The following is a 134,530-nucleotide window of genomic DNA, read 5'->3' on the forward strand; positions in this document are numbered from 1 at the left end:
AAACATCGTGACTGGGTTCCAGCACTACACAAGGGACCTGCTTCAAACATACCACCATGCCAATCAGATTACTTCTTCCATGTGAGGGTGAAGAGGTGACCCTCCTGGATAAGATGGTGAAGGTTTGCTGCGTTTGTTGAACAGTGTGATAATAAAACCAGGGAAAAATGAAACCTGCTCCTGTTAAATATTCTTAAGTATTGTGCTGTTAAAATTGCTGTATTTTTTCAAAAGATACAGTAAATAAAGTAATGTTAGTAGTGGGTGATATCATGTAAACACTCATGATTTTGTGTAAACATTTTGTCATTTGTAAACTATAAATGACATGGATTCTACACTGTAACTGATGTGATGTTCTATAAGGTGGTTTTAATAAAAAAAAAAAAACAGGCAAAAATTTGTTTGTTTATTCAACTTTTGAACAGTGGTACTCAGTCAGTATATATTCAGTAAATGCAAATTATTTACACAGCAGTGCACTACAGGCATAAATCTAGACCCCTAGATAAAACATTATGGGTCATTCCCACAACCCACAGCTTTACTGTGTTCCAGCAAAGTATCCAATAGCAGTGACAACTCCTCCACAGTAGCAGGTGGGATTTTTCTGTTATGAGGACGGCTCCTTTTACCTGTCACTACAGATGGTCTGTTTATGTTTTGATTGAGAGCCTTTTTTTGGGCAGCTGAAGAGGAGAAGTCTATCTTATGGCCAACCTCTGGCTGTATCTTGGTCATATTACCCAGCAAAACCCAGTATGCAGGTTCATCTGTAACAGTCCTTGTGCCACAGATCAACACTGTTGCTTCGAAATTAAACAGAAGAGCAGCGACATGGCAGCAGGTCTCCGCGACTCCGGCCATACAGGTGCAGTGGGCGGTTTCAACCTCCCCTGTGATGCTCACAGTGACCCATGGCTGCAATGCTGGTTCATTCAGTCTTTGAGAGTGCAGGACCTGAAACACACACAGACAAAGTTCATTTAAAGACAAGAACTATGAGCCAAGGCCGACGTAAATGTGTTTTATCTACTTTATCATAAATGTAACAAAGTGTTTAGAAAGTTTGCACATACATGTCATTTTTCATTTCTTTATGTGTCCATCTATAGAACGCTGCATGTTATAGTGTAAATCTGCCTGTTCTCTGTCAGAAACCTGCCTGCAGAAAATGAACCTAAAGTATGTAATGCAAGGATGTCATCACTTTAGAGATGGAGAAAGCATAAAGTGACAATTATGAATCACTTAGTATGATAAGGAGATTCTGCAGGTCATTAATCAATGTATAAAACTAAAATAAAATGTATTTTTAGTGACACAGGATACAAACATGGAAGCAAGATGTATAATTAGAATTATTTATAATAAATATGAATAAATCATTGCAATTTCTTTAACCATAAAGAACAACAAACCTTCAGGACAGTGTCTCATCAATGCACTGAACTCACTATGTTATCCCTCTAACAGCCTCCACATGTTCTCACTGTAATTTCCCCTCATGAATGAATTTATGCTGCACTAATGTGAATGTTTGCAGGGAAATCAAACGCATTCACTCGCAGTACTCAAGCTGACTTACCTTTGTTTGAATGACGACTTGTACGCGCTGACTCCACAGACAAGGTCAGGCTATGTCAGTAGCGGTTGGTCTTCAGGGTTTCTACTCCACGGCCGTATGTCATACGGGTCCACATTTCCAATGCACGCTCTTTTCTGCAAGTACCGCTGCTTCGCCTCTGGACGCAATCGGTCTCTATACAGTTCATTCTCTTTTGAGAGGCTCTTAAGCATCTTTCTTGTAGTCGTCGTTCCAACACAGTGTGTTTGTGTTGATTCGTAGACCCCGAAAATGGCGCTGCGCTCCCATAATGCATTGCGGCGTGACGTCAACTCCAAAGCCCTTATGGCTCGTAACAACAGGCCAGAGCGCCTATACTCCCCGGAGCAGCTCCCACAGAATACTCTTAGGGACACGACTGAATGCATTCTCTAAGTCCACAAAACACAAGTAGAGTGGTTGGGTGAACTCCCATGTATCCACAAATATTTTCGAGAGGGTAAAGAGCTGGTCCGGTGTTCCACAACCGGGACGAAAGCTGCATTGTTCCTCCTGTATCCATCCCAGGGAGCCTGCCACCAAGGAGTTGCTTAACTGCGCTGTGACCTTGCCCTCTGTAATGCATGAGTCAGAACACTTGTCTTCCCACTGGCACGTCTTCCTCTATAGAAGACGTGTCAGTGGAATTAAGGAGGTCTTCAAAGTATTCCTTCTATCACCCAACAATATCCTCAGTTGAAGTCAGCAGCACTCCACAGTGTTGCTGACTTTTATGCAGTGTAGATAGAAATCGATAATAACAGTACATGTCCTGAAAACAGAAATGTACACATAGATCAGGAGGTTGCTATCAATTTCAACATGTCTTATATCAGGCCTGCTACTTGCAAATGTGCAAAGATTTATTGGCTGATAACAGAGTGGATTGAAGTTGTCGTTTAACTTGAGCCCATTATAGCTCTGTCAGTTATTGACTTGTGAACGCATTTTATTTCTCCACCCCAAATGCACTTTTCTGATTTCTTCTTCCTGAATGCCCGTCAGAGCTCAGTAGGTCTTATTTGGACACTCTTGTAGAGGGAGATTCTATGGCATGGCAGGAAGGGAACCTACAGGTGTGCTCATCCTTTACACTGCATGCCTCCTTTGTGGTACCACACTCTGCTTGGTGAGAAATTGTCATTTTGTTTAGTTTTTATTATCAGAAGTGGTCTTAGGAGAACTTGAAAGTTGACTTTTATACACTTGAAAATCAATAACCAGTATTCCTTTTTCATTTATTTTAATATTTAGCCAGCAGCAAAATTATTAGGTAAGTTTTTTTCTCAAACAAGCAAAGGCTACTTTAACTGTTTTTGTTACTTTTTTACTAATTTTCATGTTAAATTACTACTTTGATTTTACAGTCTATGATGTGGACGGTGGACGGGACCTTGACATTTTTGATATCAATGAAGGTATTTTAGGAAAGAAACAGAAAAAAAAACCCCAGAAGAAAATGTTCTCTTTTTCTTCCAAATTCCAAATTCAGTTCTCTTAAACTTTCTTTGTGCTTTAATCTGATCAGAGGCAGGGTTGAACCTTGCAGAAGGGGACATAGTTCTTGATGAGGTAACTTAATTGAACTTCTTTCCCCAACAACACAAATTAATGGATTGGATTAAAGTTCAACAATGGCTCAATATTTTGTTCTTTTGTTTGTGGTTTGTTCTTTGTGGCTGTGGCAGAAGCAACCCCGAAATTCTATAATAGGGGAAGAGTACAGGTGGCCAAAGACAATCCCATACTACATGCAAGATGACTTGGGTAAAAGCGAGCTTGTTTTTTTTTCCTTTTGTTTGTTTGGGGGTTTTTCTTTACAATTTGAAATTATTTAGCTTCATACTTAAGCCTCTACAGTACAGTATATTTGCATATACAGTCATGTGGCATAAATAAAGCAAAATAAATGAGAAAATGTGCATTATTTTTATTAGCTCTGTGTTTACAAGTATTTAATGTTTTAATTTTAATTTTAAAATGAATCTTGTTCCTGTTATTTGTTTTCAAGCACTTGAAAAAAAAATACATAATCTTTTCAGATTATGTATTATTTTATTACTTAACAAGCCAATGGGATCTGAAGCAGTTAAAAATAAAGTAAAATAGAATAAAGAATAAAATCTTTTTGACTAAATGCAATGTTATTAATGGCTTTTGGAAACAATATTAATGATAAAATTTAGATTAAAAAAACCAAATGTCATAAATTGGATATTTAAACACATTTTATTATCAATATTTTTGTGCTTTCACAAAAATATATGGGTATGGGTGTCATCTGTAATCATAACTCAGCAGGAGCTTACAGTTGTTCTTAAAAAAAGGTACCGTAAAGAACTTTTTTCAACTATAATAAAACTGATTTTTCATTTTGTACACAGAGATCAATGCAAAAGGTGTGATTCTCAAGGCCTTTGAGCAGTACCGGCTCAAGACCTGCATCGACTTTAAGCCATGGAGTGGAGAAGCAAACTACATTTCTGTCTTTAAAGGGGATGGGTAAGGCAAGAAGAACGTATTCTTCTAAAATCTCTTTTTAGATGGATTATATACACTCATTGGACACTCAATTAAGTATACGTTGCTTGTACCATGTTGGTTCCCCTTTGCCCTTCAGTAGTGCCTTGATTTTTTATTGCATAGATTCAATAAGGTTCTATTCCTGGCTTTCTAAGTGCAATATCAGAAATCAAGACTCATCATACCAGCCAATGTTTTGCCTAGTTTTTTCTATTTTCATGTTCTCTACTGAAAGCAGCAGTACTCGGCGTGCTACTGCTGTAGCTCCTCTGCTTAAAAGTTCAACATGTTGTCAATTCAGAGATAATTTGATTGTTTAACTGAGTGACCATTGCCTTTCTCTCAAGTCGAACACGTCGGGCCATTATCTTCTGACCTCTGACATCATGGAGGCATTTTTTGCCAATCACTGGGTATTTCTCTTTTCTGGATACCTCTCTCTAAACTCTAGAGATGGTTGTGTGGGAAAATCCCAGTAGATCAGCAGTTTCTGGAACACTCATACCAGCCCATCCGGCACCAACTACCACAGAACACTCAAAATCATTTAAATTACTTTTCTACCTTATCCGAATGTTTAGTTCAACTTCAGCTGGTTGACTTGACCATGCATAACTGCACTGAGTTAATACCATTTGATTGGCTGATTAGATATTTGCATTAAGAAGCAGATGATTAGATGTACCTAACAGAGAGGCCAGTGAGTGTATTTATTCTGTACTTTTACTACAGAAAAGTATTGGCAAGAAGACACTGGGAGTTTATCTGATCTTCACAAAAGCCTCATTTTCTTTCCATAAGCTGTTTCTCCTCTGTTGGCAACCGGCATGTTGGGAAGCAGAGACTGTCTATAGGAACAAACTGTGACCACATTGCCACCATTGAACATGAGTTCCTTCATGCGCTGGGTTTCTGGCACGAGCAGTCCAGGGCAGACCGTGATGATTATGTCGAAATCATGTGGGACCGCATTACAGAGGGTATTGTTACTGTTATTCATCCAACCAAACTACAGTGTTTAAACACTGGCTGTTCATCCTCTCATAAAGTTTTATCTCTTTATGTGGTGATTTCTTCATGACGTACCTGTTTACCCAAGTATTGTTATATGAGTACTTTTATAAGTCAGCAGTCTCTGACACCTGTTGATAAGCAGCATTTATGGTCCAAGTCATATGAATCATACAATAATAAGTAATGCAATGTCACAATGGATGAAACTGCAATGGCGCCTTTATGTATGTCCAATTTGCAGGTAAAGGACACAATTTTAACACCTATGATGACACCACCTCCAGCTCTTTGGGCGTCCCCTACGACTACAGCTCCATGATGCACTACAGTAAAACTGCTTTTAAGAACGGCATGGAGCCCACCATCGTCACCAAGATCCCTGCTTTCAGTGACATCATTGGCCAGCGTATGGAGTTCAGCGACAGTGACCTGCTCAAGCTGAACCGCCTCTATAACTGCAGTAAGATTCAGCAGTCAGTGCACAAGTACTATTTTATTTTCTCCATTATAAAAGTCAACTTGTCCTGCACCTGCAGTACTGATCTGTTCAACTTCATGTTTTGTTACATTCATCAATAATGATGTTCATGACATGGCTTGTCCCTTGATTTTTTTATAGTTTATTGCGGTTCAAAGTGCTGCAACACTTGTTTATGTGTGTTTATGAAATTTGCTCTGCAGCTCAAGGTTCCACCTTTCTGGACTCGTGCGACTTTGAACGTGAAAACATCTGTGGTATGATACAGGGACAAGGGGATCAGGCAGATTGGGACAGGGTTACAACAGCTACTGGAGGGCCTGACACTGATTACTCCAACATGGGCAAATGCACTGGTGAGAACAATCTACTATGAAATGTATGAAAGGATAGGTTCATATTTTTACAATTCTTTCTTAAAACAATGTTCAGATACTTCTTAGTGTACCAAAATCTCCTCTGCATAGAACATTTGAAAAAATATCTTCATAGGAACATGTGAACATATTTAGTGTGGTCTCTTGTTTATGAGATCACACTAAACATTTTTTTATGACAGACTTGTAAAATGTGAAACTAGTCTATGTTTCAGTTTTACAGTGGCTTGCAAAAGTATTCGGCCCCCTTGAACTTTTCCATGTTTTGTCACATTACAGCCACAAACATGAATCAATTTTATTGGAATTCCACGTGAAAGACCAACACAAAGTGGTGTACAGGTGAGAAGTGGAACGAAAATCATACATGATTCCAAACATTTTTTACAAATAAATAACTGAAAAGTGGGGTGTGCGTAATTATTCAGCCCCCTGAGTCAATACTTTGTAGAACCACCTTTTGCTGCAATTACAGCTGCCAGTCTTTTAGGGTCTGTCTCTACCAACTTTGCACATCTAGAGACTGAAATTCTTGCCTCTTCTTTGCAAAACAGCTCCAGCTCAGTCAGATTAGATGGACAGCGTTTGTGAACAGCAGTTTTCAGATCTTGCCACAGATTCTTGATTGGATTTAGATCTGGACTTTGACTGGGCCATTCTAACACATGGACATGTTTTGTTTTAAACCATTCCATTGTTGCCTGGCTTTATGTTTAGGGTCGTTGTCCTGCTGGAAGGCGAACCTCCGCCCCAGTCTCAAGTCTTTTGCAGACTCCAAGAGGTTTTCTTCCAAGATTGCCCTGTATTTGGCTCCATCCATCTTCCCATCAACTCTGACCAGCTTCCCTGTCCCTGCTGAAGAGAAGCACCCCCAGAGCATGATGCTGCCACCACCATATTTGACAGTGGGGATGGTGTGTTCAGAGTGATGTGCAGTGTTAGTTTTCCGCCACACATAGCATTTTGCATTTTGGACAAAAAGTTCCATTTTGGTCTCATCTGACCAGAGCACCTTCTTCCACATGTTTGCTGTGTCCCCCACATGGCTTGTGGCAAACTGCAAACGGGACTTCATATGGTTTTCTGTTAACAATGGCTTTCTTCTTGCCACTCTTCCATAAAGGCCAACTTTGTGCAGTGCATGACTAATAGTTGTCCTATGGACAGATTCCTCCACCTGAGCTGTAGATCTCTGCAGCTCGTCCAGAGTCACCATGGGCCTCTTGGCTGCATTTCTGATCAGCGCTCTCCTTGTTCGGCCTGTGAGTTTAGGTGGACGGCCTTGTCTTGGTAGGTTTACAGTTGTGCCATACTCCTTCTATTTCTGAATGATCACTTGAACAGTGCTCCGTGGGATGTTCAAGGCTTGGGAAATCTTTTTGTAGCCTAAGCCTGCTTTAAATTTCTCAATAACTTTATCCCTGACCTGTCTGGTGTGTTCTTTGGACTTCATGGTGTTGTTGCTCCCAATATTCTCTTAGACAACCTCTGAGGCCGTCACAGAGCAGCTGTATTTGTACTGACATTAGATTACACACAGGTGCACTCTGTTTAGTCATTAGCACTCATCAGGCAATGTCTATGGGCGACTGACTGCACTCAGACCAAAGGGGGCTTAATAATTATGCACACCCCACTTTGCAGTTATTTATTTGTAAAAAATGTTTGGAATCATGTCTGATTTTCATTCCACTTCTCATGTGTACACCACTTTGTGTTGGTCTTTCACATGGAATTCCAATAAAATTGATTCATGTTTGTGGCTGTAATGTGACAAAATGTGGGAAAGTTCAAGGGGGCCGAATACTTTTGCAAGCCACTGTAGCTTTGGATTGGCTTGAGTACTCTTATGTCTTATTATCCACTGTGCAAACATGCTTAGATACCGAACCTATTAATGAAGTGAAACTTATATCTTTAGGCTCTGGGTATTTTATGCACTTCAGCACCGGCAGAGCCAATACTGGGGACAAAGCTCTGCTGGAAAGTAGATTGCTTTACCCCAAAAGAGGCTACCAATGTCTGCAGTTCTTCTATTACAACAGTGCTGGGCCCAGTGACACACTGAAGGTCTATGTCAGAGAGTATGACAAAGCTAACCCCAATGGAAGTCTGCGCCTTATAAAGACCATAGAAGGTGACATTTTTGGAAATCTTACTTCTGTTCACAATCTACTGTCAGAATATTGCTTGAAATATCAGGTTTGTACACTTGCTTTTTAATACATTCAATGCATTTACCTCATGTGCCATAACAGGGTCCCCTCAGGAGCTTTGGCAACTGCACCACGTCAGTCTAGATGCTAAAATGAAATTCCGCGTAGTCTTTGAAGGGACCAAAGTGGAAGCTGGGCCCCCATCAGGTGGACAGTCTTTGGATGACATCAACGTTTCAGAGACCACCTGCCCAGAATTTATTTGGAGAGTTAAAAACTTCAGTCATGTTATGGAAAACACCCCAATAAACACACCTATATTTAGCCCCCTATTCACCTCTAAAGAGGGTTATACCTTCCAAATGATGCTTTACCCCAGCGGTAGAGAGGGCTACCAGGGGCAGTTGTCAGCCTATGCTCATCTGGTGGCCCGTGAAGGGGACACAGGACAGATATGGCCATGTCCTTGGAAACAGATAACCATGATGCTAATGGACCAGCATCCACATATTCAAAAGCGCATGTCCAACCAGCGCAGCATCACCACTGACCCCAACATGAAGGCAGCAGGTGCAGTCATTTTAACTTTTTTCAAAAAGAGTCACAGAAATTGTTTGCAAATTACAAACAAATCATGAAATCATGGCTTTTTGCTGTATTACAATTTTTGCACTCTTTTAATATTCTTTTTAACAGGCTCTGATGAATTTTTCTGGGATGATCCTCGTAAGGTCGGCGTTGAGGTCACAGATACAGACGGATCAAAGTATTTCCTAGGGCCAGGCTATGGAACTGCAGCGTATCTCACCCATCTCAGAGCTAAAAGCAGAGATTTTATCAAGGGAGGAGATGCCATCTTCCTCCTCACCATGGAGGGTAAAAGCACCAGATATACAAGATGCATTTTAATTTTGTAAATGTACCATTTTTTTGTAAATCCGAACATATTCTGTAATGCTAATTCGGCAAGCCGCACAAGTAGGACTATGTAATTCGGCATACATGATCACATCTAGGATTTATTAACCCTCAGGTCAGGTCACAGCAGGTAATCCAAACAATTAGCTCTTTCACGTGGGTTTCTTTAACCTGCTGTCTCATTTGCTCCTCTTCTTCAGATGTGTCCCATTTAACTGTGAGCCAGCCCCTGCCTCCTACAACTTCACAGCCTGTCACCATCACACCTTCTGAAGTTTGCTACAATGTGCAATGCCAGAATGGCGGTGTCTGTGTCGTGGATGAAGGCAAACCTGCTTGCAGGTGAGCACTTTTGATGTCATCCACTATGCTAACTTCATGGCATTTACCAAAAAATGGACGTTAACACACTTTAATATTATATCAATGTGTTGTCCATTTTTGGCAACAGTTGAACACTTGTTTTAAGTGCACCTATTTAGAAAAAAGATTGAGAGGTGCTACTGAACCTCTCATATTGTGTTTTATATCACTGTGAACTAATTATGTCCTGTCAGCAAGCACATTAAGAGTGTCAAGCACTTGATTAGTTTGGACAGTCAAACAACCTGTTACACATCGGTCGGGGGTTCGATTCCCCTGAACAGCTACCCTGAGGTACCCCTGAGCAAGGTACCGTCCCTACACACTGCTCCCCGGGCGCCCAATGGCTGCCCACTGCTTCACTGAGTGAATGGGTTAAATGCAGAGAGGGATTTTCCCCACGGGGACCAATAAAGTACACTTTCTTTCTTTCTCTAATTTCCACCATCACGATCAGCTACGTGGTGAATGCTGGGTAAACCTTCAAGTATGTTTTCTGTCTCTCATGTTCATCCTTTTCCTCTGGTGTCCAGGTGTGACGTGGGTGACGACTGGTGGTACTACGGGGACAGATGTCAGCACAGAGGGTCCAACAGTGACAAAACCACCCTTGCACTTGCCTCTTCTCTATCTGTACTGGCAGTAATGTTGGTAGTTACAGTAGTCAGTGTCATCTGCGTGAAGAAAAAGTATAAAAAACGCACGAATAATAATAATAATAACGCCGTCATCCTGAACTCACATGCTAGTTAGAGACTTCAAGAGGCAGACCCTGAACTTCACAATGACAACTTGGTGAACAGAAGAACACAGCAAAAACAAATAGTTGAAAATGTTTAAAAAAAAATTTCCCTGCTAAATACTGTAAAAAACAAGGCTTTTGATGATATAGAAATAAGACTTTTGTATTCTGTACTGGATCAAAATATTACATTAGACTGCCCCTTACTGGTCATTCAGTGGAAACACAGCAGAGCGATGCATCATTATTAGTGTATCAAAAAAATTAATAAAAAATCATGATAACCTGATTTTATGTATGAATTCATTTGTTAAAAAACAGTCCTAGACAACATGAAGTATATTCACAAATTTAAAATTTATTATACCAAAGACAGGAACATTTGTGTTGTTTCTTTTCCATGTGGATATATTTGTTTGTATTACTGAACTTGACACAGTCATGCCGGTGATAACAGTTACTGTAGGAGGGAGGTGGGACTAATATTAACCAAGTGTCTGTGTATGTGTGCTTGTATGCATGTCATGTCTGCATGGGTGTGTGTGTGCATGCAAAGATCGGTCTATTAGTGTTCAGTAGATGCAGTGATGACTACAAGATATCACAGTTGGAGTGGGGCAAACCAGAGCCACTTAGTGTAGTTATACTGCATGGAATGTTGGGTTTTCTGACCTGCTACTGCACATTTACATTTGTGTGTCTGTGTGTGTGTGTGTGTGTGTGTGTGTGGGCTTACACTGTAAGATAAAGGGGAAAGGGAGGGTGACACCTCCATAACTGCAAACAAACGCATCCTCCCCGCCACTAAAACCTTCACCGACATACAGTTCCTTTAAAAGCCTCAGTATACAACATTTCTCTTATTTACAATCATTGGAGAAAAAAAATCACCATTTCTCTCAGAGAAGATTAGTAAAAGTGACTGAGTCACCATAAAGAGTATGCAACTCCTAGGAGTTAGTATTGAAAATTTCTACAAAAAAATTTCTATGCCATTTTATAGGCCAAGAGCCATGATTTACTGAAGAAATACAGTATTGTAAGTGCCCTATCTACAACAGTTCGATGTGGTATTATTGGTGTACCATTCAACATAGTTCACTGATAATAAAAAGATTATGTGTCTCTGCTTTTAAAAAGTTCTTCCAGAAACTTCACTGCTTTCACATTAAAAGATATGGTAAGTTCTTTAAAAAACAAACAAACAAACCATTGAATTGTTATTTATATTAACAAGTGTTGTGGCAAGCTAATGCTATAGCAAAGAGACTAGTGTTGATTACATACTCAGCTGGTTGTCTAATGTAAAAAATAAATGTTCCACAGTCTGTGAGAAGGGCACGACCATGGACACTTGGAGCTGCGTCCATAGGCTTTTCAAGAGGATTGAGTATCATTAAAGGGCTCATTTGCTTGTTTTATTCTATAACTGGAGCGGGTTACAGTGCATTTCTCTCCAATGACAGGGCTGCGTGGAGAAGAGAGACTACACAGAAAAAGCTTGATGAAACTTTTCAGTGTGCATTTTACAGCCTCTCGCCGAATCTCATTTGTTTGTGTCCATGTGTAGGAAAATCAGACCAGTTTAGTTCATGTAAAGAAGATGAGGCCAAAGTTGGTACTGCTGTTCAGAGAGGGGTGTCATAGTAGTCTGTGGGTTGATCTGTCCCAGCAGGCTTCTGCTGTTTCTGCTGATGCTGCTTCATGATTTCCTTCACCTCTTCCTCCAGCTCGGGTGGGATGATGAACTGGTCGTCTGGGTCAGGTTGGGCTGGAGCTGTGAAGTAACCCCCGGACTTCTTGGAGGGAGCATCAGCAGCCACCTCAATAAGGTTGTGGCTCTTTTCCTGCTGTGCCACGGACCCATTAACCCTTCTCTTGCCTGCTAGCTTCCCTCCATCCCCGCATCCCACTCCAGCTCCCGGCCATGACTCATCCCTTTCAAGCCCGTTCTCAGCCTCCCCTTGGCTCATGTCAATCCCCTCCTCTAGGGGCTCTGGGGTGCACGGTGGTGGAGGAGGTGGGGGAAGTGTGAGCAGGTTGCGTTCCTGACTGGAGGATGAGGGTACCGGTGTTTTGGGTGATGAGGACAAGCAGGACTGTGCTTTCAGGCAGTGAACATCTGCCTCTACTTCCACACGGCTACCGTTAGAGAAAACCCCAGCGATGGGCTCTTCATCCTCGCTGTCCAGCCCGTTGTCAGAAAGGGCGCTGGAGAAAGTGGCACTAGAGAGCTGCCTCTGAAAGGAGTGTGCTAAGCAGGCAGGGTGGAGGGCACAGCAGCTTCGGGATGAAGGCAGCTCTGAACCCGGGAAAAGATAGTGGCAGGGCTGGGTACTTGTGTGAGCCTGCTGGTGCTGTAGAGGCAGCAAGTGGGCCTGATGGTGCAAGTGAAGGTGAGGGTGGTGGGACTGCTCTTGCAGTAGGACCAAGGAACTCTGTGGAGGCTCGTCCGATGAGGCGGTAGAGCCCACCTCACTGCTCATCTCACTGGTGCTAATCTCACTGCTAATTTCACTACAGGAGGAGGGGGGAACAGGGAGGGAGCCGTCTGAGGGTCTCTCCTTGATGGCAGAGGACGATGGAGGATAAGGTCCCAAGCCTGGACTGGGAGGTGGCTGGGGAGGGTCAGAACAACAGCAGGAACAGCAGTCTTCACTCACATTGAGCTGCACAACGACGGCGCTGAGGCTGTCGGTGCAGCCGTAGCCCTGCGCCAATGTGCAAAGCTTTTTAGCAGCAGCCAGGCCATCGGGGACATTCCGAACAGCCTCCACCGCCTCTGTGGGGGACACAGCATCCCACAGGCCACGGCTACCGAGAATGAAGAACTCATCCTGAGGGGTTAGAGTGACTGTCTGCACATAGGGACAAGGGATGACAGAAGGGTAGAGGAAGGAGTAGCCCATGATTCGTGTAGAATCAGTTACACCGTTCACTTTGTTGTCCTGTGGAGAAAAGAAAAAAGAAAGAGATACAAATCAATAGTGTTCAGGCAGGATGCAAGTAATACTGCATTTACATGAATGTACTTTACACCAATTTTTCAGTACTCTGAAAAAAAAAAGATCTCTACCTCAGTGATGATAGCTTTGTGCTGCCTGATCCTGCGGTATTCCTCCTCCAGCCCTACATTGTGAAGGAGTGACAGAGACAACGGCTTTCCATCACGGCACAGAATGGCCTGGCACTTTCCCACATTAGCAGCCGTGAGGGTGAAGCAGCCACCAGGGTCAGTGGGGTCATGGCGAATGTGACACAGCGCTGCCGAGCCACCCAGTTTCTGTCCTGCAGTTCCAAGCTTCCTGCAAGGGTGGAAGAAGGAAAGACGGGAAGAGGATGAGGTTTTTGAGGCAGAAATGAGAAATTTGTTACACACAGTGAAGACGAGGCATGTAGAATCTATTGCAAACCTTTGCATGACAAGGAAGGTGTTGGTCATATAGTCCTCTTCGCTCTTTGTCTTGTGAATTTCTTCCGCCAGCACATCATTCATTGTGCACTGCAGGAGGTAGGGCACTTCCACATTCCTGTCTCCATCAAACACACCATACAGAGCTTCACGACTCCCACAGAAGCTGTTTACCGAAAGGGCAGCAACACAGAGTCTGAAAGAGGAAAGAATGAGAGCTCTTAGGACAACAACTCCCCTGTGCAACTATTTATCATGTCACTCCATATGCTATGCATAAGCAATGCCTTAAATGACTCCTTTGACTGTAAAGCAGAACCTTGATATAGAAGACTTGCCATCAGAACGCACTTTCAAATGCTGAATTAGCAATTTAGTCCACACAGGATGTGAATGTACACAGTTCTTGCTTTCAACGAGCACCGCTTTAACATTTCCTTCATTTGAGTCGCACGGCTTTAACGATGTGCACTCTCAAGAGGTTGCGATTAGTGCAGCTTCAACGGGCGAGTGTGGTGGTGCTGGTTGTCATTTCATCATTGATTGAATTGTGCTTACTTGTTCTTGACGCCCGAGGCCTCTGTGTAACCATGACTCCACACAGCAGGCCCACCAGACGCCTCACTCGATGAAAAGGTCGGAGGTGGATCAATACGGAAGCAGCGAATATTGCTGAAAAACAAGAAAACGCAAACAAGGTCAAATTCACCGCACTGTTTTGGGGGCAAAGAGAAACGAAAACCACTTGAAGTATTTCTAACAGCCATACGTGAAATAAAATACTAAACATACATCATGTGGTAACTCAGATTCCCTGTATGCAAAGTACAAATTGAAGCCACATTAACGGGACTATGATGGCGCATATAAAACAAACAAAAAAAAAACTGCAGGACTAAATACACCCCCCCCCCCCAAAACAAAAAACAAAAACAAAAAAAAAAACCCAGACATACTTTAGCTGCTCAAGAGTCTTGTGGTCCAGGTTTAGGCGAGGGTTTCCAGTGAGGTCCAGCTCCTGGAGCTTTGGGGGTAGATTCTCTGGTAGAGTGATCTCACTCAGCTCATTACAGCTCAGGTCCACACACTGACAACAACAAAGAGCAGATGTCAATACTCGCACAAATGCACATGCATTACAAAGTCAGGGCATCAAAGATATGCATTATTGCCCCTGACTTACTTTCATCTCCATCAGCTGCATGACCTCAGGAAAGACTTCAATGGCATTAGAGTGGGCTATGAGTGTGTGCATTCGCCGGCAGTTCATAATGGTGGTGGGGACAGTCTTCAGCATGTTGCCACTCAGGTCCACCTCCTCCAGCTCCTCCAGCTTAGCCATTTTACTGAAAGATCAGAGAGAGCAGTAGGTGAAGTCAAGTGTGTAAAATAGTACTGAAACAATCAATTGCTTAGTCAAAAGACAAATCCCCCCCCAGTACAAATGGCATACTGATCCCGGTTGTGGCAGTCATCTGACCTTCACCTTGCGTGTGTTAAGTTAGTGACATCATACCGATCCCAGAGCAGAAATGGTACATGTGAAAACATTGAGCCACACGTCTTAATCTCTGGATTCAGGTGTTTTCGGTTCTATTGCAACAGGTGTACAACATCAAGCACGTAAGTCATCCAGTCTGACTTGACAGAAAATTTCTTTGAGAATGGGTCGTTCTAAAGAGCTCACTGAATTCAAGCAAGGCACTGCAATAGGATGTTTAATTGCAACAAGTCAGTTGGTGAAAGTTCTTTGTTCCTATATCACTACCAGATACTTACTCGACTGTAAGTGGTGTTATTGCAAAGTGCAAGTGTTTAGGAACAACAGCAACTAAGAGCATGCAACGTTGTGGATTAGGGTGCATAAAAATCTTTAAAAATGTAGTGCTGACTCAATGACTGCAGAGTCCCCAACGTCCTCTGGCATTAGCATCAGCTCAAAAACTGTGCACAGGCGTCACTATAGCATCGGCATATATGGGTGAGAAGTTTGTGTGTAGGTAGGCGTCACATTGCTTTTGTGCATATATGACAGAGATTAAGGAAAGGAATAAGTCCCCTTTAACATATGACTTTTTTACCTGGCTGGGAAAGTCTGGAGATGGTTGTAGGCCATGTGCAAAACTCGTAGGTGTGTATGGCCTGTTAGCATGGGTACACACTTGTCTGTCAGTCGGTTATTGGTCAGGTAGAATTCCTGCAGGATGCTGTGGCTTTCCTCTGACAGACTGGATGGTGGCAGGTGCTCCAGCTTATTAGCTGATGCATTTACGCATCGTAAGCTGAAAGGAGAAAAAAAAAAATCTCCTTCAGAGAGGGACAGACAACACTGAGGTGATTCATTTTAATTGCAAACTACTCCATAAATTCTTACTTAATACTTCACTGCAAAAAACATGTCCTTCTACAGACTGATTGTTTTTTATTTGCCTGTCATCCTTGCCCTTGGTGGTCTTGTCCTTCACAGGAAACTCCTAATTAGAATTTCTGTGCTTTATCTTCATCTACCTACACTGTCCCTACATTTAATCTTCTTGTCAGGTGAACATTAGTCAAAGAAAAATCACTTTCAGCTGATAATAAATGCTACCTGTCAGATTTGAGGAACAGGTTGCAGGGCAACTCAACCAGTTGATTGTGCTGTACATCCAAAACCTCCAGCAGAGGGCGCTCAACTCTTTCAGGCAGCTTCTGCAGCTGGTTATGTCCAGCACTGAGCTTCCTCAGACTGTTGCTGCATAACAACCTGCAGCAAGAAGAATATATAGATGGTTAGGTCACTGCTAGAAGATTAAAGACAAACAGGAAGGGCCTCGTAAAAACGTGTAAAAAAAAGTGTTGCACAGTGATAGCTAGATGGCTATATAGATGAAGATAGATCGATAGACTGGTTGGTAAATAGATAAGGTGACACTTTTTTTCCACACCGGTCCTTGAACGACTGTAACCGGGGAAGCCTGAAACAGTATTAAAAATGACAATAGTGCAGAAGGATGATGACAGTATGGATAAGAATGGGAGAAAAAAAATATATCAAAAAATAGCAGTGCCTCTAGTGGAGCCCGCGGCTGAAATTCATCATCCTGACACTTATTGGGTAAAAAATAAATCTACAGACAATGAGGGGGCCAGAGGTAGAGAGAGAGAGGAAGAAAGAGAAAAGGAGTGGAGCAAGTTTGACACAGCCGATGTAAGACATAGAAAAGACGAAGAGGTGCAACTCAACTGACCTTCTAAAAGGGTACATAAAGGAGAAGAGAATGGATGGATGCTGCGGAGGTTAAAGGCTATCTGTGTGATTTATGAGGCCTTTTGGGGGATAAATGACAGGCCAGCAAAGGGCAGGGGGAATAATGCAGTATTGTACAGCATTTACAGGTATTGCTGTGTGAGGCACTCACCGTGCTGGTAGCTCAGCAATGAGGTTGTGGCTCGCGTCCAGGACTTCCAGTTTCTTAGCCTCACATAGCCAGTCTGGCAAGGACTCCATATGGTTCCTGAGGGAAGAGAAGGAGAGACGATGATGATGAATCCTAGCTGTCTGCAACGCTCCATATATTAAACTTCAGCTTTGGTTTGTTTGTTTACATTTTACTATCTTTCAGATTCAGTTTACCAAAAGATAAACAGCTAAACAAAAGATTAAAAAAAAGATAAATACAACTTTTAAAAGATGCGATCTTTCTTAAGTGTGACAGTCTCGTGGACAATGCCCTTTTAAGAAGTTAAAGACAAAGTGAATAGAAGTAAGCTCTGTGTGACTTATGGGTGAATTCTTTAACACTAGCATTTTGATTTAAAGGTATTGGAAAGTGCAGTGATTAGTTCATGCATTTTATTGACTACAGCTACAGTAAGTACAGAAGGTCAGGATTAGCATGGTTAAAAATGACCTCTCTAAGTTTATATTTCACTCCACTTGCAGAGACCGTGTATTTCCTAATTTTGTGTAGTTGCACAATCTTTAAAGCATCACACTGAACAACTGCTGCCCTTCCGCTCTTGTAGGGCAGATGTACTGTAAATAAGATGCATTTACTTTCAGAAGGAACTTCCAAATATTTCTGTTTTATTTATTCATTTTTTAAATTCATGTACATTTCTGGAATTTCTCTCACCTCGAGATATCCATGTAACTCAGATTGGAGGGCACAGGGCTGACATCTAGCTGTCGGAGCTCTGTAGGGAGAAATCCAAACACATTAACTTACAGCAAGGACAGACAAGGTCTCCTACAAAGGTCTATTATAAATGCAGGTAAATGGAAAATGGGGGAAGCATTAGGCAGGGGAGGATGGTGATGACATGTTAGAGAGGGATGATGTGAGACTGCTGCACTGATGAGGATTAAGGGTGTATGCAGACGAACATGGAAGTAATATATATAAAAACATGGTGATGTCTTTGAGGTGTTACATATCCACACATACACACACATACATTATGTGTTGAAATTCAGAAAAGAAAGATACAAATCGGTGATCTCAGTTTAGAAATGTGTGAGGTCACAGTAAAGCCAAACTCACCATTGTTGGAGGCGTAGATGCCTTTGAGCAAGCAGCCCTTAGCCTTCAGGCTGGTGATGTGGTTCCTCTCGCAGTGAAGCACCTCCAGCCTGGGGAAGACCGAGGCATCCAGCTCCGTCAGCCTGTTATCCCTCACGTCCAGCTGGGTCACGTGCCTCAGTAGGTCAGGCTCGTCCGGCACCATGATGGAGATTTTATTCAACCTGACAAGAGGAGGCATGAAGGAGGCAAAGGTTCATCCAAGTGCACAGACTTTGGCCTTTACAGCAGGGAACATGCCTAGGGTGACTGCTGATATATTGTGCAGTTTGTTTAGTAGTCTGGTCCTGAGTGTTAACAGTTTATCTTGAATTGTTCAAGCGCTCAATCGATAAGAACCCAAGAATGAATAAGAGATAAAAGAAGCATAAATATGTGACTTTGGTCCAGAACTGGCTCTGCTCAGTTTAGCTGGATTAAAAAGTTTACAAAATTTTCCAGCCTTAAGAACAACTTCAAAACCGCCGAAAGGAGCTTTTTAAATTTATTAAACTGAAATTTCTTTTCAGAACATCAAATCATTCATAACTGCACTTCCTTGTTAAGAAAGCAGAGTTTCACAATGTTGTATGAAATGTAAACTCATCAGTGACACCGAGTGATCTTTGTCCAAAAATGTGTTAATGCTGGACAGAAAACAACTAATTTACAAACCCCGGCCAAGAAAAGTAAGAAAAAGTAAAGTATTAACTGTAAAATAGTGCAAGTCACACCAGCTCTGCACTTTTTCAGACAACGGGAGACGCGGTAGGCAAATGATTTCCCCGTTTTGTGCTGTCTGGCAATCTGCTTGTGTTTTGGCCTTCTCCTTTTATTTTTGTTTTCTAGTATTTACGCGTGTGTGCATGTTCTCAGTGTCACATGTAACCCTGGGACAAACTCTTAGGACATGCTGTTCTCGTCTTCATAGTGAATAAATGGGTAATAATTTGGACACCATGTCATACCTTAGGTCGATGTGTTTGACATGGAGCAGTCTGAAATTCTGCAGGGTAAGAGTCTCTAGGTGGTTGCCAGCCATGCAGAGCTTCTCCATGGAGGACAGCCGCTCCAGCACCTGGGGCACGTGGTTGAACTGATTGAAGGAAAGGCCCAAGTAACTCAGCCTCTGCAAGGAACCCAGCTCATTGGGCAGTTCATTTAAGCTGTTTCCATCCAGTAGGAATGTCTGCAAACTGAGACAAATACATGTGATTAGACAGTTGGCATAATTAATGAAAGATCACACAGATCACACAGAAAGACCACAATTGTATTTCTATATATAGTTAGTGTGCTTGTTGTGACATGTTGTATCAAGCAGGACTAACAAAACAATTGCCATTTCCAAAACTCAGTGAACTTGATGCCCAGTAGATGGCAGTAGCTGCATAAATGCACTACTGGCCACTTCAGGAATTTACAGGTATGCTAGATAATTTCCAGAGATTAATTTCTTATGTGCAAACATACCTGTAGGTTTTGAAGAAAGGCTGAGTTAAAGGACCTCTATTATTACCCAGACTGCAAGTGTTGCCCTAGTTACTAGACTGATTCCCGTAATCCCTAAATTCAAAGTGGAGTAAAATCGACCAAACGTGCAAGGATTTTAAAGGTCAAAGTCCTGACTTTATTTTTTAAGTATATGTTTTGTCACTGCTTTAAAGAGCCAGTAATGGGGCTTTTTTCTACAGCGAATGACTAGTAATGGAAAGAAAAGAAGAAAAAAGTGCCATTGAGCTAACAACATTACCTATGTTCCATCCTCTTCAAAATGCTGGCTCAGAATTATGAAATTTTGTACAGCCAAAAAAAGTATTTCTTGGAAACGTAAGTAGCTTGGAATTTTTAAAAAAAAAACTTAAGGTGTTCACCAAAACAAGAGACGGACAAAACGGCATTCATAATAACAAATCTGCTCAATAATATAGTAAAAGACTCTGGGAACACTCGAGAACTACAGCAAAAACCACAGAATCACATGTACAGCTTATGGTGTTTTCTTATATGTTGGAAGTAGGAATGTATATATCATTGTGGTTGCCATGTCACGTGACTGTTGCCAGGTAACTTTCAGATTTGACTATGGAAATGCTTGAAGAGGTTGGTCTACGAAAAGGTTCATTAGTTAAACTCAAATGGCATCTATGCAAGTAAGCTTTGCCCCAAGTCAGAAGCTTCGGTTCTGTACAGAACAGAGTTGGGCAATTCCCAAGGACTTAGTGCACTGCCACTGCTGTGCATATAGTTAACAAGCAAGGTAAACACAAAAAGCAAAACCAAAAGTAAAAAAAATCCTTCTGAACTAGAACTCAGATATATTCATGTTCTGACTCTATAAAATATTTTGATTTTACAGTCATGACTACCGTTGGTTTTCAAAGTTTTGGTAAAAAAAAACAAACAAAAAAACTTCTGTGTTCTCAGTATGTTCTTCTTTTTACTTACTTGGTCATGGCACCCACAGAGCTGGGGACAGAGGCCAAGTAGTTACAGCTGAGGTTGACCTCTGTCAGAGTGGGTATGTCGCAGATAGCCAGGGGGAACTGGCCAAGGTGGTTGTTGGAGAGATTGAGGCTCCGAAGACGAGAAAATCTAGAGACAGTGAATAAAAGTATTAACGAAAAGACAAGGGTGATTGAAAAGTGTGGTTTCATCCTGTTAGTTTTGCAAGAGAGAAAAATCTATACATCTCAACTAAGTGTAGTTTACCCATGCTTTTTAATTAAAGTGAGCACAGAGTGAGATTCAACACACCCATAAACAAACCCTTCCTTCATAGTACAGCTAAACCTTCACGTTTGAATGTTTAGCAAACAAACACAGCAAAGACGCCTGTTGTACGTTTAAACACCAGTGACCAGTGGCTTTCAGCGTGCTGGCCCTTTGGCAGATCAGTGACCTTCACAGGAGTTGGCTCGCTCTGTCTTTATTTATCTATTTACACACATGCCGACACACGCATGCGACCTGCTATCATCTATCACGGAGAGCTCAGCTAGGCATCTGGAGATGAGAAGCGTGCCATATTAGCATCGCACGCTGGAGCAGCTGCTAACAGTGGCACTTGATTTTCCGCGCTATACACATACAGGTTACACACACAGTATATCACAGTGATATGGGGGGGCAGCCAGCCTAGACGTCGGGTTATTGATTAGAGTGACGGAGAATTTCCAGCTGAGGGTGACTCCTGCAGGCAGGGGATGCGGAGCATGTGGGAAAATGTCATTCCACCATTAAATCAGCCCCTGCAATCTGCTGAGTAACGCTCACACCCCCTCCTCACAGTCCCTACGCGTCTTTGTCATGCTGTGACATTCTGTCTTCTCATGTTACTCTGCTTTGACCTTACTTACATTCTTATTTATTTAAAGCAGCACTAATTATTTTTAAAAAGCCAGTGAAGCAACTGTTTGCAATATGTTTTTGCTAAAAGTCGTGTCCTCAAAGAGAATTATCAGTTTATACAGTTAGCTATTTATACGTTTAATTATATGTTTGCTACTCATTAGCAGGAGCGCACCAGTTGGAACTTTAATCCGGTCATTTGGCCTTTCATCGCTTCATTTCAATGACTTTTATGTCCTTCATAACTCGATAAGCTATCATAAATATGTAAATAAAAAAGGCCAAAGGTTCAATGAAATTCATGGAACATCAGCCATTCCCCTCAGTGAGTGGTAACCTCTGTCTCAAAAAGAGATGCATGCTGGGAAGGCAGTCCCATGCCAGAGGAGAACGCTAGTATCCAAGACAACTGATTATGCATATCTGATTGGCAAATCACCCACCAGTTAGTATTTGGCCAGAAAGAAAATAGAAAGGGGCGGAGGGGGGAGGAGCCATGAGGCAGGTTCACGTTCATTGGTCTTGGAAAATTAAAAGACACTATAATATAACCCCACATCAGATGTCAGAGAAAAGCTAGTGTTTATACAGAAACCAAAACAGACTCTCACACAACAGTCCACACAAAAACATACACACACCCACATTCATAGAGGCTGCATACAGAGTATTATTGTTCTTGAGCCCAGCTTTTTGGACTTCAGTCTCTCTGGGGAAAGCGACTACTCGAGTAACTCTGCTGCGCGGTTCTGTTAGAACCTCTCTATTTTCAGCTAACTATTCATCTCTTTCTCATTACTGACCTCATTTTCTGTCATGCTGGGTCAAATGCGGATGAGCCTACTTAGATTTGGCAGGGCTAAATTGATGTCTCTCACTTGACCAGCAGGGGAGCTGTGTTTCACTCAATTATTAAAACTAGCTATTTTCCCTTCACATCATCTTTTTTTAAATATTAGTCATTATGCCAGGGATTAAAAAAAAAAAGATGACTCAAAAAAATGACTGTGGTAGGAAAACATAAAATCCTGACCTCATTCATTCACAATATTCTATCAAGAAGACACAAAAGGGAGCAAGATCATAGATGCAGAGCTACACACACGCGCGGATTCCTTTAGTGCAGCCATGTTAAAATGATGGAACACGCCATACTATATCAAGACTCTGTATGCGCTGACCCCAAATCAGTAGCCTGCAGCCACTATTTCTGTTGCATGCAACACGCAAGCAGCTCTCACGTACACTGACACTCCACACAGCTAACACATACTCAGGCACCAGATTCACACTATTCAAATGGTAACAATTTTATGGTAATCTTCTCCACAGAGAGACGTTGAAACAAGTGTGCAAATATATTAATTTGTAAATGCATAAGTGCACATACACACGTGGAGACACATATACAGCATCTTGGCTGTGGTCTTTAATCTGCGACCATGATAAGCATGCAGCAGATGGTGCCCACAGAGAGAAAGAGCGAGGGAGGCCAGGCACATTAAAAGCTTCCCTGCAGACACTTCTACCCTTCTGGGCTCTGGGCTGATTTGGCCTAGCCTGGTACAGCCCTGGCTAGCCTCTTTGGTCCCTATGTGCCAATGGCCCCAGTCCTAGACTGCTCAGGTCGATGGCTTGCAAATTGCAGGCAAAAGCTAAAGCTTTCCAAAACCAGCCAGCCGTGACTTGCTGTTCCCACTGAAGCCTCACTGTGTCGGTGTCTTGTCTCCTCCATATTGTACAAAAGCCTATCTCGACTCCAGCTGTTGTTAAGTTACACTAAGCTTTTGTAAACCATATCTTTCTTTAGTTCTCATCTTGCCCGAGCCGGCCCATCCAGACCACCTCCTCAACCTATTGTGAATCTTCAGGTCTGTTCTTTCATTCACAGGTGTGTTTACAGTAGTCTTATAATGGCACTGTACCTCTGCAGCTGCTGCAGCCGCTGATCTGCAGGCAGGAAGTTGTGTTTTAGGTTGAGGTGGGTCAGGTCGTGGCTATAAAAGAGATTGGGAGGAAGATGCTCCAGACTGCAGCAGGACAAATCAACTGAGTGGATTCTCTGGGACACCATCTAAAAAAGAGGTGATGTGGAAAGCAAAGAAGAGAGGAGAGCAGAGGTAACAGGGAGAGAAAAAGAATGTGGAGTTAAAAAGGATTACCCCGACCACATAAGACTGTACTGGTTCATGATGTCTTTGTAGCCTGCTGATAGGGGCTCAAATGTCATTCAGAGGCAATCTTCTTAGGATTAGAGAGTCAGAAGAAGTCAAGGGACAGTCCAACAGCTTGGTAACCTGACATCACGAGTTATAACATTGGGTAATCTAGTTAACTGCAGGTGTAGAGAGTAGTTAGTCTGTGTCCATTTGATAAGTCGGTTTCAAAGAAACGTGGATATATAAACCGAAACGACATCTGTCATGTTGGAGGAGAAAGTCTACTGTCTGTGAACGGCAGCCTTTCAGAGTTGACTTAGCTAGAGGCTCAGCAGTCGTCACTGCAGCACGTGCCGCTTCTATCCAGGCTTCTATTCTGAGTGGCCCTCAGGGCGCTGGTGACATGCATGTCCCTGTTAATATTTAGAAAAGAGGTTTTCTGGCTATGGCCTACTTGAGTTCAAATGAGAGAGAGGAGAGAGCCATCAGTGGTGTTTATGTGTGTGAGAGCACCCAGACAGGTTATAGAGTACAGACTGCACAGCAGTGAAATATGTGCAGTTTTAACTTCACCGGGTTCATACGACAGCGGCATTGTGGTGGGTGTAATGCAGTTGAGCGTGTTGTAACGTACAGTGCAGCTGACCCAAAAGTAGTGCCCAGGGAGTATATGCTCCTCCTTTTCTTTCTCGAACTCTTTTGCCCACACAATACCTTGGCAGCGTGTCTTTGCCAGCGCAGGTGCTCCGTGAAGCTGTCAAAGCTGACATAGTAGGTTTGACTCTGAGGCCCTGCTGAGCTGAAGGCCAAACAATGATTGTGCTTCTTCACCTCCTCCACCTGGAGACAGACACACACAATAATGTCACTGGAGTGTAAAATACTGACATCCCTTATCCACTTCTGAATATAAATTAAAGAGCTCATCTTTAGGCATCAGAAAAGAAAAGTGAAAGGAAAACATGAAACACGGAGGCCTACATAGGTTAGTTCTCTCATATATATATATATATATATATATATATATATATATATATATATATATATATATATATATATATATATATATATATATATATATATATATATATATATATATATATATATATATATATATATACATACACATACATATATACACATACACATATATACATACACATATATACATACATATATATATATATACACATACACATATATACATACATATATATATATATATATATATATATACACATACATATATACACATACACATATATACATACACATATATACATACATATATATATATATACACATACACATATATACATACATATATATATATATATATATATACATACACATACATATATACACATACACATATATACATACATATATATATATATACACATACACATATATACATACATATATATATATATATATATATATATATATATATATACACATACACATATATACATACATACATATATATATATATATATATATATATATATATATATATATATATAAAAAGGACTTCAGTTGAAACAAATAACACACTAAATGTCTGCAGGCTAGTCAGATTCAGTCACCTGTAAAAAAGAGAAAAAGCACGCACGTTCGTATAATGAAATAACACACACACGTGACTGACATTAGAAACAAAACGTGTGCATGTGAAATTGTTTTTCAGTCATCCACAGTCACATACTCCAGCAGGCTCGGTGAATGGCTGACTACTTATGTTGTTTGAACAGATTACTAGCAGGCGTACACGCAAACTCACTATAGACAAACACGGAGAAACAGAAAAGAGGGTTGACTCGAGGTCAATGTGTTGTGTGTGAAATGTTTAAAAACTGGGCGTGATGACACACTGAGTGTTCTTTGTATCAGGCAGACAAGCAGATAAGGCTTTTCAGAGGAGCCCTTAGAGCTTGTTTAGCAGATACACACATGCGCACATAAAGCAATAAATGGATAAAGGTCACTTTTGGGAAGGCAATTTATAACGCTACAGTGACATAAAGCTGTTTTAACGCTATACTGATCCATTACACTAAATATTAAAGTGTGTCTCGACTCCAAATTAGAAAAGAAGAAAAAAAACACACATCAGTGCTTTAGCCCTGGCTTGCACAATTCCTGTCTGACCTTGAGAGCTAAAATGAACAAAGCAGGAAGCAGTATTTGATGTCAAACTAAAGGTGACATTTCATCAAGGACAAACTTGCCTGCACAGGGAGGCATTTGAAGAGGGTAATAACATTGACTTTATCAGGTCATTCTCTGATGATATCATGTTATAGGTTTATGATCCGAGGCATAAACTATATAACATCACCATAAAAAGACCAGGGTAAAAGAGGGAGAAAAGAAAATGATTATGTGACAACAGTAACGCCCTGCCATGGTGTGACTTTTACATACTTTTCCTCCAATGAGGGGCAGGATGTGCATCTTCCCTGTCTGGCTCTCCTTCACAGAGGAGACGATGAGGCAAGTGCCGCACAGGATGACCTGGCGTCTGGTCCAGCGGTTGACTGGTAGTTGAAGCTTCCCTTTCCGAACGTTGTAGGTTCCAGACAGCTGGACCCTCTCTGAGCTCTCGATGCTCTGGGGCTTCCCTGAAACAGAGAAAGAAATGTTTTGTCCAGTTAGCACTGCAGACTTGACGTGAATACAGATTAGACAGAATCAGTTACTGCTGCAGTTAGAATCCACGTGAAACCACTGAAGAAACTTTTCGAAAATCAGAGAAAGTTAGGGTAGTGAAGACAGCTATACAACACCACTCAAAAGCATATACTTTCATGGGTCACTTTGTTTGGTACACCATGCATTTAAGCATGCAGACATGGTCAAGATGTGCAAGCTCACACTAAGAATTGATAAGAAATCAGATTTAATTAATAATGGATTGGATTTATATAGCGCTTTTCAAGGCACCCAAAGCGCTTTACAATGCCACTATTCATTTACTCTCGCATTGACACACTGGTGGAGGCAAGCTACGGTTGTAGCCACAGCTGCCCTGGGGCAGACTGACAGAAGCGAGGCTGCCATATCGCGCCATCGGCCCCTCTAGCCAACACCAGAAGGCGGTAGGGTAAAGTGTCTTGCCCAAGGACACAACGACCAGGACAGAGAGCCCGGGGATCGAACCGGCGACCTTCCGGTTACAGATACGCTTCCCAACCCCCTGAGCCACGGTCACCCCCAGTTGACTATGTTGACTATGAACTTAGCGAGGTTGCAGGTGCCAGATGGGCTAGTCTGAGTATTTCAGGAACTTCTGATCTATTGGGATTTTCTCACACAGCCATCTGTAGGGTTTACAGAAAATGGTCCAAAGGAGAGAAAATATCCAGGAAGCAGCAGTTCTTTTGGCCTCGTTCATGCCAGAGGTCAGAAGATCTTGGCCTGAACTCTTTAAGCTGAAAGGAACGAGAAGTAGCTTAAAGAGAAGTAACTTAAATAACCAACCGAGGAATGCAGAAGCATCAATGAATGCACAATGTGTCAAACCTTGAAGCAGCAGAAGACTCTACTGGGTGCCACTAAGAACATTAAAATGAGGCTACAATTCGCATAGGCTGACCTGAAATTCGATAACATCCATCCATTCGCTTCCGCTTATCCTTTTCAGGGTCGCGGGGGGCGCTGGAGCCTATCCCAGCTGTCATAGGGCGAAAGGCGGGGTACACCCTGGACAGGTCGCCAGTCTGTCGCAGGGCTAACACATAGGGACAGACAACCATTCACACTCACATTCACTCGCACATTCACACCTAGTGGCAATTTGGATTATCCAATTAACCTATCCCCACAAAATCGATAACAGAAGACTGGAAAACATCGCCTGGTCTGATAAGCCTTGATTTTTGTTGCAACATTCAGATCGTAGGGTCAGAGTTGTCTGGTACGAGCAAGGCATAGTGAAAGTTTCCCATGAATATAAAGCACAAGTCAAACCCAGCAAACAGGCTTTAACCGTTCTACTGATTATTTGAGTCTATATTTTGTTATAACAGTGCTCTGTGCTAAAAGCTCACAATGACACTGGGCTCTGCACTCTGGACAAGTCACTGTCTGTTGCAGGGCTAATACGGTGAGACATTCATGTTCGCAAGTTTACACCTACGGTCACCTGACCACTGCGCCACCAAGCTGTCAAGATGTCACTCAAAAACCAAGCAAAAAAAACAAACAAACAAAAAACAGGAACCCGATGAACATTCAGGCAGCTCAAAATTGACAATATTTATCCGGCTCGCCAAAGAGAGCTAACATCACGATGCAGGCTTAGCATGAAGTCTAAACATATTACACACAACTTTCGCCATTGGATGCTTTGCTTTAGACTGAGAAGTGAATAGTCCAGATTTGCATTCAAAACAGTGCAGCCCACTCTCAAATTCAACCCCAGGTAAACCTCTTTTAAAATGATGCTTTTACAATATCTGGGTCTCATTTATTCAGTTTCACCCGTCTGTCTGCCTTTCCCCCTTGCATGCATCTCTCACTTCACTGCTAGCCTGCCAAACCTGACAGTCAGGCTGCTTATCAGGCGTTCTGTCAGCCAGGCTGTGTTATCGTTCTGTCTAAACATCTACCTGCTTTCTGTCTACCTCCACCTCCGCAAAAATCTCCCTGGGCTGGCGTGTGCTGTCCTCCTCCCCTCTATCATCTCGCCTTTCTATCTGTCCAACTTGCCTGTCTTTGGATTTCCCCCTTGCTATCTGCAGCTTCAATGTTTTGCTTTCGCAGCATGTTTAACCTCATTGCTTTCTAATTTGGCTAAGAGATTTGTGGCATGGCGCAAGAAGTTTTCCTTTCCAAGCGACAGATGGTCATAGAAAAATGTCTTTTGTCCTGTGGCTCGCTCTAAACTATCCACATCTTTCTTGTGGCGTCTCCTTCACACATTATTCACTTCCTTCTAAACGCTAAGCAAAGCAGGGGCTGGGGAGGTGCAGTGGAGAGTTAATGGAAGAAAGAGTCAGTATGGTAAGCAAGTGAGAACTTGCACACACTCTCATGGCTTTAAATAATTCAGGTCTTTCACATGCAGATTGTATCTTGTGTGGCACTGCATGAGCTGGCGTAGTTAAGACGACGGTCACGAGAATACATACACATTTTAATCTGATGATTATCAGATTATCTTGCGAGAGATGCAGAGTTTCAAACCGACCCAGGATATTTATTTATTTATTTATTTATTTATTTATTGAAATTAGCAAAGCGCCTGAGCCCTAACATCTCCTCAGTGGTGCAAGCTAATCTTGTGCTCACAGCAGAATCAATAGTCTCGTTTGCAAAAGGATATTTGCTCTGACAGAATGCTGAGTATGTAACACAAAACACTGTTGTTAAATGTCAATTACGAGTCGTGCATAACTATAGTGGAGAGCTGTATCGGTATTCTTAAAACTACAGGGCGGCTGACAGAGGGCAAGGCTCTAAAGAAGTTTAAGATAAGAAATGAAGGAGCAGCTCGATTTTAAAGAGAAGAAAAACTTCTGTGAGCAAAATATGAAGTGAAACATGGTAAACACACGCCACGTTTGCAGCTTAACACACACTTCAGAAATGACAGAAATATGTATTAAGCAGAAAAAAAATCTATTTATGTGCATATTATGAGTCATATTGGGTCTGTGGTTCTAGGCAAAAAAGATGACTCTTACTGTTTTATGTGAAGATCTGCCGGTAACAACAGCTTAAACAAGGTTTATACTGTGCACAAAGCTCATTATGATCAAAAGGATTTGTTTGTTTATTGTCCAGTGTATATGACAATATGTTTAACATTTCTTTCAGAATTTCTCTCAGTGCTCTGGCAGCCAGTTTTGACTTCACAGTAGGCATTAAAAGCTGAAAGCCTATTGGTGCGAATAAATGTGCTTTAATTAGCTTAAAAGATGTGAAAGGATATATGTAACATTCTTTTTCTGTTTTCTTACTTTAGGTTAATGCATTAATCCAATTAGGTAATTACCAATATTTTCCAAATATGTGAATAAGCGATTAGCTATCTCTGTACGTTTTAAATTATTCAAATCCTCACAGGCATTTTTTTAACCAAATATGTAATATCATGAATCTGGCATCTGTACTACGTCGCACTCAGCCTGAGATGGTGAATTCGAGATTCAAGGAGATTTTGTGTTAAGTGTAGTGCTTAAATTTATTAGACCAACTGTCATAAAAACAAGAAACACACAAATGTACTTTCTATTTAAAAATAATAATAATAATGTGCTTTACTTTTTAAAAAAAAAAGTAAGATCCATTACAGAAACAAAAAATGTCAGTGAGCAATACTGTTAATTTAGGGCAGCTGTAGCAAAAACCTTACATTGGTGGTGGTTAATAGATTTATTAAGAACTGTAGGTGCTGTTAAAATAATATATATCTGTTAAAAACAAAAACTCAACAAACTGTCTTTGTGACATTTCATGCTTGAGAATAAGGCATAAGTGAACATCACTGGATGTTCTGTTTTTGTCATTCATGCTGCCTTCAAAAAGAAAAAAAAAAACACAAACTGTTCCCTCTGTGCAACCCCCCCCCCACAACCCCCACTGTTGATCTCCACACTCATTTAATTGTACTTCTGAAACAAGTGGAGTGTGAAAGGAGCAAATGAAACTGAAGGTTTTATCTCTCTTTAAAGAGACATTATTACCATCCACTTTGCAGGAAACACCATTAATGATTTGTATTATTGTGACTACGTGTATAAAGTATTTTAGGTACAGACAAGAAAATACCAGACACTAGGAAAGCGGTCCCTTTCCCTTTTTATTCTTTTCACAGATTTGGAACATCATTCCTGTTGCATATAATTGCATATAATGATATTGCATGCGCAGCTTCAAATAAGTCAACAAGTCGTCTTGGCAAGACAAGACACGACAAGCCAAACACTTGTTTATACCTTGATCGCATTTCTAAATCCTAATGCCTCATTCACATATCTGAGAGGAAATAAAAGTCTATTACATTTTGCAAAGTTGGTTTCCAATTTAACTTTAGTCCAGTCGAGTGGCGCACACAAATACATTCACAAGGCAACAGACAAATATAACAGGTGTCTACTTTCAATTTCAACTTGTAATAAATGGTTCGGATAAGCGAGGTAAACAGTAGATACGCGTTTCCATTAAGAGGAAACGTGGGGAAGGGGAAGATTGGATAAGGAACTGAACTGATAACGTAAAGATATATTTAACAACTTAAAAGACTGAAATTTTAAGTTAAACTAAGACTGTTACTGTACATAGTTACTATCAGGTTGGTATCTGTGTTTACTTAACTCGACTACTGTACCTGCTTGAAACATATAAAAATGATCCAAATGCCATCCATGAACAGACAGAAAACCCAACTGAGGTACTGAAACAGGCTGGATACAACTTTCTCTTCCAACCTGCTGGCTGGCAGAGGTTACTAGCAGGAACATGTTTTCATGACAGAGCTTATGAGGAGAATGTGTTGCATTAAACAAATTATTCACAAGCTTTTAGCCTCAATATGTCACATGAGCATAGTCTTACTATTTTTAGGTCTTTTGTTGGAGCATGCTCTCTCCCACACAAGCATATGTGCACACATGCACTCATACACCCCACTCCTCCTCCTACTCTTATCCTCGCTGACATAAACACACACACACACACACACACACACACACACACACACACACACACACACACACACACACACACACAGTGTGACAGTGACAGTGATTAACCATCTTCATGCGTGCATCCATCCAATTCTGACCCAAAATCAGAAAGTGTTTTTTTTCCCTCATAAGGAGAAGAATACAGTCAGCTTGAGTGGGCTGGTTTTGTGCTAAGTTTGATAGCTACTCCTGTACTGACAATGCCGTTTACAACCATCTCACATGGACGTGGGATGACTGGATGGAAGTACATTTCAGTCTAGCCATGGGAATGCACAACGTAGGAAACAGAGAAATGGGTGCGACTCTGACGTGAGCATCCTGTTTACAGAGGTAGATCAGAGAAAACCAGGGTCTTTTCCTGGTTTTTGTAGGGGAAGGAAGTTATAGGAGGCATCTGTCATTATTCCAAATGCATGAACCACATCCCACTTGCAGTGAAAACATGATAAACAACGATGGGTGTTACTCAAGGTGGTTAGCTATCCCGTATTATATGGCCAATGCATAAGACTGTGAATTTGAAAAATAATAGTCAGGCTCTTTAAGGTGGGTGTGCTCATGTTCAGAAGTCAGTCTATTCCTAGCCCTACTGTATGTAGGAGCTGGAGTAGTACAGTTTGTGTGTGTGTGTTGGTATCTAAAGATGGTTTCCTTCCTTTTCCCCAGGCTCAGGAAATAACAGTTTCCCTTCCACATTAGGCTCAAATATTCAAGTGTGTGCACCACTACTGCTTTAACACAAACATAAATATGCACAGACTCACAGGATGAAAGAACAAACGGCACTATTAGAAACCTGACTTTCTCTCAATGTTGAAAATCTTACTTCTGCAAAAGCTTACAAGTACACTCTGAAATCTGCAACTCAATTAGATTTTTCACTAGAAGCTATTCAATTCATCGGTTTCTGAGACGGCCATATATTTATTTATGTGGTATACGATGCAATGGAAAGAAATAGCACAGCTTATCCAATTTTGCATAATGTGCTAAGCATTTGCATACTTCCCCATAGTTTTATTGCTTCTCTATGTAAGAATAACTTTCTTCCTGTAAGCCCTTGTGGGCTCGGCACCTCTGAGTATAGTTAAAAAAAATTAATCATTAGTAAAAATACTTGTTCTGCTTTTACTGTACACACAAATGAGTCCCTAGAATCCAATTGCAATACTTGGAAAAAAAATAAAACACATATAAAAACACCGCTGGTTAATTTCTTCTTAAAGAACACTTCTCTCTATTTTTGACTGCACAATCTTCCAGTAAATTCCAGCTCCAAGAAGCCTTTGAAAATCCTGTACATCCTAAAAATACTGAAACAGTCAGAGCGAGAGTTAGCCTGCAAAGGCAAATTTTGGTCAAATAATGGTCCCACTAGTCTTGCGTCCCAATGATTTGAAATGCAATCACTGATAAGAGAGAGAAAATATCCAGATGACAAAATTATACACGCCAAAGACCATTTTAGTCTACTGCTATGGTAGCACTTCCACTTCTTCAGTTCATTTCAGGACTTCAGCCCTGTGAAACACACATTAATGTTTAATTTAAGATTAAGCACGAAGATGTAACAGCTACTACTGACACTGAGGACCTTGCCCTCTCTGAATACAGACATCTATATTGTATGATATCTACCAGCAAAGTATATAGTTTTTTGGGCAATAACGTCCAGTGACATGAAATAAAGAGCCCTGAGCTGACTCTGGCGCACTAGAAAATCTGACTACTGATGCCCTGATGTCCCCGTCATCCGTCATTGTTAGCAATCAGTCAACTAGGCCAGCCTCTCTACATCCATCTCCTATTTAACAGATCAACACTTCTTTCTTGTGGATCTTCTCGGTAATAATAAGAATACAACCTGACATCAGCACACTATCTGTAAAGGACTGGGCATGCCATACCGTAGGGCATCAATGACCCACATAAGTCACAACCGAGCATGAGCTTGTAAAGACACACTTGTTTATTAGAAGCAATGACCAATCCAATTTAATGACTGGCAAGACTCTGGTGATATATAAATGCTTCCAAGTCAGTATATATATATATTGCTTCTTTAAATGCAACCAAAATGAATCATATAAATATTTAACTGCATAGAAAACCGACTAAAAGAGACTTTGATGAGATGTCTTATACATTTACAAAAAGGAAACTGGAGTTGAGAGGAGTTGTTGGAGATGTAAAACAGTAACGTCAGCTGTTACTCTCCAACACAAAATAGATGCTTCTGCTTCAAACATATACAAACACAATAAGTCAAAATATACCTACTCAAAGGTGACTTGTCTCAGGCAAGAGAGTGATATTTGTCCTACATTTTACTTGCTGTGTCCCTCAGTCTGAGTCTTGCTATTCCTTTCTTTATTTCTTCAGCAGTACTCCTTCTCTGTGGAAGACTTGAGGTGATTACTCAGATGAAAAGTGACAGGCAGTGGTTGATGAGCCATGCTCGAAGGTGGCAAAAGCCATCACGGGTGACAGACTGCTTGCTGTATTCATGTTAATACTCCACATTTTCCCTTACATTACATTTTTACCTCTCTGTACCTTTCAGAGATATACACAGGCTGAACTGTGAATGTGCGGTAGTGATAAAAAACAACATAGTGCACAATGGAAATTTTTAGGAAGGTCTCAAGCCCGTTTAAACCGCACAGTTTCATCGTTTTTGTAATGAGTAACCCTTAATTTGTAACTTCGTAATCCTACAAACCGCTCTTTAAAACTTTCCAGATGTTACTGCACAAACCGGTCCAAACAGACAGAAGGGATTGCTTTGGCCTCAGGGACTAAAGAGGTGTTGATGTGTGAAATGTGTCAAGCTGTCCTTTGTGTAAAAAGTGATAAGGAGATGAGGTGGATGTTTGCATGGGAAATAAGTGTTCCTGCATTATCACTGCGTGACACTAAATTTGCACAAGTGCTTAGAGTTGGGCAAATACAGCATCTGTGTATTCTTACTTACTTTGTGCTGAGCATGAATGTTCTAAATTTCCCTGTTGTCTTAGGGCTCAAGTCTGAATAATTTAAACTTTTAAAGGGAGGCAAAGTTTAATAAAATGTTCAAGGGTCAAAATATGAAACTGTTAAGAATTTAGTTTTTGTTAGATGAGGAAAAAAAGATCCTCCCTCAGCATCATGTACATTATGCAAATGTTATCAGCGTAACATTCTAAACTAATAGGATAAACCTTAAAAATATTACACATTCTCAATATTAACATGTTAGCGTCGTGAGCCTGTTGAGATATGAGGCCAATATCTTGTAAATTATGTATGATAACATGTTGGCATACATCAAGTGTTATCGTGCAATGTTATCATGCTAAGTTAATATGCTTAGCATGATAACATGGTAAGCTAATGTAAAGATGAGATGAACGTAAAAAACACAAAAATATAGACATTAACATATGTGAGCCTATTAGTATATGGGAACACTATTGTCTACTTTATGTTAGTGTGACAACATACTGTACTACGATTAACCTGAAAAACATTAAGCCAATATTAACTTGTTAGCATTGTGAACTTGTTAGCATATAGGGGCAGTCTCTTATGCTAAGCTAAGCTAACTGGAAAAAGTTTGAGTTAAAAAGTCAAGAAAAAATGCATTTTTAAAACAATATTGTTCTAGTCTAGTTTAAAGCTCGTTTATGAATGCATCAAAAATATTAAAAGCCTAAAATTAATGGGCAATAATGTAAAAGATCGAACTACTGTGGCTAGCATAAAGCTATATTTTTTCTAACATTCTGAATTATTCAGATACCTAGTAATACCTTATAAATCAGAGAAAGAGAGCCTGCTATAAGTATAAAAATGTCATTTTGATGAGTAATCTTTTATAAGGATATTGGATATGATAGGTAGTCTACTGTCTGTGTTCACTTTTTTCTAGTGCTTTAATTACTGGCTCCAGTTTGAGTTACATTCAGCTTCGAGCTCCTGTCTGCTGTCAGTGGACATCCTTCAGTCTTAACAGCACAGCCGAGGTGATGCCCCCTCCCCCCAACAGTAGCACAGCAGAGCCAGAGAGATGAGAACGAATAGTTATGTCTATAACTTCTGTTCCCTGAAGGAGAGGAACGAGGTACAACACATAAGTATGGGATATCACGCCCTCGTGTGTCCTGGCTGAAGAAACCTTTATTCACGCCTTTACGGCAGATGACGTGTGATGACACGCGCAAGGCCCCGCCCGCACATATAGCCGCTGCCATCACCGTCATCCCTCAGTTCGATAGCCGCTCTTCACCGAGCCAACTGCTCAGTGGGGCCACCCTGTGTTGTACCTCGTTCCTCTCCTTCAGGGAACAGAAGTTATAGACATAACTATTCGTTCCCTTTCAGTCGATTCACTCGGTACAACACATAAGTATGGGACCTATATACACGCCCCGCAGAGCAGCCACCGAACCGGAACGGGACCACCACATCCTCAGTGAGTGGTAGACCCAGCAGAAAGGACAGCATGAGCCACCGAAGGGGCTGTAACGTCCAACCGATAAAACCGCACAAAAGTGTGCGGCGACGCCCAATTAGCCGCTGCACAAATATCAGCCACAGGCACCCCTCTAAAAAGAGCCCATGAGGTCGCCATCCCCCTGGTGGAATGAGCTCCCACCCCGTGGGGCAACGCAAAACCTCCGGTGCTGTATGCCAGCGAGATAGCTTCTACAATCCAGTGGGACAGCCTCTGTCTGGACAGAGCTCTACCTCTATTCGGATTAGCGAAGCAGACAAACAACTGGTCACACAAACGCACATCCCGAGTGCGCTCAATGTAGGTGCGTAGCGCACGCACCGGACAAAGAGAATGCACCCTCCTCTGCTCCTCAGATTCAAAAGGAGGGGAGCAAAAGCTCAGCAACTCAAACTCCATCGAACTATAAGATGCAGGCATGACCTTGGGAAGATAGGCGGCATTCGGACGCAATACGACCTTGCGGCCATCAGGAGAAAACTGTGTGCAGGCAGGATGCACAGACAGCGCATGAAGGTCCCCCACTCGCTTCGCCGAGGCCAAAGCGAGAAGTAATGCGGTCTTATACGAAAGAAGTTTCATATCTACCGACTCAACGGGTTCAAACGGAGGGCCACAAAGGGCCTCCAGCACCAAAGACAAGTCCCAAGCAGGGACACTGGACTTAAGCACGGGCCTCAGCCGGCGAACCCCTTTCAGAAAACGCACGGCGAGGGGATGCGCACCTGGTGTCACCCCGTCAAAACCGATATGACAAGCAGATATAGCCGCTAAATAAACCTTGATCGTCGAAAACGAAAGGCCTTTATCCAACAGCTCCTGCAGGAATGTCAAAACATCCACAATAGAGCACTGAAATGGGAGAGTGTGGCGGTCCTGGCACCATCGCTCGAAGGCTCGCCATTTGTAAGCGTACAAGCCTCTAGTAGACGAGGCCCTGGCGCTCTGAATCGTCGCTACCACACTAGGTGGCAGACCCTTAGCAACCAAGTTTAACCTCTCAGCAGGTAAGCATGAAGGTGCCACAGATCCGGGCGCGGATGAAACACTTCCCCCCCCGCCTGAGAGAGGAGATCCCTGCGGAGAGGAAGCTGCCAAGGACTTGCTGCAAGCAGGCTGATTATTTCTGCATACCACGACTTCGCGGGCCACCAAGGGGCCACCAGGATCAGAGAGAGGGAATGCCGACGCACCCTCTCCAGAATTGGAGATATCATTTCCACTGGGGGAAATGCATACAGGAGCACGTCTGGCCATTGGTGCGCTAGCGCGTCCAAGCCCAAGGGTGCATCGTGGTCGATTATGGAGAAGTACAGGGGGCAGTGAGCATTCACCCTGGAAGCAAAAAGATCTATTTGCGCCTCGCCAAATAGATCCCAAATCTGAGCCACTATTGAAGGGTGTAACCTCCATTCTCTCACCAGAGGACCCCCCCTGGAGAGAAGGTCCGGCCCCAGGTTCAGGTGGCCCGGGACATGGGTGGCTCTTAGAGTCAGAAAATGAACACTGCACCATAACAGCAGAGAGCGAGACAGCTGCAACAGGGGAAGAGAGCGTGTTCCTCCCTGCCTGTTTATATAAGACACCACTGTTGAATTGTCCGTCCTGACTAAGACATGCTGGCCCTGCAGGACTGGACGGAAACGCTTTAGAGCTAAGAACACTGCTAACAGCTCTAAGTGGTCGATGTGCAGCTGGCGCTGAGCCGCGGACCAGATCCCTCTCACTGACGCACCCTCGCACAGCGCTCCCCACCCACTTAGGGAAGCATCTGTGGACACCACCTTGCGAAACAACACCCTCCCAATCCGAGAGCCCTGGTGCAGTAGCCCGGGCTCCCTCCAAGGACGGAGAGCTAGCATGCAAGACGCAGTTACCGGCAGCCTCCTCCGGAGGTGACGCGAAGCACACAAACGGTGAGAGAGAGTCCAGCGTTGAAACGCTCTCATTTTCAACAGCCCAAGCGGCACTACGGCGATCATAGATGCCATCATGCCCAACAAGCGCAATATCGTCTGGAAACGCAGTCTGCGTCCCAGCTGAAATTGAGCGAGGCAGCGATGAAACGCGGCCACTCTGTGCTCTGACAACCGTGCGCGGCTGGAAAGAGAGCATATTTCCAGACCGAGAAAAGCGATCTGTTGACCTGGGATTAGCGAGCTCTTCTGAAAGTTCACAGAGAACCCCAGTGTCTGAATGTGTGACAGAACCCGCGACAGCTGCGTCTCCGCCTGTTCTCTGGAGCAAGCCACGAGAGCCCAGTCGTCCAGGTAGGCCAAGATGCGGATGCCCCTCTTCCTGAGGGGCGCTAGCGCTGCCTCGGCACATTTCGTAAAGGTGCGGGGAGCGAGCGACAGCCCGAACGGCAGCACTAGGTATTCGTAGGCTACGCCCTCGAATGCAAACCTCAGAAACTGCCTGTGTTTCGGGTGTATAGCGACATGAAAATAAGCATCTGTTAGATCGATTGTCGCAAACCAATCTCCCGGGCCGACTGCACTCAGGAGCTGTCTGAGTGTTAGCATCTTGAACCTGTACGTTCGCAGGTACGTGTTCAAGACTCGCAGGTCGAGGATGGGACGAAGCCCTCCCCCTTTCTTCGGAATGACAAAATAACGGCTGTACCAACCTTTGTCCGTCTCCGAAGCGGGGACCACCCGTATTGCTCTCTTCTGTAATAGCGCCTGTATTTCCTCTCTGAGTACCAAGGCTGCCTCGGGGTTGACAATCGTGTTCACGACTCTTTGGAAACGAGGCGGCTTGACCCGGAACTGCAACCGGTAACCCATGGCAACGGTTTGCAGCACCCACAGAGAGGGGGCGCAAGCGCGCCACTGAGGGAAGTGAGCAGCCAGCCGGCTGGCCTGCAGCACTGACGGCGGGGCGCCGTCGCCCCCCAGTGTGTCTGCAGGGGACTGCATCCCCTGCCTGACCTGGCTCATTTCGCCTGCAGGTTGAGCATTTGAGATTGTTTGAGAGTAAACCACACTCTTTATTGATTGCAACATGGGAACATGTACATTTATACATTTTGTTGGGTGCACCTTTTCCGGGGCATAACAATGAAAAACAGCGGGAACACTCGATGTGGTCGCTTGAACATTCAACACATCTGAACCGTGTGCAGGGGTTATGTGCTTGGGAGACCGCGATAGGGAAGTGCAGCGCCTTCTGGGGCTGACAACCTGAACAGAACTTAAGCGGCACCTCTTGTGCGGCAACAGAGGGGTAAGAGCAGCGTCTCCCTGCTGCCGGATCCCTTCCCCACTCGCAATCACAGCTAGGAGGGCTGAGGCTTCTTCCTCCTGGGCGTTGGGTCCCGTCGGGGGCCCGGGGGAGGGCCTTTGCCCCAGGCCGACTGGCGTGGAGCTCGGGCCGGAGTACGTGCTCTCGCCGGCGGCCCTCCCACTCCAGCAGTGGGCGCCGGTCTCTTGCCAGCTGTCAGAGGAGCGGCGGGCCTGTGAGAGCTAGCAGTGGGCTTCGGCTGGGGCTGGCGTCTGGGGATGATGTCGCGCAGAGCTTCCGTCTGCTTCTTCCTCAGATCGAATCTAGCCTGAATGGCTTCAAGTGAATGTCCGAATAACCCAGCCGCAGACACTGGTGCGTCCAGATACACAGCTCTGTCTCTATCAGGGACGTCGGAGAGGGTCAGCCACAGGTGCCTCTGCGCCACCACTGTCGAAGCCATCCCTCTGCCCAGGGAGAGCGCTGCACAGCGAGACGCACGGAGGATGTAATCCGTGGTGACTCTAACCTCGTTAAGAAGAGGTGACAGCGGGCTGTCCTCCGGAACCAGCGATCCAAGCTCCGCCAGGCACATTGCTTGGTACGTCTGGAGCATGGTGACGGAGCTCATGGCTCGAGCGGTGCCGGCCTGAGCCCGATAAATCTTCTCCAGCTGCGAGGCCGAGAATCTGCAGTGCTTGGACGGCAGAGTTGCGGGGCCACCGACACCATGGTTATGGGACGGGGCCAGATAAGCAGCCAGAGACGGCTCCATAGGGGGTGGGTTAGCTAAACCAGCTCCCTCGGCGCCGTCCAATTCCATGTACTGTCCATAGCCGGGCACAGTGACGCGGGTAGACAGAGGTTTGTCCCATGACGCTGTTAGCTCGCAGAGAAAGTCTGGGAACATGGGGAGGCAGTTTTTGGCCGTTGCGGGCTCCGGTGGAAGGAAAAAACCCGCAAACCGCGACGGCTTCCGAGCTGGTGGAGGAGAGGGCCAGTCCACCTGCAGCTTCTCAGCGGCACGGCGAAACAGGGAGAAAAGAGAGGTGTCATCGTGGCCGACCGGCGCAGCAGCGGCGGCATATTGGGTCGACAATGAGCTCTCCTGCTCATCCTCCGACAAACCATGGATGTCCAGGCCGATGTCCAGCACGTCATCGTCTTCCTGGGGAGCGCTGGCGGGCTTCAACCCAGGCTGAAGCCCGTCAGCGCTCCTGCATGGTTCCGGTCCGTCATCGGCTAACCCGTCAACGTATTCCATGTGGTCAGCCCAGCTAATCGCGGGGACATCGACCTGAAAATTTTCGTCTTCGGACTCGGACGAAGCCGGGGCTCCAGACTCGGAAAGAAGAGGGTCATGCCGTGCGACAGCCGAGCGTCCTAGCACTCTTTCCACAAACGTCACCCGTCTTTCCAGGGTCGAGCGTCGGAGCTGGCGACAAAACGCACAAGCTTCGGGCTCCGTCAACGCTCTCCTAGCGTGGACGATCCCCAGGCAGACAGGGCAGGCATCGTGCTGGTCGCTGTCGTGCAAAGAGAAACCACATCCCTGAGGACAGGGGCGAACAGAAGATTTCTGCTTTGCTCGCTTCGGTTTGGAGTCCATTCCCAAAACGCAAAGCGAAACGCTGCACAAGAAAAACTTGAAAATAGCGCTCCGCGGGCAGCCTACGCACCAGCTGGGCGGTGGAGGCTAACACCAACAGGGGCAGTTAAGCTAGGTTCAAGTTGGCAGACAACGGAGCTAACTAGCAGTAGCTAGCTAGCCCAACTCAGCAGAGGTGTTCTCAGCGAGGTGAAGAGCGTAAGAACTGAGGGATGACGGTGATGGCAGCGGCTATATGTGCGGGCGGGGCCTTGCGCGTGTCATCACACGTCATCTGCCGTAAAGGCGTGAATAAAGGTTTCTTCAGCCAGGACACACGAGGGCGTGATATCCCATACTTATGTGTTGTACCGAGTGAATCGACTGAAAGGGAACTGGAGTCTAGGGTATTGTAGTGACCCAGGTGCCCATGTGACATCACTCTATCACAACAGAGAGGATGAGGTGGACAATTATTAGTGTGAAGGATGCCGTAAAATTCTGAAAGCTCATCTCTTTTAAACTTGTCACCAAGGAGGGCAACATGCACACACACGCAGACACTACACAAAATATCACTCTCTCAAACTCTCAGTCCAGTGAAACACATCCTGAATCCAAATGAGGTCACAGCCTGCGATATCTTCTCCATCAAACCATTATTACCCTTTGCCCCTGGGAAGAAGGGAACTAAACAGTCCTCTGCTATTAAAGGCATTGTACAACTCCAGTTATCAGGTCATTGCATTACCACCCACCACCTGCAGGGATAATGCCCGGATGCAGAGCAGCACTGGGTAAAGGAAGGGTTGTCTTATCTGAAGATGAATTTGTCTTTAACGCTGCCTTTTTTGTCACTTCGCTTTTGCCCATTTGCACACTCACTTGCACTTCTGCATTTTTAATTTCTAACGTTAGTTAATGCACGCTGGCGAAAGAAAAACAAAAACTCAGTCCACTTAATATCATTCCATATCAGATCATATTAACCTGAGATAAATCAGTACTGAAAGGCAGACGCAATTGCAAATGCAAACGATGTATGAATGTGTAACATGCGCCTGACCGTTGGCACGAGGAGTTATAAAGGCTCAACAAGTGTTTAGCGAATCATCCTGTGCAGCTATTTAAATATTAAATATATAAAGTTTGTGCCTTTAAATAAAAGTAACACAGTCCTTCAAGCCACCCATTACACTGGTAACATGCTTCATCACGTTATTTAAAAAACACTAAACACCACTTAGGTGCAGTGGATAGAATTGTATTATGGATGCTTCAAATTCAGGTGCTGGCATCAGGGTGAGAGAAAAAAAGATGTTCCCCAGTGATTTCCTGCCAGTGAAAGGGTTGGATACTGACGTACATTTGTGCTCCCCCTCTCTCTTCCCAGCTCCACTCCTGCTGCTGTTATGTAATGAGTGCGTGTTATGAAACCTTACATTGAAATACACAGGCCTCCCGGTCAGCTAGCTCACACATTCATACACAGACACACAAGAGCTGTGGGGATTTTTTTCATTTATTAGCTTTTCTTTTGTATTCAAGTGAATGCATACAGTTTTTTGCATGGGAGCGTGTACTACAAATTAACTGAAAGCATGGGTGTTATGAGTATATGAGTATAATTCCGAGGCTGTGGAAGTTTGTTGGACTCCCAAATTAATTATTAGTATGCTTGTGCATCATCTTTTTCTACAAATGCAGAAAAAGATGAGGGCCAAAAGGCATGTTAAAAGCATCAATAGTGGAAGCATGGCAGTCTAGTATAAGGCAACAGAGAGAACGATGCAAATAAATGGAGCTCTACGGAAAGAAAGAAAGAAAAGTTGACGCCAACAAGAACAAGATAAAAATGGGCTAAGATGAAGAAGTGAAACGATAATAGATGTAAAGACAAACAGATGCACAATATAAACAGACGGGATGAATTGGCTAGTGGCATGTTCTGTCACCTCAGGCAGAAAGATTCACAAGAGGAAAGTGCAATGAAAATGTTATGGGAGTAAATCTCAGTCAGCAGTAAACCTGAAAATACACAAAATACTGTCGTTTCCAGCTGACAGATTTAGAGTGATAATATAAAATCAGTGAGCTAGGTTTTGTAGTTCGGATGAGTTATGTCTGTAAATTACAGTGGATGATTACCGCTGACGATGAGTATTCATTTTATTGATCATATTTTGTTTAAAATACTCAAAAAAGTTTTTTTGAATAACAAAATAAGTAATAATAGCTCCCCAAAAAACTGTCACTGCGATAATTTAACTGTAATAAACATCTCACGAGAAGCATAACTAAAATGTCACAGTGACTGTCCATCATCTGTTCTGTAAATGATCAGTTCAAGTTATCATCATTGTTATTATTAGTATTATTATCATCATTGTTATTATTATGTTAGTAACACAAATGACCTAAAAAAAAAACCCCACATGTTCAGCCAGTATTGGCGGATTGCTTCAAACAGAAGTAAAACCTTTTTTGTGTGTGTTTTTGTATGTTTTGTTTAAGAAATGAGGCGAGAAGAATCAAGATTCAGTCACTTGCAATAGCTGTCTAATATCTTGCCAGCTAAAAGTCAGATGTAATTCCTGTCAAACCCTTCTTCTAGCCTTTATATTATATACATAACATAATGCTGTTTCATGTGGAGCTGCACTGCATGCTGAATTTGTCCTCTGGTGTGGAAGAGGTTGGCTAAGTAGGGAAATCATAAATTACCAGCAGGTCATGAACGCGTGAGAAACAAACGGGAGGTTGCTAAGCTTTCACACACAAAATAAAGCAAGCCTGCACACGTGTGAACTGAGTTACTGCTGTGTGATAGTAAACTGGCAGGAAAGCCATGGTGTCCAGTTATGTAATGCGTCTCTGTCTTACTTGCTTCCTCTCTCTCTCTCTCACACACACACACACACACACACACACACACACACACACACACACACACACACACACACACACACACACAGGTTTCAGCTCTGTGTGTGCGTGCATATGAAATATTTTATAGGACCCTCAGCAGGACCAAAATTCCTCCTTTTTCCTACACATCTTTCTTCATAAACCTTGTATATATAATTGTCAGGTTTCAGTATCTCCAGCTGTTATTCACACTTTGTTTTTTCCTCACTTTCTTCTGTCCAGTGGTTCAGTGGCTGTTCATGTGGGTAGGGAATGATTTCTAGCCCAGGTTACTCACAGCCTGACCCCTCTCTTGCTCTCTCTCGCTCTCTCTCTTTTTCTTGCAAACCTATAAAAACCTTAGCCATCTTTTGAAATATACTGGTACAGGCAGTACCCGAAAGCAAAAAAGAAAATTAAAACAAAAAGAGAGAAATGACTGCATTTATATTAGTGCTTTATTCAGCGCTTCTCTCCATTTACAACCCCAACTAGCCCACCCATCCCCTGGCCCCACCCACAGACCTCCACATGCCAGTGGTCCCTGCAGTGTGTCCTCAGCACAACCTGTGCCATTATGTTCAAGGATACACTGTTGACAGCTATGGGTCACTGCAGTCTGGGCACAGGGTGGCACACACTCATGAATGATGCAGCACTCGCCTTTGGTCTTAACAGCTCTTTGACAAACACATGAGGAAAGCTAGCACACAGGAAATGCATGCACAATGTAACAAAGGCTGACTGCAGTGTAGTATGAAGTTGCAATTAAAGAAAATCCCAAAGCAAAGAAACAATGCCGTGTTAACAGCATCTGCCTCGAGGAGTTTTTACTTAAACCCAATATGAACTCAAGCATACATTCACAAGCTCCTTTAGTATGTTGGCTATAATGTTTTATAATTACCATCAGAACTCAGTACACGAGGGGTACCTTAAAATGTGAGACAACATGCTCTTCGGGCTGTGCCAAAAAGTCTAGCAAACAAAGGTTTTCTGTCATAAAAATAAAGGGCTGTTTTTAATCCAGTTCAATTCAATTTTATTTAAATAGCACCAAATCACAACAACAGTTGCCTCAAGGCGCTTTATAGTGTAAGGTAAAGACGCCACAATAATACAAAGAAAACAGAAGGAAGGAAAAACTCCCTTTTAACAGGAAGAAACTCCAGCAGAACGAGGCTCAGGGAGGGCAGACATCTGCCACGACTAGTTGGGGGTGAGCAGATGAAGACAGGACAAAGATATGATGTGGAAGAGAGTCGGAGATTAATAATATCTAATAATTACATGGAGAGAGGTGTATAAACACATAATGAGTGAAAAAAGTGACTGAAGAAGAAACACTCAATGCATCATGGGAATCCCCCAGCAGCCTAGATTTATTGGAGCATAACTAAGGAGGACTCAGGGTCACCTGATCCAACCCTAGCCATAGACTTTATCAAAAAGGAAAGTTTTAAGCCTAATCTTAAAAGTAGAGAGGGTGTCTGTCTCCTGAATCCAGATTTTTTTTTTTTAAACCAAAGGAAGGTCTCTCCAAAGCTGCTATTACTGTTTTCACAAGCTGAGAGAGCACTATGTCTCATTAATGACACTTCGGGGAAAAAGCCGAGCATTTGCTGGTTTCTGGCTTCTGAAATGGGCGGTGCATCTTCATTTTACTTTACAAATTATACTCAAGAGGCAAGATGTTTACTGTGGCTACAGTTATGCATGTACAAAAGCAAACAAACCATACAAAGATATTGACCAGGCCTCTAGAAAAGTTTTGAGTGCAAATTTCCTCATCACTGAATCAGAAAAAAAATGCTCTCCTTTAGGAGCATTATTTTTAAGATTTACCCAAATCGTGCAAGAGCTTTCACAGACACACATATTATGTTATCGTTCGCAACACTGGTTGCTCATCAGCGCTAACACTGTGTCACTTCAGCCTCCGCATTCTGTCACTCAGCAGTTGCTAATGGCCTGCATACAGCAGCAGCAGCCTGTTTCTGCTGCACTCTATACAGCCTTGATAAAGTGCAGTGCCTTATACTGTATGTCGGGCTTAAAGAAAGTGAGGTAGGGGTGGGGAGGTGGGTACAGTCATCTTAAGCACAGTACAATAACACCCATCCAAACAGAGAGGTTTAGGCTTACCCACCTCACACTCAACCCCCCTGGGAAGTGCATCAAGGGAGGGTGAAATACGAGAGCTAGGGATGAAGAGACGGCGGCGATAAGGAGCAGGCTGACAACACCTCCTGCTGATACAGTGGCTAAAGAGGCGAGATGAGTATAGTAATTGGTAAGCGAGCGAAGGTTTGATGTTGAGCAAAAGGTTAAAACTGATAGCGGTGGGTTGCACAAGCATGGAGACACACACTCACGCATTTGTGTTTACGTCGGTGACTAATTAGCATACAGGGACTCCCATGTGTTTGTCACCTTGGGCTTCCCTGTTCATTTGTACCACAGCATTAATAATGCTGACAGTAATTAAGATGGAACATTTCACATACACCCTTCTCTTCTCATCATCATGCCACTGCCCTTTTCAGCAAAACTAATATTTCTTCTTTCAAATGGCGAGAAACGAGAAAATAATGGTAATGCGTGGATGACAAACTTGACATTTGGGATATTTACACACACACACACACACACACACACACACACACACAGTATGTGGTATAGGCACAGAGCACCATGGCTCTAAAAAGAAAAAAAAAATAACTTCAATAACACCAGAATGAGCCAAAGTCAACTGCAGAGTCGAAATCCCCCTCTGCATTTCAGCATGGTCCTCCCGTATTAATGATAATAATAATAATAATTGTACTTCATATCTGTAAGCCACCAATTTAATTAAATTAACAATCTAAAATAGAGGCTTTTAATTGAGATACCAGAACTTCACTTCCACAGCCTGAAGGCCGTCACAGACGCCCATTAGAAGGAGAAAATATTTAAAGGTCACAAAAGAGCAAAACTGCTACAGATAATCAGGTGGATTGTTTGAGTCATGGCAACACTGACGACTGCGATTCCATGACATTTGGAGAGTTCTAAAAAGGCATAAACAAACTACTTGTTAATTTATGGACAGTGTTCATAATGAAGCTCCAAAGGCCTTAGAAAGTTAATGTGACAATAAGTAAAAATCATAATTACAGGAGCAGGAGGATTGCCAACTCTCTGTACATTTATGTATATATTTTACTGTTAACTCCTGCACGGCAGCTAAATCCCTTTTCTTCATATTTTGTTAAGACCGAGACTTTGTGTGTGTACCTGTCAGCCACTCGCACATGATGCCTTTAAAACTCAAAGGCTGAAGGCATAATAAAGTGGGCAAATGGATTAATCTGCCTCTAGTGTATTTCAGTTTACAGCCATGTAGGGCTGGGTTATATCATACCATTCACGGTAATAACGGTGTAATTTTGGGCAACGATAGGAAAATGAAATATCGCGATAGAATATGGGTAAAATGCGCATGCGCAGTGCCTTTGTTTACATACGCACATGGCGGCGACGCAGAATGAGAAGAGCAAAAGTGGATTGTTAAATGAAACGGATGAATCAGAATTGGTTTGTAACAATGCTGTAACTTCAGTGGTGTGGAACTGGTTTAGCTTTCGTCCGTCAGATACACAACAAAGCACTATTTTTGGTAGAGCATGCTAGCGGGCCGCCGTTATTACCGTGTTGTTTGGAAAATACGGCACACTTAAAATCAATCCTTTGATTTTTCTGAAAATCGACAGTGCCCCTTATAATCCCGTGTGCCTTATGTATGAATTCTGGTTGTGTTTATTGACCTCGAAATGATTTTATGTGGTACATGTTGCTCGAATCTGTCAAATGTTTTAATACGATTTTGCTAAGCTACGAAGCCGCACCGCTTGATGGATTGTCGGAGCATTACGGCTATCGTAGGCAGGAGCCTCGCGGAGTGATACGTACTGCGCTTCAACATAATATTACCGTATTGTGTGTGTATAACCTCTTTTTAAGTTTTGTGGATATTATACATGGTTATGCTGAGGATATATCGGCCAATTTCCACTGGAAATGCCTTTTGGTTAAATTGTCAGCAAGGAATTTGCACTGTTACGTTTTTATATAACTTTAATGCACATAAAAAACAGCTGCTTGTTTAAGTGAAAATACATTGATGGGGTTTTTTGCACTAATAAAGTTGTGGAGTTGTAAAGTATTTTGTCTAGTGTCAATTATATCATCAGTTATATCGTTATCGCAAATTTTCAAATGTATATCGTGATAAATATTTTTGGTCATATCGCAAAAAAGGTTGGGAACCGCTGGCTTAAACAACATGGCAATGCAGCTTAACAAGTAAGTATAGGTCGTTGTGCTGTAAAATGCTGCACAAAATGCTTTGAGGACAACAGCGATGATCACCATCAACAGATGTGATATTATCGACTGTGTGCACTGAGCATGTGCTACAAATCAAAGTGTAGACAGATTCCTGCTTAGAAAAAAAGAGGCAGATTTAAGTGGGCGGCAGCAACATTTTCATACGTGCAGAACTAGAATAGCACTGGAGTGAGCTAGAGACTGGCTGAATACCAGAGCAGTGTACAAAATCATAAAGAAAGCGTGTGTGAATGGTGGGATTAATATTATGCTCGGCAGACTGAAAACTGCAGGCTGCTTGAGGCTCCTGTCTGAACTTGTTTTTCCTCATATGCAACGTGCCATTTGATAGCAGAGATACACTGAGCTGACGTGTTTTGACCATTACTGCAAGAAAACTGTAAATCAAGCTCAGTTAGCCCTGTCTTTATATGAGCAGTGCATAGTGGCAAAGACAACTTTTTCATTCCTGATTGATTAGCTGTTAAAACAAGCTGAAACACAATCAAATCACTTTCAGTTCCAAGCATTACCTGCGGGTAAACCAGACATACAGATAACAAGATCACTTCTTATAGTAAGTACTTAACCTTTGCCGCCATTTATTATCAGAAGCTATAAATGACCCTCACAGCTTGGCTAAATCTGGCACATATCCACCGAGGTACTGCAGGCATTCAAGTTATTCTGGGATCAAATACATTAAGGGTTGCCATGTTGGCAGCATGGATGTGTGGCGTCACACTAAGAAGGTGCTGAATTTGAATCCACTGGCTGGCTGGGACCCTTCTGTATGGCGTTTTCGTGGTTCGAGTCCTCGGGTACTTTCACCCAAAGTGCTGCACTATGTCCAACAGCATGTCCAACTATGTCCAACAGTATGCTAATTGGTAATTCTAAATTAGCTGTAGGTGTGAATGGTTGTCTGTGTTAGAGCCACAACAGATTGGTGACCTGCATGTGATTTTAAAATAATATAAACATATAAACAAACGTTGAAACTAAGAAATAGTATTGTTGTTGTTTTTTTTTAATAAACACTTATTTGGTATTTAATATAAGCGAACAGACCCTTTCTGTCCGCTCTGTATGGCTGCTGTTGCAGCTCACTTGGTTGAGCAGGAAAACCACATGCTGAAAGGCTGCAGGTGCAGGTCATTCTGCAGGTCATTCTCACTACCCTCCTGTCTACTCTCTACTGTGGCTGTCTAAAAATGACCAAGAAATCAAAAACTCTGTATATAAGGGACAACATTTAAAAAGAGTAAAGCTTAGCACAGTCTGCGTGGCTTCTTTTTGAAAATCCCGGACTGGACATCCTCTTATAGAGAAGATAGACCCAATATAGTTCAAAAGCCAGCACCTGCCACTGTATCATAGTATGACATGGATTACTTGCACAGCTGTGAAGGCACCATTAACACTAAATAACATAGTGTAAATACAGAGAGAGCATCTGCATGATGAGTTTTTTAGTGATCTGTTAATTATCTATTGGGGGGTTTTAGCTTTATTAGATAGCGGAGTAAAGATTCGACAGTGAAGCAGAGAGAGAGAGAGCATGAGGAAGGCATGGGTCAGGCTGCTGTATTTAGCCTTGCAGCACACAAGGCCCTGCTCATATAAGGAAGACCACATTCTGCACGTATCCCAGCAGTATGACTCTCTAGTTACACAATTTGCTGATAAACTGGCCTGACCAGGCCAGGCATCAAAGGAGGCCCAGAACTGCTAACCAGCTGAAACCCCGTATCATCCATTAGCTATCAAAACTGCAGCAACTGCTCTTCTTATTTTCCAAACACAGAAGTGGTGATGCAACACAGTAGTAAACATACCCCTGTCCCAACTTTTCAGGTATTGTCTGCAAGTCACTGCATTTTACAAAGCTGTGCTCAGGCACTAATAAACCAGTGATTTCTGCTTTTTCTCATCCATATTTCTAGCTATTTCTAATAAAAAGCCTACTTTTTTAGATAGGCTACTAAAGCTTGTCCATGAAGACTGCAAGTCAGCAAAGCCAGTTGTTCTTTAATACCAAAGAAGGACAGTCCATGAAGCAATCAGACTCCAGATCTTTGCTTGAAGCCTCAACTAGTCCGACCCAGAGCAGAGAGAGAGAGGACAGAGACAAGAGAAAGCCTTTCACACCAGTAAATGGACAGAGGGCAAGAATTAAAGGGCTGTGCTCTTGTGATGATGCAGAGGGACAGAACGAGTGAATGAATGAAATTGTGATGTTGTTGCACATTCCCCTGGCCCCACGTGCTCACTTTTCTCTTTCTTCTCATTCTCCCTCCTCCCTCCTTCCCCTGTCCTTTTGTTTTGTTTAAAATTTAACAAGGTCTGGAACAGCGAAGGGCTGAAGCGGGCATCCGGGGTGTTTTGGCTCAGCTTCATGTCACATGCAGGGGCCATGTGAACACAGTGGCACTGAGGGAGAGGGAGGAGGGGTGAGGGGGTGCCAGGGTGGGAGGGCAGTGAGGGAGAGAGAGGGAGAGAGCAAGAGAGAAGGGGGGGTAGTGAGAAAACAAAAGAGGGAAAGTCTTTAATCAGAGGAGCTGGGAAAAATAGAAAAGTGGAGGCCAAGTGAGAGTTGATAAAAGACACCAAGTGTTTATGTGAAAGAAACCACAAATGAAACAGGAACTGCTGACAGAATGTCACTGGGCAGAATAAGCATGCGCAAGAGAGTAAAATCCACAGGGGAAGGACACGAGAGAAAAGTGAAGGGTAACTTCCTGGTGCAGCAAGTGACGCCTTCACTTTTTTCCAGGACCTGGGTAATTATCAAACTGCACAGCTAACAGAAAGAGACTAGCAAATTGCCCTGCTGATGACTGAGACAGGCTGCACACAGGCCACAGTTTCACCTGTCCATTCTCTAAAGGCTGATGTTGAGCCTTCACCTATACAGACACACCACTATTATACAGTTAGGTCAAGAAATACTTGGAGGGTATACCTATACTGTATGGTTGGACACAATAATATTTAAAATTCTTATTTTAAATACTTGAAACCCATGGACTCAAACAAAAATAAAATAATAAAATAAAGGACTTCCTCTTTTCTGATGCTCTACCAATCCTTTAATGCTGTTTGTTGGCCCCTTTGTGCCAGCAGCTAAAATGCATGCTCAAACATTCACATTGCTAATGTATATCTCTCTGATGCATTTCTTATTTGCATGTATTGCTTCCTCAACAGCATGCAGTGGGTTCACAGCAGCGACTTCAAAAAGCAAATGCTACAGCTAGAATGATGGAATAGACCACACCTGTCTATAAAAAGGGGTCTGAGACAAGCAGTCACTTGAGAAAGAGTTGTGATTCATGAATTTTGACGTAATCCCGTTCAATTAAAGATATAAATGTCACTAAAATATATTTTGATAAACAGTTGAAATGCCAAAAATACATATGAACCTAACTGTTAACACCCAGCGCCTATAACAAATCTTACCTGTATAAATGTTTTGGTAGCTGCTAATGATTCTGTTCAGTTTTGGGAAATGTAACGCATCTGTAATAATCCAACTGGGACAAACTGAAATTGTTACACTACTTATTTTGATATTCTAAACACCAAATAGTGAAAGAACAACAGAAACCTGTTCTATTAACTCTTAGATGTGTTTCTGGCCAATTAATGAATGCCAGTAAATTATTCACTTTCCTTTAAGATGTTCTTTAAGAGCGCTATGGATATAACATTTTCGAATTTTAAGTATAATATCTGTGCATGTGTCTTGTGCAGTAATCATGCAAATCTGTTCCAGTAAATCACTGGCGTGTGGTGGCATCCTTCTTGTTTTTTAATAACCTTTCTTTCTTCATTCGCTCACCAATGAGGAAGTACTTTCATTGTGCTTCAGCATTTTTTTGAGAGAGATGAACTTCAAAATAGGTCAGTTCATATCAACAGATATGTTGTTGATATGAAATGACAACTCTGTCCACTTTCTATTAGAGCAAAGTCCAAAGAAATGAGCTCAGCTCCACCCAAACACACCTTATCTAACTGTGTCCAGATGACACATACAAAGATTCAAAGACCGCCTGGTAACTTTCTTTACACAATAATGTTTGCAAAACATTCTACCTCCTTAGCTTTTTCTGTTCCGTTTCTACAAAGCAGGAAAATGTATCTGTAAAAAAAAAAAGAAAAAGAAATACAGAGCCACCCCAAAAAGCAAAGTGATCCTATCTTTTCTTCTAATGAAAACAAAAAGCTAAGACACTGGATTTTCAAACACAAAGCAAGCTACCCTGTCTGGAGACGTGGGCTTTGTAAAACAAATCAGTCTAAGCACCACTGGAGTGGTGGTATTTAAAGAAACATCCAAATTGATACAGTTCTGTCCAGTAGACTAGCAGGCAAGCAGGCCGCTTTTTTTGGGCCTCTTTAATGCTGAGAGTTGCAGATGTTGTTGGGTATTAGGCTATGCTGCTGCTGATCAAAGCTGCATAAAGTCAGCCCCTGCTGGCCGGCTTCTAATCCCCCGCTCATGGATGTGGTCGGGGCCAGGGGCTGGTGCTCAGCTCGGGGACAGTCAGCTGAGCCCGTGACCCTCCCGAAGGGGGAACCCTTTCATTGCTTTTTGTTTGGTGAACATCGACTATTCCAAACCTCCGAGATTTCCGGGGAGCATTTGGCAAGGGCAGCTTGACAGACAGCTAAGAGGATGGGCTTCTCCCACAGGGCAGGAAAAGCCGCTGCCCTTCCCAACCCCCTTTCCCAATTCCCTATCAAAGATGTGCCGGCTGGCAGACAACAGTGACATATCAGCATGACATTGCTCAGCCTAGATTCAACTGTTTACAAAGGCACTTTCAGCTGCATACAACCCTGTTTCTTTTTTACTTACAGTGTTTACACAGTGGGCATGCTATATACCCAAGCAAGCAAATCCACGCACGGAGACAGCAATCAGACAGAGACTTTTAAGCGTCTAAAAGCAATGATGTTAGCTGTTGGTTTTTGTCATTTATTAATAAGACAACCAGGAGGGTGACCACTAATTGTCAGAATGAAAAGCAATAAGCAAGGAAAGGATAGAGATATGGGAAGATAAATGCAAACTGTCAGATGGTGTGAGGGAGGAGGAGATGCGAGAAAAGATAGCGAGAGGAAAGGGAGGAGGATCGATCATGAGAGAAATTGAGAGAGGGAGGATGATTCGGCGTGAGAGGAGAGAAGGGGAGGGTGGTGGATGTCAGCCAAGAAGGCAATCTATATTAGACAGAACACAGTTCCCCTTGCTTTAACTGCTACAAGCTGACACCACCATCCTCTCCAAGTCTGCCTCAGTAGACACACACGTGAATCCTCCGAGATACTAACATCCAGCTCAGCACTGAGACTCTATGGTCACTATTCGTTTAAGAGCGCTTGCGCACGTGCGGCTCGCATGTGAACAAAAGTAAAATGCATACAGTAAATCTATTCTTTGATCGCTCAGTTTTCTCTTGGGCACACGGATACACTAGTGAAAGCCAGAAAAACCTCAGCGCACACCAACACATGCGTATTGGATTTGAGCTCTGGAACGTGTGAAATCTGGTTACACAATTACATAATGACTCAGCAATGGGCCATTTAGAAAGACCATTAGCTGTCAGGCGAGAACGTGAATGTGAGGAAGGATGAGGCAGCCCCAGTGCCTCACTTCTGCAGAGATGATGCAGGAGCCTTTACACACACGGAGATCCTTTGGTTCGGCTGCGTTTTATAGGTTTAAGTGAAAGCGACACTTGAATATTGCAAATGATCAACATCGCCGAGCACCAATAAAACATCATTTGATTAACAAAATTCACCCAAAGTAAACCGCTGGAAGGCATCCTCCTACTGTTATTATGATAACCAGTAATCGTTCATAAAAACAAAAAAACAAAACAATGACAAGAATCGCGCAGACTGTCCTCCTTCTGCCTTTGAAAATGTTTTCATAGAAATGCAAGTGTGAGTGTGGGAGCAATCTGGCGCGCTGACTGTACGAAGGGAGCAACGTGGCACTGACAAGACAGAGTGAGTGGTTTTCTGCTTGATAGCTGCCACAGAGCCTGCTGGAGAAAGCTGGGAGCTTCATTAAGCCTTTAAACCCTGCACAGTCCTTTAAGTCATCACGTCACTAGCCGCTGCCGCCTCAGAGAGGCCCCTGAGGTAACAGTGGAAATATACTGCCCTGAAAAGAGATTTCACAAAGCTTTGAGAGTAGTCAAACTATTGCAATCTTCATGAAATGTTAACATGTTCCTCACACCGTAGGCAACAACCTGCCCAAGATTCCACCGAGACTTTATTATCATATGATAAATATAATAATAGAAAGCTACAAATCTTTTAAAGATGTGTAAGAAGAGTGACAAATTCAAGGGCAGCTGAGCGTGAACACTTGCCCCCCACACACCTCTACAACAAGAGGTGGTGGCTCTGCTTTGCTTTAGGAGGCCATGGATCATTTGAGTCCACTTGTATCAGAGGGGGAAAAAAGTTGTTCTAAGTGATCACTTTCAACTTTTTACATCAAGAGCAGGAGTGGTCTCTTACAGGATGACTGTGCCCACATACAAACCACATGAGGGGTCACTGAAGAGTTTGATGAGCATGAAAATTAAATGATTAATATGCTATGCATACCAGCTGAAAATGCACGAGAGACTTTGGACCAGAGTGTTAACTTTCTTCACCTCCTTCACTAAAACACTCTACATCAGAATATCTTTTGAAAGAAATTGGTGATCAGTGCCAAGGTACATTGGTTCTGGTGGCGTGCAGGGGTTCAACACATCTGCGTACCAAAATTAAAAGAGGTGATGACCTGATAACAACTATCAAAATTTGGAGAAATGACATATAACAGTTCAAGCTGATCTCACAGCACATTTTTTAATGTTTGTAATGACAAATTTCCCAACATTATTTGGTGTCCCTGAACATGACTGGTGGTGGAGGAGTAAGTCATTCTTGACTTTCACACCAGAGACCCATACATTTCTTCACACAACATTTGTAGGGTATGTGTTACAGATATGTCATATGGTTGTGTTTAGATTTAGCTATTAAAAACTACTTGGTTAAGGTTAGGCATTAATAATAATTTTAAAAAAAGTGTTTTGGGCTGAAATACAACAGTTGCCACAGCTTTTAGAGCTTTGTTTTCCTGGTTGCCATGGTGTCACATGCTCTTTCTGTACAACAAAAAGAAAAAACTGCGAATCTGACACAAAATATATTTCATATTGAAATGCATTACTTACAGAATTTGTGTCCATGAACAAACACACACACACACACACACACACACACACACACACAGGCAAAGACATTTTCCTGACTATTAGACACGTTACCAAGAGACTGAGCAGGATTTTCCTTTACAAAGCAAAGAAGTCTCTTTAGGAAAATGCATGGCGGCAAAAGAATTGGGCTCAATTAATCTGACACTTTGTTCATATATTGTTTGTTATTTTAGGCACCAAAGCTCCTTGGCTAGGTAAAAGAAAAATGATAGCAGTTTGGGGTAAGGGAAACCTTTTTACAACAGGCCACCTGCTTATACTCTAGATTTAATTTTTTCCTATGTGCTTTAGTTAGTAAAATTACATTTATAGTTCTCAGATTGTCTGTTACACATCTCTCAGCATGAACAGGACACACAAACACAGAGGAAAAAATAAAAAATAAACAGTTGTGGAACTTCGAAGGCTTGTGTTGAAAAGGTCCGGATAAGTGCAGAAAACTCCCCCTCCCCCTTTAAACAAAGCTTTCTGTAAGACGCGGAAGGAATATTACTGCCATTTTTAGATGCAGTGGAATTAACCCAGGTGATGACAAAAATGCAGAATATGTGCAGTGTTAGCCTTGGCCTTGTAGCTAGATCCCAAAGCAATAAAGTAGTCAAGTTATTGCCCGAATGTTGCAAGTAAACACCTGAATATCAGTGAGGCCATGTTTCAGTTGGTCTTGAGGGTTTGCAAAAATAAACTGAAATAAAAATGTTACATTTCATTAAAATTGTGCACATAATGTGAAAAACCAATATTACTCAGATTACAACGTTAACGGCTACCATAAACCTGCAAAGCTACAAACATTTTTAATCAGGAAGATATTGTGTTTCATAAAACCAGAGTCATTATTGGTATTATCTCTGCTTTTATTAGTTCTTCATGGCTGATTCTTCCTGCCAATTTCACCTTCCTGGCGCACAATGACGACATGGGAATTACCTGAAAATTGGGTGCAGTGTGCTGAAACGGCTACCAAAACTGACTTCCACAGAAGCTTGAGCTATGAACCTGCATGGAACTGAAAGGAATTAATACCTTGATAGTTTCTAGGCCCGTGGTCATTAATTTCACTCGTAAGGCACACCAAATCTTCCCACTTTAGACCTACAGGAAACTGCTTTTCAAACATTTCAACTTTAATAGAGTACGAAGTAGAGCTCACAAAAAGTAGCTGGTATGCTTAAGTGCATAGATGAGAGTGTTTGCGACGCCGCGTAGGCTAATGAATCTAAATAATTTAGCATGCTGCTTTGGTTTAGTTAAGAACTTCAGGCTCTTTGCCTCTAGAGAAAACCCTGTGCCAGTGTGTGCATGTCAGTATGCCATTTCTCTTTAAAACAAGTCTACACACACACACACACACACACACACACACACACACACACACACACACACACACACACACACACACACACACACACACACACACACACACACACACACACACACACGCATATCTAGAGAGAGACAAACACTACTACCTCTGGGTAATGGAAAAGAAGCACCCCAGTAGGGGGTAGGTAACTTCATTAGCTTGCTGGACTGGAGATTTGCAGTCATGAGAGAAGAAACTGGGTTACAGAGTAACATTGAAAAAATATAATGTTTTAATCTGAAATATTACAATTTTTACTAAACCGCACCGTTGATTAACAGAGAACTTCTGTTTGCTTGCTAAGCGATGATGCATCAGCCCTGTTTCCAGGTCAAAGCATCTACTGCATTGACTGAGGCTGTTGTCTTTTCAACATGTTGTAATGCTTTGCGCCTTGTTTTATTTAATAAAACAATTTCCCTCAAAATAATAAGTGTTCATTCTCTAGATCTCCAGCTTTCAGATAGCACTACTTATATGCTATCTGAAACCTTTAACATGCCTTTTATAAGGCTCACAGTCTCCTGAACACCAAATATTTAAATGCTTAAATATTTAAGATGGGCTCATCTGAAATGTTTTCTTGGCTTATGTTTACCATATGATGGTGTTTATCTCCTTCCTCTAAACACGACTTCACTAACCCTCCAAATGTCACTGTTATTTAATTTCCATCTTTCTTTATGTCTAAAGTGATAGCAATGTCTGTTTTAGTTTTTCTTTAGAAACAAGAATAAAAGCAGAATGTAGTTTATCATCTTTAGATGAATAGTAGATAGCTAACACTGATAACTAGTGTAACCAACTACTTTACATTTAAAAAGATAGACCACCAAAAAGCATGACTGGTACAGACTGTTTTGCTACATGGCTCACAGCTAGGAAGGTATCCATCACCAACATTTTCAAGAGCAATAATTAAAGAATAAATATTTGTGTATTCTTTATCGAAAAAGTTTCTAGAATAGTAATACAAGAAGAATGATAAAAAGATAGATCAGAGATCCACCAAACATGTGCTCCAGGGAGGCACTGCCTCTCAAGTTCAAAGGAATTTATTCTCAAAAAGATGAGACACTTTGCTATCTGTGATAGAGTTTTACAGTAGTCGGGGCTTAGACAGCTCTCTCTCTTTCTCTCACACACACACACACACACACACACACACACACACACACACACACACACACACAGAAGTGGCAATAACATGCAAACCAAAGCAGATACATATTTTTCTTGACTCCACTAAACTTTAGTTTAATAATAAGTCCAAGTGGCCTTTAAATTGTGTGTATTTTCTGTATTTTTTAAATAATTTTTTTCCCTTATACTCAAATTCTAATAAAGCTGGCTTGGCATTACAAGAGACTCCTGTGTGAGCAGCTCTGAAAGGATCACTCATCAGCCTTCCAAAGAGGACAGCGGCCCTTTGATCTAGTCAGCCTATATGTGTGTGCTTGTGTGTCTAGTAGGGCAAAGTGAGTTTTCTCATTTGACCACTGCAGAGTCTGTGTTCTCAAAGCATGACCTGACCCCTTCCAAGTCAAACTGGTCTCTGGATTGTCCAAAGGATCTATCGAGATGCTCCATGGCAACTCCTCGACTTAACAGCCCCTTCCCATCATTCTCCTGCTTCCCTAATCATGCAGAGTTGCTGAGTACTTCATATGTCACTCTTATTAAAAATATAGCACAGCATAGCGGCTGCTCTCATACTTAATATCTAGGTTACGATTAAAAGTGCATAGAGCTTGTACTGTGCAACAGCGTGAGAAAACATAGTTTAGATACTAAACTTCCTGTATCAAAGGCCACTCTGCATGACCAGACACATAAAACAAAAAGGTCTTCAGTGTGACTGAGGCCTACAGCTGTGGCAGCTGTGGCTGAGATTCAGCCAACAAGTCAGCTGGGGCTAGTCCGATCGCTGCTATTTGAGAGAGAAAAAAGCCATTCGAAGACAGCTCAACATGTGTCAGCGCAGAATTCCTTCATACATCCCATCCCCCTCAGCCCTCTCATTCCCTTCTGTAGAAGACGTGCCTGACATTCTAGAGGAGCCAGCGTACATTCCTCACGTGCTTCAGCGCAGTAAGGAAACAGTGGAAGAGCGGGCTAGCAAAGTCCCAAGGGCATCAGCACTGCTCTCTCTTTACAGTGCATCCCTGTATATATATGTGTGTGTGTGTGTGTGTGTGTGTGTGTGTGTGTGTGTGTGTAGTGCTCTTCAATGTCGTTCTACATGTGGCTGGACAAGAGGCAAGCCTCATTTGCAGACTGCAGCCTGGGTGTTGTTGAGTGGCACTTTGTGTGGTGGTGGTGGTGGGGGCGTGCCGGGGAGAGCTCAGGTGATCGTAGTTAAGCTGTCTCACATGAGATGTGGAGGCGTCACCATCAGAGGGCCGTGAGGGCTTCCTCTGCCGGCAGTTAACAGCTGCTGTTTGCTACTGGCTCATCTCAGATGACTGCACAGGCTCATGTAGGATTTGATTTGTTATTTTCTCTAAATGGGCATTGATTAAGGAGTCCCAGTATGCACGCTTGTACAGCCTTCCATGTAATTAAATAATCCTAGCAATCGGAAACAATTGGTTCTATGGCCGTTTTCAGCTTCTTATTAAATAACTTCTGTTTCAGCAGCCTCCAGGGACAGGAAGCTACAGAGCATTACAGTTTGCACACTTCAGACCAGTTTCCTCAACTGTCCTGATTCAGCTCACATTATCACCCCTCAACCACCACCACCACCCACACACTCGACTTCCCACAGCAGCAAACAGCAATAGCAGCGGTGGTGGAGGCAGTGGCGTGGTGAAGAAAAGGGCTTCCTGAGCTTTGGAGAAGCACGTTAACCCAGCTTGGCAAGCAGTTAGTTAGTGTGACAGTAGCTGTGCTGGATGCCAGTAGGACAGGCAGTGTGCAGCATCTCAATGACCAGAATTCACAGAGTCCACAGAGAGGGTTTATGGTCTTCCCAGCCATACCGCTCCCACCCCTATTCTCCATCCAACCAAAAAGGAATTCAGGCTTTTCATTAGGATGATAATGGGGCAAAAGCCGGAAAGGGCCCCCATGTCTGAGCACCATAAGTTGTGGTGATGGCTTTGTAGCCAATGGCATGTGTGTCCATGGGAGCAAAGTGTGCTGTTACAGGCCAACAAAGATAGCTGAAGCCGGAAGAAGCAACAAAAAAAAACAAAACAAAGACTGTAATGCAAGGTAGATCTGTAAAATCAACATCCTTCTGGAACGTGACCTCACTTTGACCCATTAATGCAAGCACACGGATAACCTGAACATAGCAACCCATCACTGGGAAAAAGGCTTAGTCTATCAGACCTTTAATAATGACCCTCTAAAACTGTTGTCGCAGTTATCAGGTTTTGTGCTGCACTCATACTGCACAAGCTCATCCTGTGAAAATATTATCCTGCCTCTGCAAAAAGGATATGGTGTCATACCATACAAATGCCTGAATCCACCAGATTCATTCTTTCACAGGTTAACAACCTGTTCCAAGCACTACAACATTACGGATCTCCACTCCAAACAACAAAGGCTTCATATAAAGGCCTCAGTAACTGTCAGAATGAGCAAAACACACATGGATCGCAATAGGATGATATTATAATGATATTAGTCATATTACACATGTATACACAGACACGTAGTTTCATTTACCTGCATAAAAACGTAACAAGGAGCCAATTTCTGTGTTAAGCCCCTCCTCCTGAACTCTCCACGGGTTCTTAAATCCAAGCTTAAAGAGAAAGTCATTCTGGATCTGCAGAGGCCTCTCATCTGGGCTAAGCCTCCTAACAGCTTCACCATGCAGCTGAACATAGAGTGTGGGGCTGGAATTATAAGAATCTCCATTCTGGTGTGCTGTGAGCCCTGTTTTTACGGCCCCCTGGCCACAGTCCGGATCTTGGATGTCAGGTGTGTTACCTGTAGAACCAGCTCTTGACAATGAGCCGGAACTACTGCTGGGTGGGAGGCTGCCCAGACTGTGTGGGCTGAGTCTGCTATCTGGCCCCACGTCGCTTGTCACGTCGCTTAAATGTCCCACGTTGCACTGCTTGTAGTTGGCAGTGACAGCAGTGATGCCATTAGTATGATGCTGGGAGATGGGGTCCATGCTTGAGCTCGATGCTGGACAGTCGAGTTCCAGTTCGTCTGACGAGCTCCCGTACATGTCATGGCCCTCTGTGGCACTATCAAAGGAGGGACTGAGGATGGATGCCTCAGTTCCCAGGATCATGTCATCACTCAGGGAGTCCCTGTGTTCACTGAGGCGGGCCCCGGAGCTCAGGTCGTCAAATGCACTGCTTTCCACATCTGAGCCAGAGTTTAATCCATAACTGTCCACACCGTTCCTGTGCTCCGAATCATCGTCATTGGGGGTATCCATGTTAGAGTTAGAATTCAAGTCTGACAGCGAACAGGTTATGTTGTCTTCTGACTCCGGGGTGAAAAGTTTTCCATCAACGTCCTGTTGCTTTTGCCTGACATCTGCGTTCTCCATGAGGAGAAGTCTCAACCTGTCATTTGGACGGGTTCTTAAATCTGTGGTTTCCAGTGGGGTCAGGTGGCTGCATTTTATACTCGAGTCTTCTTTTACCTTGTCCTGATTATCATTATATTCATAATTCATGTTACAGTTCCCATTTTGGTCCGTCTTGGAGGCGTCTTTACAAAAAATGCGCATTACAGAGCTCGACTTGCTGGAGAGTTTACTCAGTCGGAGGGCCACCTCGCCGGCTGTGGTGTCCATAGTGCAAAGCACCGGCCTGGGATACGAGGGCGTCAGTCTGTCGTGGACGTGTATGGCGCCCCGGTGGAGATCTGCTCTCACCCACTCGCGATCTGCGGACTGCAGCTGCATGTTCTGTCGGTGCTTCATCAGAGTCTTCCTATCCAGACTTCGAGTATGTAAAGACGCAGAGGACAGGGCCGAGTTCATCTTCGCGCCGCAAGCGGCGGTGACAGCTGAGGTGGTAGTGGTGGCTGCAGCTGCAGCTGAGAGGTTCCTCTTCAAGCGCCTCCGTCGCAACAGGAGCGAGCTGGAGTTGCTGGATGAGCTCCGGCCATTAGACGCCACGGCTCGGTTTGACGCACTAGTCCCCGCTGTAGAGGCGGAATGAGAAAGGCTATTCCCGTTCTTTGCCTCAGCGCGGGAGGGTGCCAAACATCCACCGCCATCATCCGCTGGAGTCCCCTGGGCGACAGACAGTCCGCTGGGCTTCTTCATTAACTTGGTCGCGCCTCCATCTGACGCGCCATCCTCAGCGACAGCCTGTACACTTTCCATCCCTGCCAATGAAAAGTCCCCCGCTCTAAATAAATAACGGTGCGCACTTGGTTATGCCTAAAAGCTCTACATTTAAAAGCCCGAATACGTGCCCGCCGCGCTAAATGTCCGCCAACTGGGCGGTGTTGCTGAGTTATTCCACTAGTAGTCATTCACTCCTCGCCTTCCTTTCCCTGTCGGAGTCTCCTCCGCTGCTCCCAAAAAACATCTTACTGATTAAATTCGCTGAGAAAGAGGCTGGGCGAGCAGGGACAGATCAGGGCGGAGACGTGACTGTGCGTCCCATTTGGACCAAAACACAGCGCTAGAATATGAAATGAACGTCGGCCGACCTCCTACGCAAATACCGACTAATATATATTCATGAGGAGGACACAAGATGGGGGTCGCTAACAACAACGCGGTGAATTGTGGGAAGAGTATTGCGCTAGCTAGCGTCTTGTAGTCGCCGCTGCCGGGACGAAACTGTTAAAAAAATACATTTCCCAGCAAGCCTTTTTGCACTTTCAGTCAAGTGAGGCGGCGAACAGTTGAGAGGCGTAAACATAGCGCCTATAAAATGTTTGGTGTTGCGTTACAGGAGCACGTCCTGTGTTTACTGTGGCGAACTCACCCTTTGCTACTTGTACGCTAACAGCGAGTAAAACTGTAAGACGCAGTCACACAGTGAGTTGTCAATGTCAACTGTTGAATATGTGAGGAAACTTTCAACTGTTATCGAGGATTCCTTGCACATTGGCTAGCTTACACGGCGGTCATTTATCTTAAAAATAAAAGAGAAAGTTTTTGTTATGCTACAAGGTTAAACTAAGCCTCGCTGTAGGTCTAAATGTTTTAGATAAGTGGTGACGAAGCAAATAACTTCGGCACCATCTCATCAGGACGCCATTTCACAAGGCTCAGTGTACGTCGACTTATTCTGTTGTATTTTCCGCCATCTAGTGGAGCGTTGAGGCCACAGCGAGCCTTACTGTACCAGACAGACTACTTGTTCACATTCTGCCGCATATATTACGGCAGTATAAAGTCACACAATGTAATTTGGTTTAAAAAACTACGTTTTACCTGTGTGGAATTAAAGATCCTGCAAAAAAAAAAAAAAGACTAAAAATATTATGTTATTAACGTCTACTGCTTAGGAGTGGTTATTCATTTGAATAACCATACATATTCAAATGGAAAATGGTATTTCTACATATCGGAAGTCTCAGTGCTTAAAGGATTATAGTTTATTTAAACTGTCAACTTTGTTAGGATCAACCATTCCTTAAGGCAAATATCTAATCAGCTAATCACATGGCAGTGATTCAGTGCATTCAGGCATGTTTATATGGTCAAGATGACCTGCTGAAGTTCAAACAGAGCGTCAGGATGGGGAAGAAAGTAATTTAAGCAGCTTTGAACAAGGCATGGTTGTTGGTGCCAGATGGGCTGATCTGAGTATTTCAGAGATTGTTTATCTAAACTGTGTCTGTCTCTATATGTTTGCCTTGTAACAGACTGGCGACTTGTCCAGGATGTAACCTGCCTCTCTGTGCATGTTAGCTGGGATAGGCACCAGCCCCCCTACGGCCCTGAATTTTGGTAAGCAGAACAAGATGACTGGATTACCTACTAGGATATTCCCTCACACTCATCTCCAGGGTTTGTTGATGCCAGAGGAGAATACCCAGGCTGGTCTGCACTAACAGGAAGGCAGCAGTAACTCAAACAATTGTTGCAACCAACATATTCAGAAAAGCATCTCTGAATGTGAACATGTTGAACCTAGATGCAGATGAGCTACAGTAGCAGAAGAGCCCATTGGGTGTGACTCCAGTCAGCTAAGAACAGGAAATGGAGGCTATAGTTAACTAACAATGTTCCCTGGTTTGATGATGTATATTTAACTTGTGAGACAAAACCTTTAATGTTGCATTTAAATGGCTCTCCAATTTCATTTCTTCCTCCTTTAAAAAAAGGGCCCTTCCCCTGTATTCATAAGGAATTACCATATGGCCCAAACCTGATTTGTAATATTCTAAACTGAGGTATATTTTACACCTGAATTGAGAATGTAAATTAGTCTCAATAGGGAAGTTTATTGGATCATAAGAAGAAGGCTCTGAAATGTAAATACTATTAGTAAACATTTCTATCAATAAAACATAAGCACAATTTTTACTGTATATACACTAAGTTAGTAACAGCCAAAGAAGAGTGTGTTTTAGTGATCTCAGACTGTAATTACTACAAGGTTAAAGAACAAGCCTAAAATATGTACAAAAATAATAATGCATACAAAGTAAATGCATTCAGAAATGGAGTTTAATTGGCATGATGTATCCTTTACATAGTATTCTGTAGATTAAAAATGGGGGGGAAAGAGGACTGCATTCAGTTTTTGTTCAGTTGCTCCACAGACATGTAAAAGGAATCAGATTATTGCTGACATCATGTTCCTTGATTCCAGCAAAATGGAAAAACCTCATGCTCAGCCCGTTGGCTCAGGTTGTTACTAAAGAGCTGAAAATGAGAACTGGAGTGTATTTTTAATATAAATTCCTCCCTATTCCTACTATGCTTGTACTGAACCTCTGGACTTAAAAACATGAAAGAACATGTTGAGATGGCTGAATTATACAGAAGCTGCTCCCAACACGAAATACCACAAATATTAAAGTGTTTGCAATTAGATGATCCATTGACATTTTAATATTAAAAAAAAAAAGGAGGGGGTGGAGGGACAAGAAAAATACTTGTGTATTGATTCTGATCTGAACTTCTTCAGAAATCTAGCAAACCCCTATCCATTCACATACAAACCATGCAGTGCAAAACTTTTTTTTTGTCATCAATTCCCTGATTTCATTATGTCATCTATCGCTGTCCTTAAAAATAAGGGGAAACCCTGTTAATTTGCAGACAGATGTATTGTAAAAGGCGACCGGCAGCCGTTCAACTCCACTGTTTCTTCATCTGACAATTTCATATTGCAACTTTAAAAGCAATACAGTAGAAAATAATGAAAATATTCTGTGCACATAAAGCTCGTGAGCACTGGACTACTGGTGAAGGGTGGCTGATCAGGTAACAAAGACCACTGAAGTGAAGAGACACACTGGTTACACCTCAGAAATCCAACAATACTTTACACATTTGGACTTTACCTTGAAACAACGGCCACTTTAAAGCCACACTCTTAACAGTGCAAACTATATTTAGGAATAAAAATATTTAAAAATCCTGACTCAGTGAATACACTAAAATCAGTGCTCAAATCTTTTGAAATAGAGAATGCATCCTTTTTCGTTGAGAGTTCCATCAAATCTTGTCCGAATGTGTCGGTAAAGCTGTCAAAGAGGCAGATTTTCAGGTGGCTCAGTCAAGAAAATTGCTGAAAAAGTCCCCCAGAATAAAGCCTTTTTTTTTTTTCTCTTTTTTTTTTTTTAAAGTAAGGTATAAAAGAAAACTTTAAACCCTGAAGTGTAGGCATAGTATGTACGCACAGTAAAAAACAATGATGTGTGTGGGGGGGGGTACACCTGCAGTTTAACCTTTTCTCTATAAACACTGGGTATTGCTTCGTCAAAAGCTTGGGTGACACAAGTATAAAAGTAAAGTGTATAATACAATGCACGTTATGAGCAAAGATCATTTCACACACTTCTGCAAAAGAAAAAGAGACATGTGGTGAGTCATCTCTTGATATAAATCACACACATCAAAGCACTGACATGTAAAGATGTAAATTAATCGTTTATGAGCCGAGCGCCTCTAGAAAAAACAAAAAAAACAAAAAAACAGTTAACACTGTCAAAATAATACAAAACAGGTCATTCTTGCACACACTGGAAACCAGAAAATATCCACCAGCTGCAAATTTTGACAGTAAATTTATAAGACCCACATGAATAAAATGCAGTTAAACGCGATTCTTCTTTAAATTCGACCTTCTTCAGTATAAACAAAATATACATTAAAGAGAGAGACAGTACAGGCGTTAGCCCCAACTCTTAAATTCACAGTTAGCAATTAAATGTCAGCATTTTCGGTACAGTGAGAAGTGCATGAAAGAAGTCAGGACTACATAGTAATGACATAGAGGACACTCCAGGGGGTGCTATAGTCTAAGAAAAGCAGAAGGAAAAAAAAAAAAAAGTATTGCACATGATTTTAATGTTGGACGCCTCCTTCCCTCCCGCCCTTCCTCCTGTTTCTCTAAGCTGTTTCCAAAGTCCCAGCAGGTGTAGTAATGATGGAGCTTCTGATGACATAGTGAGCTCAGAACAATCAACCCTGCATCCTGGCACAAAAGCTGTCCGTAAGGGCTAGAGGAGTCTGGTGTGACAGCGTAATAAAGAAGAGGAATAAAAACATGTCCACTGAGACAAGTCTACTGGTGTTATTGACATACCAAGGTACAGTTACCCTCGGTAGATGACACAAGTGTGCCAATCAATCGCAAACGAGAAAACTGGTCTGCTATCCAATCGCCACAGAACTGAGTGCCTGCCTGAGAGCTCAGCAGAGAGGTTTTAGAGATAGTCGAGCAAATTCCACACAGGGCGGGGGCAATGTGAATCGGCTGGAGTCTTTGTGTGCTACTACATGGATGGAGTAGTGGGTGTCTGCGTCTTGTGGCGTAGTACCGACTCAGTTGTGTGGGACTTGAAAAGGCATTTCAGAAGACATGGCCTTATTGTAGAAACGGGCACCATTTTACTGTCCAGCACTTAAGGTTCTCAGTGGAGGAGAGCGCCGGTTGGGCACTGCTCGAGACAGTGGTGGTCTACTATGGTCTGTGAAACCTAGAAAGATATATTTTTAAAAAAAAAAGAGAGGTTTTGAAGTTTCAAGAAGAAGTCGGCACGTGCGTGCCAATATTTTTGGCTGCATTTGAAGTGATATCAATCATGCAAGCTGGTAGTTTGTACCTGGTTAAATGGCGACTTGATTCGTGCACTTCCATCTCGTTGCTCTTGAAATCGTTGAGTTCCTTCCTTATAGCTGCCTGCAGAGGACAAAGAGGAAGAAGACTGAGCGAAGCTGCAAAGGCTTAGCTCACAAACGGCAGCCTTTAAGCCCCGACTCCTTTTAGTATGCTTCATGCATTATTTATGCTCATCTCAAAGCCATGAATGAGTCTTCTGAATTCTTTTCTCTCATCACAGGAACCTTCAGTTTCCCCCTCTTGAGACTTCTAACAGCCCTAACATAATTTACAATCTGTTGATGATTTACTTGGATAGATTCCTCTTTAAATAGCATTAAGTTTTGATAGCATTGATTTATACAGGACAGATAAAGAGAATACAGTTAAATGGAATTTTTAGATTTGACCATGACAGCTGTATTTTTAGAACATCAAAGCGATATCTACTTTTTTACAGTCTTTGGATCCAAAGCTCCAAATAAAGCAGATTTCAGAGTGGGAAAAAAACCCTGCAGTGATCTGAATGCATCAGCAGGGGGCACTGTGGTGTAATTTCACCAATTGGGCCTCACCAAAGCAAGCTTTTGAGTCCAAACCAGCGGGTAGTGAATCATGGCTTCTGTATATAAAAATGGTACGATACAATCTTTTTTAATGACCTTACATCCCCTCTACAATGTCACAGCATGTAACAGAACCCCGGTCAGGTGATTGCTTCTACTATTCAACGTGACGCAAGGGGATGTCTTCTGCCTCAGGGAGGATGCGTCCACAGCAGGAGACCAAACAAAATTCTGTGTTCGACGGCAGAAGTAGCAAACCAAAAAAAACCCCAACAAAATAAAACTTCAGCACAGCAGCGTTGGGGGGCTTCTTGAGGCACTGCTTGTCCAATTACACTCTTATGTAAGTGGAGATGTTGCATAACCAAAATGCTGAATCCTTATGATTTCTCACATTTCACATGAGTGGACCTCAGGTGTGCCCGTAGTGTTTAGGACAATGCAGAATATCTGCTCAGCAAACTCTACAGCTCATTAAAAGTCTTAGATCACGGGACAGTGAGCAGCAGGGTTGCTTCAGGGTGTTTCACAAAGGCAAACCAAACAACAGAGTTGGACTTTTCATTATGAAAGAGGAGGAACACACCCTTCTGCTACTACAGGGAGTGCAGAATTATTAGGCAAGTTGTATTTTTGAAGAATAATTTTATTATTGAACAACAACCATGATCCCAATGAACCCAAAAAACTCATTAATATCAAAGCTGAATGTTTTTGGAAGCAGTTTTTAGTTTGTTTTTAGTTTTAGCTATTTTAGGGGGATATCTGTGTGTGCAGGTGACTATTACTGTGCATATCTCACATTTGATGATGGACCACAGGTTCTCAATGGGGTTCAGATCAGGTGAACAAGGAGGCCATGTCATTAGTTTTTCTTCTTTTATACCCTTTCTTGCCAGCCACGCTGTGGAGTACTTGGACGCGTGTGATGGAGCATTGTCCTGCATGAAAATCATGTTTTTCTTGAAGGATGCAGACTTCTTCCTGTACCACTGCTTGAAGAAGGTGTCTTCCAGAAACTGGCAGTAGGACTGGGAGTTGAGCTTGACTCCATCCTCAACCCGAAAAGGCCCCACAAGCTCATCTTTGATGATACCAGCCCAAACCAGTACTCCACCTCCACCTTGCTGGCGTCTGAGTCGGACTGGAGCTCTCTGCCCTTTACCAATCCAGCCACGGGCCCATCCATCTGGCCCATCAAGACTCACTCTCATTTCATCAGTGCATAAAACCTTAGAAAAATCAGTCTTGGGATATTTCTTGGCCCAGTCTTGACGTTTCAGCTTGTGTGTCTTCTTCAGTGGTGGTCGTCTTTCAGCCTTTCTTACCTTGTCCATGTCTCTGAGTATTGCACACCTTGTGCTTTTGGGCACTCCAGTGATGTTGCAGCTCTGAAATATGGCCAAACTGGTGGCAAGTGGCATCTTGGCAGCTGCACGCTTGACTTCTCTCAGTTCATGGGCAGTTATTTTGCGCCTTGGTTTTTCCACACGCTTCTTGCGACCCTGTTGACTATTTTGAATGAAACGCTTGATTGTTCGATGATCACGCTTCAGAAGCTTTGCAATTTTGAGACTGCTGCATCCCTCTGCAAGATATCTCACTATTTTTGACTTTTCTGAGCCTGTCAGGTCCTTCTTTTGACCCATTTTGCCAAAGGAAAGGACGTTATGCACACCTGATATAGGGTGTTGATGTCATTAGACCACACCCCTTCTCATTACAGAGATGCACATCACCTAATATGCTTAATTGGTAGTAGGCTTTCGAGCCTATACAGCTTGGAGTAAGACAACATGCATGAAGAGGATGATGTGGACAAAATACTCATTTGCCTAATAATTCTGCACTCCCTGTATGAGCGTGTCATAAGAAGCACAGAAGCAGAGCTTAAGAGTGACAAATCAAATTAGGGAAGGGGGAATCTTGAGAATATCAGAGATTATCTAATTTTAACAGTAAGATTAGTAAACTGACCTTATCAGCTGCAGTGAGCCGGGTCCAGGGCTTATCTGCCCGCCGGTCGTAGTCCTGGGCATCTGACACCTCCACATAGTCACTGAATCGAATGAGGATTTTGGCCTGTCTCAGTTCCTCTACAGTGGGCCTCTGGCTCAGCTGGAGCGAAATGAGGAAAATTAAAAACATATATTACATTTCTCATAGAAAGTCTTCAGCCTGCATTGTTTTTTCTTATGCAGGAGGAAGAGTGAGGAGGTCAAGAAACCAGTCCTGATATTTTATTGTGTTGAAAAAGTCTCAAATTAACATTTCAGTTTCTGCTTGACACCGATTACTTTACTCAGATACTGATCATAATTCTCATAAGAAAGTGAGGTTATAAAGGAAACCCATAGAACTTTATTTTAGTTTAAGAAGCAATAAGCAAAATTTAACAAACAATGGATTAGATTAGAGTACCTGCACGTCTATCTTCAGCTGCACAGGGTGCTTTTCATTACTCTAACCTCTCTCCTCTCAGGTACACCCAGCAAAAAATAAGAAAAATGCAAGGGCAGACATACTAAAGCTGTCAAATTGGAAATCTGTGGTTTTATGTAGTTAGTCTTCAGCAAAGTAAGTTATTTATAACATGCTGCACACACATAGTGATGCATGAATATTTCAGGAACATGGAACCATAACAGCATAATGAAAAGCTCCCACTGCCTCATGTAGAATCTCATATATAACCTTTAAAATGGGTGCTGTGGCTCTACGCCTGAGTGTAGATCTATTTTTTTGTGAGGTAACGTCTCCTTCCTTACTTATGAGGTGTCTTTCGGAACGGCTAGACTCAGGTCCTTGCCTGATGAAGTGATGAAGTATTACAACACCCTGCTGTTTAAAAAGCCTGGTTCTTCCATTACTTGGTTTACACATTTGCATAACAAGTGAAAGATCCACAGTTTGATCCTGGAAGGAGACACAAATCCCTTTGGGGTTGTGTCAGAAAGGGCATCTGGTGTAAAAATCTGCCAAATCAAACATGAGGAGCTACCCACTGTGGCGGCTTCTTGTGAGTAAGGGAGCAGCCGGAAGTAGATTTAGATTAATTCCCTTTAATAGCGCTGAAGCAAAAGGGATGACATGACATTTTATTTTACAGTTTTTCCTCCTCGTTCACATATTCTAAGGAGTCATGGTTAGAGTACATATCTTTTACTTGATTTCTTGAGAATTGGGTAGCACTACTTTTTGAAAAAATAGCTCGGTTATGTTGGTTATTTTGACCTTGGTTCACCTTGGAGTAAATCGCTTTCAGTTACAGCCATGTTTCTGATTACAACTTCAAAAAACAAAAAACAAAAAAAAAAACCCTTCTCTCTATTCTTGCATTTTTAAAAACTTGCATATTTTAAAGTATATATCATCATTGGTATTTGTCCAACAGCTGAGAGGTTTTGTTTTGAGAAGCATATCTGCAGGTGAGCAGAAAGTGTTATTCTTTAATTTGACAGGGATGGGAACATGCTCAACACCTCCCTATGGGGTCTAAGAGTTTGGCATCCAACATGTTGAAGGGACAAGGGCAACAAGGGCATCAGTGTCTCCTGAGGGAACCTGAGAAGTACCAACACCAGGCCCACGCATACACACACACTCCATTTCATCAGATGACTCACTGTCATAGTGTTTGTTTATCCTGGCCAACAACTTGCCCCTTCAAGTGCCAAAAGAGCAAGTGTGGGTTCACACTTTTGGAGCTATTTTGGACTCACCTTTCGCGTGAGCCTTCGTTTTATCTCCCTTTTCTCCTCCATTTCCTCCTGCTCATTGCGAGCTGCAAAGAATGAAAGGATGAAGTGTTAACCTTTGAATACAGGCATCCGTACAGTGGGGCTCTTTGTGAAATAAGTACAAGCGCGCCGCTTGCTTAAAATGCCTCATTTGTTCCACACTTAACTGGATAAGTCCCTTAAAGCTTAAAAAGCTTCCATCATTGGCTGTTTTATGCTTTTAGGAGAGGTTAGGCATGAGGAGTGACTGATTGCTTTGTTTCTTTCACATTGTCCCAGAGCTTTTCAAATGTATATAGTTCTCTTTTGCTGATTACATCAAGTTCTTATTCCTCACTAAATTCCTGTATGTGTTGTCCTGCAGATTCCACTGGAATCACAATGACAAACAAAACAAAAAGATAAGTTAAAACGAGAGACAAGAGTAAACAAGAAGCACACTGGGACACTGCTGTTTGCAAAAAGCTTCACCAGTCAGTCTGTATTTATGCTTGTACTAAACACACACTCCATTTCCAGTACTACTTGCAGTTTGGGATTTTAGATGTTGCTTCATTACAAAATAAAGTCCCGTTTGTTTAACCTTGGTTTTGTATGTGTGTGAGTGACAGGGAGGACATGACTTGTCAGTCATAAATTGTTACTTTGTCTTTTTCCCCCTTGTACTGTTGCCAATCATCCAAGAGCCTCTGGGAAAGCAGGAACTGATAGTAAATCAGTCTTTGATGTGAGATCTGCAGAGTCCCAGGAAACAGAACTGCTTCTCTCTGATACTGCATGTGTTTGAGCTAAGAAAGCAGTCTCTGTGGACATGACTCCTCGGGGAACCCTGCTACCTTGCATGACTTTCACGAAAAGGCAGATCGAGGAGGAACAAAAGAAAGAGATGCATGTCCACGAGCACTCACATAACAGGGTCTCATAATAATCATTTAAAAAAAATTAATAAAAAAATGTAAAAAAAAGAAAAGAAATTTCCACGCTGCCCTTCATGCAGTCAGCATGCACAAGAAGGCAGCTACAAATGTGGGCCATGTGTTGCTAAAACGCAACGTTTGAGGGACCTTTTTGCACATTTTTAGCTATGTAATGTTAAATACACACGTTTAAGATACTCACGTTTGAGGATGTTCCTTTGCTCTAGCTCCTCAGCTGTGGGTCTCTGACTCAAGCGTCTGATGAGAAACAGAAATCCACAGTCAGCACACAATCAGAGAAAGGAGGTCAGCGAGGAAAGTCTGAACCAATATGGGAGCAGTTTTGAGATTATCACATTTAAAAAAAGAAAATACATCCAAATATTTTACAGGTTTTTCTCATTAAGAGGACTTTAACAGTCACGGGGTTCAATTAATGTTCGCATCAAACATCTGAATGACTTTGAAAACATGACTTTGTTAGTGCCAGACAAGCTGGTTTGTGGATCTCTTGGGATTTTCAGCCACAAATGTCTCTAGAGTTCAGAACCGTATGGGGGGGGAAAAAACCCAGTGAGGAGCAGTTCTACAGAGGGGAAACATCTTGGTGATGAGAGGCCACAGAGCAGCTAGCCTGGTACGGAAAATCCACTCCCAGCAAGTGCAGCTGAGAGCAGCAAAGCACCTCAGAATGCAATTTCAAACTTTGAGGCCAACAGGCTGCAATAGAAATCTGAGGGTGCAGTGGGCAGAGGCTCACAAAAACTTAAGCACAAATGCAAAGACAGTTAAGAAATAAATGTAATCAGAATTTCTGATCCACATCATCAAACCATGGACCAACCTTACTTTGTGGATTGGAGGTTTGAGGAAAAAATAAATTAAAAAAATTCCTTTAACTTTCACTGTTTGACTGCCATTGTGTGTATGAGTATCATTGCTGACCAAGTTGATCTTTTCTTCCTACAAATTACTGATGGCTACTTCCAGCTTGATGATGCACCTTGTTACAAAGCTAAAGTCACCACTAACTGGGCACATCAGCGTGGCAGTGAGTACAGTCACCTCAATAACCTCATTAGTCACCAGATCCGAATCCACAACACCTTTGGGATGTTTTATAAGGGGAGATCCGCAATGTGAATGTGCAGCTGCCAAATTTGCAGAACTGATGTGATGCAGTCACGTCACACATGAAAATTCAGGGTATTTTGAAAGGACAAGAAGTGTTCCAAAACAGTATAGTTCAGGAAAAAGCTGCTAAGCTCATTTTTTTTCTCCCCTACATTCTGCAGAGCATTCACTTCCCAGCTTTGACATCGACTCCCGACAAGTTTATCTTATTGACACGTTGGCTCACAGAACGAGCACTTTTATATAGTGCTGGGAATAAGTCGCGTAGAGTAAGTTTAGAGTAAAATGCATTCTCAAACTGAACTGAATACAAATGACCTCAATTCTCATTCTTCCTTGTGTCCTGTAGAAGTTATTTATGAGCAACAGAGTTGTATATTGTTTTAGTTGAAAGGCTTTTATCTTATTTAAGCTCTTGCCTCATGACAGCTTGACAGGTGAAAATCCAAAAACGTCACTCATTCATGATCACCAATCCCCACAATGACTCAATGATAAAGCAGTGATGGGATGCAGGAATAAGGCTAAAAGCAAAGCCTGATACCCCAAACCACCAAACTCTTATCTGATGCTGTATCAGGAAAATATGACTGTGACACCTTCAGCTGCTGAGTAAAAAGGTCATTACAAATTTACTGCATACAGCACCTACACAGCAAAAAACAGAATAGCCAGATATGCTTTTTATTTTATTTTATACAACATCAGAGTAGATGTGCTGTGTACAGGTTATCTCTAGTATGCTTATTAAGTGGCTGGAAGTACTAAGATGCACAAAGTCAGTCACTCAAAATACTTTCAGCTGGAGACTCTTACAATAGCAATCTATCCAAAACAAGTGGTGGTAGATCTGTCTTTGAGCACTGGATCAATGATTGACTCAGTTTCTTTAGATCTGACCTGTTACTGCTCATCAAAATAAGAGCCTGTAGCCAGACATAGTTCTGTGCAAAGAAAGGTCCAGGCACTAAATCCCAGACTGGGCTTTTGGATATCTCAGCATGGATTGAAGATTATGTAGTAAGCTCCATTTACTTTTGAACCTTTTACCAGTTTAAGTGATGCAAAGAATAGAGATGGTGAAGGTAGATGAGTTTAAATACCTGGGGTCAACCATGTAAAGAAAATGCAGATAGTGAGGTGCATAAGAGAGGTGAAGAAGAGTTTGCAGGCATGGTGGAGTGGATGGAGATGAGTGACATTAAAATATATAGTTAGTGCTATATTTTTATTTAACCACTCAAATTAAACCCAAGTCTTTGCTTTAAGCTCTTTATTCTTTACAGCTGAATGTTTTGATACATGGCTAGAATAGTAAAAGTTGTCAGTTTCAGACAATCCCGAAAAAGTATTTTTAAACATTTTCAGCCTTATTAATATTTTAAAAAGTGCTTGTTTCTGAACCTGGTGCAAGTATTGCAGACAATACAAATTCCTTCTGAACAAGTAAAATTTGTAACCCTTCCAGATATCAATGATGCGTGGAAGTGAGAAATCACTTAATCATTGATTTAGTTTCTTTCTCTCTGAGCTGCTGCTGACTTATACCAACCAATTATTTAGCAGCATTTAGAAGGACAAACATCATTGTAATTACATCCAGAAATTCAATACACACAAATAAGATATAAGAACGCCTAAGAAATCTGCCCAAGGAAAAAAGGAAAATTTAAAAAGGAATAAAATAATAAAATACATGTTACATGAAAATATGAATACAGTCATTAAATCCAGCGGAGAAAGAAAAAAAAAACAGCATAAAACCGTGCGTTTATTAACTTTATGAAGGGTAAAAGCACTTCATTTTACTTTCCATACTTTTCCCAGTGAATCAGGTCAGCAGAACTAAGCTGAGGTCAGCGTGTCCTAGATCAGCATTATCATAATCAATTCTAACTGGCCTGGCACAAGCAACTACTTTAAAGGACACAATGCCGTTGGTAATAAAGAGTGAAATGGGAAAGTGTTTGTTAGGTGATACTGTATAAAAGACGCTGTTACAGAGCTGGAACATGAGAACTAAGCAGACAGTATGTCTGAGAACATGTACTGTGCTGCCGTCACAGTGAGGAGTAGTGCCAGTGTCTCTAGGTAATACTCCGTCAGTGCCGCATCTCATATCGAATTGCACTATTCAGATTTTCATTTTTACCAAGTAGCTGGTGGTTTCTTTGCCCCCTTACCACATCATTACATCCGCTTTATTTAGTCGCGCATGTTCATAAAGCCCAGTGAAATCAAATGAGACCAAACATTGCGTTGTTTGATCTGCTCAGTTACTAGAATTCACATTCATGACCTCAACATATGTATATACATTCCTACGACTTGCACACACGGCATCACTGCAGTGTGTGTAAACTGCTGATATGAAGCGGCTTGCGCGGTGCTGCTGTGTGGAGGAGTCGGGTGGAGATAGTTTGGCACATGCATCACTGTGGTGATTCAGTGAGCGAGGCAGGGAGTCAGGCAGGAGAGGAAGAAAGTGAGAGAGAGACAGGGTTAGAGAGAGAAATGGAGAGAGAGAGAGCACTCGAGAGAGAGAAGACAAGAGCAGGGAAAAAAAGGAGGAGGGGGGAGTTTGATGCATCACTGAAATTAGGTCAGCTCCATTTTCAGAGACTCGTTTTAACGAAATAAAGCGTTTATCCTTATCGGATATTGGGAAGGAAAAAACTGAAAGGATAGAAAAGACTGAATAAAAATAAGACTCACATGGGCTTTGGACTGAGTCACAATACTGTTAAGCCAGGACATTAGGAATTGTCAGCCCAAAGTAAAACAAATGCTTGCAATGGCTGAGAAAAGCCAGTGCTGTTGCCCAACAGCTGTTATCGGGCTGGCTACAGCAACATCAGCCAGGCCCGCTGGAAATATCTGTCCCAGAAATTGTGGCTGTATTGTAATTGTATTCAGGCTAAGAAGAAAAGCATGTGCGTATGATTCTCACCTTGTGAGTTTGGTGCCTATCTGCTGCCTAGATTCCAGTCTCTCCTCATCTGTCTGCATGGGCAGGATGTTTTTCTCCTCCAGTTCCCTCTTAGATGGACGGTTACTCAGCTTGATGGCCAAAGAGTCTTTTCTTAGTACCTTCTGAGCCAGTGTACCTAAATTTGAAATGCAAAATGTTAAAATAGTTATGGTTAATAGGTATTGGTATGGTAAAAATAAGTATACGAAAATGGGGTTTAATGTACTGATCTTTGCTATTTGGCCTCTGTTTTCTGGATCTTCCAGAAAACAGAGTTTTAAATATTTTATACCATGGATTTAAAACAATAGCTCTCTAACATTATGTTCCTTCCATGCATTCTGCACAGTTCAGCAGTTTTTCCAAGAGAATATGCATCAAAGTTTTGGCTGATAATTAAATTCTAGATACATTTCTGTGAATCTTTCGGCCCTACTTTGAAGGTTAGTTTAAATCTGAGTTCCAAGAGCCTTCATGTGAAATAAGGAGCCCTGACAATTATGATCAGTCAAACAAACAGTCTCTATGTCTGCAAACATGAGCTGTCCAAACAAAAACAGTAAGTAGAAGTAAGTAAGTAAAATTTATTTATATAGCGCTTTTCACAGATAAAAATCACAAAGTGCTTTACAACACAGAAAATGGGAATATAAAAACAATATAACAGTAAATAAAACAATGTAAAACAATAAAACTATAAAAACAGCATAAGAAGAAATTAATCAAATGCTTTTCTAAATAAAAATGTCTTCAGCTGTTTCTTAAAAGAATCAATGGAGTCCGTGCAGCGAGGAGACAGTGGGAGAGAATTCCACAACCGTGGTGCCACAGTCTGAAAGGCCCGATCACCACGAGTTTTAAAACGAGTGCGTGGTACCACCAGCAGTCTCTGATCTAATGACCTTAAAGCCCGAGAAGATGTATGTGGTTTCAGCAGGTCAGATAAATCTTGAGGAGCCTGACCATGCAGGGCCCTAAAGGTTAGAACTAAAATTTTAAACTGAAACCTAAAATTTACAGGCAACCAGTGAAGGGAGGCCAAGACTGGAGTGATATGCGAACAGAGAAAGACACTTCTGCTGCTAAGGCACCCTGTTTCTCAAATGCCCTACCTGTGACTTTAATTTGACTTACAACTAGTGCAGAACAAAATGCACATGTTTGGAGAGGTCACACTGCAGCTCGAGTGAGCAATTCACAGAAAGAATGGGGTGTGTTAACAAAATATGCAGCTCATGCACACCACCAACAGCAGTTAGCTTCAATAACTGCACAGAATTGGTCCTATGTTTATGCATGAACAATGCTACATAAAACCATAGTATGATTTAATTTATATGTCTAGAAAAGTTTAATTATACATGACATATTATGATATCATGTTGCCTAACAACCATCTGACAACAACTAAAAAACACAGACCAAGCAATACTGTAGCACAGGTATGTTATAGTTATCTCAACTGACATTAATCCTTAGCTTAACATTTACTGTTATTTTTGGTATTTCATATAACACACACTAACTAAACGAGGCATGCCCCAGTGTGTATGTGTGCGTCACAGTTAATTATCACAAAAAGAAGCCTAAAGTGAGCTACATAATCAAACTAGATCCCCAGCTTTATACCTGCCAAGTATAAAACAGATCACATTTTATAGTTAAATAAAAAAAAATAAAAATAAAAAAAAAAACAGGGATTTTTAAATGTTTTGGGTGCATAGTTTTAAAAAAATAAATAAATAAATAAATAACCAACCGTACTTGATAAACTAAATCAAAATAACATCCTCAAAAGTCAGACAGTAATAGCTTAAGGGACAGATCAGGCATCTGCTGATGAGCATAGTGCAGTAGTGCAATTTCACTACTCTGTGTTACCATGACAGCTGCCACTTACTTGTAAATATTGAGTCGTCATCTTCATCATCGTCTTCATCGTCATCCACATCATCATCCTCATCCTTATACATGCTGGGTAGATCTTCATAGTCAGATTCATTAGGCAGGTTCTCCTTATCGTCCTCGTAGTCGATGATCACAGATGGCACTTCTCTTCTTTCTAAGGGGGCACACTGACCACCGCCGTGCAGAGCAGAGCTAGAGGAGCGAAAGGGAGATAAGTTATGATGGTTCTGAGCCAAGCATGAATATTAATAGACTGAACAATTTCCAACAAAAAACGAATGCTAAACAAATAACAAAAAGATGATATTTTATGTGCGTATCACAAACATTGGGTTGTTGTGTAATGCCTAAAAGAAATTTGGGAACACACTACTTTCAGACATAAACATGAGGATGGCGTCACTATTCTGTGAAAGACTACCAATAGCTAATAAGTTCAACAAGTTAAAGTCACTTCTCAATACAAATATAAAAAAAAAAAAAATCAACAGGGCATATCATTAAAAGACTTACGGAATAGAGAGAAATCTCTCTGCACAAGGTACAAGGCCAAAGATTAAGACTGAATGGCTTTTACAGCACCTTTAGCCCCTGAGATAGGACTGCAAAAAATGTAATATTAATGAAATAAAAATATTAATATTTCAAAAAAATATATAAAAAACAAAAAACAAAAACAGATAAATAATGCTCAGCAGCATTTCTAAAACCACTGTTAGGAAGCATGGTTCATCACTGCAAACAGCACTTCAAGAATGTCATTTCTACCATGTAAAAGACAAAACGTTCATTTAATGGGAAGTATGGTAAAGTGAAAAACTGCCCTGTTGTCTGACCAATTAAAATAAGAAATACTTTGTCAACCTCACCATGCAATTCAAAAGCCAACTCCAATTTGGAGAAATATGTGCTGCCAAATACTGACATCTTTTTGAGGGAAGGCTTATCTTATTTTAGCAAGACAATGCCATATCACAACATATACACGTATTACAAAAGCACAGCTCAGTAGCTAAAGAGTCCATGTGCTAAACTGGCCAGCTTATCTGCTGTTTAGACCTATCACACACTGAAAACAGCTGGCAGGTTATGAAATGGGGAAAAAAATATGACACTGAAAATTGAAATCCCTAACAAGCAAGACAGACCTTAAAACAGTAAAAATTGTCTCCTTAAATATATATTTTAAAAAAATGTTATATTAGAACCATTGTAAAATAGATTATTTGAAAGTCATTGCACTGTGCTCTTGTTTACATTTTACACAGCATGCCGACTTTTCTTGGAACAGGGTTGTGACAGATTAGGATGGCCATATTATTTGGCCTTGCTAAAAGGGTGAATTTATGAAAACCCTGAGCCAGAAAATCCAGTTGAAATGGGGAAGATCATCATATTTCATCTCCATTATCTTTCAGCATTTTTTTTTCTTAAATTCATACAGTATTATTAAAACAATAGCCCGCACAAAACCCAGAAAATGAAAATGGCTCAAAAACAATAAATTGGCTTTGGGCTTCTGGTGCAGAACATAATGATAGCTTAGTGGGTTTTTAATCCAAGTATAAAGCGAGGGGAGATACATTGTGTAACTGGAGCTGAAAGAGAACTTCAGTACAAAAAGCCTGAATACCAACTAACTGCATTTCTGCGAAGCCCTACGCAATACCATGCAATTCTCTGAGCTGCACAGAAGGAAAAAAAGAGTAACGGATTATACAACTTGCATTATTAACAGCAGCCTGACGAGAATAAACTTCACTTTCACAAGCAGTCACCGGTTGGCACTAGCAAGCAGCAGTGACATATATGACAGATTCATTAATAACGGCCTAGCTGAAGGTTGTTATGATGGGACACTGTGATGTAACCACGTCAGGCTTTCAGACTAATTGTGAGCAACATCAGGGCCATTACTTCCTTATCCCTACTCGAATAGCTTTGGTGAAAAAGAGATCCTAATGTAAGAGGTTACATAATGTGCAATCCGCTATCATGTCCCTTTTCTCCAAACATGAAGAAATGCAGCTCTTGTAAAGAGCAGCTGGTCATGTTATGTCAGGCCAACTGTTGGAGGGACGCCTACTCCATGCGCCTGTGCCCACACATACACACATTTACTTCAAAATTAGGCCATGCTGCCCTGTGAGGCAGTGTGCCGATTTAGACCTGTATGGTAGTGCTACAGAGCTGGCAGGATGCGACCTCAATAACACAAGAGCAGATCTGAAAGTGGCAGACACAGTGCCACAAAAACAAATACTAATAAAAGAGGACACTCTATGCTAATGACATTTCTCAGTGATTACTCTGATTAGACCTGTTCTAGGGACAGCTTTTAGTAACAAGACATTCATTACTCCATAATGACCAGAAACTCATCAGATAAAAAAAAAGAAAAAAGAAAAGAAATCAATTCTTTGTAGAAGAAAAATGTCACTAGCAAACGCAAGGGAAAATCTGCATTAAACGCTATACTAATATTAGCCATGTAACTGTAAATCCACCTGCCTAAAACTGCAGATCCCCTTTTTGCTGCTAATAAAGAAGCTCTTTTCTGGTGCACAGACTCCATAAGACCTCTTGGAAAGTGTCCTCTCCTATCAGACACAAGGACTTTAGCATCAGATGCATTAAGTTCTACAAACTGTGATGCAGGGCCTGTATAGATGAGACTTTTTTAACAAATACCACTGATGTGTAATTGGAATGATAATCTAGAGGCCAAGTAAAAACAGTTCAGATCTTTGTGATGCTACACCATTTCCAAGCAACTGCCATCAGGAAATATTGCTTTAGTAATGGGGTGGACATGGTCTGCAGCATTGTCTATGTAGTTAAACTCTCTGTCATTTCTACGGTTTTACATATAAGGACATAATAAAAAGTTATCAGGTATTGCCAGGTTTTAAAATGAGGTAAATACCACCTTTAGCAGCAAGAACTTGAAGTAATCATTTTCTGCTTGACTTTATCAGCCTTTCACATTGTTGCTGAATGAATTTTGGACCATTTTTCTTTACAATTTTGCTTCAGTTCAATGAAGCTTGTGGGCATTTGTTTATGCACAGCTCTCTGAAGATACACTTCAGTCAGCTGAGGTCTGGACTTTGACTGGGCCTTAATTATTTTCTTTTTAAAGTCATTCTGTGGGTTTTCTGCTGTGCTTGGGATCATTGTCCTGCTTGACCCAATTTCAGCCAAGCTTTAGCTTTTGGACAGATGGCCTCACATCTGACTCTTACATTTCAGGAGTTTATGGTCAACTCAGTGACTGCAAGGTGGCCAGATCCTGTGGCTGCAAAAGAAGCCCAAATCATCACCCCTCCACCACCTTGCCTTACATGAGGTATTTGTGCTAATATGTTGTTTCGTTTTCATCAAACATGGCACTGTGCATTATGGCCAAGCATCTCTACTTTGGTCTTCTTTGTCCAAAAGACATTTTTTAAGAAGTCTTCTTCACATGCAATATTGCAAACCTAAGCTCTGCTCCCATATTTATTTATTTATTTATTTTAGATAGAAAGAGGCTTTCTACTGGCAGCTCTTCCAAATAAAACATATTCGTTAAGTCTTTTTCTAATTGAACTGTCATGAACTTTAACATTTAGCATGCCAACTGAGGCCAGTAAAGCATGAAATTTATCCCTCTGGGTTTTTTTTTTTGCTGACCACTGCATGGTCTGACCTTGGGATGAATGTGATAGGACACCCACTCCTGGAAACAGCAGCTCTCTTGAATATTTCATACTCTATATACTGTAGAATGATGAACATCAAATTAGGAATGGCCTCATAACCCTTCCCAGATTGATGCAGCAATAAGTGCTTCTTTAAGATTCATTACCACCCAAATTGCTGTTTTTATAGAGGTCCTCACACTTGCTGCCAATCAATTCATCAATTGCATTTGATTTGCAGCACCTAGCTGCTACTTACCCTCTTAATTCCCATGGAATCAGTAAGGCTGTACTTTGTTTTTCACTTACTGCTTTTGCATTTTTGCTTATTTTTTTTAAATAAATAGTGACATGTTGTACTATGTCTTTTATTACTGTTCATCTGAGGTTGTATTTACCTAATTTTAAGACCTGCTAAGGGCTCGATTATGATTATTATTATTTTATTACATTCTAAAACCTTGGGTTTGGGTGTACTTTGTTTTTACCATGACATATAATATGTGTATGCAGTTCTGGCATAACATTCCCTGAGAATCACCTCATCTTCTTCCCACAGTGCATCTTGCACTCATGTCTTCTACGGATAACCAATTCTCACACACCCAGGTGTCAACATGATGTAAAAGAAAATGTGACTCATCAGACCAGGCAGCCTTTCTGTTTTGCTCCCCGGGAAGGTTTTGGTGGTATATTCATGCATGTGAAGGTTCTCAGTCATCCAGGTCATGGTACACTAACTTGGAAAGAAAAATGACTGGACTCCTTCAAGTTTTTTGAAGATGTTTCACCTCTCATCCAAAAAGCTTCTTCAGTTCTAGACCAAATGGTGGAGAGTCCCAGATATATTCAACATGTTGAATATATCGTCTTGGTCAGCATCACAATTTGATCAGTTTATTACATTTGTCCATTTTCTTTCTATGTTTTCTGTAATTTAATGTTCTCCTGCTGCCTATCGTGGCCCTCCCCGTGTTGTGACTGATGAGTGTAGTTCTGTTACATAAGATCCATCTGTGTCATTTTTAAACATACACATGCAGCATTGTTTAAGTTTACTTAAGATATTACATGTGATTTACAGACAGAAACTGAGCCATAATCCTTCCCTGCCTTCCCACAATCAGATTTAATGACCAGAACTGAGAGCTACTAACCTTTCAAACCTCTGCATGGAGAGTGCCAGGGTTTTATTGAGCTCCTCGATGATCCGACTGGGGGCGTGTAAGCTGCCGTACTGAAGCTGGAGCGGGTGACCGTGGCTCTGGTGTAGACCGGCTAGACCGACAAGCTGGGAGGGCAGTAAGGTGCCATGTAGGGAAGGCATGCCCTGGGGAGGGGCAGACTTTTGTGGGAGAGTGTTGAGGGGGTTGGGGGATGGAGAAGGGGAGGATGAGGAGGAGTCCAGCCCCCCTGGAGGCACGCAAATCATCACTTTCTTGGGTGGCAGAGGTGGAGAGTGCTTTCCCCCAGGCATACAGGGCAACTTCATTGGCTGGCAAGAATCTAGGGAATTGTTAAAAAATTAAAAAAAGGACAAAAAGAAGATTCATTGGACTTATTATATGAATGTCATGCATGGCATAGCTATTGCAGTTTATGGTGCAGATAGATAAACAAAGAACACAGATGAGTGGAAACGGCTCAAACATCAGCCCAGAGTGGGGGAATTACACCAGAGTAATGCCACTTCTCTCTCCTGACAGATTGACAATGACAGATAAAGCCAGCTGACCCAACCAGAGAGGGATTTAATGAGACTAGTATAATCCTATGAGCATGTGTGGCTGTACAGGTACAGTTTAAAGCCAAAGCAGTTATCAACACAAGTACCTGCTATTTACTTTTAAAATTAATCATTTTTTGACAGTTAAAGCTAATGAAGCAACACCCAACAATGTACACTTTAAGGAAAAATATTAAATCAAGTGTATATTATGTTGTATTTATTCTGCTTGGATTAAAGAAAAGTTCTAGAAAAAAAACATATTGCCTGGAGTGATTAAAGCTGCACAGGCATGGAACGGACCATAATCTAGGACAACTGACCTGTGCTGTGGTTTGGGATCCTAGAGAAAGGCTTTGGGGGGAGAGCAGGAGGCTGTTTATGGTAAAGCGGTGGTTTGGCAGGGTTGTCCTGATGGTCACCTGGATAGCCAACAGATTTCTTAGTGGGCAAGACCATCGACGATTTCATAGAGGGCTCCTGAGTGCAGACGCTGCCATCCATTGAGGATCGGAATTCAACGGTTGCTAAAACAAGGAAAAAACTATCAATCTGCAAACAGTCAAAAATGCATTTGACTACACAAGAAAGACACTTTCTAAAAAGACTGCATAAACTAAGTTTAAAATGAACTTGATGTGTTTTTGAGACACTGGGGGCTTGGACTGTTTACAAACCCGAGAGCTTTTTTATCAGCACACACCAGACCGTGGAACAGCAGCAGACAAGCAGTTTGACAGAACTTTTGAATTTTAATTCTTTTATAGTTCTCATCCATTTGATGTTTTTTTCTTTTGCATGATCACACTTAAAGGCTGACAGTGCAAGTCACAGTGCTGCTCACATATTTTCTGACTGCCAGTGCATTTATACAGCATGCCTCCCATATTCCCAAATTCCATCTTAGCTATGGACTTTGTTTTTTAAATAGAAAATCACAACAACGTTTCACTCCTCTAATCTTTTTAACATTCAAAAAATTCCTCAAGGAGACTTGTTATTTTTTATTATTAACTAAAGATAACAAACTAATAATTTGTTGTAGTTTTTCAAGCTCTTTATTCAGGGATCATTTCTAGGCTTTCATTTTGAGGCCGGTGCTTTAGGAAGGATCTATGATACAATACAGTAGCTTTCAACACTGTGATGGGAGATACTGAACCATTTAACTTGTTCCATGTTTGGAGATGCTTTTCTGCATACCTTGGCTGTAATGAGTGGTTGTTTTAGTCACCACTGCTTAGTAGCTTCACCTGTCTTGTCTTTCTTGCTTTTCCATGAGCTGTTGAGTTTCTGCAATGTGTACTCATTCACTGTCACAGCATACAGTGTTTTCACATTTAGCTATTAAACTCAGTTTTTCAAAAAATAATGAAAGCCAAAATCTTCCATAAACTGTATATAAAAGATGGACGTAGCTATTATGACATCAGTCATTGGTTGATCAAGTCCCATCCTAATTAAGCCCTCTCATGATTGCCATCTTTATATTTTTAAACTGGGTTTGAGAAGTGGTAAACCTGAGGCCTACCATGTGTTTTGAATATCATGTTGTATTCAGTGTAATGAATATCATGTTGTATTCAATAACACATGAAACTAGCAATTATGATCTTGAACTTGTCAAATCCTGTTTACTATACTCACAGATCAAGTGATCAGTAGCGCTGTTTTCCCACACTCTTGTGTACAATTCTTTTTTTTTTTTCCCTCAGAAAAAAAAATTGGGCCATTAAAAAGAAAAAAGTTTCAATGCTTTGGCTTCACCTTTAAGGTCCAGAAGCTGTGTCTATCTTTTATATACAGGCTATCATTTCTTTCTTATCTGCTCTCCTCACATCTTGGCAAGAGTCAGCCGAGCTTCTCTGACTTTGTTTTTGATATCCTGCGGCATCGAGCCCCCTGTTGTGCGACTCAAACATAATAAAATATATCTTTAGGTTGTGTAAAGCACATCAAATCCAGATCAAACGGGGTTTTTTTTTTAAAGCCACAAATTTTCTATAATGAAAGATTCTATCTCTTGAAGCTCTGTGCCAAATCTTGAAGAGTGCACACCAAAGGCTACTGATTAACAAGGAGATGAATAACTGAGGACCTTTCAGTTTGGTACGCCACCGTTACCCTTCTTGTAATTTCTACTTAAATCTGAAACAGTTTCCATCTGTTAAATCAGAGAGAAACTGCAGAAAATCAGCTCACCTTTTTCAAAGATCTCCTTCAGCACTCCTCTCTTGATAAGCTCATCTCTGCTCTGTCGCATTGACATCTTCCTCTCCAAAGCTGATGTTGTAAAGAAAAGGAGTGTGATAAAGAGGTTTTAACACTGTAACTTGTCATTCAAAAAACTATGACCGTTATTTCTTTGTTTAACCCAGGCTAAACAATTCACAACATGGATGTGGTCATGTGTTTCACAACATTTTTTTTTTAAAGACGCATTCACATCAACCACTTTTGATGTAACATTTCCAAATGCCTAGAAATGTAATAAATAAGTAACAAACATCAAAATTACTAGCAATATGCTAACGAAAGCTTCTCGTTTGCATCACAAGTCAAAGAAATATTTATTTACTTGCTTATTTGTTTCCTTTACTCAAAGTGTTCAGCAATCAGAAAAAGAAAAAAAATGACCAAACAAACATCTGGTCCAGCCAAAAACCAAAACAAAACAGGTTTTCTTTTTGTGTGAAATGGATATCAGTCACTATCTGCATTCGGTCACTGTGATAATCCCATAATTAATCCCAGTTTCACCATATACATTTCGTCTGGCTTATTTAGATTTTGCTGTAAAGATAATCAGTCGTCTCTGCTGAACAGTTAGAACAATTAGAAACTGTTCCCTGTTTAACACAGATAAAGGATAAAAAAGATATTCCAGCAATGCTTCTCATCGTAATTCATTATGCAAAAGATGCCATGTCCCATAGCTACTGTTTCCTTCTATTTTTAGGCTTTGCGAGTTGAGGCACTTAAGATCTTCTATCAGTAGGCTGAACAAAAGCAGTAAAATACTAAAAAAAAAAAAGAAAAAAAAAGAGAAGTTGTTACTCATTTTAAAATCTAATCTTGCACAGAAGCTAATTAAGAACGTGAAATGAGGATGAGCAATAACAACAGTTGAGCACGCTGCACAGGAGACTCGTACACCCTGTGCCCAGTATGAGTGCTTGACATATCAGAAGCCCTGACTTCTGAAATCAAAAATGTTCAGTGCTACTACATATTCAGAGCACATTGGACAAAAATACACTGGCATCTTGACCTCTCTATTCCTTGCACATCGTTCACAGCACATTACACTTTAAACCCACTGCTCAAAATAAGTCAAAATCACTACGCTTCTTTATGAGTTTCTCTATGGTACCAGGTGTTCATCATCAATGCTTACTTCAAAAGCTTTCCAAAGCTTTTTGATCAGCCCTGAGCAAGGAATTAGTTAAAAAGTTAAACATATTTTTTGGGGAGCGAGCATACATGACCGAATATTCCCCAATATGCCACACTCCTTTACTTCAGCTGCCAAGTTGGCATATTGCAGTTTTTATCCTTTCATATGCTTAGTCCATAGCCTCGCCACGTGGGAATGTCAGCTCAACAATGAATGCAGGACTTGGAACAGAAGAGTGGACGTGGCCACAGGTTGTTAATTGGATTTTGGATGGGAATGTGAGTCCCTGGTTTAGGCTCACATAGGCAGTACATTAACCATGAGTCAGGAGGTGATGGTCCACTGTTTCTTCCATTCTCAGATTAAGGAAAAAAGCAGCAGGATGGTGGTCTGAGCTATTTGGGGGGTGACGTTGGTTGATGCCATCTCTTGCTCTAATGTTGAGGCCAAGAACATCAATACTTGGTTACGTTTTCAAGCGTATCTCCTGTTCTTTCAGCCCACTAGTATGTGTTTAAGGCTTGCTTGGGGCTGCACACTGGTGACAGGACAGCACAGCACAGCACATCATGTGTGGCACTGACAATGATCAAATATGTAACAGATGTAGTCATTCTTAACCTTTCCTTAATTTAAAAACATCCGTATTTTGAGGTTTCTACAATCATCTCTAGCTGTTGAGTAACATGTGGCTAACAAATTTAATCGAAAATAAAATATTTGCACATTACCAAGCAATTTCCATAAAACTCCCACAACCAACTTTAGGTTAGTGGTAACAACTGTACTGTGAAGTAATTGGATTAAAAAATATATATATATATATATATCTTGGAAAGTTAATATCTTTGCCAGACATTTGCCTCTGCCAGATCTAATAATAAAAGATAATAGGTTTTACAATGCAGCCTCTAAAAGCTTTCTCCTTAAAACTTTCAACTTTCAAAACTCTTGCATTGCAGTTTAACTTAGACTTTGAAATCCCCATCACGAGTCCATTATTCTTTAGTCTTTTGTTTAACAGAGCAAACATTCAAATGAAACTCTAACCCTAACCCTTCTAAAGAAGTACAGCACCAATTTGTTGCCAGAGTGGGGAAACCTGGGGTTAAAGGTCATTACTACGCCAGTTGTTTCATCCAAAACGAACAGCAATTACTCAGAGCTTTATGACATAAGAGCTCTTCTGCGGGATGCACACAGTTATGCAATACCATTAACTCAAAAGCCTTAATGAGGATATTATGTCTTCAGACTTGACAGGCGGCGAATGTTTGCGAAACAAAAGTGGAAGCTGGTAAAATTAAAGTGGACACGTGCAGAACGTGTGCCGAGCATGAAGTAAGGAGATGAAACTCTGGCCATCCTTGCAAACCCCCCTAAAAGCCCCCACTCTGTTTAATATTTAATCAGCACATTATTAGTGTGCAAGAAGTGGATTTCATGTTAATTTCATCAGGAAGGTCCTAGGGGACACACACACACACACACACACACAATTGCGTGTGTGCGTGTTTAGTGTCTGTTTAGTGGGAAAAAATGCCACTCCCTCAAAATACCTGACTTTGATACAGAGTGCTATTGACTTGGATACCAGAGTAGTTGTCATCACTTGTCAGTTTGTAACAATGTTTATTATATAAGTTTAGTGTGCAGCTGAGGTACTCAAGTTAAAAGCATCAAACAGGATGCACTCTTATCACTACCAAAGGGTACAAAGCAAACCTCCATATCAGTATATTAGAATCTGCAGTAGCCTTCAAAATCACCTTGAATATCAACCAAGTTCTATTTTAAAAGTCTACCATAGCCCAAAGTGTTATCATTGCCCAACACTCCAACCACTCAATCTGTACCAAGATGAGAAGATTAGACACTCATTGGGGAGACTCAGCTGAGAGCATATTAAATGAAACTGGCATATCTAAGTTCAGCCTCTACTGATCTGAGAACACTACATTTAGTTTTTTAGAAAAAAAAAGAAAAGAGAAAAAAAAAAAAAAAAGTAAATTCCACTGCGAAGTGACCCAGATAGTCAGAACACATCCTACAAACCCTGAGGCACAGTAGCTTAAAGTGGAGTCTTTTACTGAGGCGTTTCTCTCAGTCTGACTCTCACAAAAAACTGGAATAAAACTTTGATGGTGTCTTCTATCAATGAGGAACTCAAGCGTTAAACCTCAGACCTCAGAAGCTTGAGTGTGGCTAAAATACACTTTAACACCTATAAAGGACACAGCAGGCATGCAATAGGCAATCAACTTCTCCCTTCATACAGTGTACAATGGACACGTATGAAATATGTCCTTTTTGTTAAAAATCATGCGAACATCCAGCATGAGTAGTGCAATTGGATGACTGCTGTTCATAGGGAAATGTGCTAATTAGATTAAAAATAGACTCCCTGATAACATCAGACTACAGCATGCATGTTCTTTTGATAAATCTCTTCTCGCTAAAATCTCTTCCTGATACAAGCTGGCTGTAAAAATTTACCAAGCACAATAAGACAGCATGATAAGACATCCAGCTGTCAGATGCTTCTCCTCCCTCATTCCTTCCTGAGGTAAAGAGTGCAGCCTCCCAGAGCTGGCCTTCATCTGCTTAAGATCACAACACATTAATAATCCTCTACTGTGCCCAGTGTCCAATTATCCATGACAACATCTTCCTGCCCAGTGGCTGGTCTACTCCCTATTGATACAGGAGTTGTAATCAACAATAAGGTAAGCACAGACTACTTCAGACACAAAAGACAAACAAGGACCATCTAAGGCCAAGATCATAGCAATGCAACTATAACCACTGCACATTTTTGCTGATTGCTTAAGCAACAGACAAATACTCTAATACTCTTGCAGACAAAATGCTGTTTTCAGCTATTAATGATGGTGTACTAAAACAAGTCAATAGCTGGTAGTAGCATGTGGCAGCAGTGTTCTTATACCTGCTGACAACAGGTCAGTAATAAAATGAGGGCAAGTACACAACACAGTTTCCTTGATAAGGTGAAAAATTATTCCTTTAAACACAAACTTGCTAATGGTTATACTGCACAGAGTCTTTCTCGGAATCGGTCTGAAAAGAGCAAACTATTTAAAAAGAAGCACTAACTTTTCATACGACTGCATAAAGGCTTATAAAAACTATTTATTTTTCATTTTCCTCACATAACTGTACTTCACAGTCATGGCTGAAGTTCAATACATGGCTGGCCACGAGAAAAACATTTGTGTGCAGCGAGCCATAGGAAATAATACAGAACAGAGTGATGTTGTTGTCATGTTGTATGTGAAGCGCTTTAAGGGTTCACCAAGAAAATGTTACCTTTTCTAAATAAAACTTTTTTCTTGGATGGATATTTTTTTATTTCTCAATGAAGCAATAATCCATTTTCAGTAATCACAGGATTCCTCTGCACCATACAGTTAACCTACTTTCCTCAAGCTTAGCAGAATTTCTCATCTAGTGACTATACTAAGACAAAATACCAGCCATTGGGCCTTCTCTAAAATACGTCTAATGACTTATTAATCATTCTCTGACCATAAGATTGATGTTTTGTGAACACCTGGTGCAAACTTGCACCACGATGTGCCACTGGAACACATTGTTATTGTCATTAAAACTCTTCAATGATTCATGGTGTATAATTATTTTCATTAATGTTAACCTGGAAACACTTGTAATTATCTTAATAAAAACCAAATGTGCATTTCAATAATAAGGACGTGACCCTGTGAGTTTTCTTAGACGCTCTCTTGCTACAGTTAAAAATCCTTCTGCCAGCTCCTGTCATTTCAATTTATTGCACAATCGCACGCTTGTGGCTTCAATTCTACCACTGCCAGTTGCAGAAGTTCAGGCCACATTCCACTTATTTGGAACTTTCAGAGTTAGGTTCACGCTAAAAATGGATGAGACAGAGCTGTGGTCTCTCTGAGGCCAATGTGCCTGCCTGAGCATCGAAGTCTCTTGTGAGACTGCGTACCACCTGTAACTTAACAAGGTGATCATCAGTGGTATGGCAGCTCAAAAATGCCCATCAAAAAGGATTGAATAGAACAATAGTAGCAACAGCATTATTTGGGGACAGAAGCATTATGCACACAAAACAAGTGGATAACAAAAGCAATGAAAAGCGTCATTTCTCTCAGCTCCACTCAGCATTACCACCATTGAAACAGAAATTATCTTTTGTTGGCTCAGCTTTTGATTACTGTCCTTAACCACAACAAGAGAGATGCTATTATCACAGGGCTGACATGACTGTACCAGTGAACAGACAGAATCTCTGTGGCTGTGTTATCAAGTACACACTTCAAAAATGCAGTTTTTTTTTAAGTATTAAACAACTCAAAGGCAGCTACAGTTTAAAAAAAAAAAAAAAGTCAAGCACACATCTTGTACTTCTGACAAATGATGGAGCTGACGAAAAGAGGTCGCAAAAATTAAAACGGTCAAGACTCAAACAGCAGCCAAAGAAACCATGAGCAAACCCAACAGATACTGAATCATTCAGCAAACTCACACCAGAAAATGTTAATTGAATAATGTTACTAAATGAGAACATCCTGTTCTGTTCACACTGGATTTAGCTCCCGTCCATAAAAGCAGGGACGCTTCTTCGAGCCTGGGAGCTACAGTCTGACAAAGTGCCTCCTCCTTTCCAAGAGGCTGACAGAAAAATTCAGGATGTGTCAGTCGAGGAAAATAAATACAGCCGGATCTGAAGAGACCACGTCCTTCACTCGACCCTGACAGCACTGGGCTGAAAGATCAAAGCAACTCTAAAGAGACCTCAAAACATGAAACTCCAGCGCTACACTGAATCAATTTGCTGCATTGTGACTCACCCTGGAGACTGAAAAACGTAATCAATTTTTCTTTTGACCAAAGGATATGCATTGATTCCCCCCGCCAAAAAAAAAAAAAAAACTGAAACCACACAGGGTACAGTCTTTACAAGTATTGGAGTTATTATACTCGTGTCACTATTATGCGGATAAATTATGAAAAGATGTCACGTACCAGCTGATGTCTGCTTGAACTTCTCGCTCTTCTTCTTTCTCCATTTCCAGGGCTTGAGGAGCCGCCCCAGAGTTGCAAACTTGCTCCGCCGACGGATGGGTGGAGTGTGGGTACCAGAGACCAAGGACTCCGAGCGCATGGCGGCAAGCCTCTCTACTTCCTCCGCTGTAAGGGGGAGAGAAAACAAAACAAAACAGATTTAGTTTAGGTGAGGATCCAGAGGAGGTGATGGATAGTCTGGATGATAACTAAAGGCAGCAAACACTTTTGTTTTTTAATATCCAAGCAGAAATAATCTGTGCCAAGCAGCCTCCAGAATTCAGCACTAACTAGATGAGGCTGAATAAGAGCATAAACAAACCTGCACATCATATGGCATTATGCAGGATTTGCTCTGGGTCTAAACAGTTCTAGGCTGTAGACTGACTGATGAGCACCTCATTAAGGGGGAATATTTCAGCTCTTCATCAAATATTCACGAGGCCCGGCCCTATAATCTTTTAAGTACTGTTTGACTTCAGAAGCAAAGAATGTTAAGTAATTTGCTCAAACACAAAATATTACATGAAGAAATAACTGCGAATGCAAACGGCTACAAACAGCACTTAAAATGTAACACCAAGAGGAAAGCTGGCTGCTGGATAAGAATACAAAAGGCGGATGATTAATAACTAAGGGGACTCGAGCTGAAAATCTGACTTAAACCTACTTGGCAGCTTGTGAGATTTTAAAAAAAAAAGAAAAGAAAAAAGAATTACGCAATGCCAAAAAGCTCTTCTCTCTTCTCCTTACTTTAAAACCTAATCTTTAAACTTAGTCTTTTATGTAGTCAAAAAAACATTTCATCAGAATAGCAAAATATCGCAAATGCAACTGCGTGCAAGAACAGCCGATTAGTCAGGACAATGCATGTTTTTTAAACTGCATTTTTTTCTACTAAGCAGCCAGTGAGTTCCATTACTTTCCATACTTTCGAGATCAGCTCGCCTCGGTTGTTTAAATTAATCATCTCTGCATTTATAATTGCCAAAATACATCATTACTGAATGATAAATGTGCAGACTTTTCAAATCAGTTTGCACATGCACCCATACAGAAACTGCACAATCTTGCAGCGAGAGCGATTAAGACAAACAATAAACAGACATTTTTTTTTATTAGAATGAACAGCATCGCTTGGGAATGTCTTAGAATTCTCTCAAAACTCTTGGAAGCTATTAAAAAGATGACACAAATCACCTTTAAAGTATCTTATGAGCATGCAGCAGAAGCAAACAGAAAAACTCAAAAACCGCCAAAGAAACCCCCTAAAATCAGCAGTGTTAAAAGTCCAGAGCCTGGACGCACGAGGTGACCCTCTAGCACATCGTGTCACGTCTGTTGTCAATGTCACCCGGTTGCATCAGATCATCACCCATGACATGCAGTCAGGGAATCTGAGGGTGTTTGTTTGTTTGTTTATTCTTTTAATAATTGCATCACTTTTGCAATGTTTGCCAACACAGACATGCCGCTTAACAGGACAGCCGCCTCCCTGGGGCAATGAGACAGTAAATAAATGTGGCGATAATGCAGTGCTGAAATCAGTCCCACGGACCATTATTTGAATGCTCTGCAGCATCCTTGGAAATCCTTCCACCACAGCACTCTATAAATAACCCAGCAGTCAGTGTTAATTGAATCCAGGAGAGATTCAAATGGTTTCGTTAGCAGCCTAAAGGCCAGATAGAGACAGGAAGACAACGAGCTCTAAGTTGAGCCACATCCAGGAGCCAAGTAACAAGCTGCTGTACTGTATGACAGAGAGAGTGGCAGTAATGACTCACTGTTAGCAACTTCAGTGCTTAGGGCATTGCTTCATAACATTAAACACTACTTAGTGTTAAGTACCACAACCTTAACTCAAAAAGGAGTATGGGTTTGAAAATATATATTTATATATACTTTTTTTTTTATTATAATTATTTTTTAAATGCACACAATAGAAACTGCAGTAAAGCAGTTGGGCCTTCCTGTGAAGATGAAACCTCTGGATACTATCTCCCCACAGGTGTAGGTATCTCAGTGTGCACTCAAAAGCCCTCTTATCCCAAAATACAGTGTTTACTACCAGATTTATTTCTTTTTTTTATGTTGTTGTGCTGAACTATTTAAAACCAGTACACATAGAATCAAAGTCTACACTGTAAATGTGTGATGATGCAATTGTAATTGTGAGAAAATCCTAAAATCTGCACAAGAAAAAAATAAGGAAATCCTCTTCCAAGTGTCCAAATTCATTGGATTTTCCCCTTTTCTTCCTCTTCTTGACATCAGTCTGATTGCACGGCAGAATCCTTATAACCTACATTCTCCACCACTGTAACATGAGCAACTGATGCTGCTGGTTTTAATTAACAACACTTTTTTGCATGCCAAGATGGCTGAGTGATGATGTAATGACACCTAAGTGGGGGGGGGAAAATAGGCTTTGTGCAAACAGCCTGCACAGCTTCATGCTAGAGGTTAATACTGAGATCTAATGACAATAAAAAAAACAAAAGACGCAGCGTATTTTTGCGGTCAAACGACAATTAACAGTTCAAAATATGAGCAGCCCAACCCTGTAAGAAGTTCTGATCCAGTCAGAGGCAGTTTCCACAGCAGCAACAGTGATTCACTCTCCTTCAGGAGAGTGGTGTCATTTCAATGCACATCGACACTAAAATAATATAATCTATCCCTCGAGGGGAAAAAACACTATATCCTCAACTGTATCCTCACACAGCCTGCTTATCAAATCGCATATTAAAAAAAAAACCCCAAACAAAACAAAAAACAGAAGCAACGTAGCCATCTTCAGATGTGTGCATCCTGGATGGTAACAGCTACCGCAAACCTACTATGGGCGAAACCACACAAGGTTTGAGCCTACTCACCGTCCTGCGTGTCGTTTCCGCGGCTGCAATTGCTGCAAATGTGCTTTATCTCTTTCCCGATATGACAGTGGATCGTAAAAGGCATGGTGTTGTTGTTGTTATTGTGCGGATGCTGGCCGTGCCCCTTCTTGTTGTTCAGAGACATTATTTTGACCAAGCTGAACGCCTTTTTCTTAGGTTTCTCCACCGCCACGGGCGTGTTTTCTCGGCATCCCGTGGTAAACCAAGTGCCGTGCATGATGGTGGGCGCAGGATCCACGCTCGGGTAATTGGCCGTCTTGAACATCGGGAAGCGAAAACGGAGCGGTGCTTTAAACGGAGCGGCGTTACTACGTTGTGGGTTTAAATTAAAGGGCCATGGATCGAGTCCTACCTGACCTACTATAGCAGCTTCTAAGTATTTGGTCGCTTGTCTCTTCGGTAATCCCACACCTTTACCTGAGATCCCAAAATGTGCAGCCTACTTGGTTGCGCAACGCAGAAGTCGCTGCTGCTGAGAGAGAGAGAGAAAGAGAGAGGGGGAAAAAATCTGCTGCCAAATCCAAGAGAGCTAATAATAAAACCGAGGCTGAATGGCAGTGACTACCTTTCACTCCCAGAGCTGTAGACTGCAGTCGGTTGTGGCTAATCCACGATTAGAGGAGCTGAGGAGTGAGTGCCTGTGATTGGCTGCTAGGTACGCGCTTCTAATAGGCCAGCCTGGACGCAGGAAAAGTTGCTCCTCCATCCACAAGATCACAGTTAACTATTTCTTCTATTATTAAGCTGCCTAATATGACAGTGCCATTTGAAGCAGCCGCAAAAACCACAACACAAACTAAGTAACACATCTAAGCATATTAAGTATAAAACAATTTGTTGTGCTGTGTGTTTGGGTGAGATGGACATATTGATTTTATACTGAGAAGATCTCAAACATATTTAATCAAAATATTATTAGAATTACTTCACAAACTGAGATGACTGGAATAGTAATGGGTCCAAACACTTAGACGGGTGAGTGAATGTTAGACACAGTGATTCAAATTATAACAATGCTACTGATTCCCATAGTCAGTGCATCCCGCAGCTATGGAGAACTTTGTAAAACACAACAATATATATACACACAGTAGATGATGTCATCAAATGTAATAGCTTAAAAGGCATGCTGACATCATTCAGCTTAGAGAGCTTCCGATACAAAATACATAGTGAAACAATGGAACGTAACAAACCATGCAAATTAAGCACTTTAAGGCTGCTTCCATCACACCTATGTGCACACTTGCTGAAGGGCAGCAAAGATGACTGTAGAAAAAACCCCAACACCAATCTAATGCGGGCATGACACCAGACAAGTGCTGAGAGGTCAAATTAAAGAAACAAACAAAGGGAGTTTAATCAGTGATCTGAAAGCAGAATGAGAGGGCTCAACCTGAAGAAAAGAGGCATTATGATGCCCTTTCTTCAAATCACAAATTCCAAATAGCTACGCCCTTGATCCCCAAAGTTACTGTTCACATTCTGGAATAATTGATAGTATTAACAGGCGGTTAATAAGCCTTTAATTGTGAAAAAGATAACGGGAACCCCACGGCATTTCCAAACATGTTTCAAAGCAGCGCATGGTTGTGAAGCTGGGGTGGGGTGGGGGGTATCTTTGATGTTCCTTCAATGAGCTGCAGCTTATTCCACTGACATCAAAGCGCTCTCTGAAATGAGGGACAGAGTCACGCAGATTTACTCACACCACGGTGCAATGCAGTAGTTGCTCTTAGTTGCCTCTCTTTGGTGCAAAGTTTGTTTGCACTGATATGTGTTAAACTTTAGGACCCCGTGAAGCAGAGTTTTTCTTTTTTAATATACAAAACATTTTGCAACAAAGAGTCAGGGTTTAGCAGATAACAGGGACAAAATTATCTCCCTTACTATGCAAGGAAGATAACATTGCACCAAAGTGTGACTCTGTACAGTACATGCGTGCTCGCTATAGAACGAGGAGCAACAGCCCTGATAAACTCAAGAAACCTGCGTTGCTTTCTTCCTGTGCCGGCCTGATAACAGCATTCACTCTGTTTGCTGCCGCCCAGCCAAATAATTCTGATAGAGGAACACAAAATGCGCTTAAATCAATAGTGATGTGTGCCAAGACTCATGCATGCTAGCCTGTGTAATTCATCCTCAGCTTTTGTCTTACAAGAAACAAATCAAAGGCAGGCTATATGTCGGCTGCAAGGAAAGAATAATAACGTGTGTCAGTGTTGTTATGTAACTACTGTGTGACGCAGTGTTGGTCAGGGCTTCACATGACTCACTTTTAATCAGCTGACCACAGTTCATGCCTTTTGTGACGGGGTAAAATGTTCTCTTTTTGCTATCTTTCATGAGTTTTTGTTGTTTAAATGTTTGATTTCTTTCACTTGTTTCATTTCACTGGTCACTGTCTATGACAACTCTAGTTATGGAGCTTGGGTATGCATTGGCTCCATAGTTATATTCAGCTTATTGGGACTTGTTCTTGCATAACCCCACTAGTGTTCGCAGTGACATTCAATAAAAATGACACACCACGTTGCTTACTGTTCATTACTTTAACTGAACCACAACCATAGGGTTTTAATTCTTTTTTTTATTTTTTTATTTGGCTTCCATCCATCCATTCAACCGCTTATCCAGTTCAGGGTCACGAGGAGCAGAAGCCTATCCCAGCTGCCATAGGACACTAACACAGTGTTCCATGCATTTCAGCATAAATCTCCAAGATGACTGTGACTCTTAAAAGAAAAAGACTTTCATGTTGATGACAACATACCTGACACTTGTCACAAACTCTCACAATAAACTTCAACTGTCAGAATAAGCTCAGGTACAGCTGCTGAGAAGTGTCTGCCAGTCTATTCCGACTCATGCTCCTTCTGATAGAAATGCTGGCTCACAGCACTGTTTGCCAAGGAGTTTCAGTAAATATTAGTTATCTGCTTTTTCCCCCAAAAAACTTGTGAGGCTGTGTAAAATGTAAACAACATCAGAATGCAATGCTTTGCAAATCATTCAAACACTATTTATAACTGACAATGCAAGGTACAAAACCAACATATCAGATGTTTAAAGTGAAAAATATCAACGTTTTTGGGAAGAATGTGAGCTCATCTTGAATTTAATGCTAGCAACCCTCAAAAAATGGTACAGTGGCAGCCAAACACTAATTTTCAACCTAGATCTTGTGTAATTTGGCATAGCATGGCCTTTTCTCCCTGTTTCCCTTTCTCAAGAATGGTTTCTTGACAGCGATCCTTTCCCTGAGATCATTTCTGAGCAGCTTCAGTGAACAGTAGATGGATCAACTGAAGGTCCAGATGTATCTCTCAGATCCTGTGCCAGGTATTTGCTGGATTTATTCCTGTTTCTTACGATATGACTTTTTGATACTGTTCATCTGCTATAGATAGTTTTCAGGCCTTCCAATTCTTCTTTTGTCCTCCACGTGTCCAGTTTTTGCCAATTTGAAAAAAATAATAATAATAATTTAAAGACACACTGCACACCACACATGCTGAGCTATCGCAAGTTTTCAGCTAATATGTCTTTGGGAGTCACCTTGTAAGTACAACCTTTTTTGCTGTTTTTTTTCCTCAAGACAGAGTTTTGTGACTCTGTTTATTTCATATTTTGGATTCTGGTTCAAACTGGTTTCCATGGCTGCTTTGCAGATTTTAGGCTAAACAATCTTACAACTTCCGACTGAGCAGCCTGTCACTACAAATCTGCTGTTCCCATTCTCTGCGTATCTCTCTGTCTCTTCCCATCTGTCATTCTCTCACTGCATTATTATCTGCCTCGCTCACTCATAGTAAGACAGCACCACATTTCCTTGACACAATCTAGAAGATAAGATGATAAAAGTGCAGCGCTTTGCCTTTTGCACATTTTTTTTAATTTGCCACGGGGAAAATGTGAAGGATTTTATGGAACCGAATCTCAACTCTTTTATGAAGTTCCTGGCTCCACCTTCTGAATTAAGCCATATCTTTTTTATCGCAGGCAACAGAGTAATGTGACATGATTATGTAAAAATCCACAGACAGCAACACGTGTGAAACAATGTTAATTTATTTAAAACACGAGCACTTGTTATTTTGTTTGTTTTTGTAATAATTGTGCAGATACTAACCAGCTCAGCCACTTAAGCCGACAGAAGTGTTCATAGAAATGGTCACTAAGTGTCAGGGATTGTGATAACATGCCTGTAACTACCCTCTAGTAAACTGAAAATAAAAAGCTGCTCACTTCTTATTTCTGTCATATTTCATTTCCCTTCTTGTCTTGTTTATGTCTCCATAATCTTTCTTTATTGTTAATTAAACTGATAAGTTTTGAATGAAAGGTGCTGCCAGGATATGCTACATGTGGTAGGTGAAGTTAAATATAATTTACTCACTTGCATAAACTTAACAAAAGCAGCTGGGTAATTGCTTAAATATGAGTATTACTCACAGTAAAAAAGACTTTAGAAAAGTACATGCAGGTGTTACATTCTGCACTGTGTTGACACTGCAATCTGCTAGAAAACAAAAACAGAAGAACCTAAAATGAAATCATTGCAGTAGGAGGCATCCACTGCAGAGCTGCCCAGCTTTTTCCATGCAATAGTCTTTGCAATGCTGCCATCTAGTGGGGTCCGTTGGCATTTTGCCAACTCTAAATTCAAAGCACAAAAAATATTCAGTTTCGTCACCAAACATTTACACTGTGCAGCGACATTTATGGACTCCAAATGTTAAAATATCACGAACACTGTCTGTAATTGGGGGAAATATGATGATTTAACCCTCTCGCGTGCACGTTTGTGCGCCAAGACGCAGTGCGCAGAGTTACTTCCAAAGGAGAAGCGATGTGCTTCTGACCACCGGCTTCCATATTCCAGTTTTGCCATAGCTACGACGTTATTAGCAAGCAGCCATCTTCATCGCTAAATCAGGTTTTGTTAATTCAATTTTGTCCACTACAGCGCAGTGAGCGAGATATTAAAAGTAAGCGTTCAACACCCAACTAAGCATCAATAAATGCCCAAGTTGTGCGAGGTGATGCAGCACTACAGTGAGTTTCTCCCGTTTGCAAGTATCCAAAATCCTTCTGCTGTTTCCATTTGTGCTGCTCGGCTCCCTGCCTCCCTGTTCCGTGCTTCTTATCGTCCCTCCTCTGCAGCTTGTGTCTGCAGCTCAGTGGGAGATAGTGAAGCAGGGAGCTGTGATGTACTACGCTCTGCTGGAGGAATTCATTATCACAGTGCTGGAAATAGTGCCTGAGCCCCCCCCAACACACACACACACACACAGCGTACAGCTAGTTACCATGCACTGTACGTGCAAGGTAAGGAGTAAATACGAATATAAAATAATAATACCCAATCTTGATGAAAACGTGGAAGGGGCCAAATTACAAATTACCTAAATGGACAAATAAAAGATAACTGGCAGTCATTACCAAGCCCTCACACTCTGCAACATATTTACCTTCATAAGTAAGTTCCTAAACTGTCTACTGCATCTGAAAGGGCAGGGGAAGATGGCTGGCTGAATGGATTAATTGGTAATAAACGTAACAGTGATCAGTAATGATAATCAAGCAGCCATTCTGCATAATTACTGGCAATGAGTAATTCCCTTTTAAGTGTCTGAATAATTTTTCTACAACCGCTTGGCTGATAGTTTGACCCATTAGAACTAAAGAAGCAATAATCCTCAAAGGCACAAGAGCAAGCGTTGTCGATCACGTACTGCGCTACCACAGCGGACTGCACATTTTTATATGCACATCAGCACAAAAGCAGGCCTCTCTGCTTTTCTCCTGAATCTTGTTCATGGTGTCGAAACATAAACAAATATAAAGTGAAAGCATAGTTTTCACGCCAGATGAGAACAGGACCAGCGCACGCATTTCACACATTCACACTTAACATGCACATTTCCATTTTGACCTCCTCAGCCAGCTAAAATTGAACAACATATGCCACCAGGTGGTGCCAGAGATGTGCCTCAGTGTGGATTTCAGATCCAGTTGCTCTGCCCACAAACTATCCAGTGTCAACTGAGCAGAATGAACAGCCACTTTACAGAGCAGGATTCAGGGGTAGAGGCTCTTGTTAAACACCTGTCTGTCTTATATTTTTATATCTTTCTCTTTGTAAATTCTGTTGTTAGAAAATCTTCCAAATGGAGCTTGGCCCTAAAGATAACTCAGCTCTGCTGGCTAGATTGAAAATGTCAAAAAAAATAAAATTATTATATAAATACATATGTCTTGCCATATGCTTGTTAGCAGTATAAATCAACCCAGAGCCAAGTAAAGATGAGGGCAAAATTATTAGGTATGAAGTGAAAAGGTTTTGTTTAGAATATCCCAAGAGCTTGTTTAACAAAGGAAGGGATTTTCAGCATAGCATTTCCAAACATGGTAGTTTTCTTTAGAAAGCATAAATTACTTCTATTTGCACACAATAACAGAATTATTTCAGAAAAGAAAAATGACCATAGTCAATATTTTGAACCCCCCTGAAAAACTGACATTTTTATAGTAGTGATGTGCTTTAACTTCAAGTGTTTAAAGCTTGTGAAACGTGAGACATACAGGTTTCACCTTTGATTAGAGAAAGTGTTGTGCCAAAAACCAAAGTTTGAACGTGAGAAAAACAATTGTTGACACTCATAAAGGAAGAGGTGGATATAGAAAGTTATCACAGCATTTCTGAGTGTCAAGAAATGAAGTGAGAAGTATCATCAAGGAATTAAAGAGAGCCACACAGTACAGAATAAGACAAGCAGACGTAAGAAGCAAAAGATATCAAAGTCTTTGAAAGAAAACTAGTGAGAGATGGGTCTACAGACCCCACATCATCTGGCAAGACACTAACAAATGACTTAGCCAATTCAGGAGTTGTAGTTACAGAGCAGACAATCATTAAAAATGTGCACAGGAACGGACTGTGAGTTTGCAGACCAAGAGGAGATCCACTTCTGCAAAAGAAGCATGTTCAAGCCAGACTGAAGTATGCTAATGACAACCTGGAGCTTGTCCTTTGGGCAGACAAAATTAGAGCTCTTCACCCACAGAGACACTGCATATGTTTGGAGAAATAATGGAGAGGCATACCACCCAAAGAACAGGTTGCCTACAGTGAAACATGGTTGGTGGGAGTATTAGGCTGTGAGGATGCTTCAGTGCATCGGAAACTGGGAATCTCATCAAGTTGGAAGGGCTCATGGAGAAAGAATATGTGAAGATTTTGAAAAAAAAAAAAAAAAAAAAGTTCAAGCAGTCAACAGAAAAAACCCTCCTATTATTTACTATAAACCTAATAAAATAAATGTACAGTCACTGGATAGCAGAGTATTTATAAATGTGCAGAAGTATTGCAAGGAAAGTTTTTTGTTTTTTTTTAATTAAAACCAATACTGGACTTACTATATTTTACATAACCGTGTTTAGAGTAAAACAACAACAACAACAACAACAAAACTATGTGCTTATGTTTTTACTGAATATTGTCACATCTATAACTAGTAAGTAAGTGTAAGTCATTCACTTCCCTGGGAGCCATTCAAAGGCATCCTGAGACAAACATTTAGGTCCAGAAGTTTTTGGGCAGTAACACATTTTCTTTTGTAGTTTTGCTTCTGTACACCAGCTCAGTGGATTTTAAATCAAACAGTCAAGTTGTGATTGAAGTGCAGACTTTCAATTTGAATTGAATTAAAATTCAGCTTTACTGTTTTGGAATTACAGAACTGTTTGTACATAGTCTCAAATTTCCAGAGGTATCAATGTAATTAGACAAAATAACTTAATTTTTAAATTTAGGAATTGTTTTTTAATATTTGGATGAAAATCCTTTGCAGTCAATAACTGACTGAAGCTGAGAACCCATGTACATCACCAAATGCTGTGTTTTCTTTGTTGACATGCTATGCTAGACCTTCACTGCAGTGGTTGCTTGTTTGTGGGTCTCTCTGCATTCAGTAATGTCAGTGACTGAAAATCACACTCATGCTCAACTTATTGGGTTGAGGTCACATGTTTCAATTGTCATGAGTTTCAAAAATAAATGTTTTTGGTGGTTAGGTTGCCATTTTTATTCTACAGCTGGTTGCAGCTGAGTCATATCAGCAACTAAAGTTGGACAATGATGAAGGCCATGGCTGTCATATCATGATTCATGTGTATTGCTAAGGATCAGCAGAGGCATAACTCGCTTTGAAGTGAGTACAAAAAGGAAAGAAAAGACAGCCTTGAAAAGATAAATTCAGAAATGATAAGGAATGTAGGGCAGCAGCCTGTTGTTTTGAGTGAACACCAAGGAGCCTCCGTTGAAGTAACACTTCAGCCTTTTAATGAAGGCTAGTCAAATGACAATACAAACAAAAATAATAGTTTTGTCATTTACAAACTCAGAGGAAGGCAACAAGAAACCTTTTGAGTGTTTTGTTCATGGCCAGAGTTTTGGTTCCGGTAGCAAACTAAAAAGGCACGAGATGACTCAAAAGATTTTGGTTCTGAGTGATAAACAGAATTGGTTGCTTGGGTTCTCCTAGCCAAAGTATTTTTTGTGAGAAGATAAACTTACATCCTAAGCCAACAATTTGTATTTGGAAAAATTATTCTAAAAAGTAAAAATGAGCTACCATCAGTGGCTGTGGCACCAACACATAACAACTCTTCAAATTTCAACAATATTTAAAAGAAGACTAGAAGATTTGTGTGACAGCCAACAAAGTTCTACTACCCTAACTCATCATCCCAAACAACAACAGGCCAAAACAACAAGTTTTTCTAGAGTGAAGCAGGACCTTCAAATGTTACAACAGTGTCAAAACCTGCTGCATTTGTGGGATTTTTTGGTAAATTACTTCTAACTTGACAAGACACACTAGACACCTCTCAGCGCAGAGTCCTTGTCATTGTTCTTATTGCTGGAAGGATTTTGATAACTATGAAAAATGCGAGACACACAAAGAAGAAGAATGAATTTAAATGGAATGAAAAAGAAACTGTAGCAGCTGCAGAGGGCCACTTGGTTAAATCTAACACCATCAAGAGCACCATGTGTGATTAGAGACTTTCAGAAACTCATGTAAGACACTAATCCAAGTCAAGTTAGAGACTCGTATCCCTGATACTTTCTTGTGGTCGTGCAAATTGGTTTGATATGAGCAGAACAACAACAAAAAAGCGTACTGGTGTGCTGACTGCCAAAATGTTACACAAGCCAGGACTACTAAAGGATCATGAAAAAGTTCACACTTCATATCTCTCGCTTATCTAATTCTGCACCAGACAAAGAAGACCATTCTCACTGTGGGAAACGGTTCAGTACAAAAGACTGTTTGATACACATATGGTGAAGCGTACAGGGGGGCTACCCATGGTCCATCTGCAGGAAGAAATGCTATCAAAAGACATACCTCAATCAGCACAAACATGCAGGACCGGAGCACCCATTTGTCTGAGATGTGCCAAAAGCTTTACAAGAAAATCTCACCTCTGTGACCACAGAGAAAAGGTACATTTGGAAGTCAGTCCTGTGGACGTATTGAAACTACTTATGATTTGTTTTCAATCTATAAATAATCGTCTTGTGTAAATGCCTGAAAAGCTCTCATATAATATTTCTGCACTGTATACATGACAAATTTTATAATCCATTAACAGATTTGCACATAAACTAAAACATTTAGTCTGACAATGTGAATGGTTCATTCTGCAGGGATTGTAAGTCTAAAATATGCAGATCTCTGGAAGATTTCTCCAAGAGCTCAAGAAACCCAAAGCTATATAATTTAACAAGGCGGAGCCAGACTCTTAATTGGAGTGATTCTACATGAATTCATTCCAAATGGGAAGTCACAAAGACTGCTTCCTGTGAAGTGCACATCCACAAGGGTTATAAAGTGCTGAATTATCTTTAATGACTTACTCACAGCATGAAGAAACCTAATAACTGTAGAGCAGAAACAAAAGTTAACAGCCGACAAGTCAAATGAATAATTTTTCAAGCAAATTGTCTGCATGGTAAATTTGAGACATTACTACTCGAGGTTCTGAAAAAATCTGAAAAACTGCATTGTGTCCTTAAAAATGGATGATTTCATCAGAGCCAGGGTTCTGAATCATCCTCAGTTTAACAGCCTTCTCACTAACTAAATGACATTACACGTAACGTGCTGTACTTCACCAAATTAAGTAACAGACAAATCTGTATATAACAGAAATATATTTTCACTGTTTGTTTACACGCGCACGCGCGCGTGCACACACGTATGGGTCCTCAGTTATTTAGAAAAAACAAAAACAAACAAAAAACAGGACATTTTCTGTAAAAAAAATGGAAAATTGTCCACTTGATGAGCTGCAAATCCTTTCTTTTAAAGACTGAGACAGTCAAATCGCTGTTCACCTGTGTTAGGCAACTAATGATTTTTCTTGTATCAGTCAGTTGATGAAATCAAAGGAGCTTGCAAAGAAAAGCGTCTGGACTTCTTTAAGTTGCTTGAAGACGTTTCACCTCTCATCCGAGAAGCTTCTTCAGTTCTAAGGTCAAATGGTGGAGAGTCAGGGGGGTCCTTTTGTCCCTATGTGGGGGGATACTCCCACTAGGTTTATATCTGGGACTCTCCACCATTTGACCTTAGAACTGAAGAAGCTTCTCGGATGAGAGGTGAAACGTCTTCAAGTAACTTAAAGAAGTCCAGACGCTTTTCTTTGCAAGCTCCTTTGACTACGATGACCTGGATGACTGAGAATCTTCACAGACAGTTGATGAAATGTTCATAAAGCTCTTGCGAGCAATGTATCTCTTTTATGTAAATGACATATTCAGTTAATATACATATTTTTAATCAGTAACTAACACAGTGAGCTTTCATTAATAGAGCTTTGCAACACTTTTGAGTGTATGAACATTTAAATTGCAAAAAGTGAAAGTTGCACCAGCAGGGAGCAGTGGTGCTCCAAGGACTGCCCTAATTTCATCTTCCAGAGGCAGACTGTAATACACTGACATATCATATTCATCTCCATTATAATGATATACATTTTCACACATCCTCTCTTATGAAATGAAGACAGGCAACAGGCTTTAATGACTGCATCTTTCAAATTTGAAACGATTTTTGGACAGAACATTGTGCTGCTGAACATTTGTATCTGTCTTTTATGGTTTTACAGGACAAACACACGACTTTGTAAAACTTTCCTTACATTGGTTGTCTAAACCACCAGCCTCTTCTGTCCCAGGGTTTCAGGTTTTCCTTTTTACTGTTTTTTTTTATTTGTCTGTCAAGTAAATAATTGTGTTGCTATTTGATAAATAGCAGCTTTTTGTTTAAAATCTCTTGTTGTAAGAGCACATTAGATGTTAATCCTATTTGTGGTGATCGTGGCTCAAGAGTTGGGAGTTCGCCTTGTAATCGGAAGGTTGCCGGTTCGAGCCCTGGCTTGGACAGTCTCAGTCGTTGTGTCCTTGGGCAAGACGCTTCACCCGTTGCCTACTGGTGGTGGTCAGAGGGCCTGGTGGCACCAGTGTCCGGCAGCCTCGCCTCTGTCAGTGCGCCCCAGGGTGGCTGTGGCTACAATGTAGCTTGCCATCACCAGTGTGTGAATGACTGGATATGTAAAGCGCTATATAAATACAGGCCATTTACCATTTAATAAAGCTAGCAGAAAGGAAAAGGACAGAGTACCTCATATTTCACTACCAGCACAGAGTCTTTTGTAATACAGTTTGATTATATTTGTAAAAAAACATCACAGTATTTGAGAGCAGGTTAGTGGAAACTGAAACAGAAGAAATTCCACAAAATCAAAGCAATCCCCAATGAGCTCTGCAGTAATTAGTGGCAGGCAGACTGTGCCACTCCTCTGGGATGTTCTTGCTGTCTGTGTCTGCAGACGCTCTGAGTTTTCTCTGACTAAGTCTTTCATCTGTCATTCTCTCAGAGAGCAGCGCACTACAGAGGGGGCGCTCAGCTAAAGAGCTTTGGTCCCCTCTGGCCTCTTCTGGCTCTGATAAAGTTAAGACGAATATCATTTAGTTTCAGGCACCGGTAGCTCAGTAATATAAAAAAAACTTCACATCAAGAATTTTCCTGATTGCTGATGACCTACTGAATGACCGCTGCCACATATTTTCAAAGTTTAAGGTGTAACGCACTACAGTGGTGCCTGCATTATGAATGGCTGAGTGACAGGACAATATCTTTAATTAATCATAGTGACTCTGAATGTCCCAACAGAGGGATAACAGCAACAGTGAAAGGGAGGATTTTGCAAAATGGTACAGAGAGCTGGCATGATGTATGGTTTGGAGATGGTGGTGCTAACCAAATTGCAGGTGGTCGAGCTGAAGATGTTACTTTGGAGAAAAGTTTAGAGAGGCAAGGCTGAGATGGTTTGTGCAGAGGGAGGATATACTAGTAGTGGATATACTGGACAGGTTGTTGAAGGTGAGTTGTTGAGAGTTACCAGGCAGGAGGGAAAGAGGAAGACCACATAGGAGATTCATGGATTTAGTGAAGGAGAGGGTTAGTGCGGAAGAATAGGAAACTAGGGACAAGGTGAGATGGTGGCAGATGTTATAATGTGGCAACCCATAAAGGGAGGAGCTAGAAGAACAACTACAGTATGGATGAAAAACCCACCACTGTGTTTCATATTTTTTTAAGCACTGATAAAAGCAGTCTATATTAAATTAATATAAACGCTTCTGTAAAAGTGTAATGTTCTTGTACTTGAATGTTTTAAAGCTCACATGTTGAGAATTAGTATGTGATTACACTGTAGCTATTTGTTGTTAATAAACAAAGAATAAAAATGATGCAGTCTATGTTCTGCTTTGAGGCATTTATTCATGGTGTCACTTGAATTTGCTCTGCCGGGAGAGAATGAGGTGGTACAGTACCCATCTTGATGTTAACGCTAGAAATTGCCAATGAACCTAACCCTTTAAAGCCAAGTGTATCATATTTGATGCATGACATTTTGTGAGTTTTTGTCTTCTACATCAGCAGCGTGATCCTCCCCCGCCTGAAAAACTGAAATCAACTGCCTGATATAGCAAATAGGATTCCAACTGAACAAACTGAAACTCATATATGCAAATTAATATTAATTTTTGTAATTAGTCAGAAGGTTCACTAAACAATCCATTTTCAAAAAAAATACTTTTAAAAAATATTTTCTTATTTCATGGATCAGGCTTTAAAGGGCTAATCAAAAAAGGAGCATTATTTAGCTATAAGAGATCCTTCTTACATTTGGGAAGTTGAAGCTGGGCTGTATATCCATATACACATATATAACATATACAGATGTTGACAGTTGATGTTTTAAAAGAATATATTTGACTTAGAAAACAATATAATGGCAGATTGCATACTGCCTGGAAAATGCAGGCATGATTTACAATATTGTTTTCTTAAGGAAAACACAACACCTTTTTATTTCATTTGAATAGTTTCATTCCAAAATAAGCTCTGCACTATAACATAAAGTAACTGCTGAATATTATTTTAACAAAAATTTAAAAAATGCCTTTTTTTTGGACTACATAACAACTAATAATCCAAAAAATTATTCCATCAATATTTTTGTTGGAATAAATATTCACCTAGTTTAAAAATATTTGTCACAATATAGCTTAGGTTTACCATTAGAAAAAGGATGCAATCTTAAAGGAGGGCGAGTGGTGCAATGCAGCTTTGATTGAACTGAGTCCCAGGTTTGCGGCAGTGTTGAGGGGATTCTTACTCTGTGAAGACACTTACTCAGCAGAAAGATCCTAAAGGGCTGGTGCACTCTGGGAATTGCATTTGTGACACCTGTATCAAATTTCTGTCTTCATACATTCGCCTTCTCCACTTAACAGATTACACTGTACGTCTCTCAACTGGCTGACACCATCTGCTGAGAACATACATTTTACTGTCACTGCAGATAACAGGGATATCATCCACCCATCCATCTCCTGGATCCTGTGCGCAGTCTACGCTTGTGTTTTGCATTTTATTCCTTCATACGCAAAGTCATTCGATGCATGTGGCCTTACATTCTTTCAAAGCAGCATTAGAGAGTAATAGTGATTCAGACAGGGTTCTCGAGTCTAGTAATAATTGGTCCTTGGCCATGCTGCCTTTTTTATTGCAGCGGAATCCTTACCCATCTCTATCCAATGTGCATACACACTTACTATAAATAAAGCCCATAAGTACATCATCGTGCTGCGTTCTTTGGCTTGCGAGGCTTTTTGAAAAATGCGTTATTTCTCAGCTGGCATGTGGAAAGCATATCACAGCCAGAAGCCTTTTCCACACTTAAAAGTGTGACACGGAGAGGGAGAGAGATGAAAAGAAAGTGAAGAGAGAGAAAGATTGTTGAGAGAGAGAGAGAGAGCTGCAGCTTCCTGCAGGCTGTCGTAGAAGACACCTGCCTGTCTTTTAATTTTTTTTAATTTTTTTTTTTCCTTGAGAGGTTGGCAGGTGTTCAGGCCAGGTGACACTGATGGTTCTCTGATGGTTCACGGAGCAGGAACATCCAGTAAGAGTTCTGGATATAGCTTTGCTATTTTCTGCTCTCATTTACCCACTCATGTATTATTCAGACCCGAGATGCTTCAGCACAAGAAGGCACATTTGCAACCAAATAGAGAAGATGGGTGCCTGTTGTTTTTTCAGTCTCTCATAAGATGGTCTAAAATGTCAGCCACGCTCTGTATGCTCGTGTTTCAGAAATTGCAATGGGGGCTATGCGATAAATCACAAAAGACAGAGATTGAGAACTGATATAGATTTCTTGCTGCTTATTATCACTACTTTGTTAAACACATTCGCTAATTCCCTCTAACGTCTCTACAGACAGCTGAAGCATTTCAAATTCTACAGCCTCTGCACTTATTTCAGCCCCACTAGGTCATCAGAAATTCACTTTTCCTTTTAAAAAAAAAGGGCTGACAGCTTGAATTGATGATTGCTAATTCTGGTGGAAGTTGTCCTTGCAGTCACCTTTTACATTAAACTGGCTTAGATCTTCCTCTGTGGAAACAAATATGTATATTTAAATGCTGAAATAGCAAAAGGTAAGACAAAATAACTGCTGGCATCTTGCAAGGAAAACTACAGTTACATTTCTCCAGTCCAGTACAGACATACTGTAAAAGCTGTCATGTAAACCCAGCTGGCGAGCAGAGCTCTGCAGCAAAAATTTGCCCCGTCCCACCATGCATCTGTGTATTGATTGTACTCTTTAGGACAGCAGGCACTGCAACACGGAAAGAGAGAAGTAGAGAGCGGTGGGTGGTGAATGAGTTGAATTTGGCTTTTTTTAGCTTAATGTGGTTGCAGCACAGAAGCCAGGCTCAAACATCAAATTGTGAGACAGACAGAATGTGTCCAAGTGAAATGTTAACGCTGCTTCTCTTTGCGTCTTTCCACGTTTGGCTGTACATCTGAATTTGCAAGAATGTCTAGGATGAAAAGCCTCGGCATGCACATTGTGCACAGGCAAGACTGCAAATAAATATTAAATAAAATTTGCACAAAAGCCGAGGAAAGTATCCCAACATCTGCAGTGCAGCCAAGTCTGAGTTTATTTACATGCAGGCCAGGTATAAGAGCGGGAGCTCCAGCCTCCAGGCATCCCCACACAACATCCAGCTGTTTGCCATAACTAATATTTGTATAGTGGGTGTGCTGAGACTATTGTGGGGTATGAAAATCTTTGAAAACTAGGTGAGGAAGCTGGACTGTGTGTTAAGTCTAGAAAAACAGAACAAACAATGTACACCCACAAAAATATCTAAAGATAATAGTGGGAATCCAAACTGCCATAAGCAGGATTTTTGTACTAAGTGTTTATGAAATGATTAGCTAGAGGCAAGCTCTGTGTGGATAACATTTCAACACATCTCAACAGTGTGACAAAGTAAGAAAAGTGAAAAATCTATCTACTCCATAATATCAAATTGTGATTTTATCAATGTATTCTGGTATTAAAACAGATTGTATCTGACAATAGAAATATGGGAATCAATTATTTTCAACAAAAGGAGAAATGAGGGACTGAGACAGAATGATAGGTTAATTGTGATGGAAAAGATGTGAGAAAATCCAAAGAAGTCTGATCAGTTATCAGAGATATTTTAGTAGAAAATCAGAAGCGCCAGCTCCTTTTAACTGGGAGACTTTCTTGTGTGAAGCAGACAGAAAACAGATGGGGCTGTAGTCGAGCAGCTGAATGATAAGCGAATAAAAAACCAACAAGGCAAGCTCTTCCAGTTAAACAATGCTGTGTCAGCTGGCAAAGCGCTAACAAAGAACTGACATGTATGCACACTTTGTCTTCACGAAAGTTTACAGTGAAACGAATGCACGAGCACAAATCTCTGTTTAGTTTTTTGTTTTTTTGTTTTTTGTTAAAAACCCATAGACAGGATGCTTAGCTAAACAGTGATGATTCTCTGTCAGCTCACAGCTGCTATCCCAGACACCACGCATGTCTGTGTGTGTGTATGTGTGTGTGTGTCCTAATAATATAAAGCATCATGACAAGCGGTACAGACTGGAATCAGTCTTGACACATAGGTCAGCCGTCTGTCAACACCTACACCCCCTTTCGTGTTTTATCGTTGACAGCAACGCGGTAACTGATGCCTTTATGTTATTATGTCTGTGTGCAGAGCCATTTAACTGCAGGGCAAATTAGATAAGCACTGGCTCTACACAGGTCAGTGCAATAAAGCCATGTTTCATACGTGAACCCTAATTCCATTACAAACCCTTAGAGTACCTCTTATTTGTAAGCCTCAGCCTTATCTCTGTAAAAGTCAAAGTTACAGCAAAGACTGGGGACGCCTGATCCATGCATGGGCTAGCTAAACCTACTTTTAGTCTTAGGGGATAAAGCAAGACAAGATATGAACCTTCAGTTCATCTTCTAATGATCGCACAGATAAACCTTCCCAGATAAACTTTGCAGACATGAATGAACACAAAGCATAATAATCCCGTACAGGATTAGTGGTGTATTGATCATAATCTCATTATGCTCTCTTTCATTTATTAAAGGAAACAAAAACAACAACAACAAAAGCCAAAACATTTGTTTTTCATTTACCATATTTTCTTTCTGTGCAGAGAACTGGGGTGTGTTTAAACCATTATAAGAGTTTAAATGCATGACAGGTAACTATTCAATGTCTTGCTGTGAACTACAGAGAGATAATTGCTTAGTACTTGCTTCACATACTTGGCAGCCCTGGTCATTTATCTTTATTAAGCACCTGGGTGCACAAGCACAAGACTTTTGGTTTCCTTGGCAATAAGCAAGCTAAATCCTGCTCCACTTCTACAGGTGGAAGTGAGTCAACAGCACTGTTGTACAATTCGCCCCCGTACCATCTTTATGCTTTGTGTGAGCTCGATGGTAGAGTAGGAAAATAAAAATGAAGCACAGAGACAACTGACAGTGTCCTGTCACTGACAACAGGCTCGTCTCCACAGGCCAAACACTCACTGGTGAAAGCAAAATAGACTCGAACTGTTTCTTTTTTCCCCTCTTTTTCATATGTCAAGAAAAACACAAGTGAGCATCCGGTGCTGCCTGGGCTCGCACTGCACACCTGGGAGCTGTCAATACAGCTGCCGTGCAATGACAAGCTGCACTGGAATCCAAGCTGTCCTGATGTGAGACTGCACATGCTCCGCTCTTCAAGCATAAAACTGCATAAAATACTCTTAACAAGCGACCATTAACTGATTTCAAGGTTTGGCTTTTCAAATAGGATATGTACTTTGTTTATCCCAAAAAGCTGGGAAATTACTTTGTTGCAGCAGCCAAAACATGTAAACCAGCCTTGAAGCAAGTATTAGAAAGGTGGGAAAAGAAAAAGCTTAATTTAACTGAAAAAAGAAAAAGTAAAGATCTGAACAAATCAAAATCTAAATATAATACAATCTAACAAAGGACTTCAGGGGTTGTGGTATGAGGCAGGAAAGATTTTCTTTATGGGAGCATTTTACTGCTTATTTTTCTTGTAAAGTACTATGATGATGATGAGATGAGAAACACTTTATTTATCTTACATTTGGAAAACAATGATGATAATGATAATAATATGTGAATAATATGTGTAGATGATTTTCTTCCAAGCAAATTTCCTGTATTTTATGAATGTCTTACTCTTTGAGATTTGGAAGTGTTGCTCGGGGTGATGGGGGAGGAATTAAAGGTGCCACATTGGGTATTTTCACTCATTTTTAGGACACTTTGCAACCAAATGATTCATTGATGAATTACTAACACATGATTTCATAATGACGCGACACTGCTTTATCACTGTTCAAACTTCTTCTCATTAGCACAGTAATTTCATCTAAAGCCATCCTTTATAAAGATATTTGTGATATTCAGGTGAAAATATGTGCCATTGTGTGGTAGTTTCAAATAAAGAAAGGATCTTTTGAAAGCTACAATACATGGACATCTGGCCAACATCCAAACCTTACACACTACAGACATGGCAGCTTCAGCACCCTATACATTTTGCTGAGTGGATGATGGGTGTGATGCCAGCAAGCTGATACAGCAGGACAAGAGGAACTTCGCCAGCTTATTATATAGAAGCTTTATGAGAAAAGGAAAAACAGCAGGGCATGTGATTCAATTAATGAGACCAATAAGAGAAAACCACATTTTTGGCTGTGATACAAAACAAGCTATCAAACATCCTTCATAGTAGGCTGCTAACTGGCGTGACTGTGATGAGATCTGTCGCCGAAACAGACTGTTGGATGCAGCTTTGTAGTGTATCATAATCACACTGTAGTGCAGAAGATCTGAATCCGGTTGACTCAGTCAGCATAAAATGCCAAATCACCATGGTAACAGGGGATGCAACACACTTTGCACAGGGTGATGGAGACGGGAGACTGTTCGCCACCAGCATCATCTCGGATCAATGACAGCTGTTTATAATGCAGTGATTAGAATCCGAGAGAGAGAAATACATGCAGGACTTCGGACATCCCACCTGATTTTTTGTGCACCACAGCCAAAGCTGGGGCTACTACAGGGTCACGTTGAAGATTTTTTTTTTCATTATTATGTAACTGCGTTGAATTACAGTGGTAGCAATTACCAAACGCTGACGAAATCAAAATCCACACGAGACTGCTATTTAAAGCTATGAAATAAATAAATAAATAAAAATGTAAAAATCTGTATATTTTCTGTATTCTGGAGTTTTGCAGCGGACACCATGCCTCAGCGTTAGTCTACAAAGTTGCATAACATTTCACTCACATTTCTCCCTCCCTTTCAAAAATATCTAAAGCTACCCATTAACAGATTTTGAGGATTAAATCCCACACCCCAAAAAACTGTCCTACAAATCCACACATTCTGTGGAAGCTCATTCGCATAAAAACAGGAGCGTATTTTAGACCGTAATCTCCTCACTCCACCCACATCATTGAACGACATCTGGAAAGGGGGACAGAAAAAACATCCAACAAGAAGATCTGAGAGCATGACGGCTGGATGGATGTGCTCTTACCTGTCCGCATGCTGGAGGAGAGTCGTGCTTCTATAAGATATGGTGTTTCACTCTTGGAGCGGAGTCTCCTTATCGGTCTGCGGTCTGTGCTGTTGGCTGGAGTGGTCGCCATCAATTTTCACCCAGTGTCCAGTGGAGACTGCTCTGGCCGACTGGGGGCAGATGCAGAACCACGGCCACTCTCACACGCTGGGAGGTAGCTATTGATGACGGGAAGGAGCGAGAGAGCGAGAGAGGGGGAGAGAGAGAGAGAGAGAGAGGCGTTGGTGGGTTATGACATGCATACACTACACAGTGCGAAGGGATATATAAAGCCATGATATGATCATTTCATTATCATTGATCAATTCAGATTTTTTCACATGTAAAAACTGAAACATATAATCTCAAATTAGAAGAGATTAGGACTTTATAGGTTACGATGTATACAATTATATTACGGTTAAATACATTTGTGCTGTATGGAAATAAATATTTTTTTCGAACCAAAATAATTACTTATAATATATCTGAAATAATCTTATTTGATAAAATCTCTATCCGTTTGTCAGAGCTTTTATTTTTTTAAGCATAAAAAGTTGAAACCACTGAATCGTTAAACCTGAGAATGAATGAATCATCTTGAATGAACTGCAATTTCGCCAACGCGCCAGCAGGTGGCGGTCACGCTCGCGAGTACTATTTACGACAGTTTGATACGTTTACGGCTGCTCACGATAATCAAGCGTACAGATAAACAAGAAAACTCGTTGTGGCACTCTGCTCTGATAGAAGGTTTATATCGCAGCGAGGTGAGCACAATAAATGTATTGTAGCAAGTTTATTTAAAACACGCTCATATTTGTAGTATCAACAGATACATGTTCGGATGGACTGGCTACTTCCTGCTTATTTGACAGCGAGCACGATTTGATCCCTGTGGCTACTCCTCCCCCCGACTTTAAAACGGGTACATGTCGACGCAGCCGATGTTTGGAGTTTGTTAATGAGTTTGCAACTTGTTAGCTGCAGTTAACAATGTCTTCTTTTCATTAATTCATCGGCTGAAACGCTTCTTTGGGTTATTTTTGGAAGAAACGCGCGACAAAGAGCCGCAGCAGTAAGTAGTTGTAACGTGTACTCGGATTGTGCAGAATCTTTATAGCCTTTAACGCCTAGATTAGCTTAAGCACCTTTTGACATGTTTTTTTAACCTTAGGCTTGACATCTCGGTAAACGTAATAGGTAGTTTATTCAGGTTAATGGGCACTCACTTTTGTCATTTTCTGTTATTTTCCGTTGGCCTCAAAGTAGGAAGAACTGGCAACCTTCTTTGGGTTTAATACGCGACATTCGCGTGTCTTATCGGGGCCTAAAAAGGCAGGCTATCTGAGTTACGTTGCAGCTGTATTCATTTACGTGCCTTTTTTGTATTTATATTTCACTGGCATATAAAGCAAAACAGGCACTGAATTTTGCATTTATTGTCCTTTCGGAAGCGCCATTTGTGTCTTGTGGCGACTGTCAGATAAATACAAGTAAAGCAAAACAATAAGTGCTGCAGCAAAGTGAGCGACTCTCATATCAACTGGATTTGTTCATCAGTTATGCTACAAGGTCTAAAAGACCTTCCTCCTGATGGCAGTATGATGTATTTATCATGTGTTGTGACACATCACAGAGGATGTCTCACCCTGTCACACCACCCAGGACTCCCAAAGCTGCATCATACTGTTTTGTTGCTGACCTGTAATCCATGTTTACGTGGATTACACCACTTAACCACCAGCTACACATACACTTCCACTCACTGATGTGCTATGATTTAGATCAAAACCTCTTTTATACTGTGCTTAAACGGTGACTCTTACACTGTCCCTTCAAACATCTTGTGTGAGCATGCGTGAGGTTGCACATTGGATTTTCAGCCTTTTTCTATCTTTATCTGGTCTTCCAGTGACAATGCTTCTCCGAAATCGAGCTGTCGTTGCTCTTGGGCTTCGAATGTGCTCCTCTCATGTGACCAAAGGACCGCTGGCTGATGCAGTGAAACACAGCTCAGGTAAAATGAACACTTGTGCATAGTACTACATAGTACAATGTTTGAGTTACATCATTCTGTGACATATAGAACCCGAGTAAGAAGTCAGTTCATGAAAAGCAAACAACTAAATCCTGATGCGCTTAATTAAGAAGTAGGAAGTGCATCACGGTAACTGAAAAGAAGACAGGCTGCTTGATTCTATCGAAATTAAAATGATTATGTTTTTTTCTTAACTCATCTGGGTATCATCATTATGTCTGAAGGGTTTCAACGCTTGCAATTGTGCTTTCTGCTCTGATGTAAAAGTAGTTTTTATTATATTTTCCTAGACATGTCTGAATTCCGTGAGGTGTTTTCCAAAGCCAAGCACATAGCCATCATAACAGGAGCTGGTGTAAGCGCAGAGAGCGGAGTACCAACCTTTCGTGGAAAGAATGAGAAGTGGAGGAAGTGGCTGTCTCAGGTAACTCATAAAGAAGCAGCACACACTTTTACATGGATGCATTTTATTTTTTCTTTTCTTTTCTTATTTCATTTTTATTTTATTTTTTAGGTTGTATTTGTGTTTTCCCTTTCAGTTAAATATGCCTTTGGATTGTGCATTTTGATGGCAGCCTTCTGACCTTTAAAGTCTGTGCTTAAAACACAACCATGTGGATCTGTCCTCAGGACCTTGCAACGCCAGAGGCCTTCTCTCGCGACCCGTCTCGAGTCTGGGAGTTCTACCATTACAGAAGGGAGCTTGTGATGAACAAGAAGCCCAGCGCTGTCCATTTGGCTTTAGCAGAATGCGAGGCTCGGCTGAAGAAGCAGGGACGCTCTGTGGTCATCATCACTCAGTGCATAGATGACCTGCACCGTCAGGCTGGGTCCAAACATGTGCTCAACGTTCACGGTGAGGAGCAGAGCAAGTGACAACAGATACAAAATGCAAATAGCAGCTGTTTAATTTCATTACGTGCAGGATTATGTAAAAACTACCAGGAGGAATTATATGAAACTTGGTTGCAAGCTGGAGCATGACAGCATGCCTTGGCAGAGAACTGCACTGTCAGAATGGCCTTGCTGTTTTTGTGACTCACTACCTCCATGTCTAGTTTTGTGTGCTAATATTAAAAGAATTTCACTCTATAGGTATCTTCAGTTTCACACTCAGTTTTAAGTTCTGAAATTGAACAACTTTTCCAGTTTGTGTTAACAATGTACAGTCATCCTAAAACAACTTGTGTAGATATTAGTGGAAACTTTGACAGCGCTGTTGTGGTTTCGCTGGGATATGGAAAAATCTGATTCATAGTGGTTGGTCTCTCAAGCCCACAGATTTAGTCAGTAATTTAATGTCAGTGGAGAAAAGTCCAAGAAGTGTCCTGCTCAAGTGTTAAGTTGGCCTTTTAGAGGAACATTTTGACTGGCTTCTCTATTTTCATACTGTTTTGAGAGTGGCCAGAGTGCTAAAACGTTTGACTCACCTGCTAAAATCTTTCTTCTGTCTGTTCCCACGAGATGTTTTCTGTGATCCCAGCACTCTAATGTGCAACAGCTGTGTTTTCTGTGTGTAACTGCAGGCAGTCTGATGGAGACGCGCTGTATGAGTTGCGGTCATGTGTCAGTGAACAAGAGAAGCCCCATATGTGCTCCCTTAAAAAACAAAGGGTGAGTAACAGAACCTTTGAAATACCAACTCTTACATTGATCAACATAAACCTCCAGCATGGGTGGATCACTCTTTAACCCACAGTCTTTGCTGTATTAATGTGCAGTGACCCTGGCCCAGATGTTCCTGATGCCCAGATTCCTGTGGATAAGCTGCCAAGGTGGGATTACTTTCATGCCATATTAATAACACTGACAGACAGATTTGCTAAGCTTTTTGTTTTGCATATACTGTAGTCGGTCAGACGCAAAATTAGTTTCCTCAAATTCTGTATTCTGCACCAGTCTAATAAGCAAACTTATTCTAATTGCATATGATTATGCAAACACTAAGCAATTGTCAGCTTGGCTGTTTATGCACTGTGTGACGTTTACATATTTTTTTGTGTAATTCTGTGTGCCTCACCGGGAAATCTTTCTCCCCTTTCGAAAAGCATGTGCTTGTTAGAAAGGAAACAAATATCAAAAACATGGAATCTTTTTAATAAGAAAACACAATAGCTACGAAAATGCACACTTAAGGGAAGCATGCCATCTGCATTATTGTGAAGGTTTAGGTTACCCATCATCTCCACCCACCTCCGGTGACCCTGTTGTCTCTTTGAGCTGCTGCAGGCCTGCAGGTTTTTCCTGCTGAATGAGTTTAAACTCAACTCCAATGTTCCTGTTAGTCAGGTCAGTTCTTCCACTGGGGGGCAGCAGTGCGCTATAAATACTTCAAATCCAGTTTTGCTTATAGGTGTCACTGAAAATATGGCTGAAAAGTTGCACATTGACATCTCCTGAGAAAACGGCTTATTCTTAGATTTTATCATCTTTAATTATCAAGCATTTGGCTTTTCTGGCCACATCTTTGTCAGTGTGGATAGAATTTGAAAAAGTATGAGACCATTAACATGAGGACTTTATACTGGAGGAAATGAGGTTTTATACTGCTCTTTGTAGGTGTGAAGAAAGAGAGTGTAATGGTCTTCTGAGGCCCAATGTGGTGTTTTTTGGGGAGACGCTGGACTCTCACATTCTTACCAAGGTGGAAAAAGAAATTGAAACCTGTGATCTTTGTCTCGTGGTGAGTCATTTTAATTTCAATATGCACGTGTGATATATACTGTATTCTTCCTGTGTAGTATTGTCATGTAACACAATATTTGCTAAGAAATTACTCGACCTGTGTTTTTCCCATATAAGTTGCCACTGGAGGTCATTGTTGATTGTTGTTTTCCTATAGGTGGGAGCATCTTCTATTGTTTACCCAGCAGCCATGTTTGGCCCTCGTATTGCATCCAGAGGTGTTCCAGTGGCGGAGTTTAATATACATACAACACCGAAATCAGAATATTTCATGTAAGTCAGTCAAATAACACAGTCCTCATTAAATAAGATGAAGTTAGACCACCTACACGCCCTTCAGACGTACAATTCTCACCTTCAATGTGTTTCTCTGTGTGTGTGTGCGCGTGTGTGTGTGCGCGTGTGTGTGTGTGTGTGTGGCACAGGTACCATTTCCAGGGTCCATGTGGAACTACACTGCCTCAAGTTTTGGCACAACATGAGTCAGAGGTTTTTTAAAAAAAACACTGGGCTGACTTTTTCAACATCAGTTAGATTCAAAAAAACAAAATAAAACCTACAAGCCAGTGCAGCCCAGACATTTCTTAGCAATACTCCAAATCTCTTTAAATCATTGTAGCTGTTAATGTGCTTTAAGGTATTTTGTAAATCATTAAGCTTCTTGACAATTTTTGAGATGAATTTCTTAATACTTGAAAATGTAGCTCACTAACTGGAATCAGATCATGATTTTTTTATGTTACATGATATCGTGTGAACTATGCAGCTTAAAAAGGAAAGGGAGAACATGCATGTAAAAATCAAAACAAAAGTCAGACATCAAAAGGTATTCTTTCATAATGGATGTTAATGAGAAGATCATTAAATGTTAGCACTGTTGTTCTCTAAAATGAAGCTGTAGATCAACATATTACTTCTGGTAGAGTATTCCACTTTTCTCTTTCTACCGCATGAAGAGATGTACAAATCATAATATAATCTAGTGCCTTTTCAGACTGTTTACACAACCTTGACCAAATGCTTGCTTTAAGTTTCAAGTACAAATCTTTCAATGTTACAGAGATTTATTCCAGTGTACAGAGTTTGCTGTTGACCAAGAACAGAGAGGAAGTGAAAAATTCAGGTTATGCCTGTCATTTACTCTCTATGCTGGGTAATTGTGTTTATTATGACATGGGTCTTGTTATGTTACATGGATTATCCATCATGCATTTGATATTTTTTTTTATATACTTCTCAGTGTCTGTATTACAAAATGATGTGTTTCATCTCTTGGTGGGACGTGTCTAAAGAACAAAAACATCTTCTTTGTCCAAAACGATACGCACAATGTGTCATGATGTATTTCAGTAAGACTGCCAATACCTTTATTAAAAAACTCAATACAATAAAACACTAAATTGATATTTGGTGAGAGCTTATTGTGTTGATTTTAAAAAAGTCATAAATGTCTTTGGTGAATGGTAAATGGGCTGGTTGTTGTATACCTGTTTCTACTCCACTTCAGCAATGTAAAGCCTTGGTAGGTTACAGTACCGGGCATAACGAACCACTTGGCAAAGGAAAGGAAAAAAAGAATCTTTTGGCACTTTGCTACTGTTGCAAAAACAGGTTTGGGGCTGCATTTCAGTCAGTGGTGTTGAAGATATTGTCAAAAATGATGAAACTAGGAACACAGAAAAATACCATTTGTATCCATTTTCCTAGCAAAATACAAGGAAGCTACTCTTGTAGAGTCCTGCATGTGCAGAAAGTGAACAGTAGATGCCAGCGTGTAGCTTTCTATCTCAGATGTTGCTTACATAGTGATGTATAATTCTGCACTGAGAGGGATACGGTGGGGAAAAAAAGGCCTCTCAGATTCGGCTCTTAGCATGCATGAGTGAGAGGAAATGCAGATTTAAGTACCCCTAGGCCATCAGTGAACCCAGAGTTGTTACGACTGAGCTGAGCTGAGGAAACGATATCAAGCTCAATCATAATGCTGCTGAAAATGGAAACAGTTTGAAGTGGAAAGCAAGGCGACACAAGGTGGCCTCTGTTGTCCAAGCTGATTTCTTACAGGGATCTTGATAAATTGCATGTTTTAAGACTATTATTAGAATTAGTGTGTCTTTGTGTTACTTTTTTGTTAGCCGATTGCTAAAGTATATTTTTCCTTGTGTAGTTTTTATTTTTCCCTAACTTTCTCTTGTTCAGGCTATGACTAATTGCATCATGCAGTGTTTAACCCCATAAAGCGAAGTTAACCTGCAAACACTGGTGACTGTTTACAGAGATGCTTTAGACACCTACTTACAGAAACTAACAAACACGTCACCAAAAGAACCACCACAAAGGCTACAAAACTGTTAAAAGCTGCTGTGTAACAAAAGTCTCTTCTCGCTGCTATGTTGTGTTTTCCCCGGTTTGGAGACACTGGCCCGGTGCATGCTACTGGAAATGCTTCTCAAGTGTTTTATCTTCATTTACCGACTGGGCTAACATTGTTAAGTCATTCAATGGAAATGAGAGAGACAGAGGGTTAGGAGTCATTCAAATTAGCTTTGGAAGGTTATGTGCATTAGACGGTGTTATGTTAATATGATGACAGTCATAAAAAGAGTTATCCCAGGAGAGCGTGCGTGTATGTGTGTGTGCGAATGTAGCGGCGAGCACATGCGAACTCACACAGGTACGTAATCTATCTTTGGTGTCTCAGGGGAGGCTCTTCGGGTTGGTTCATTTCATGCACGCTGTAGTTTCAGCGCTGATTATAAATTTTTTAGCTCACACAGCATTGCAGCACCGCAAACCCAAATATAAAACCACAAACACACTGCAGCTGGCCCACATTGGTTAAAGAATAAAAAACCCCCACATCCATAATATCCTCCCTCCCTCCCACTGTGCTGCTGTTGTTCATCAATTAGCATCTAAAATCAATTAAGCATATCAACTGTATCTTATAATATATGTCATCATCACCATTGCCATGATTAGATTTCCTCATTTCCTTTTCTATTATTGGTAGCCCCCTTTAAGGAGAGGTAAGGCCAGGTCCCATTTGTCATCAGGAGAAAAGTACATGGAGAGGCACTTAAGAGAAATCTCAACTGTCTGATACAGTCATTTCTGGAGCTGATGTGAGCGAGGCTGCCAGAGAGAGGACAGCTACTCTGCCAACTCCTGCAGCTCATTCATGAATGCAGTGGGCAAGAGGAAAGTGTGGAAAAGTTCTTGACTGCTCCAAAAGCCTTAAGGTTAACAGACTTGCCATCTTTGGTGGAAAGGCAGGAGATGTTTCTCTGTCTCTGTCTCTGAGCGAGAAGGCAGACCAAGACAGTAGATGGCATGTATGCAGTTGGATCTATAGAATGATACAGTTTTGATAATTCTGCCTCTGTACCAGCAGAGTGCTTTGGAAAAAAATAAAATAGAAGAATTATGCTGCTCCCTTGTATAAAATGCTCTGCAGCTGCCTTCAGTTGCTCCTTGTTTGCGGGCTTGTCCTCATTCAGTATTCTCTGCATTAACTGAAAATCGTGCTCTGTTGGTTGTAATCAGATGACTGACTTGGCCAATAAAGAATATCTAATTTCTTTTGCCTTGAGAAACCCATTTGTGACCATCTATGAAGCTGCCAGAAGCTGCAGCTTTTGACTAAATCTGAGCAGAGAATATAACCCTGCACGCTTCAGAATGTATCCTGCCACTTCTATAAACAGACACATCATCAGAAAGCGCTATTTGCACTTGCAGTCATACATACCTGACCTAACAGTTTAAAGCCACATATTGCTTTTAATGAGAGGAACTATATGCATGATAGAATCCATAACTTGTTTTGTTGCAGTCTCTGCACATCAAAAAAAAAAGATGTTTGATTTGATGTTTGATTGGCAGCTGGACTAGTGTTTACATGTGCTTGCATCAGAGGCGTAAGGCGCCTGAGAGTGTGTGTCTTGTACTGTATTTGTGCTGGTGTGATTTTTCATTCTGTATACATGCATATGACAAGAGGAAGTGTCAGACCAAACCAGGTCAGGCTGGTAGAGGAGCTGTGAAAATTGCACAGAGACATACTGTACCTTTACAGTTACATCGAGCTTGTCAGTGTTAGGCATGACATGACTCATTCTGCCATTTCAGTGTTCATTTTTTTCCAAAGAACTTCTGTTTACATATTGGTTATATAAAAGGCATTGCAATAATAAGTGGGCAAGTCTTAAAAAAGTAACTACATATTAAAGGATCTATTGTTTATAAAGTTAAAGCTATGTAGGATGAATTGTAAAAACATGGCCGCCCCAGCACAAACTAATTACCAACATAAAAACTGACCAGTTATTTTCTTACAGTTAAACAGTTTGTCATAGTTTTTCTGGCTTACAAACTAGATTTGGTTTGATACAGGCTTTTTGACAGACCTGTAAAATGTGTGTGATAAAATAAACCAGCTATTCATTTTAGGCAACAGATTGGGGACTATTGAGTACAAAAACCTTGTAATTGCTGTTTATCCTTGCAGTATATACAGTATATATACAGTACCCCCAAACCATCGTATTCTATGTCTAGGTATGAATTGCATATATTATATCGCAGGCTGGATCAGTTTTGGGACTCCTGCATCCAACCATTTTCTTGACCATATATCACAAATAGATAACTGGATAAGCATTCACGCTCACATTCACACCTAATACAAATTTTAAAGTCACAAAATAACATTGATGTCTTTAGTCTGCTGCAGGGAGTCTGAGAAAACCTACTCAGACAAAGTGAGAATGTGCAAACTTCACACATAGTTTTGCTTTTCTAAAATTTGTATATAAATGATGTTTCATGATATGAATGTAAAATATACAGTTAATGTTTCTGTTTTTGTATCCCAACAACTCAGCTTAGAAGCTGAGTTTCGAAGCTAAGTGTAAGACTGGAATCGATGACCTTTCTCTACAGGGGAAAAAAAACCCCTTCTATATTAGTTAGTAGGGCTGTAGTATTGTAATATTATTTTTGAATTCATTTATTCATTTCAGTTTAGTTTCAGTGAGTTTCCTAAGTGGATTTGTTTACTTTGGATTTTTTTTTAATTGAAAATATTTAAGTTAGTTTAGTTTTTTTTTTTTTTAGTTTATGTGTGAGTTTCTTGACAGTACAAACAAACTCACACTCATACAGACATTCAGTCTCAGTAAACATCTGCACCAAAGCCTCTTCAGGTTGATTGTGTTGACAAATTGTATCACACTGACACCAATGACATTCCCTCTGCATATTTATTTTGTTTTATTTTATGGCTTTACAATAGCGTCTCGCCTCACAGCAAGAAGGGTTCCCTGTTTGAATCCCGACTGCTGCCTTGAATGACATTCAGAGGTGTTCTTTGGATGTTGGCTTTCTTTTGTTTCACTGTCTGCTTTGATAATGTTGAAATTTCACATTTGGACACATCACTCCACAAAAGCTGTTGCCGCTGATTTTTCAGTCCAGTTTTTCTCTAATCTGGCATACCTCATCTCACCGTTCCCCTTCCTTAGAAATGCCTTCTTGACAGTCACCCTTCCACGGAGACCATTTCTGATGAGGCTTCAGTGCACAGATCAACCAGATACATCTCTCAGGTCCTGCATCCGGCCTTTTTCTGGATGACTTTCAGATACTGTCCATCAGTTGTAGATATTTTTTTTAGGTCTTCCACTTTATTTAGCCATATATTAATCTCCTTACTGTTTCCTCTTCCTATACATTCCCTGAGTTTGGCTGAAATAACAACAGTTTGCAGATAATCCCTCTGTTGCCATGATGGCAACTATTATCATGTGGTAGATTGTTGCTTCTCACCCTCCTCACATCCTTCTGTGATAGACCCACCCACTTTTGGCCTAAATTTGATATTCCCAAACCCAAACAAACAATAAAGCAAAATGAGTGGAAAAGATTGATACTATTCATATGCAGACAGAGTTGTTTTTCCCAACAACTCAAGCACATCCCTGAATAACACTGGTGCTTCTAGGTAGCCTGATTGGGAGGGAGTTGTTGTTTGAAAAAGGCTGAGATAGGGCTCAGGTGCAAGCTAATCTGCTCTAACCCTGCACTAATTAGGATCAAGGCAAGCGGCCACTTTCTCCTAGTTATTGATCACTGGCCCCGCCTTGCACAGACAAGTGTATGGCTCCTATGAGAACAGCAACACAGGGCGCACATAAGAGGAAGCTCTGCCCTCTCTGCCTGCTGAATGTTGTTTGTGTCTTTGAAATTCAATATCCAGTTCCTATTCAACATCAAGCCTTTCGAAGTGTTGTTGAGTCTCATCCGTTAGGCCTCCAATCAGCCAGCTCTGTTTTGGCCTGTTTCCTAGATCAGACCCACTCAATATTCACTGTATAGGTGTCTGTTGACCAGCATCACAGGCATCTCTGACTCTATCGCTTATTTATGCATAGATCTCGCTCACTTTTCTCTCTCTTCACAGATTTAAAATAGGCTTTGTGGTGACATACAGCACACATCTAAATCAATGTGATGATCCCTTTATTGTCTGCTTGCTACTATCTGCCCAAGATTATTTGATAAGGAGTTTATTTTATCTTTAAGTCTGTACATTTGGATATTTCACTTAGTGTGACACACAAATACTTTGACTACTTGTCATTTTACTACTGATCTATAGTTTTTATAAAGACTCGTGGAAAACAGACAATGAAATCTGCTTTTGGTCTGCTTCAAGGTCTCGTGTATAATGAATGCTGCTAATCTGTCATCAAGATTTATTTTTAATTAAAGTTGTGGGAAATAACTTTCATCATTTCACTGTTAACTGGTACAATATGGTAATGCAAACTGACACAAGGTTTTAAAACATGTTCCCAATGATCTGAAAGTACCATGAAAAAAAAAACGCTATTGGAAAGACTACATTATCTGAACAAACAGGGGTGTTTTAGTCGTGTGGTGTGGAGGATTCTTACCAGTATTTCAGGTGTTCTTACTTTCATTTTTGCTGCCAAATAAAGGTCTTTTTATAAAATAGCCAGCTAATTCGCCACCAGTGTTCCCAGGCCACATGTACACACTGAAATGAATGTTAGATAAAATGAGAAAAAGTTCAAATTAATGCGACAGATCTGACACATGAAGTGTCTACTTGGTTAGCTGGCTCCGATGCTTCTGTGTTTATATTGTGTGTGTGTGTGTGTGTGTGTGTGTGTGTGTGTGTGTGTGTGTGTGTGTGTGTGTGTGTCTTTATTTTCTTTCTTGTCACTGATCTTATGCGCTGCATGGCGAACACTTCAAGAGCTCAAAGTCGGCGAGGCACGTGACCCTCTGGAAGACCGCCATTATTGGAGGCGACAGGGCACGTGGACTAGACGCAAACACACACTTGTTGCCTCTCCCAGATTACTTGAACTATCAGAAGCTTTAAGAGGATTTCACAGTGGGAGCTTGCTGGACTTCAATCTCATGGACCTGATGGCTATTGATCCATGCTAAGCTTTCACACAGAAACACACTCGCGTAACAGCTGTTACTTCATGGCTTCATAAACATAAATAAATGGTTTCTAGTTGTCAATACTTCAGTATCTCTGTGGTTGTCTTCTTTCTCTTCTCTTTCCTTTTACCCCCTCACCAGCAGAAGTAGATAGCTGCCCCTCATGGAAGTCTCTTCCTGTTAAAACAGAGCTCTTCCTTCCCACTTTTGTAACATTTGTAGTCACAGGGGAATGTTTGATTGGTGGGGTTTTCACAGGCCTGCATTATAACACTGGATTTCTTTGATAAACACAAAACATCTGAATAACAGTTCATACACTATTTAGGAAAAATAAATAAATAAAAACAGTGAGAAAATTAAACTGTGTCATTTTCTATCTAGCCCACCCTTTAAATAAATCAGTCCCTCAACAGTATATGCATGCATATTAGCAATGCTGATGTGAGCGGTAGATTAGAAAGGTGGTGTCTGTAACCACGGAGACACTGAAGGAGTACCTCAGATGTGTAGGTTGATAGGTAAAGGGCTCGAATTAGGAAGCTGACATGTGAGAAAACAGGATATGAATGCTCTTTACAGGCAAAGGCAGGTACTGCATTGGCATTACAATCATTGGTAATACATTATGTTTCATAAGCTGAGGATGCAACACCTTTAACTTTGAAAAATAATGATAAGGAAAAATATCCCTAGACAGGCTCCAGCCAAAAAAGAGAATGGATGGATGTTTGGAAATCATTCATTGTTCTATTTTATCCTTGACCTATATCTATATATATCTATACATATATATATATATATATATAGGGAGTGCAGAATTATTAGGCAAATGAGTATTTTGTCCACTTCATCGTCTTCATGCATGTTGTCTTACTCCAAGCTGTATAGGCTCGAAAGCCTACTACCAATTAAGCATATTAGGTGATGTGCATCTCTGTAATGAGAAGGGGTGTGGTCTAATGACATCAACACCCTATATCAGGTGTGCATAATTATTAGGCAACGTCCTTTCCTTTGACAAAATGGGTCAAAAGAAGGACCTGACAGGCTCAGAAAAGTCAAAAATAGTGAGATATCTTGCAGAGGGATGCAGCAGTCTCAAAATTGCAAAGCTTCTGAAGCGTGATCATCAAACAATCAAGCGTTTCATTCAAAATAGTCAACAGGGTCGCAAGAAGCGTGTGGAAAAACCAAGGCGCAAAATAACTGCCCATGAACTGAGAAAAGTCAAGCGTGCAGCTGCCAAGATGCCACTTGCCACCAGTTTGGCCATATTTCAGAGCTGCAACATTACTGAAGTGCCCAAAAGCACAAGGTGTGCAATACTCAGAGACATGGCCAAGGTAAGAAAGGCTGAAAGACGATCACCACTGAACAAGACACACAAGCTGAAACGTCAAGACTGGGCCAAGAAATATCTCAAGACTGATTTTTCTAAGGTTTTATGGACTGATGAAATGAGAGTGAGTCTTGATGGGCCAGATGGATGGGCCCGTGGCTGGATTGGTAAAGGGCAGAGAGCTCCAGTCCGACTCAGACGCCAGCAAGGTGGAGGTGGAGTACTGGTTTGGGCTGGTATCATCAAAGATGAGCTTGTGGGGCCTTTTCGGGTTGAGGATGGAGTCAAGCTCAACTCCCAGTCCTACTGCCAGTTTCTGGAAGACACCTTCTTCAAGCAGTGGTACAGGAAGAAGTCTGCATCCTTCAAGAAAAACATGATTTTCATGCAGGACAATGCTCCATCACACGCGTCCAAGTACTCCACAGCGTGGCTGGCAAGAAAGGGTATAAAAGAAGAAAAACTAATGACATGGCCACCTTGTTCACCTGATCTGAACCCCATTGAGAACCTGTGGTCCATCATCAAATGTGAGATTTACAAGGAGGGAAAACAGTACACCTCTCTGAACAGTGTCTGGGAGGCTGTGGTTGCTGCTGCACGCAATGTTGATGGTGAACAGATCAAAACACTGACAGAATCCATGGATGGCAGGCTTTTGAGTGTCCTTGCAAAGAAAGGTGGCTATATTGGTCGCTGATTTGTTTTTGTTTTGTTTTTGAATGTCAGAAATGTATATTTGTGAATGTGGAGATGTTATATTGGTTTCACTGGTAAAAATAAATAATTGAAATGGGTATATATTTGTTTTTTGTTAAGTTGCCTAATAATTATGCACAGTAATAGTCACCTGCACACACAGATATCCCCCTAAAATAGCTAAAACTAAAAACAAACTAAAAACTACTTCCAAAAACATTCAGCTTTGATATTAATGAGTTTTTTGGCTTCATTGAGAACATGGTTGTTGTTCAATAATAGCATTATTCCTCAAAAATACAACTTGCCTAATAATTCTGCACTCCCTGTATGTATGTATGTATGTGTATGTGTATATATATATATATATATATATATATATATAAGTTATTGTTACTGGAAGAAAATATGGAAATTACACTGAATTCAATTACATTTTAGAACACAATTCTAAATGAAAATAAAATAAGCTAAAAACTGTAGTGAGAGGAGTGGTCCTACAATCAAATCTGAAATGCTTTGCTTTAGTACTCAATCACGCAGGGCTAAAAATCAGTCAGCCACCTCCTGGCAACCACCTATTGTTAGGAAAAATCTGCAATGACTGGATAGTGAGTGGTTGCTTGCGAGGTGAAATTGGTTGCATAAGGGTTGCTAGTAGAATACCAAGGCCACCAGCTCACATGCTAATCTCAGCAGTGTGAAAAATGGGATGCACACTGAGAGTTGTCTCCTTCAAAGTAAAAGCTGAAACATGTTGGTTGCAGTCAAGCCCCAACATTTCCTTAGAAGGAACATGTTCTCCTCTTCTGGTTTATGTTGCACTGTTCACAGTTTCTCACTTTTTCTGCTCAAACCTTTTTGGGTGTAGTTTGCAAGTGTTTGCAGACAAGTCAGCTTCATCCCTGGAAACTACACCTGATACACCTTTGCAACCAGTTTTACGTTAGCAGCTGCCAGTAATCACTCACCAAACTGTATTTTTACATTTTTACAACAGCACATGTAACATAAACATAGTTTCCCAGTCAGATAAATGAAGCTGATAATTGACAATTAAAAACGTGGCTCATGGTCAAATTAGCCATGCATTTTATCTGAATCCTTGAATCTCTCCATCTATTTTCTTACCATGTTAATTTCTTCTTCCTCCGTCTCTTCTTCACCCTTTGTTGGGACTGCTGTCCCTCCTTCTGCACTTCTCCACAGCTGTTGCTAGCAGCAGCAGCCTCCTGTGACTGTTAGGGCTGGTTATTAGTTGCTGCTGGTGCTGTTGTTGACGGTGAAGCAGCAGCAGCCCGACAGCTAACATGCCAGTTAATTTGACACATTTTGCTGCATCTATTTTTAGTTTCTTTTTCTCACTTAGCTTTTCAGTTCCACCTTTTTGGTACTTCTTCCACACTAAACTCTGTTCTACAAGGTGCATGAGCACACAACAGAGATGTGATTAGGCAAGACAGGTAAGTAATTAAAATGATCAATGTGTGTATTGTAGAATACACAGATTTCACACGTGACCGGCAGTCGTTAGATGGTTGCAGGCTCGTCTCTAGGCCTTAAATATTTTGCACAATTATTTAGTTTTCTAAACAATGACTGCAAATAAATTGCTATTTTAAAGCAAAACAGTATTAAATGGCCGTTTCATTCTTTATTATTAGGATACAGTCAAAAACAGTGGTATTGCTGTCAGTGCGATGGCAAGTACATCAAGAAATGAATCATGTTCAAAGCATTTATATTGCTTCTGCATTTATCTCTTGCAGCATGTTTTGAAATGTGTTGAATGACGGATAGGTTTGTGGATTTTTCACCCCCAAGGCCAGTTTTGATTTGGTAATTATTAGTATGTTCTGTTGCTGCCGGAGGTCACGTTTGGACACATTTCTTTTCAGGATATGTGAAAGCTAGCTAAGTTGTGGTTAAATTTGATTTATTCATTGTATTTTATTTCACGAAAAAAGGAGAAGAAATACATCTGTGACCAAAAGCAATGAAACAAAATACCACACAGAGAAGTCCTCCCAAGATGTAGCAGTTTCTCTGATGTAGGCACGCATCTGAATGACAGAAAAACCTGCTGTTTTTTTGTTTGTCTTTTTTCTTAGCACATTTTAATTATGGCTGACATTTGCTAATTGACAACATGCATTACCTTTTCCTTTTGGCTTTCTCTTGGCTATTTCACCTGCTGGTGCTGAATTAGTGTGATTGTTATAGTAAGAAATATCATGCAGAGAAATCTCATTCCGTCCCTTTCATTTTGTAGCTTGCATATTTTTCTTGTACAGTTTTTAATTCATCTTTTCTATCCTCTTGTCTCCATTCTGGCCCAAACCAGCAGATTCTGAAAACCCAGCTGGCTGGAGAATTAAAGGCTGTGGAAATCTTTTTGCAGCTTTTCTTGAGAGAGTGAGCGAGAGAGACAGAGCCAGAGTGACATTTCTCACCATTCAATTTACAAGAGAAGCCAAATATGAGGCGTGGATCAAAGTGTCTGTATAAATTCAGCCTGCTAAGGTTCATGTATTCTATAGATGAGCTTTCTAGAAAGAAGTAAAACAACTGACATGTGGTGGAAAAGATTTTAATTGCTCCAAAGAGCTCAAGTTGCCTAGTCATCAAACTGTTATTCAGATAACAATTTTGCAATGTAAATATGTCAGCTGTTTTATATCATTTCTGATACTCAGCTGTTTCATGTCTTGCAGTCTGAGGTTTGTGTGTGTGTGTGATGAATGAGTAAGAGCCTGAAACAGAAAGGCAGGCAGAGGAAATAAAAGGATTTTTAGTAAAGAGACATACATCAGGAAGCTGGCTACTGTCTCCATATCTGATGCCCTTGCAGTACAGCCTTGTGGCACGAACTCCCAAAAGACCTCTTTGTTCTCAGAAGAGTAGGGCTAGCAGAATGTGACTGTGCACTTACACCTGAAGCAATCAAAAGCAGAGAGAATAACACATTTATACCGCACGATGGCTCTGCTCTCATCCTACAATATACCTGGCACAAACAGGCCAAGAAGTCCTCCTGGAATACTGCACGCCTTCAATCAGATCTAAAGAAAGTATAATTGTATAAGCACGAAAAGATATATATCCAAACCAGCACATGCAGCTCCATGAATAGAAATCAAAGGTTGCTGATTTTTTATTTTGTTTAAATGCACTGTGCCTTATTTGGCTCTGAACATCAGCAGTGCTCATCTTTTAGATTAATTTAGGAGGTGCTGCTCAGCAGAAATTGAAATACAGATCGAGGTGACTACAGAGAAACTGTGCCAGATTAACGAGCTTACAATCGTGAAGAGAGACTATGACAAATAATCCCCATCTTAACAAAATTCAGATAGAGTCAAAACCAGTTAACTGATGTGAATCATAGAGTCTCGGTTTATGTAGTGGATTGTGTAAAAAAAAAAAATGAAAGTACCTTCCGATTATGATCCACCATGCAACATCATGTGATTGGCAGCAGCTTCATTTTTCAACACGACAAACACATTGCCAATGCAGTAAAAGCATACGTTGACAGAGAACACACAGTAGAACACTATCAGTCAGTCAGTCATCACGCCTTTACAGAGCCTGGACAATTTTATTGAAACAATGTGGGATCATCTCGACAGAGAACGGAACAACAGATCATCATCCAGAGAAGAGCTTTAAACATCTTTGAGGAAGCCTGGAAAACTATTCCTGAAGATTAGTTAAAGAAATTACAATAAATCTGCACTAACAGAAAGCAATCATAGGAAATATTGTTTTTCAGTGTCAATACTACAAATGTTGCCTTATATGCTACATTTCCATTTATATTTCTATGTTTCAATAATTCTCTGCAGCTATTTCCCATTTTCCAAGCACAATATAAAGAAATGAGGGGTGACTCAAGACAGACAGAGTACTGTAGCTTCAGCATTTATCATCTGTGACTGTAAACACTTTTTTGAGAGGGGACAAATCATTCTAATGTGGATCCTTCTGATGAAGGATACGCTTGTGGACTTTTTCCTCAAGTCCAGTTTTGATTTGGTAATTATGTGTGTATTGTGTTTTCAGCCCTGACAAATGGAGTTCTGCAGGTTCCTGCTCAGGGCTGGAATTGCACTCATTTCTTTTAAGTTTATGTGAAAGCTAGCTGACTCGTGGCCATATTTGATTTATGCTGTGTAATTTATTTCATAAGTAAAGGAAAAGAAACAGATTGATCACCGTGTGTTGAAAGCAATGAAACAAAATACCATTCACAGAAATCTTATATTCTCACTTCATCTATTTTGTATATGCCATATTATTCTTGTCCTTCCAAGATTGTGGGTGTTTATCTGAGGGGAATACACACCTGAGTGGCAACTGTGAGAACACCTGCATTTCTTTTTTCTTGGCACATTTTAATTATGGCTAACATTAGCTAATTCATGACATGCACTGCTTGTCCCTCTTGGGTGTCTTTTAGCTGTTTCATTTGCTGGTGTTGAACCAATGTGTCTGTTATTACAAGACCACCAATACGTCAACCGCATGTGAACACTGGTGGGATTTGCCAGATGCTTAGCTATCATGGAAGATGATCTCTTGATATCAGCATGTGCAAACAAGCACTGAGATGGACTTTTGTTATTCTTACTATTGTTATTATTCTTTCTTTCCCCCTAGTGGTGTGTGAGCATTTTATTTGTACATTCTGAAAACACCTGCCTAAAAGCAGAAGCCTAATCGGAGACATTGACAAAACCCATTTTGAAAGGAAGCTATACAACTGACGTGTGGCAGACAACCGTTTAACTGCTCCAGAGATATGAAGCTGATGAGTCATCATCCTGTTAAATAACAATTTTGCAGCATAAATATGTCAAATATATAACAATATAATGCTGTTTCACATCGTTTCAGATGACAAGCTGTTTTTAGGGGGTGGGGGAGGGGGGCTTATGTGATGATGGCGTTAAAGAGGAAAAATAGAAGATATTTGGAAGAGAGGCAGCAGGAAGCTGGCGTCTGTCCAATACCCTTGGAGTGCAACTTTGCAGCGTGAACTCCCAAAAGACCTTTTTTTGTTCTCAGAAGATGAGAGCTGGCAGAGTGTGACCATGCACTTAAACCTGAAGCCATCAAAAGCAGAGAGAATAACACATTTAAACCGCATGATGGCTCTGCTCTCATCCTTCAATATACTTGGCTGCAAACAGGACAGGAGGTCCTCTTGGAATACTGCAATCCTTCAATGAGATGCAAAGAGATCCGTACAAATCTGTGTCAGACAAAATAAATATTTGGAAACCTACACATGCAGCTATGCAAACAGCACGGATGTTGCTGATTTTGGTCTTTTGTTGAGCGCACAGTTTGGCATTCGCCTCAAAAGACTGTGGCTATGCCATGCAACACTGAAAAACTGCAGCCCTCGCTATTGTGATTAATTTAGGAGATGCCACATAAGGAATATTGAAAAATTGATTAAGGCAATGACATAAAATCGGTGCCACTTTAATTACACTCTAGTCAGGAGACTGTAAATGATGCCACTGTTTTCTCTCATTTGCAGATCACCTGTGCGAGAGACTGAAGCTGACAGCCGACACACAGCAATGTGAATGTTTTTTTTTTATATGTGGGAGCTAATAAAAGCTCAGTAAAAAGGGAGTAAAAGCCTTGTAGATAAGACAGATTATCAGTGTAAAAGCAATGTGTCCTACATCTGGTGTCCCATATCTTCCTCTCAGAGCAGCAGGGACAGATAATACAGACGTGAGCCTGGCAGGTCCCCAAGAGGGAAAGGTGAACTCTATTGTTATGCAGACAGCTGTTTGTTCATTTAGTGTGACAGCAAGCAGGCTTGTTTAAGATTTCTCTTTAGCT

The 134,530-nt window shown here is 41.1% G+C and overlaps 4 protein-coding genes across 9 annotated transcripts; 2 read left to right on the plus strand and 2 right to left on the minus strand.

The window, feature by feature from the left end:
• The first annotated feature begins 2,704 nt into the window (after positions 1-2,704).
• mep1bb (meprin A subunit beta b) lies at positions 2,705-10,529 on the plus strand. The gene is made up of 13 exons (XM_014412241.2): positions 2,705-2,735; positions 2,974-3,024; positions 3,135-3,178; positions 3,295-3,373; positions 3,991-4,108; positions 4,931-5,109; positions 5,385-5,603; positions 5,825-5,977; positions 7,920-8,135; positions 8,257-8,724; positions 8,851-9,030; positions 9,273-9,414; positions 9,969-10,529. Exons 1-13 carry the CDS (start codon positions 2,705-2,707, stop codon positions 10,186-10,188), a joined length of 2,100 nt encoding a protein of 699 aa, XP_014267727.1. The 3' UTR covers positions 10,189-10,529.
• phlpp1 (PH domain and leucine rich repeat protein phosphatase 1) lies at positions 10,516-62,241 on the minus strand. Its single transcript, XM_004542752.4, has 17 exons — positions 60,281-62,241; positions 26,071-26,267; positions 24,358-24,483; positions 23,410-23,558; positions 20,582-20,728; positions 19,102-19,329; positions 18,116-18,318; positions 17,708-17,768; positions 16,991-17,086; positions 16,180-16,335; positions 15,671-15,871; positions 14,773-14,935; positions 14,546-14,676; positions 14,148-14,261; positions 13,591-13,785; positions 13,254-13,482; positions 10,516-13,125 (listed from the first exon to the last, which is right to left on the minus strand). Exons 1-17 carry the CDS (start codon positions 61,908-61,910, stop codon positions 11,806-11,808), a joined length of 5,346 nt encoding a protein of 1,781 aa, XP_004542809.1. The 5' UTR covers positions 61,911-62,241; the 3' UTR covers positions 10,516-11,805.
• Positions 62,242-64,199: 1,958 nt separating this feature from the next.
• Positions 64,200-114,589, minus strand: LOC101476947 (phosphatase and actin regulator 1). 3 transcript variants are annotated; one of them, XM_004542751.2, is made up of 12 exons: positions 114,396-114,589; positions 91,896-92,060; positions 85,670-85,750; positions 83,791-83,994; positions 82,899-83,247; positions 78,051-78,250; positions 76,130-76,286; positions 72,248-72,303; positions 71,111-71,172; positions 69,366-69,506; positions 66,827-66,903; positions 64,200-66,700 (listed from the first exon to the last, which is right to left on the minus strand). In XM_004542751.2, the coding sequence occupies exons 1-12, from the start codon at positions 114,505-114,507 to the stop codon at positions 66,685-66,687; spliced, it is 1,620 nt and encodes a 539-aa protein (XP_004542808.1). In that variant the 5' UTR covers positions 114,508-114,589; the 3' UTR covers positions 64,200-66,684. The 3 variants fall into 3 exon arrangements, with proteins under 3 accessions (XP_004542808.1, XP_076732585.1, XP_004542807.2); XM_076876470.1 differs by lacking the exon at positions 114,396-114,589 and adding an exon at positions 95,400-95,419; XM_004542750.6 differs by lacking the exon at positions 114,396-114,589 and adding an exon at positions 94,814-95,393.
• Positions 114,590-115,061: 472 nt separating this feature from the next.
• Positions 115,062-120,548, plus strand: LOC101476082 (NAD-dependent protein deacylase sirtuin-5, mitochondrial). Of its 4 annotated transcripts, XM_014412257.3 has the most exons (10): positions 115,208-115,344; positions 115,470-115,494; positions 116,332-116,436; positions 116,748-116,881; positions 117,088-117,313; positions 117,984-118,071; positions 118,179-118,232; positions 119,017-119,140; positions 119,300-119,415; positions 119,568-120,548. In XM_014412257.3, coding segments are annotated over exons 2-10 (921 nt in total). In that variant the 5' UTR covers positions 115,208-115,344; positions 115,470-115,493; the 3' UTR covers positions 119,641-120,548. The 4 variants fall into 4 exon arrangements, with proteins under 4 accessions (XP_004542805.3, XP_014267743.3, XP_004542806.3 ...); XM_004542748.5 differs by lacking the exons at positions 115,208-115,344; positions 115,470-115,494 and adding an exon at positions 115,062-115,186; XM_004542749.5 differs by lacking the exon at positions 115,470-115,494.
• The last annotated feature ends 13,982 nt before the right edge of the window (positions 120,549-134,530 follow it).

Source organism: Maylandia zebra, linkage group LG18 (genome assembly GCF_041146795.1).
Source record: "Maylandia zebra isolate NMK-2024a linkage group LG18, Mzebra_GT3a, whole genome shotgun sequence".
In the NCBI taxonomy this organism is placed as follows: Eukaryota; Metazoa; Chordata; class Actinopteri; order Cichliformes; family Cichlidae; genus Maylandia; species Maylandia zebra.

What these genes read in the sequence shown, in the direction of transcription:
- mep1bb (XM_014412241.2), top strand. Translation starts at nt 2,705, where the DNA reads ATGCCTCCTTTGTGGTACCACACTCTGCTTG. An exon ending in GTGGGACCGCATTACAGAGG is followed by an intron (nt 5,110 to 5,384) that starts GTATTGTTACTG and finishes TCCAATTTGCAG; the next exon opens with GTAAAGGACACAATTTTAAC. An exon ending in GAAGGCAAACCTGCTTGCAG is followed by an intron (nt 9,415 to 9,968) that starts GTGAGCACTTTT and finishes TCTGGTGTCCAG; the next exon opens with GTGTGACGTGGGTGACGACT.
- phlpp1 (XM_004542752.4), bottom strand. Translation starts at nt 61,910, where the DNA reads ATGGAAAGTGTACAGGCTGTCGCTGAGGATGGCGCGTCAGATGGAGGC. An exon ending in GTCAAACACATCGACCTAAG is followed by an intron (nt 18,319 to 19,101) that starts GTATGACATGGT and finishes TCCTCTTGTCAG; the next exon opens with GTTGAATAAAATCTCCATCA. An exon ending in AGTTACATGGATATCTCGAG is followed by an intron (nt 17,087 to 17,707) that starts GTGAGAGAAATT and finishes CTCTTCCCTCAG; the next exon opens with GAACCATATGGAGTCCTTGC.
- LOC101476947 (XM_004542750.6), bottom strand. Translation starts at nt 95,099, where the DNA reads ATGTTCAAGACGGCCAATTACCCGAGCGTGGATCCTGCGCCCACCATC. An exon ending in TGACGACTCAATATTTACAA is followed by an intron (nt 76,287 to 78,050) that starts GTAAGTGGCAGC and finishes TTTCAAATTTAG; the next exon opens with GTACACTGGCTCAGAAGGTA. An exon ending in AACGAAGGCTCACGCGAAAG is followed by an intron (nt 69,507 to 71,110) that starts GTGAGTCCAAAA and finishes ATTTCGCTCCAG; the next exon opens with CTGAGCCAGAGGCCCACTGT.
- LOC101476082 (XM_014412257.3), top strand. An exon ending in ACATGTGCTCAACGTTCACG is followed by an intron (nt 117,314 to 117,983) that starts GTGAGGAGCAGA and finishes GTGTAACTGCAG; the next exon opens with GCAGTCTGATGGAGACGCGC. An exon ending in CCTGTGATCTTTGTCTCGTG is followed by an intron (nt 119,141 to 119,299) that starts GTGAGTCATTTT and finishes GTTTTCCTATAG; the next exon opens with GTGGGAGCATCTTCTATTGT.